This window comes from Peromyscus californicus, unplaced genomic scaffold (assembly GCF_007827085.1).
Source record: "Peromyscus californicus insignis strain IS unplaced genomic scaffold, ASM782708v3 Scaffold_10__1_contigs__length_136768540, whole genome shotgun sequence".
Taxonomy (NCBI): domain Eukaryota; kingdom Metazoa; phylum Chordata; class Mammalia; order Rodentia; family Cricetidae; genus Peromyscus; species Peromyscus californicus.
The window spans coordinates 61,272,438-61,416,616 of NW_026294391.1; the positions used below are offsets into that span (position 1 = coordinate 61,272,438).

A 144,179-nucleotide genomic window follows, 5' to 3' on the forward strand; every position below is an offset into this window, starting at 1 on the left:
TCCACATCTTCAAGTTTCTACCAGTTCCTTTTAGAGCTACCCCACAGACCAGTAATTAGTCACAGTTGACTTTTGTGGGATTCTTCTTTTTTTTTTTTTTTTTTTTTTTTTTTTGGTTTTTCGAGACAGGGTTTCTCTGTGTAGCTTTGCGCCTGTCCTGGAACTCACTTGGTAGCCCAGGCTGGCCTCGAACTCACAGAGATCCGCCTGGCTCTGCCTCCCGAGTGCTGGGATTAAAGGTGTGCGCCACCACCGCCCGGCTTGTGGGATTCTTCAATACCCAAGCCACTGTGTACCAGTGGGGTGTGTGTGTGTGTGTGTGTGTGTGTGTGTGTGTGTGTGTGTGTGTATGTGCATGTGCATGTGCATGTGCGTGCACATGGAATATTCATGCATGGAGGTGTACATACCATTGCACACAAATAAATTCGAAAGCAGAAGAGGATGTCAGGAGGTTTATTCTATTGTTCTCTTCTTTAAGACAGGGCCTTTCATTACCTTAAGACAGGGCCTTTCAGTGAACCAGAAGCTTACTGTTTCAACTAGAATCGCTGGTTATCAAGCTCCTGGGATCCACCTGTCTCCACTCTCCAGTGCTGGTGTTATAAGTACATATAGTCACATTTGGTTTTTAACATGAGTACTGGGGATTTGAACTCCTGTCCTCATGCTTACATGAAATGTTCCTATGGAGACATCTCTCCAGGCCCAATACCAGTTTACTACACAATTAATTGAAGATCTGCCTTCCCTTATTATGTGTAATTAGCATTTTTGCCAAAAATAAATGAAGTTAAATATGTAGGCTTATGTTTGAACTTACTCTGCTTTACTGGACTATGTGGCAGGGTTTTTTATTTTTTTATTTATTTCTTTATTTTACATCCCAGCCTCAACCTCCTCCATCCTCCCTTCCCAGTCCACCCTTCCTTCCCCCATGCTCCCCTCACTCGCAAATCTCCAATCCCCTCCTATTCTGTCTCCATCCAGGAAAGGGCAGGTCTTCCATGAGTATCAATAAAACATGGCATATCAAGTTGCAGTAAGACTAAGCATCTCCTGTTGTATTAAGGCTGGGCAAGGCAACCCAGTATGAGGAGTAGGGTCCCCAAAAAACAGTAAAAGAGTTGGAGACAGCCCCTGCTTCCACTGTTAGGAGTCCCATAAGAAGGCCAAGATACACAACTATAACATATATACAGAGTGCCTAGATCAGTCCCATGCAGGCTCCCTGATTAGTTCAGTCTCTGTGAGCCCTATGAGTTCAGGTTAGTTGATTGTGTGAGCCTTCCCATGGTGTCTTTGACCCCTCTGGCTCCTACTTTCTTTTCTCCTCCTCTGCAGGATTTCTAAACTCCATGTAATGTTTTCCTGTGGGTCTCTGCATTTGCCTTCATCAATTGCTGAATGACACCTCTCTGATGACAGTTGGGCCAAGCACTAATCTAGTTTCTGTGGGTCTGTGGATTGTAACATAGTTATCCCTTATTTTACAGATAATATTTACTTATGAGTGAATACATAACATGTTTGTCTTTCTCTGTCTCGGTTACCTCACTGAAGATGATTTTTTCTAGTTCCATCCATTTGCCTGCAAATTTCTTGGTGTCCTTGTTTTTAACAACTGAGTAATATTCCATTATGCAAATGTACCACATTTTCTTTATCCATTCCTCGGTTGAGGGACATCTAGGTTGTTTCCAGGTTCTGGCTATTACAAATAATGCTGCAACGAACATAGTTGAGCAAGTGTCCTTGTGGTATGATTGAGCATCCTTTGTGTATAGGTCCAAGAGTGGTATAGGTGAGTCTTGTGGTAGTTTGATTCCCAGTTTTCTGAGAACCCCTCACACTGTTTTCCAAAGTGGCTGTACAAGTTTGGACTCCCACCAGTAATGAAGGAGTATTCCCCTTGCTCCACATCCTCTCCAGCATGAGCTGTCGCTTGTGTTTTTGATCTTAACCATTCTGGCAGGTATAAGATAGAATCTCAGAGTCATTTTGATTTGCATTTCTCTGGTGGCTAAGGATGCTGAACATCTTAAGTGTTTCACAGACATTTGAGATTCTTCTGTTGAGAATTCTCTGTTTAGAACTGTTTTACATGTTATTTTGATTAGAATATCATAAAAGTATACTTTAAAGTCTAATAGTGTGATGACCTCAGTTTGATCTTCCTACTCAATGAAATCATCTTGGGTATTCATGGTTTTGTGTTGTTGTCCTGAATGAATTAAGAATGATTTGCTGCTTCTATGAAAGTATCATTAGAATTTGTTAAGGCTTGCATTGATGTGGTAGATCACTTTAGGTAGTATGCATGGTTTAGACATACTAAATATTCTATTCTGTGGATACAGAGTATCTTTTCATTTATCTGTATCTTCTTCAAGTTCTTTCCTTGATATTTTATTCTGTCAGGTGCATAGGTCTTTCACTTCCCTGATTAAACTAATTTCTAAATATCTTTATGCTCTGCAAAAGAGATTCTTTTTTTTTTTTTTACTTCTTTTTGGATAATTCATTGTTAGTGTATGGAATCCTGAATGATTTTTCTATCCTAGAAATTTAATGGATTCATTTAATTGTTAGATTTTTTTGTTGATGATTTAGGGCTCATATATATTTGGGTCATCTATAAACAGACAACTATTTTCCTTTTCACTTTGGATTCCCTTTCTGTGGTGGTTTAACTAAGAATGGCTCTATAGGCTCGTGTTTGAATGTGAGCCACCAGGGAGTGACATTCTTTGCAAGGATTAGGATGTGTGGCCTTGTTGGAGGAAATGTGTTGCTGGGGATGGGCTTTGAAGCTTCTTCCTGCTGCCTGTGAATCTGAATGTAGAACTCTCAGCTACCATGTCTGCCTCCATGCTCCCCATGAGGATAATGGACTAAACGGCTGAAACTTTAAGCAAGCCCCAATTAAATGCTTTCCTTTGTAAGAGTTGTCATGGTCATGGTGTCTCTTCACAGCAATAGAACAGTGACTAAGACTCTTTCTTTTCCTTGTCTAAGAGCACTAAGTAGGGCCAGCAGTTCTATGTTGAGTAGCTGCGATGAGTGTGAACATCTATATGTTATTATTTATCTTAGAAGAAAAACTTTCAGCTTTTCACCATTGACTATGATGCTGTGAGTTTGTCATATATGGCTTTTATTGTATAGAGATACATTCCTTCTAGACCTAAATTAATCAGAGTTAAAGCACATGAGATAGATGAATTTTATCTCATGTCTTATATGCTTGCTATACATCTACTGAGATAATCTTTTGTCTTTTATCATTAGTATTGAAGATGGTGATCATTAATGAGCATTAATAGTTAATATGGTGATCCAGATTTATAGATTTCCATTTGTGAAAATATCTTTATACCCTAAGGATAAATCCTAAGTGATGACATGGAGAAATTTTAGTAAGTTTGCTTATTTCAATTAGTAGCTTTGTTTCATTTGTGGATCCTAGATTTTAGGCAAATACATAAAAACATATATATGAAGACACACACACACACACACACACACACACACACACACACATGACATGAAGGTAGAAATGAGACTGTGGGGAATGATTGTAAATGGTGGGATAAAGGGAGAGGAAGAGGAGAGGAAGAGTGAGCATAGCCAAACTACATGATACACTCATGAAAACATCTTTATGAAATCCATCATTATCGATCTTGACTATACACAGAAATTCATGTATAAAATAATATTTTAAAATTTTAACTTTGATATAAAACTCTTAAAAAGTATGGGCCAAGTCTCACTCACTATCACCATAACTTTGCTTAAACAATTCTATATGATGTACCTCAGCTCACAGGGATTTCCAAAAGTACTTGATGAGAAATATTTCTCAAAGAATCAAAATAATACATCAGAGAGTCTTAGACTGTTATTCTGTCATTATCAGAAAAAATTGAAAATAATGCACCTTAATTATAGCAAATATCACTTGTGTGTTGTACTTAAAAGCTTCACAAGAAATAATCCGTTCAAAAGCATATGGATGTTGGTCTGGGATATCAAAAATTGAACTGTCAAGTGAGATGTGCATTTTCCGAGCTCTCTAAAACTGGGCCGCTTGTTCCAGCACTGCTAGTCTACTATACGACATTCACATAGATAGAGGACTCACAAAGGTGCAGTGTAGACACTTGAGATTCAAACGGAGGATTTGTACTCAACTGTGTTGTTTTTCAGATGACGTGTAATAGTTCTCCCCATTTTAATAGTTATAAGAATTGCTCTGGATTGCTGAATGCAAGTGTGTTCCTGTATGTTTCCTAATTTCCTGCAGATGAATAGGATCTTGATACACTATTAGATCTTATTCATTTATATAAAAATATTTCATTAGTACTATGTCCTAATGTAAATTCCATATAATTCTCTATTATAAAAGAAATATTTTCTCAAGATATAGATCTGCTGTTAGAATTATTTATACAAAACTGGCTTAGAAAAACAAAAAAAAATCTGTTTTATCAAGGTAAGTACTTGCATTATTTTCTGCTTAACTTGTTAGGCTTTCTAACTACTTAAGAAACTGACTCGTTATAGAATCAAGAATAGTTTTTTAAAATATATTTGTTTTGTTAATCTTAAATATTATACTAAAACCATTATTGTAAGTACTATGCCAGCTTTTATAGGATCTACTCAAAAGAACATGAGTGTACCAAGTGTACAGAGAAAAAGTCACAAATTTCTACAGTTCCTAACTGTGGTGGCTTCTTAACCAGCAGTCATTAAAAAAAAAAAAAAAAAAAAAACCAGAGTCCCAGTACAGTAGCTCTTCTAAAATATATTATTCATCCTAATAAAAAATGTTAGTAGGTCTTGTATTATAAAGATTCCCTAACCTTTTCACTAAAATGTGGTCACGGCGGAGAGGGGGGGCGCAGGAGGGGGGAGGACAGGGGAATCCGTGACTGATATGTAAAATTAAATTAAATTATAAAATAAAAAAAAGAAAAGCAAAAAAAAAAAAATTAGCTCCCTCCACCAACAAGCTGTACAGGCTCAAACTGCCCACCATCAATCACCGTGCAATCTTGTAGTAACTCTTCACTGATCAAGGTAGGAGTCTATGCTGTTATTAATAAATGTTGTTTCCCTAGTATTCAAGAATGCTACAGATTGACTTCCAGAACATTATCTTTCAGTCTAACCTCCATAGATCTCTTCAAAGTGATAGTTGTCATTCTTCTATTTCTATTATAGATTGCTCACCCTGTAGCTAAGCCTCATTCTGCTAATCAGACCCTAACATCATTCATTAAAAAGCTTTTCCAGGAGACTCATCTTACTTGGAGAAAAATATTTACAAATAACCCTAGTCAGAATCCATGTAAACCCTCATTCAGCTCCTGGCCGTAGTCCTTTAGAAGCACCTTATAGATACCCTTTTCCACATTCGGGTCTGTTTATAAATGACAAGTTTTTTTTTTAATAACTTACCATTCACTTTTTAAAATTTATTTATTTTTATTTCATGTACATTGGTGTTTTGCTTGCATATATGTCTGTGTGAGGGTGTTGGATCCTCTGGAACTGGAGTTACAATTGTGAGCTGCCATTTGGTTGCTGGGAATTGAACCCAGGTCCTCGGAAGAGCAGCCAATGCTCTTAACCACTGAGCCACCTCTCCAGCCCCCAAAGTTTGTTTTTTAAGTCAGAAATATGAGACTTGAGTCATACCTTTGGCTCTGGGAGGACACAAAAATGCTAAAGTACCCACAACATAATAGGTAACAATCTAAGCCTAGCTTCTAGAACTCTAAATCTTTTAACGTCATTATTTAGCAGGAACTTTTTATGATATAGAAATAAGGACATGGTTTGTGTAGCAATTTCCTCCAAAGTAAAAAAATTCCATCATGGAGGGAAGTTCATTAAAAGTGAAGATGTTCTAAAAGAGGCAAGAAGCATTCTATCCTGCAGGGCAAGTGGTTAAGACTAAAAAAGTAAACAACTCAAAAAATCTTGGGAGGTCCCTGAAACTGAACAGATGCACTAGGCCCCCACCTCCCCAAGCATATATAAGCAGTAAGGACTGCTGGAATACACTCTCAGACCAGCTGAGCTTCCTGGAAATGACACTCTACAAACTGTGGAGCCGTCTGCAAGTTGTGCAGGGTAGTTCAGATTCCCAGCTTTAGTGAGCTATCATCCACGGGTGGGCTTTTGGTGATACAGCTGCCTTTGTGTCATCTCTGCCCCTGTAAGTAACCCTGACGCAATTCATTGGTTCCCATGTTGGACTTTGGAGGTATTCTTTGTTTGGTCTGTTGCTGTGGGATGGTCTATATGTCAAATTGCTCTGATTCGTCAATAAATAAAACACTGATTGGCCAGTGACCAGGCAGGAAGTATAGGTGGGACTAACAGAGAGGGGAATTGAGGAAACAGGAAGGGAAGAGGGACACTGCCAGCCGTCTCCATGACAAGCAGCATGTGAAGATGCCGGTAAGCCACGAGCCACGTGGCAAGGTATAGATTTATGGAAATGGATTAATTTAAGCTGTAAGAACAGTTAGCAAGAAGCCTGCCACGGCCATACAGTTTGTAAGCAATATAAGTCTCTGTGTTTACTTGGTTGGGTCTGAGCGGCTGTGGGACTGGCAGGTGACAGAGATTTGTCCTGACTGTGGGCCAGGCAGGAAAACTCTAGCTATAGTCTGTTGTCGGTTCCCTATGTGGCCTAAGTGGGTATTTGTCCAAATTTCTCCAGGAACAGTGTTATACAACAACATACCAATGATCCCTCCAGTAAGAGTTAATGCAAATGAGCCTGTCAATCACTTGGAAAAGATAAAGTCCTTAGGAAAAGCTGTTTGTTCTAGACATTATAAAAATAGTATAAAGCCTGCCTAAAAGGTATATTGGAACTATCTTTGGCCATTGTCCACTCTTACCTGCTGAGATTCCACTCTCCTCTGCAATGTCCCCTTTGGTCATTGGCCATCCTCACCTCTTTTTTTTTCTTTATTAAGAAATTTTTTGTTCATTTTACATACCAACACAGATCCCTCTCTTATCCCTCCTCCCACTCCCCCCTGAGCCTTTCCCCCCAAGCTACCCCCCCCATCCCCTCCTCCGAAAATGTAAGGCCTCTCATGCAGAGCGAGCAAAGCCTGGTACATTCAGTTGAGGCAGGTCCAAGCCTCTCTCCACTGCATCAAACAAGGTGTCCCACCATAGGTAGTGGGCTCCAGAAAGCCAGCTCATGCACCAGGGATGGATCTTGATCCTACTGCCAGAAGCTCCTTAAACAGAACAAGCTACACAACTGTCTTGCTTATGCAGAGAGCCAAGTCCAGTCCCATGGAGGCTCCACAGCTGTTGGTCTAAAGTTTACGAGTTCCCACTAGCTTGGTTCGGTTATCTCTGTAGGTTTCCCCATCATGATCTTGATGCCCCTTGCTCATAAGATCCCTCTTCTCTCTCTTCCACTGGACTCCTGGCACCCTCACTTCTTTTTTTCCTACTTATCTTTTTATTAGATTTGTCAAAACATCTATCCTGACAATGTGACAGGAAAAAAAAAAAGGTCTGCATATTTGCAATGTAATTCTTTACTCTATGTGTGTGTGTTTTTAATTTTTTATTATTAAGAAATTTTCTATTCTCTTTACATAGCAACCAGAGATTCCCCCCTCTTCCCTCTTTCCACCCCCCAGCCTTCCCCCCAACCCATGCCCCAGCCCCACATTTTCCAAGTCAAGGTCTCCCATGGGGAGTCAGCAGAGCCTGGCACACTCATCTGAGGCAGGTCCAAGCCCCTCCCCCCTGCACCAAGGCTGTGGTGCAAGGTGTCACACCCTAGGCACTGGGCTCCAAAAAGCCCGGCCATGCACCAGGGACAGATCCCGACCCCCCTGCCTGCCCCCCCAAACAGTTCAAGCTAAACAATCGTCTCCCATATCCAGAGGGCCTAGTCTAGTCCTATGGGGGCTCCACAGCCACCAGTCCACAGTTCATGGGTTTCCACTAGTGTCGCTGGTCATCTCTGTATGCTTTCCTGTCACAATCTCACGTCCCCTGCCCACAGAATCCCTCCTATCTCTCATCAATTGGACTCCTGGAGCTCAGCCTGGCACCTGGCCATGAATCTCTGCATCTGCTTCCATCAGTCACTGAATGAAGGCTCTATGATGACAGTTAGGGTATTCACTAGTCCAGTCACCAGAGTAGACCAGTCCAGGCACCCTCTTAACCACTGCTAGTAGTCCAAGGTGGGGTCATCCTGGTGGATTCCTGAGAACTTCCCTGGCACCCTGCCTCTTCCTAGTCCCATGATGTCTTCATTTATCATGGTATCTCTTTCCCTGCTCTCCCACTCTGTCCCTGTTCCAGCTCGACCCTCCCATTTCCTTATGTTGTCATCCCCCATTCTTTGCCCTCCATTACCTCCCCCCACTCCCAGTTTGCTCATGTAGATCTCATCTATGTGTCCCTCTTAGGGTCCTCCTTGTTAGCTAGCTTCTCTGGAGCTGTGGGTTGTAGTCTGGTTATCCTGAGTGAGGTAACCCAGACTCAGAAGGACAAACATGGTATGTACTCACTCGTAAATGGATACTAGATGTGAGGGAAGGGACACCCTCACTTCTTGCTACTGGACTCTGCTCTGCAGTGGCCCCTTTGGCAACTGTCTACTTTCACCCTCTTGAGAATGTCCTCTGCTCTGCAATGATCTCTTTAGCCACCTACTCTCATCCTTTGACATATATATATATATATATATATATATATATTTCTACAGTATAATAAACTGACCACCTTCTACATTATGCTCTGTGAATCTCATCTGAATGCTTTCAACAGAGATCACAAGGACCAAGGAGCTAAGGGGCATCCAGAGAGAGATACTGGTAACATTGTTGAGATCTAGTTTTGTAGTTTGAGTGAACATAATTGATAGGATTTTGATTTTTTTAACTTATTCTTTCTTTTGTGTTCTAGCCTATAATCTCTTCTGAATAATGTTCTATGTGCAGTTGAGGAAAATGTATACTCTGGTGGTGTTGTGTGGTATGTGCGCTACATGCCTCCTTGATGTATGAAGTTGCTCACATCATCAATTTCCTTATTTATCTTCTTTCTAGTTCTGTGAATTAAAAATATATCGAAGTCTCTAATGATTATTGTAGACCTATTTTTTGGTCCCTTCAGTTTTGTTTACTTCATGTATTTATTGCTCTGCTTTTTGGTGTTTATAGTTACTATATATTTTTGATGGACTGTACTTTTATCAATCTATAATATCATTCTTTATCACTTTTAAGCATTTTGACCCAAGTATATCTTTTCTTAAACTTCAACTTAGCTACTATTTACATGGCATATATTTTTCCATTTGTTCACTTTTGATCTATTTCACCTTTGTATCTAAAGTGAGTTTCTTATTTTTTCCCCACCAAAATGGAAACTATGTGAAGTGATACAGATGATAAATAACTTGGTTACATTATTTTATAATGTATATGTGTATCAAAACATTGCATTAAGGTCTGACTGTGGTTCAAGGGCAGACAAATTGCTTAGCATTGGTAAGGCCCTGAGTTCCATCCCTAGTAGTATGAAAAGAATTGAACACTACACTAAATATATACAATGTTTGTCAATTATCTCTCCATATAATACATGTGTTATGGTATAGCTGTTTTCTACAAGTGCAACATGACCATCACATTCATGAAGCCCAGATTGTTGTGATGACCTATAGAATACCTCAACTCCACAGTCATAGTAATTAAATAAGCAAAAGAACATGTTAATAGCTATGTTAATCACAGTCATAATTGAATTGTTAACATTAACTCTTAAAAGGAAGGTCACCATACTTTAAACCACTATTCCATACCTCTCACCTGTATGTGGTCTTGGGAAGTTCTAGAGAATATAGGAAGGGGAAGGATGACTAAAGGCAAAGCTCCAGTTATGCAGCATCTATGAGTGGTCATACGTGCTGGAGTGGATTGTTCAGTGAATCAGCTGCCCAAATCACCCATGCAGTGGTCACTCATGTTGGGATTGGACTTTGTTGATGATGCAGCTGCTCAATCACCCATGTTCCTATAAGTAACGCCAATAAATCCATTGGTGCACCAAGCTGAACTTAGGTGGAGTCAGTTTTTTAGTTTGTAAGTGATGCCCTGTGTGGGATGAATAGTCATGTCCTTATACCTCCCCTCCAGGAAAAGTCATACAACAAACAACAATGGAGTTTGATTTTTAATCCATTTTTTCCAATCACTTCAATTTTAGGGTCAGTAACAAATTTAACATGTGTATAAATCATATTTAACACTTTAAAATGCATAACAGCAATGTTAACTATATTCACATTACAGGAAAATGGGTCTATAGAATTTCATGTTGCAAAAGTAGACCTCTATTCTATATTATAAAAACCAAGTAAAAATAATGAGAAGAATGAGGAGGAAGAGAATGACAAAAACAACAAAAGTCCTTTTCTCCATCACCTTGACTGCAGTGGTTTGAATAAGAATGGCCCCCACAGGCTCATTCATACATTTGAATGCTTGGTCATTAGGGAGTGGTACTACTTGAGGGAGACTAGGACATATGGCTTTGTTGGAGTAGGTGTGGCCTTGTTGGAAGAAGCCTGTCACTGGGGGGTGGGCTTTGGGTTTTCAGTGGCTCTCTCTCTCTTCCTGCTGCTTTCAGATCTAGATGTAGAACTCTCAGCTCCTCTTCAGCACCATGTCTGCCTGCATGCTGCCATGCCACATGCTTCTTGCCATGATGATTCTGGACTAAACTTCTGAAACTGTAAGGAAGCCCCAGTTAAGTGCTTGCATTTAGAAGAGTTGCTACGGTCATGGTGTCTCTTCACAGCCAAAGAACACTGACTAAGACAATGACCCTGGTAATTACCAAAATAAGTATTTTGAGAATTTGTATATCTGTTCACCAGGGAAATGTGGTATCACGATAGTAACAGCTTCACGGAATAAGTTTAATGGTGTCCTCTCCATTTCTTTTTTATGAAAATATTTAAGAAGTGCTGATGCTAGACTTCCTTAAATATTTGTTAGGATTCAATAGTGAATCCATCCAGCCCTTGACTTTTCTATGTAGGAAAACTTCAATATCATTGCTTATTTTGCATCTCTTATAGTTATTTGTATCTCCTTGAATTCATGTTGGCAGCTCACATGGGTTAAGAATATGTCCATTTCTTTTGAAAATTGCTGTTTGAGTTGGTAGCTTGAGTTTCATTTTAAAAAGAAACCATTAAATGAATTTTTTGGCTTGAGGTTAAGATAGAATTTCCAACAGTGTCTGAAATGGCCATAAACATGTTTCTGCCATTTTGTACTATCTGTAAAACAGCATTCTTAGCATTGACAGATAGGCATTTTAAACATCGATCAACTCTGAAAAACATTGGACATTGTGTGATACCAAACAGTCAGCTCAGATTTAGTACCCTTTAGGGGCATGTGGGAGAAGTTGAGACAATGTCTCCTGTAGCCCAGGCCAGCTTCACACTTGCTCTGTAGTTGAGGCTGGCCTTGAACTCTTGATCCTCTTGCCTCTACCTCCCAAGTACTGGGTGTGCCACACCTGCCTCAAGATTTAATTCCTTATATAAAAATAAACAAGCATGTCTATCTCATTAGTTTGCAGATTTCCTTTCATCTTTAGTAAATGGTAAAGTTGCATGCATACTGAAAAATTGTTTTAAAATAAATCTCTGTAGAATTTTTAAAAAAAGAATATATCCATTTCTTTTAAGTTTTCTAACATTTTGGTTTTGACAGTGCTAGGAATCAAATCTAGGACTTTGAACATGCCAGACAAGCACTTTTCCATTGAGCTACATATCCAGCCCCAGTTTTCTAGCTTTTTAGGATGAGGTTTCAAAGTATTCCCTAATATCCCTCTGGATTTTATTAGAGTCTGCAGTAAGAGCTTATTTTTCACCTCTAATTTTTCTTATTTAGATATTATCTATTTTTCTTTAGATCTTTGATCTTTGGCTTTTCAAATAACTTTCTGTTTGATTGACTCTGTATATTCCTAGTGTCTACTTCTTGACATTCATATCATCTGAGTTTGACTTCTTGTTTTTCTAGAACCTTGAGGTATATAATTAGGTTATTTATTTGTGATCTCATTGATTTTTTTCAAATGTAAGCACTTAGAGCTATAATCCTTCCTCTTATGAATGTCTTTTTAAATCCCATAAGTTTTAGTAGGTTATATCATAATTTTCCTTTGTTTTTAGGATTTCAAAAACTTTCCTCGATTTCCTCAGTGATCCATTGTTCATTCAAAAATGTATTGCTCAGTACTAAGTACTTGTGTAGCTGCTTTTATTCTGCTATTGTCTGATAAAATATAAGTAATTCGATTTTTGCTTTGTATCCTATAATGTGTATAGTTTTAAAGTGAGCCCTATGTGCTGCTGAGAATAATGTGCATTCCCTATTAGTTGGATAGAATACTTTGTAAGTATCTGTTAAATGCAATTGCTCTATGGTGTTATTTACTTAAACTGTTTCTTTGTTGATTTTTAGTTTGAAATATGTGTCTAAAGATGAGAGTTTTGAAATTTCCTGCTGATTGTACCTGATATTTGGTGTATAAATGTTAATAATATTCTAATCTTCTTGATGAATTATCCCTTTATTAATGTGTAGTGATCTTGAGGTTTTCAAACCACATTTCTACTACTCACAACTTGTTCTATATATGGAATTTTTATCCATCCAGTTGTGTTTACACAGCGCAGGCCTTTTCTCCTGGGCTTTCATGGTGTCACCTAGGAGAACACATGGCTGGCAGCTTATGTCAGTCAGTGGGAGTAGGTACCACAACTGATTTCTGGTGGACCTGGCTCCTTCATTGTAGAGAAATTCAGACTTTGGCTTTTTATTTTTTTAGTCTTTCTTGTATATAAATTGGATCTATTATGTTTTTATCATAACATTTTTATCCACTGACTCAGATGGAGCTTTTAATCCACCATCTTACTTGTAAATTCCAATCCACCAATCTTATACAACTTAATGAAAAAGATATACAATGCACCGTCAGTATACTATGAACAAGATCAGCCTAAAACGCCACAAATACTGTCTCATCACATGTGTACATATAAGTATCTCACCCACTCCAAAAGTTCACTCAAGAATGTGTATTATTCAGAATGAGTATTTTTGTGGCTTAAATAATAAAATACCATCAATATAAAATATTAATAACATTATCCCTTAACATTTAGCAATACAATCCTTTTCCTCAGCAAGTTCACTAAAAAGTCTATGAATTTCTTTTCTGGTGTTTGGTTGGTTTTGATTTGAGATGGGGTCATACTATGTTGTTCAGGATGGTCAACTCAGTTCTTTGACTCAAGTAATTCTCCCACCTTAGTCTCCCAAGTACCATGGATTACAAGCACAGCCAAACTAGCATTTATGGAAATATGAAGAAGTGATTCTTCATGTCCAGATGATCTTGGGACTTCAGCTTGTGGCCAGTTCCTAGGCAAGTTTTTGGAATGTGGTGGCATGTTGACTAGCTGTTCCTCTTGACAGAGCTAATGGGTCGCATTTCTGGTTAAAAACACCTGACAGAAACAAACAAGTGTTATGAGATGGTAATCATAAGCCATGAATAATTATTGCACTCCAATTAAGGAAATACCCTCCCGCATACTGTAGAATAAGCATGACCATTTCTCTAAACAAACACCTCCTTCAGTAGTTAAGTTCCTAGAAGTACCAGCTTTTCAGAGGCTTACTTTGCATATTTGGGTTTTTTTACTAGCTCTTTGAGACTTTTTTTTAAAATCATATTTATCCCTCCTCCCCATAACTATTCCCACACCTACCCACCCCTTTTCTATCCCCCTAACATTTCGGTCTTTCAAAAAGCCCCTTAAGACCAATTTGTGCTGCTCAAACAGTTTTGGATGTGAGGTCTTCCACTGGATCATGGTCAACTTGCCAGGGGCTCCAGTCCTAAAAGAAAACTATCCCTCCCTCGCCCAGCAGCTAACAATTGCCAATAGCTCCAAGTGATGGTGATAAATACCCACATGTTTTGGACTGCATAGTATTTGTAGTACTTACAAAGATGCCCGTCCATAGAATACCCCAATTTTCTGAGAGCTAGAGCTCGGCATTGAAAGTGATGCAGTGGGTCTATGAGAAGAAGCTAATTGAGCAGGTGGATTGGTTCTAGCTCTCTTTGACCTAGCAGTAAGCGTGTACTTCCACGTTTAGGTTAGTGTTATCCCTGCTTTGTGAAGTATATCCAAGCTTTTATGGTAGGGATTTTAGGCAAATAGACAGGACAGACAGTTTGGTAGAAGTCATAAAAGCTACTTACCTGTAATTATGGTGTGGAGGTCTACATAAGAAATACCAAACACCAAGCCTGAAGGAAATCCAGATACAAATGTCCAAAGGTGTTCCTCAGTTGAGTATAAGAAGACAGGATGTTGAGCCAAATGGAGTTCAGAGACCCAGGGATATTCCAAAGAAAGAAGAGCGAGTATGAGTAAAAGTAATATGCATTAGCCATTTTTAGACAGGTTCTTATACAACCCAGACTGAGCTGTAATCCTATTGCTTTGGTCTTTTTAATGCTAGGATTACATGAGTATACTACCAAGCCCAGTACTCAGAGTATTCATATGAAAAGAGTATTTCACCCATAGGTGACTTTTTACAAGTTACAAAGCTAAGTTTTCTTGGTATGTTTGGTCTGATGAAAGGGCCGAGTTGAGACAGTCAGACATCCCCAGATCCTCTCTCCTAGGTAGGCATTGGATTTGCCCATAGAAAGCCTCACTGTACTCTAATGAATTCCTGATGGTTTAGATGATTGCTTCTGAGATCTCTTCACCTTTGAGAGAATAGTTCCTGAATTGTCCATTGTCTTACCATAAGTACAGTGTGTTCTCCATGCTACACTTGCAGTCTCTTTCTCAAGTTGGATACAGATACAGGATACAGAGTAAAAACCTCAAACATACAGCATGAAAATGGAATACATCCATAGAAATAGGCATAGATAGGAATGCAAAACTGTACAGAAGAGAACAAACTGGGCTCATCTACTTGGCTGTCCTTGCCTGGAACTTTGTACCAATTAGCATATTCTTTATATGTTTCTCTATATACTGTCAAGACTTGAGTGAAACTAGTAATGTAGGAGGTAGCAGGATGGACTTGCACTTGCTCTGCAAGGGAACCTTCACTGTGCTGAAGTGGAGACAACTGTTCTAAAGGAATCCTGAAGTAGCAGATGTGTAGGAGAAGCAAATATAAAGACTTAATGTATGGCAGCATGAGTACTATAGTTAATAAGACCATATTGTATTTGGGGTTTTTATTAAATAAGTGGATTTTAGCTGCTTTTGTCAGAAAAAGCAGGTATATAAGATAATACACCTATTAATTCATCTTGCTGTAGAGATGTGTTTACTATGTGGATGTTGTAAAGCTCAGATACACATATCAAAGAGTTGATAGCTAGCACTGTAGGAAAATAGTGAGTTCAAGATCATCCTGACTGATGAGATAATATCTCAGTACAAACACACAAGAGTTGCTATGGCCATACACAAGCAGAAAGACTTCAGTGGTCAGAGCAGAAATGGACACAGAGGAAACTTCCTGTGGTCACCAAGACAGATTTCATTCACATTAACAGCAAATGTAGAAGGAGAAATCCTAGCTTTAGCCACATTGTTTACTTGACAAAGTAGTTATGGATGCAGAAATTGAGGAAACCCAAACTAGAATGTGACAAAAACAGATATATCTTGACAGGAATGGGGTTAGCAAGGAATGTTCTGTGGAAAGTCTGCTTTCATGATCAAAGCTGCCATGACTTGAGAAGCCATGATAGCAGAAAAAATAATTCTGTAACAAAGACAACTATAGTTTGGGGGAAACAAGAAGGTATTTTTTTTTTTATGGAAGAAGCTCTGACATATATCATTTAAAGGTCAAGCTCATAACCAGAGCAGAGAGACTTTGAAAGGCATGAGCAAGGAATGGCTTCTTCCATGATCAAAGTAGATGCACCTGGGAAAAGCATGAAGGTGAAGGACTTATTTCTTGGCCAGAGATGAAACTTTTTTTTCTGACCAACTTTGTTGAGTCTATGGAAGAGGAGAAGCAGGAAAATTTCTTTAAGCAGGGTAGATGTGGATTGGGAAGATATGGTAATAGAAAACTTCTTGCATTACTGGGCAACTTTAGCTCATGATGAAGTGGATTTGGAAGGCATTTCACAGCTACAACCCTGCACTGAATGAGATGACATAGAAGTTGAGCATCACTTTTTTGTCAACAGCATCTATATCTAGGGAAAGACATAGTGATAGATGACTTGTTCCAGTACTAAAGCAGCAACGGGGAGGATGTGACTGCAGAGAACTCTATTGCCAGAGTATTTGTGAGCTAGAAACATATAGGCATGGGAAATTATAACATGATTTTAAAAACGCTTATGAGAAAATAAGTCATACTAGATGTTCTCTTTGCAACCAAAAGCTTTAATGATTATGCAAGACTGAGAACTGAATTCTATCTCTTTATGGGTACTCATTTTGAGTAACTGATATGAAAAACTTCTTCAATGCACCAAGTATCTGTGGTTAGTAAAGACATGTGATAGAAGGCTTATTTCCTAATAATATTGTCTATGGTAGAAAATGTAACATGCAGAATATATTTCATGACACAGATAGGAAAATGCTAGCCATTTTTCATCACCAAACAGTAAAAAATTATGGCTTTGAAAGATGTGGAAATTGAGGATTTCGGTAGCTATCAAAGAAGTATATCTGGGAAAGACAAGAATATAGAGTAGATATTATGACTTGAAGGCAGCTATAACTTGAGAAGACATAGATATTGAAGACCGCTGCATGGCTAAAACAAATCCAGCTATGAAAGACATATAAATACAACATTCCTTCCAGATTAGAATAAATAATAATGGTGAAGTTACAGAAATGATAAACTTCCTTTGAAACCTACATGATGTGACCTCTTTGGAAGTAGTTGAGTTTAAAGATTTACTTCCTGGCCAGAACATAGGCAACTAGATAGAAACTGGATATGGAACACTTTTTAATGGTCAAAGCAGAAAGAGCTGGAATAGTAAAATGCAGATTAATACAGCTCCTAATGTGGAAAACATTACATGGAAAGCTCTTTCTTCAAAAATAGAGTAAAAAAGTGATGAAAAGGTCATGGAGATCAGAACATCAATGTCTATGAAAGAAATGGCATAGGAACCATTAAACACCAAACAGGTAATCATTGTGTCTAAGGAAACTTTGTGATAGCAAAGACACACAGCTGAAATATGTCTTTCATTGTTAGACCAGACAATGCAGGGAAGAACATGGACATTAAAGATATCCATTGGTCAAGAATTTATAGTTGAAAAAACACAAAGCTGGAACAACTAGAAAAATTCTACTCCTACACAGGAATATCACGGGGAAAAGCCTAGAAACTACCTGGCAGATACTTGAAAAATAACTTCATAGAAACCAAGCAAATGCTAACCAACAAAAAAGACCTAGTGATGGACCCCAAATAACCAGCTACCACAACTGGCCACATATACCAAGTCTCAGTATGGGCCACACACTACCTAACACCTGCCTAGCCTGAAGAGTGACCCAGACGTTCACCTACCTGTTTGGCCTAAAAATCCCAGGCCTACTCTGGTTCTCACAGCCTGCCAACCAGATGAGCCAGGTAAGTACTCCTGAAGCCAGTATGCCCACTGCACTTCATATTCCCAGGAAAAGATAACGTAGCAATCAGCATGCTACCACAGCAGACTGAGAAACAGACTTGTGCAAAACTTCCCAGTCCTTACACACCTATTATTAACTGGTATCTTGCACTCTGCACACTAGACAAATCAATGAGACTGATCTAGTATCATGCTTTCCAACAAGATGGTCATACTCCTTGTCTGGGTCTCCACACCTGTGCAACATCACATCCTGGTAACTAACTAAAAACCACCACAACTTGGCTTTCTACAAGTTTGCAGAAAAGGTTGGGATCATGCAGCCACAAACCAGCCCACCTTTATTGAGTGTCTCATGACTGCATCAAAACTAAGTATCTCCACATTCTTAGGCACAGCTAACAACATGATGCATATGCAACAGCCCAACATGCTGAGTTCCCCAGATACCAAATTCTCATGAAATCCTACAATCACAACACTAGCTGAGGTCCCACAGATTCAGATCAACACAGCACAGAGTAATGAAGACATAACCTCAGAGGGCATTTTCTCATATTATGAGGACTAGCTCAGGTCATGCTTGAGGTATACCAGCCCAGAGAGGTCAGTGGAACAGATACTCAACTCCTCATGCAAACCCACACTCACAGCCTACTTGGGTACCTACATCCTGTGCTCCATTCCAGCAAAGGGAAGAATCTGGAGCTGTCATCATAGGCCAAGTTCCCATTCTCCCAGGTCTATGGATATGCACACCTTGTGAACTAGACCAACAAGGGGAGATCTCTAGTCCCACAGATGTCTGCCTAACTTCAAAAGGGAGCACCTTACAGAGGACATACATGTGTGCCAGTCAAACATGGAGAACAAGAAAGATATATGGAGGCAATTACTACAGTTCAGGAATTGAGAGGTGCCACAAAATGGGCATCAAACAAACCAACATAGAAGCTTGGTTCCCTTCATGAGCATGAGTTCCCTTCATACTCATGAAGTCACCCCTACATAGGCTATGATAGGATCCACAAAAATTCCCCAAACAAGAAGAGAGAGTGACAACATCTTTGGACTTGCCCATCACTAACTGGATGAGCTGGACTTGCAGAGATTTCAGACCTGGCCAGAGAGTTGGTGATCTTATGTCTCATGAATCCCCATATTTGATCTGTCAGAATCAGCTAGAAACACCAGAGCTCACAATCAGACCAGGTCATCTATAAATGCCTGAATAATACTAAACTTCTGAAGTCATCCAGACTGTACACCAGGTAGACATGGAGTGTTCTAGAAACATATATTCACAAAATAACACATGCTCAAAGCGCATAGTAGGAGCCATTCTCCAGGTTTACAAGCAGAGACCTGTGAGTGCCTCATTCCTCAGCTCCTACTACAATTACACATTGCCAGGCCTCAGTGGATTTTGAAAGACTGTGGCCCATTTTCGCAAAGTGAGGAACCAAAGCTCCCTCATAGGCCATGATCCCATTCTCCCAGGTCTAGAAGGATATGCACACCTTGTGCTCTGGACCAGCAAGCGGGGAGCTCTAGTGCCACACATGAATGCCTCTTACTGCACAGTGCATAGAAGAGTTGAAGACACAGGTTCTGTGTGCCAGTCCATCCAGGTGAGAGCAAGACACACATCTGCAGGCCACCACCACCAACGTGCGGGGTCTTGCTTGGCTATCACAACTTGTGCATCAGGCCACCAAACTTTGAGGCCTGGGTCACATCATGCTCATGTGATCCCTCCTTCCCAGGCCTAGCTGGGACCCTCAAGTATATATATCCCCAGCCCAGAACAGAGGGGGACCCAGATACACTCTCCGTGGCCCTGTCCGTCACTCTGTGGCCCAGCTGGTGTTGCATTGTTTTGGGGACCTGACCAGTTACTTGGGTCTCTTTGTTCCCAATTTCCCCCAAATTGATCATTCAGAATCAGATGGCATCCAAGTGCTCACAGTCAGACCATCCTGGGAGGTGGTCTGCAGCTTTCCACTCACCCATGTCATTCACATCCTCTATGGATACCTGTGTAGGGTCCACCAGCCTGTGCAACACCAAAGCCTCCTGAGTGACCCAGATAATCACCCACAACCATTGTCCCCTCACACTGGTGCACGCTCATAGGCCAAGCTGGGGCCATCCTCCCAGGTAGCCAAGAAGAGACATGTGAGTGCCTCAGCTCGTCCGCTCCCATACAATTCCATAGTCCCAGGCCTCGCTGATCTTCCATAGCCTGTGATCCATTCCAGCAAAGTGAGGAGCCCAGACCTGCCTTCACAGGCCATGTTCCCATTCTTCAAGTCTAGATGGGTATGCACACAGCAAGGTTTGGGCTTTAGTCCTACACAGGACTTTGCCTAACTACACAGTGCTCAGCCTAGCTGAGGACACAGGTTCTGTGTGCCAGTCCAATCAGGTGAGACCAAGACACACATTTGCAGGCCACCATCACAAGGCAGGGCCTTGCTGGGCCACCACACCATGATCATTGAGCCAGTCAGCTTTGAGGCCTGGGTCCTGTCATGCTCCTAGAGTTCCCCATCCCAGTCTCTGCTGGGCCCCACAACTATTTCCCCAATCCAGAATAGAGTGAGACCCAGATCCTCCCTCCTTGGCCCTGTCCACCACTCACTGTCCCAGCTGGTGCACAGTTTTGTGAACCTCACCAATTAGCTGGGGCTCTTAGTCTCCAATTTCCCCCAACATTTCATCATTCAGAATCAGCTGGGATCCTATGGCTCACAGTCAGACCATCCTGGGAGATGGCCGACCTGTAGCCTTCCACTCACCCATGACATCCATGTCCACTACGGAACCCCGTAGAGGGTCCGGTAGCGTGTGCAACACCAAAGCCTCATGAGTGACCAGAATATCAACCGCCACCCTTGTCCCCATTCTCCCGGGACAGAGAGCTCTGCTGTGATCATAGCGCCTTACCCATTCCAATCATGGAGAGTGACCAGACTCTATGCCACCTTCTTTGAAACCATAGGTCACTGGGTATCAACCTTCCTGATGCTGTGACCCTTTAAGACAGGTGGTCCTGTCATGGTGACCAACAAGCATAAAATTATTGTTTTGGGGATCTTGTAATTGTAATTTTGCTACTCTTCTGAATCGCCAGGGAAAGATCTGTGATTCAGAGGGTCCCTGGTGGGTCTCTATCCACAGGATGAGAACCAGTGTGATAAGACAAGGTCTCTGTTGGTTTCACAGCACCCAGTGAGGTGAGAGTCCCAGTTCCCGTGATTTCTCGTGGTCTTTGACACAGAACCCTGGTTGATGTAGTCTGCACCCCAATACAGTCCAGACAGGGGCCAATAACCACAGGACCCACATAGTTCATGACACTCCTAGGCCTTGCTGGAATCCCATAGTCTGCATGCCAGCTCTTCGTGGGTTCTGCCCAGGTCTCTTGCCTTCTGCAAGTGTGCCCATACATACTTTGAGTGTATGTGGCGTCCAATGACTGTGCAACAGCCCATGCAGGGCAGAAAGACTCCCAGAGAGTCTCGGGTCATGCAGACTACACACCAGCTCAGCTTTTGAGTGTTCTGGATCTTTATCCTCCCTCATTGACCCATGTTCTTAGGTTAGGCCTAGCTGTGCTCATCCACAAGACAAGACCTGTGAGAGCCTCAGTTTCTCAGCCCCTCATACAATCCCATTATCCCAGGCCTCACCGGTTCTCCACACACTTTGGCACATTCTCGCAAAGTGAGGAACCAGAGCTCCTCACAGGCCATGATCCCATTCTCCTAGGTCTAGATGGATATGCACACCTTGTGCTCTGGACCAGCAAGGGGAGAGCTCTAGTCCCACACATGCATGCCTCTTACTGCACAGTGCATAGAAGAGTTGGGGACACAGGCTCTGTGTGCCAGTCCATCCAGGTGAGAGCAAGACACACATCTGCAGGCCACCACCACCAACCTGCGGGGCCTTGCTTAGCTATCACAACTTGTGCATCAGGCCACCAAGCTTTGAGGCCCGGGTCCCGTCATGTTCATGCAATCCCTCCTTCCCAGGCCTAGCTGGGTCCCTCAATTATATATTTCCCCAGCTCAGTACAGAGGGGGACCCAGATACACCTTCTGTGGCCTTGTCTGTCACTCCGTGGCCCAGCTGGTGTTGCACTGATTTGGGGACCTACTAGTTAGTTGGGTCTCTCTGTCCCCAATTTCCCCCAATTTGATCATTCAGAATCAGCTGGCATCCTAGTGCTCACAGTCAGACCATCCTGGGAGGTGGTCTGCAGTTTTCCACTCACCCATGTCATGCACATCTTCTATTGATGGCTCTGTAGGGTCCACCAGCCTGTGCAACACCAAAGCCTACTGAGTGACCCAGATAATCACCCACCACCATTGTCCCCACTCACCCAGGACAGAGACCTTGCTGTGGGCTTATGGCCTTACACCTTTCAATCCCAGAGACCGGCCAGACTCTAACCCACCTTCCTTAATACCATAAGGCAGTGGGTTTCCACACTCTTCTTGCTGCCACCTTTTAATACAGCTCCTCAGGTTGTGCTGACCACCAACCATAAATAAACTTGCTTGGGATGTCCTAACTGTAATTTTGCTACAGTTATGAATCGTCACCCGAATAACTTTGTTTCAGATGGTCTCTGTTAGGGTCGCTACCCACAGGTTGAGGACCGCTGCCATAAGACAAGGTCTCTGTTGGACTTCACAGCACTGAGCCTGGTGAGTGTCCCCCATCCCCCCAGTCCTTGGCCTCTTTGAAACAGAGGCCTACTTGAGGTAGGCTACACTCCCGAACAGTCCAGAGAGGGACCAGTGACTCCACCATTCCCCAATTTTGCTACACTCCTAGGCCTAATGGCATCTTGTGGTCTGCATGCCAGAACCTCATGGATTCTGGTCCGGTCCCTTCCCTACTTACACTCTGCTCATACTTCATATGTGGCATCAAAATGCCCGTGTAAAAAAAAAAAAACCTGTCCTGGTGACTGGCTAACATGAAGCAGTCATACTACTCTATCCAGATCCTCAGAAAGTGCTGGGTTCATCCAGACTGCTCACCAGCCCAACCATGGAGTGTTCTAGAACTTTATCCTCTCACACTGCTGCATGCTCATAGGCCAAGCTGGGCCATCCCCCCAGGTAGCCAAGCAGAGACATGTGAGTGCCTCAGGTCCTTTGATCTCATGCAATCCCATAGTCCCAGGCCTCACTGATCTGCCATAGCCTGTGATCCATTCCAGCAAAGTGAGGAGCCCAGACCTGCCTTCACAGGCCATGTTCTCATTCTTCAAGTCTAGATGGGTATGCACACGTGGTGTACTAGACCAGCAAGGTTTGGGCTCTAGTCCTACACAGGACTTTGCCTAACTACACAGTGCTCAGCCTAGCTGAGGACACAGGTTCTGTGTGCCAGTCTAATCAGGTGAGACCAAGACACACATTTGCAGGCCACCACCACAAGGCAGCGCCTTGCTGGCCATTACACCGTGTTCATCGGGCCAGTCAGCTTTGAGGCCTGGGTCCTGTCATGCTCCTAGAGTTCCCCATCCCAGGCTCTGCTGGGCCCCACAACTATTTCCCCAATCCAGAATAGAGTGAGACCCAGATCCTCCCTCCTTGGCCCTGTCCACCACTCACTGCCCCAGCTGGTGTTGCACAGTTTTGTGATCCTGACCATTTAGCTGGGGCTCTTAGTCCCCAATTTCCCCCAACATTTCATCATTCAGATTCAGCTGGGATCCTATTGCTCACAGTCAGACCATCCTGGGAGATGGCTTACCTATAGCCTTCCCCTCACCCATGACATCCATGTCACTACGGAACCCCGTAGAGGGTCCACTAGCCTGTGCAACACCAAAGCCTCATGAGTGACAAGAATATCAACTGCCACACTTGTCCCAATTCTACCAGTACAGAGCCCCCTGCTGTGGGCATAGTCCCTTACACCATCCAATCATTGAGAGTGACCAGACTCTATTCCACCTTCTTTGAAACCACAAGTCACTGGGTATCCAACCTTCCTGATGCTCTGACCCTTTAAGACAGGTGGTCATGTCATGGTGACCAACAAGCATAAAATGATTGTTGTTTGGACCTCGTAACTGTAATTTTGCTACTCTTCTGAATCGCCAGGGAAAGATCTGTGATTCAGAGGGTCCTTGGTTGGTCTCTATCCACAGGATGAGAACCAGTGTGATAAGACAAGGTCTCTGTTGGTTTCACAGCATCCAGTAAGGCGAGAGTCCCAGATCCCGTGATTTCTCGTGCTCTTTGACACAGGACCCTGGTTGATGTAGTCTGCACCCCAATACAGTCCTGACAGGGGCCAATAACCACAGGACCCACCCATTTCATGACACTCCTAGGCCTTGCTGGAGTCTTGTACCCTGCATGCCAGTTCTTTGTGAGTTCTGCCCAGGTCTCTTGCCTTCTGCAAGTGTGCCCATACATACTTTGTGTCTATGTGGCGTCCAATGCCTGTGCAACAGCCCATGCAGGGCAAACCCAACATGCCACAGTCACCCTACTGTATTGGGACTCCCAGAGAGTCTTGGGTCATGCAGACTGCACACCAGCTCAGCTTTTGAGTGTTCTGGACCTTTATCCTCCCTCATTGACCTATGGTCTTAGGTTAGGCCTAGCTGGGGTCATCTACCAGGTAAACAATCTGAGACATGTGAACTCCTCAGCTCCTCATACAATCCCATTATCCCAGGTCTCACCGGTTCTTCACACACTGTGGCCCATTCTTGCAAAGTGAATAACCAGAGCTCCCTCACAGGCCATGATCCCATTCTCCCAGGTCTAGATGCATATGCACACCTCGTGCTCTGGACCAGCAAGGGGAGAGCTCTAGTCCCACACATGCATGCCTCTTACTGCACAGTGCATAGAAGAGTTGGGGACACAGGTTCTGTGTGCTAGTCCATCCAGGTGAGAGCAAGACACACATCTGCAGGCCACCACCACCAAAGTGCGGGGCCTTGCTTGGCTATCAGAACTTGTGCATCAGGCCACCAAACTTTGAGGCCCAGGTCCCGTCATGCTCATGTGATCCCTCCTTCCCAGGCCTAGCTGGGACCCTCAAATATATATATCCCCAGCCCAGAAGAGAGGGGGACCCAGATACATTCTCCGTGGCCCTGTCTGTCACTCTGAGGCCCAGCTGGTGTTGCATTGTTTTGGGGACCTGATCAGTTAGTTGGGTCTCTTTGTCCTCAATTTCCCCCAGTTTGATCATTCAGAAACAGCTGGCATCCAAATGCTCACAGTGAGACCATCCTGGGAGGTGGTCTGCAGCTTTCCACTCACCCATGTCATGCACATCCTCTATGGATACCTGTGTAGGGTCCACCAGCCTGTGCAACACCAAAGCCTCCTGAGTGACCCAGATAATCACCCACAACCATTGTCCCCTCACACTGGTGCACGCTCAAAGGCCAAGCTGGGGCCATCCTCCCAGGTAGCCAAGCAGAGACATGTGAGTGCCTAAGCTCCTTTGATCTCATGCAATCCCATAGTCCCAGGCCTCACTGATCTGCCATAGCCTGTGATTCATTCCAGCAAAGTGAGGAGCCCAGACCTGCCTTCACAGGCCATGTTCTCATTCTTCAAGTCTAGATGGGTATGCACACGTGCTGTACTAGACCAGCAAGGTTTGGGCTCTAGTCCTACACAGGACTTTGCCTAACTACACAGTGCTCAGCCTAGCTGAGGACACAGGTTCCATGTGCCAGTCCAATCAGGTGAGACCAAGACACACATTTGCAGGCCACCACCACAAGGCAGGGCCTTGCAGGGCTACCACACCATGTTCATCGGGCCAGTCAGTTTTGAGGCCTGGGTCTTGTCATGCTCCTAGAGTTCCCCATCCCAGGCTCTGCTGGGCCCCACAACTATTTCCCCAATCCAGAATAGAGTGAGAACCAGATCCTCCCTCCTTTCCCTGTCCACCACTCACTGTCCCAGCTGGTGTTGCACAGATTTGTGATCCTGCCCATTTAGCTGGGGCTCTTAGTCCCCAATTTCCCCCAACATTTCATCATTCAGAATCAGCTGGGATCCTATTGCTCACAGTCAGACCATCCTGGGAGATGGCCGACCTGTAGCCTTCCATTCTCCCATGACATCCATGTCACTTCGGAACCCCGTAGAGGGTCCACTAGCCTGTGCAACACCAAAGCCTCCTGAGTGACAAGAATATCAACCGCCACCCTTGTCCCCACTCTCCCAGGACAGAGAGCCCTGCTGTGGGCATAGTCCCTTACAGTTTCCAGTCATGGAGAGTGACCAGACTCTATGCCACCTTCTTTGAAACCATAAGTCACTGGGTATCAACCTTCCTGATGCTGTGACCCTTTAAGACAGGTGGTCCTGTCGTCGTGACCAACAAGCATAAAATTATTGTTTTTGGGACCTCGTAATTGTAATTTTGCTACTCTTCTGAATCGCCAGGGAAAGATCTGTGATTCAGAGGGTTCCTGGTGGGTCTCTATCCATAGGATGAGAACCAGTGTGATAAGACAAGGTCTCTGTTGGTTTCACAGCATCCAGTGAGGTGAGAGTCCCAGATCCCGTGATTTCTCGTCCTCTTTGACACAGAACCCTGGTTGATGTAGTCTGCACCCCAATACAGTCCTGACAGGGGCCAATAACCACAGGACCCACCCATTTCATGACACTCCTAGGCCTTGCTGGAATCTCATAGTCTGCATGCCAGCTCTTCGTGTGTTCTGCCCAGGTCTCTTGCCTTCTGTAAGTGTGCCCATACATACTTTGAGTGTATGTGGCGTCCAATGCCTGTGCAACAGCCCATGCAGGGCAGGCCCAACATGCCAGAGTCACCCTACTCTATTTGGACTCCCAGAGAATCTTGGGTCATGCAGACTGCAGACCAGCTCAGCTTTTGAGTGTTCTGGATCTTTATCCTCCCTCATTGACCCATGTTCTTAGGTTAGGCCTAGCTGTGCTCATCCACCAGGTAAACAAGTCGAGACCTGGGAGAGCCTCAGTTTCTCAGCCCCTCATACAATCCCATTATCCCAGGCCTCACCACTTCTCCATACACTTTGGCCCATTCTCGCAAAGTGAGGAACCAGAGCTCCTCACAGGCCATGATCCCATTCTCCCAGGTCTAGATGGATATGCACACTTCGTGCTCTGGACCAGCAAGGGGAGAGCTCTAGTCCCACACATGCATGCCTCTTACTGCACAGTGCATAGAAGAGTTGGGGACACAGGTTCTGTGTGCCAGTCCATCCAGGTGAGAGCAAGACACACATCTGCAGGCCACCACCACCAACCTGCGGGGCCTTGCTTGGCTATCACAACTTGTGCATCAGGCCACCAAGCTTTGAGGCCCGGGTCCCGTCATGTTCATGCGATCCCTCCTTCCCAGGCCTAGCTGGGTCCCTCAATTATATATTTCCCCAGCTCAGTACAGAGGGGGACCCAGATACACCTTCTGTGGCCCTGTCCGTCACTCTGTGGCCCAGCTGGTGTTGCACTGATCTGGGGACCTACTAGTTAGTTGGGTCTCTCTGTCTCCAATTTCCCCCAATTTGATCATTCAGAATCAGCTGGCATCCTAGTGCTCACAGTCAGACCATACTGGGAGGTGGTCTGCAGTTTTCCACTCACCCATGTCATGCACATCCTCTATGGATGCCTCTGTAGAGTACACCAGCCTGTGCAACACCAAAGCCTACTGAGTGACCCAGATAATCACCCACCACCATTGTCCCCACTCACCCAGGACAGAGACCTTGCCGTGGGCTTATGGCCTTACACCTTTCAATCCCAGAGACCGGCCAGACTCTAACCCACCTTCCTTAATACCATAAGGCAGTGGGTTTCCACACTCTTCTTGCTGCCACCTTTTAATACAGCTCCTCAGGTTGTGCTGACCATCAACCATAAATAAACTTGCTTGGGACGTCCTTACTGTAATTTTGCTACAGTTATGAATCGTCACCCGAATAACTTTGTTTCAGATGGTCTCTGTTAGGGTCGCTACCCACAGGTTGAGGACCGCTGCCATAAGACAAGGTCTCTGTTGGACTTCACAGCACTGAGCCTGGTGAGTGTCCCCCATCCCCCCAGTCCTTGGCCTCTTTGAAACAGAGGCCTACTTGAGGTAGGCTACACTCCCGAACAGTCCAGAGAGGGACCAGTGACTCCACCATTCCCCAATTTTGCTACACTCCTAGGCCTAGCTGGCATCTTGTGGTCTGCATGCCAGAACCTCATGGATTCTGGTCCGGTCCCTTCCCTACTTACACTCTGCTCATACTTCATATGTGGCATCAAAATGCCCGTGTAAAAAAAAAAAAAAAAACCTGTCCTGGTGACTGACTAACATGAAGCAGTCATACTACTCTATCCAGATCCTCAGAAAGTGCTGGGTTCATCCAGACTGCTCACCAGCCCAACCATGGAGTGTTCTAGAACTTTATCCTCTCACACTGCTGCATGCTCATAGGCCAAGCTGGGCCATCCCCCCAGGTAGCCAAGCAGAGACATGTGAGTGCCTCAGCTCCTTTAATCTCATGCAATCACATAGTCCCAGGCCTCACTGATCTGCCATAGCCTGTGATCCATTCCAGCAAAGTGAGGAGCCCAGACCTGCCTTCACAGGCCATGTTCTCATTCTTCAAGTCTAGATGGGTATGCACACGTGGTGTACTAGACCAGCTAGGTTTGGGCTCTAGTCCTACATAGGACTTTGCCTAACTACACAGTGCTCAGCCTAGCTGAGGACACAGGTTCTGTGTGCCAGTCCAATCAGGTGAGACCAAGACACACATTTGCAGGCCACCACCACAAGGCAGGGCCTTGCTGGCCATCACACCGTGTTCATTGGGCCAGTCAGCTTTGAGGCCTGGGTTCTGTCATGCTCCTAGAGTTCCCCATCCCAGGCTCTGCTGGGCCCCACAACTATTTCCCCAATCCAGAATAGAGTGAGACCCAGATCCTCCCTCCTTGGCCCTGTCCACCACTCACTGTCCCAGCTGGTGTTGCACAGTTTTGTGAACCTGACCAATTAGCTGGGGCTCTTAGTCCCCAATTTCCCCCAACATTTCATCATTCAGAATCAGCTGGGATCCTATGGCTCACAGTCAGACCATCCTGGGAGATGGCCGACCTGTAGCCTTCCATTCACCCATGACATCTATGTCACTACGGAAACCCGTAGAGGGTCCAGTAGTCTGTGCAACACCAAAGCCTCCTGAGTGACAAGAATATCAACCGCCACCCTTGTCCCCACTCTCCCAGGACAGAGAGCCCTGCTGTGATCATAGCGCCTTACCCATTCCAATCATGGAGAGTGACCAGACTCTATGCCACCTTCTTTGAAACCACAAGTCACTGGGTATCAACCTTCCTGCTACTGTGACCCTTTAAGACAGGTGGTCCTGTCGTGGTGACCAACAAGCATGAAATTATTGTTGTTGGGACCTTGTAACTGTAATTTTGTTACTCTTCTGAATCGCCAGGGAAAGATCTGTGATTCAGAGGGTCCCTGGTGGGTCTCTATCCACAGGATGAGAACCAGTGTGATAAGACAAGGTCTCTGTTGGTTTCACAGCATCCAGTGAGGGGAGAGTCCCAGATCCCGTGATTTCTCGTCCTCTTTGACACAGAACCCTGGTTGATGTAGTCTGCACCCCAATACAGTCCTGACAGGGGCCAATAACCACAGGACCCACCCATTTCATGACACTCCTAGGCCTTGCTGGAATCTCGTAGTCTGCATGCCAGCTCTTCGTGGGTTCTGCCCAGGTCTCTTGCCATCTGCAAGTCTGCCCATACATACTTTGTGTCTATGTGGCGTCCAATGCCTGTGCAACAGCCCATGCAGGGCAGGCCCAACATGTTACAGTCACCCTACTCTATTGGGACTCCCAGAGAGTCTCGGGTCATGCAGACTGTAAACCAGCTCAGCTTTTGAGTGTTCTGGATCTTTATCCTCCCTCATTGACCTATGCTCTTAGGTTAGGCCTAGCTGGGGTCATCTACCAGATATACAAGCGGAGACCTGTGAGTGCCTTACCTCCTCAGCTGTATTAAAGGATGCTGCTGCTAAATAATATCTTTTATTTCTGACAGGGATAATATACCCATGAAATCTAAACAGTATGTTTGTCTGCACAAGACCTCCATCATGTCTATACCCCCTGTCCTGCCAACCTGGATGTGGGAAATTTCACAAGCCTCCATCCCTAGCCAAAGAGCTACAGGCAATTAATAGCTTCTGAGAGAGGGAAAACCAGAAACAATATCAAAGTCTATTACTTGATGAAGAAATTATGGATTATACAACAGAAATACTGCTAGTTTGGATTAAAAGAAACAGAGACCATATAAAATGAAGGAAAGCTATTAGACTTTTTAACTATTAGACTTTTAAATTCCCGGCTTAAAGGACACAACTATTGAACTGCAAATATGGAACATTCTTCAAAATATGGGGTGCACACCTTCACTCCCAGCACCTGGGAGACAGAGACAGATGGATCTCTATAAGTTCAAAGCCAACCTGGTTTATATATTGAGTTTTAGGCCATGTGGTCTACACTGTGAGACCCTGTCTCAAAATAAAATTAAATAAAAATGGGGAAGAATGAGTCAAAGTCAAATAAGAGATTAGTAGTTCCAATAATCTCTCCAAAGGCCACAGGCCACAGGTCCATGGGCCAAGCCTGTCTCAGCTTCCGAGAGCTGAGCTACCACTTCGTTCTCATAGGTTAGGCTTCTCTCACCCAGTGGGTCTATAGGGCAGACTCTCAAACCCAAGAAAATAACTTCTCAAACCTCGGATAGTATGAAGTCATCCTTGCATGGTGTATTGGAGTTGTTTGGACTGTCACCCATTTCATGTTTCTACAGTCTACTACTTTCCTCTGCTCTGTCCTAAAGAACATTTAATTGTATGGATTCATGGATTTATAACTCAGGAGGTTTGTGCTGGGGATCAAATCCAGGCATGTCTTTGCATACATACACTAGGCAAGTGCTCTACCACTGAGTAGTAGTCTAACTGTTATAAGAATTGTATCTTGAGACAGTGTCTTGCCGAATTACTCTCTATTTGACTGTGGATATGATGAAGCTGACTGCTTGAGTTCCTGCCTTGACTTCCTGGAAAGAATGGACCTGGAATTGTAAGCCAAGTAAGCCTCTCTCCCCAGAGTTGCTTTTGGTCAGGTTATCACAGAAGCAAAAATGAAACTAGAACACCAGGCCTGTCTGAATGTGGCCCTAATAATTTAATTCACTTATTCAGATTATGATGATTAATAACAATTGCCTGAAGCTACAGGTCAGGATAAAAGGGTCTAAGCTACCTTTCATGACCCTCCAGATGCTTTACAGCCTTTAACTCGCCTGAGAACTCCTCTATAAAAATGGGTTATGTGGACTACCAATAAGAACAAGGTTCACTGTTGTAGAAAGAAGTATCAAAAGTACTATTATCCTGACCTTACTGAATAAATTGATGAGGACCTAAGAGATGCAGTGACTAGCTGACCTATATCTAAGTGGTACATAGCAAAGTTGAAATTGAAACCCATTCTTTTCCTCTAGTTGAGCTCTCTTTCTCTCCACCACATGGTATGTGTCCCACCATCCTCCCCCACTGTTATGAGAATACACTTAGCCTCAAGATATTTTTAAAGCTCTTGTAACTAATAGAATCTGTAATATATGAAGTTCTGTAATTCATTCATTCTTCATTTCAAGAAACACACAATGAAAACGTGCTGGGTCGCATACCCTAAACTAGATGTGGAACTATTTTAGGTATTCAAGAGAAATCACTAGTGAGCAATTCTTTACTTTTTTCATTTCCTCCTTTCTTCTCTCTCTCTCTCTCTCTCTCTCTCTCTCTCTCTCTCTCTCTCTCTCTCTCTCTCTCTCTGTTGTATGGGGGGGGGGGGTGGGTATTGAGGGCCTTGTGAATACCCGGCAAGTGTTCTAGCACAGAGTTATATATCCTCGGCCCTGAATAATTCTTCTTAAATACATATCTAGAAGTAAAACCTAAATTTTTCTAATTAAAAAAATCATTTCATTTTACTTATTTATTTGTGGAAGGGACACGTGTGGCATTTAGTGGACATCATGCGGCAGTTGGATCTTTTCTTCTACCCTATGGGTCCTAAGAATTGAATTCAGGTCATCAGGCTTAGTATCAAGCACTTTTACCCACCTGAACCATCTTGTCAGTACCAACCTGGATTTTTCTAAAAGACCCAGAGTTCTTCATTTGAAAGGGGCTGCAAGAAACCACATTATCGATTTCTTCTCCCTCAGAATTGTGCCCAACTTGAATGACTAAAATCAGTCCTAAGAAGAACAGAGCATCCAAGCACTGATCCCATGTATATGTCTATCTATGAAGGGGGAGAAGACACATTTTTAATTAACCCAGTAACTCCAAAATGTAGGTCTTATTATCTCTCCAATAAAGGAAATTAAGGTATAAGAAAATTAAATAGGTTATTCATTATCAGAAGTTTCTGAGCTAATATTTGAACTCACACACTCTGTTGTCAATATTTCCATTCTTTGAAAATTAAATTTTAACTTAGCATATAAAGTAATGGGCTTCATTATGGCATTTTCTTATGTGTCATTATGCTTTGTTCTTACTCATTCCCCTCTCCATCTTCCGTACCCCCTTGTTCCCTACCCACTCTGATTGATTCTCTTAATTTTCCCACATGGTTTGCCTATTCTGATTTTTTAAAATCACATGTATTCCATTATGCTCTCTTCCAATCCCCCTCCCTTAAGATCCTTCGTTCCGTGGCTTCTACATTCTTTTAAGACTATTAGCCATATTCCCAAGATGTCTTTACATAGAGTGAACAGCAAGGGAGAAGTTAAGAGGAAGGAAAGAAAGGAGATAAGTGCTCTGTATTTCCCCTTAAGCTCATGGAACTTATCCCATCCTGTGAAGCAGGGAAAACCTGAGTTTTCACAAGGAAGAGATTAAACTCACACTCTTATTAGATTCTTTTAAAAGATAATAGAATTAAAAATGATGTTCTGGGGGAGCTTCTTGAAGTAGTTTTATTTTATCTTATTTTAGGTCTCTTTAATTCCATCTCAGGTAGACAGAAAATGGAAAAACTGTAGGACTTTATGTTCCAAAACCGTTACTCATCCTAGCTCCACCCCCACTCTTACTGCCACCCCCACAATACAACAGTCCAAGAAATAATGCAATGTACCTTGGGGGAAAAGTGACTTTATAGTTGTTCTGGATCCTAAGAACATACCCTTTTCTGGCCTGATGATTTCTCACCTTAACTTCCAAGCAAAGTGTTTCCTAATGCAATTCTTCTGCTAGGGAAAGCTGCTTCCCAGTCCTGCCCAGTCTCCAGTGGATAGTAATACTGGAAACCTAAGCAGCTCTTCCAGCAAACAGAACAGAGGCGGGCTACCTGGCCAATGGCTTCTGCGATAAGGTTTCTGGGAAAGATGTTATTCTGCAAGAACACATCGTTCAGATCTACCCTCTGCACAGGGGTAAGCCTAAGTGTTGGAGGAATAGATGAAATAGGGTGGACAGCATGAACACAAGGTATATGGCTGTTCCAAGAAGAAAGAGATGAAGAACAGACTATGTAACTCTTTTGTCTTTCTCCCAAGCAATAATACCTTGAAGTAATTGCAGAGAGAATCTGATTCATTGGATATATTGTATGAGAGATGTCATGTCAGAACTTAGCCATCTATCTCAAAAGATTCAGGTGTTTATCTTGCCTTGCCTTGCCTGCCAGGCAGAGAACACTAGAAGAGAATAGGCCTGACACATGTACAGTGCTAGCCTATTGGTAAAACCTTGTATAAGGTTTTGTTAACCCTGACTCATTCCATCATAGCCAAGAAGTTCTTTACCTGGCCAAATCCATATTTTTCTTGGATGCCAGCAAAGACCAGTTCTCTTCAGCTGCTCTTCCCAGCTGGACTTTGATTAGGAGTTCAGTAACACTCATCCATGCTACAGTAATTCCTTGTGACTTACCCTCCTGAGGAGCCATCAGATGGGATGAGCCTCTGGTAAAAGCCTGAGAGTGGGTAACTCCAACATGCTTATCCTTACTAACCCTGTACGTAATCTACCCATACCCTGGAACTAACGTTCCCATCTGTCTGGCACTATCTGGCATAGCTACCTTTTCTTTTCAGGGAGAAAAGGAATAACAATAAACTATTTCATGGTTTTGAATGCGTTCAAGAGGGAAAAAACCTAAGGCTCATAGCAGGGAGGTATAGAGAGACAGGAGGCAGAAGATTTCAGCCGCTATCATCAGGGCAAAAACAGAATGCATTTGAAGGTTCAAATTAGGAAATGAGGTGTGGCAAGTAGGAAAAAATGCCAAAGACTAAAAAAAATTCCATCAATTGTTTGCTTGTCAGACAGCCCAAGAAATGGCTTTGTACTGGGAGCTAATTTTTTCCTCAAATACTTCTATGCAATTCCAAAATGCTTGTTCTATATATCAATCCTCACATGTCGTTTAACGAGTGCAAAGATGGGACCAGGAAGCTTTAGTCTGCAACACCAGAAAATGTGAAGACTAAGAGTTCAAGGTCTTTCATTGTGAGTTCAAGTTGAAACATGAAGTCTTCAAGATGCAAATGTAAAGTTAGGTTGTACGAACAAAAGCATAATGCTCATAAGTGATCCAGTATTTATATTCTGTTCTAAACCGTTAAGACCACATGTATGCTGGGCATGGGAGCATCTCCTATAATCCCAGCATTGGCAGAAAGATCAGGAGTACACAGTCAGCCTTGGGTGCCCAGGGAGTTTGAGGCCTGCCTAATACATATAAGATCTGTCTCAAAAGAAAATAGAGAGAAGAAGGGAGGGAGAGAGAGAGAAAGACAAGGAAAGATGATACTTGATATCAATTGTCTACTGCTAGATACCATACTTCACAAACAATAGAACCAATGCAAAGTGGAATCCCAGACTTAAAAAACCAAGATAACAGGTACACAGAGTTACAGCCAAGTCTACCTGGGAGAACTAAGAAACATACTACCTGAATACAGTTGATCTTGGCCTTGGAAGCTAAGCAGGGTGGTCCTGGTTAGGACTTGGATGAGAGAAACTCTCATGGCCAGAACTAACAATGGCAATTGAGTTTTACCCACTAACTTATGTCCTGTTCTTTAATTCAGTCTCAGCTAGACATAAAATGGAAGAGAATAAAAATGAAGATGAGGCAGAAAAAGATAGGTACTTTAGAGGAAAAGCAGTATCAAGTCAATAGTCAGTGCCCCCTTAAGGCTTCCCAGGGCAAAAAGTAGTAAGTAGCACTCTTCGCTCTGTCTGCCATGGGCTCACAACAGGAAGAAACCACACTAATCCGTAAAAGTTGCATACTCAAAAGCCCTTGGCTCTACTAATTCCAGTCAGTCTCTCTCTTGATGTCCCACAGAATGGAGCATGGAGGAGTCTACACATAGATGCTCCAAATGAGTCAAGAAGTTTGATGTGGGTAACTTTAGATGCTTGTTTTCCCAAGAAAAGATTAATTTGCTAACCTCTATTAATGAGTCAGGACCAGAACTTACTAACTAGCCCTAAATGAAGCTACACTCTTTCCAAGCTGCATTCTCAGCTTGTAACACCTAGCCCAATTAAGTGCTATTTCTTCACCATTGTTATAATTTCCCTAAATTTATTTATAATTGTATTATGCAAAGCCTCCCAGAATTTGGTTTAAAAAAATCTGTCTAATCATATGTTTAAGAACTTCAGTGAAAAACTTCTCTATTTGTCTTTCTGAGCACAAGGCCTCCTCTTTAGAGACCTCTCTTACCTGCTGGGTTGTATGATACAACCCTTCTACAGTGTCTCAGTATTGGCACTTTTGTTGTCCCTCTTCTTTTCTTACATTGCTTTTATTTTCAGGACCAATGCATTATTCCTAAGGCATAATAACAAAGCTCTTAAGCTATACCTGCCTATACTAGACACTCCAAAAATATGTGTCCTTTACTTGCCACTTGGTAGATGTTACCTTCTGTCTGTCTTTGCCTTCCTGTTGTCATAGTCAATGCTGACTGTTCAACAGGTCAGAGACACAGAAGGGAATAAGCATATGTTTGCCAGAGGACTGCTCATTTCAAATACTCACCTCAATTTTCAGATGTTCTAATTTTTGGTTGGAAAATATGGTCACCATAAGTGTAAGGCATCCATGAAAAATGCACAGTACATAATTATATCAGTGCAGTTCAGTTTCAGAGACAAAATGTCCTTAAAGGTCTAGAGGCATTCAAAGAAGATACACCAGAGAGGACCAATACAACTAGGCAGGATTTAACAGAAGTTAAGTTTGGCCTTGGGAGATGGGTCATATCTGGATACAGTAGGGATGGGATTTGGGGTGAGGGTCATCATCTAAGCAAATTAAAGGGCCATTTGTATGACTATAAAATATTGCTCAGCTGCATCTTATGACATCTGCTAGTTACTTGGCACCAGAACTAGATGCTGAGATCAATTGTCAAAAGGCTTTGCCCAATCTCTTAGTCCCACATCCCACATAGCCAGCTCATTCCCTGGCTTCATCTGAATGGGCTCCTAGGATAGTCCCTTTCCACTAGTCAATCAGAAGTCAAGTAAATTCACTTAACTGTAAACATGCAAAGAATCCCAACCAGTGACTTGATATGATCATCACACTCAAGGCCAAAACTCATTCAACATTTTGCTTTCATCTCAAAATTGATTTAGAGTAGTTACATAGATATAACCCACAGCAATGCTGATATAAACCAATAGGCAGATCATTTCAAAATAGTAAATACAAATAGGAATCAAGTACATAGATTAAGCAATTACATTATGTGAATATCAAGTTCCATTAGCAGATAAGTGAACAGGAAAAGGCAAGAAAATCTCATGACAGAGTAAGACTGGTAGAAATGATTAAGTTTCTTTAGCATGACTTAGGAAAGCCCAAGGGAATTAGAGTATAAAAAAGTGGCTGAAAGTAAGCTATGGGAAAGGCAAGGAAGCTTTGCCTAAAGCTTTTGTGAAAAAATAAGAACGTTTAGACAGGACCTTGGCTCACCTGACAAGTACAATTGCCTTTATTCCTAATTATTGTTTTTTTTCCTAATGCCTTGTAAAATAAGCATGTCCAAAACCTTGTATCACCAAATTACTGGCAAAAATTGCAGAAATCCTTTGGAGCTATGGAAATCAAGTAGTACTACTATTATCAGAATTATTAACATCTAGACAAATTAACAGATAAATAAGTAGAATTGATTACAAGAAATGTCATGATCCAGAGTTGTCCTACAAATGGACAATTAGCTTCTTGAAGGCTTCCTATGTACTTCAGAAATCTTGCTAGCTGCATATATGTTACAGGCATTGTGAACAATTTCTAGGAATGACTTACGAACATTATACACATTGCCTAGGAATTGTTTACAATTCCTGATTTAACATTCCGCTGAAAAACAAAAATACCAGTTAACTTGGTCATACACTCACTGGCTTCAAAGCAGAAGGCATTTCTGCAGGCCTGCCATGTAATGGGAAGATTGACTTTTACATAAAAAAGAGACAATGGCTAAACACCTGTGCTGTTTGCTTCAAAGACTCCCATGCAGAAGACTATGCATGAACTGACTGGAAAAAACCTAAGTGCAAAGAAAAATTCCTTGCATTATTTTTAAAGTGAATTAATTGTATGGCAGTCATAAATCCAAACATATAATGCATAAATATTTCAATAATTGAATTAAAAATTTAAGTCTACATTTCTTTCTTTTCACTGTTTTTTTAATAAATTAGCTACTAGCAATGTTTCTTTTTAATAGAGCAGGATTTGTACAATCAGATATGTACTGAATTGTCTAAAGCAGTCCCCCTAAGAATATGTTCTGATATTGCCATTGTTCAGAATATTTTTGAAACGCTGCTTTGAGAACTGCCTTCTGAGCCAGTTTATGAATGAGACGATAACAAAGCCACATTGTATTCTTATCACATTTCAGAACTTAGCCGTTCAACATAGTAAGTACACAATTTGTATCAACCAGATTAATCTTAGAAATCAAAATGCAGCCACTTTGTATCTAAAGCCCTGTCCCCTGCCACCCTCAGAACCTTTGCTCAGGCTGGATGCAAGACAGTCCCTCACTCTCCACTCAAGCACCCTAAAAGACTTGTCCAGTTGAGAAGGACTGACTAAAATTTGTTCCAAAAGTCTAGACTAAACTTTTCCAATGAACTTTCATGGTATACTGTGTTTGGCTAGACCAAGCAGCTAGACTGTAAGCTTCATAACAGCAGTTCACTGACTTATTGTTAGCACCTACAACCATGTTTTGGATGTTGTTATTGCTCAATAAATACCTGTTGAATGGCAGGTGGATGGATGTGGGGGGAGGTGTTGATGGATGTATGAATAGATGGATAAACTTCTTAAAGAGTTATGGATCCATCTTGAGATGTAGCTCAGTGATAGATAGAGCACTTGCCTAGCCTATACTAGTCCCTGGGATCATATCCCAAGCATAGAAGTAAAATAAAATAGCTGTCATGGCACAGCAAGTATTAATGGAAAAGTGAAGTACAAATGATGGCTATATGGAAAGTTTTCCTTTTAGCAGTGAGCCCAGCATACCACTGTTTGCCAGTAGCTAACAAAGATTCTGGTGGTGGCTATAGCATACATCTGGATTGTGAGCTAGGTAGCTTAGAGCCATTAAAAGAAGTTAGTACCTTGCCTCTTTTGGACCAGTTGCTCATACACATACCAGTCATAGACGAGGCCTCTGACATAGGTCAGCTTACCTGCAAACAAGTGCCACAAGGTTTCATGTTCAAGGGTAACTAGTGAAACATCATTACCGAAAGTGGCTCGAGATAGGTTACATAGCAAACTAATGAAGGATGGAAGAGCTTTGGTCTGAGATAATGAAAATAAACTACAAGATCTGTGCACTGCTCTCTTTCCCGTCCTTTCAAACTAGAAGTCCTGCGGTCTTCTTCCTTGGTATGCTTACCTACTCCATAGACTAGAAAAAACGAAGCCGAGGCCCTCTTCAACTCCCCATCTAATTTGGGAATAGATCCTGTCCTAGAGACAGCAGCAGCAGCAGTAGCAGTGCTACTAGTATAAAAGTAGTAATAGTAAATAGTAAAGCTCTGCTGGTTATAGTGTTGATAACAGTGCTGGACTGGCTGAGTGCTTAATCCATGGTATACACTATATATGTACACATACGTATATATGTAGTATTTTTTTAGTTCTCCTGACAAAAGTAATGAGTCAGCAACATTGCCATTAGTTTTGTAGCTAAACAATGTGAGTCTATGATAGGTTAATACACCAAGCTAGTCAGGGGTCAAAGCCTTTGCCTGCCTGACTCCAGTGCCAGAGAGTGAATCACAACAGCATGCTGCCTCTAGGCATTATGTTCTGCCCTCTGACACATCCTCCCATGGCCAAAAATAAAGATACAAAAGAAAGCTAAACATATACCCTCGTTCAAGCCTAAAATGATTTGGTCCTACTTAACTGTATTTGATAATAGTAGCTGCAAAGCAACCCAATCTTAGAGCCTGAACATCTGTTTTTAAGACCTTGAGTGAGTATGTTTTTCTGGAATATCCCTTCAGAAATGTTTTTTGAACATTTGTTCAAACAAGCTGAGGTCTGGACACCCTCTGATGCCTTTCTCGATTGGTTATGCGCCAAGTATGACATGATCTTCTGCATGTGGTTTGAGTTAGGTGGAAGTGTTGCACATGCCTGGGATACTGGGCAAGCCGACTAGAGCTGCCCCTGGATGCAGACAAGGCTGACTCCAGCAGGCCCACTGAGGAGATGGTAGATCTGTGGTGACTGGAATGGGAGCGCCGGTTGGATGGGTCACCCCATCAACCCCACTGAGCTAGGCCATTTGTATTCCAAAAATTCTTTCCCCCTTTGCTTGGATATTTAATTGTGTTTGGGACAAGTTCCAAACGACCCAGTGGTCTTCTCGAGCCCTGTGATTCGAGAGGGTTTCAGAGTGCTGAGCCTGAGGCACTTGTTGCTATGGTCTGGCTTTCTTGCGGCAAACCACAGGAGCTCTACCTGCTGTGCCATGGGATCTTTAGGGAATTGATCAATGTCTTTGGAAAGCACCTCCTCATGCACATAACTGGAAGGGACTACAATCCCAGACAGTTTTACAGCTTTGGCAGGATGGAGGTATACACTGAGGATAGATTGAATGTCACCTCTTGGCCTGGGTTTGTGGGAGATGGCTGAAGAGCCCATCAGCAAAGCTGCCACGTGGCCAAGTCCATGTGAGTGATGGAAACATGGCTGTGGGAAGAGGCCAAGGCCAGTAATGAGGGAGGAGACACTCAAACCTATGGGGAATCCCTGAATCCCCGACATCTGTGAGAAAGATCAGATGAGGCTGGGGGGTAAAAAGCAACACAAAAGCATTCAGCAGTTCTAAGTGTCCACAGAAAGAAATGAAGAATACCAGTGTGTTGTGGGCAGGGAGAACTACAGGTGTCAGGCCTGCTTGAACATTCAAGTTCAGAGGCACAGCAGACAGTGAAAGTGCTTCAAGATAAAATATAATTCTTAACTAGGAGCAAGTATTTCCTTACGCCGCTATGGACTACTGAAATTGCCTCCAAATAGTCTTGAGAAAACAATCCCTTCTTTCCTTTCTTCAATGCAAAATGCATATGCACCACTGAAAATCACCTCTCCATACACTTAGCCTAACAATTGGGAAGAAAGAAGGCTAAAGGTTATATGTGTGTTTGTATCCTGATTGATTGAGTAGATAAGGTTTAGAGAGAATGAACCGGGTAAGAATGAGTCACACATGTTCGATGAGAAGTCATGAGGGCCTAATAAAGGATGCTGTAGTGAAATGTGGAAGAGGTTGCCTGTTGGGAGATGAAACTGTGAAGGAAAAGTACCACAACTTAGCAACCAACTAGATTTATCAGGGTAATGGAAAAATGTAAACGCCATTTTTATCATTGTCAGTGATTGGTAAGGTGAAGTAGTGCCAGTAGCAGGAACAGTGAGAAGAACTGGTCTTGGGGAGAGGAGAAATACGCTAAGGGTGCCAGCCTGAGAACTAGAACATTTTAAAATTCTTCTCTGACCCAGAAGAAAGGTCAAGGCTGGAGACAGACGTCCAGGCAGGCATAGCTTACATGTTCCTTTACCTAAATCCAAATCTGCTGGTTCCCAGTCACTATCAGCAGAGGCTGCAAACTTGGATATCTGAAACTTCTGCCTTCCCGCTTCTACTGCTAAATTCCCCTGATGCCCAGTTTCTTCTGCCCTCTATCTCCAGAATGCTACAGGAGGAGAACCTAACTGGTCTCTTCATCTATTGTAAGCAATCACAATACATGTAATATCTGTATTGAAGAATGACTCTTTACATTTCCAAACACATGTAACATGTGAGTAACAAATGATCCCAACAGATTATATTAATCAGTTTCCATTTCCTTGGACATTACTTACACAGATGGAAAACTTGTTATGTATGAGAAAAACCTAGAAAAGAAGATAAGGTGAGTGCTACAGAGTTATGGTGACCATATTTTCTGAAACAAAAATTCGACACTGGTTCTTGTTGAAAAACTTGCTGAAATCTTCCCTGGTTGAATGAGGCAATTTAGGAGATACAACTAAAACAATGAAAATTGCATTTCCCAAGACATTTCAATTGTTCCCCGGGAACAACAGGACAAATACTTATCGTGGGAAATGCACGGAGTAGAATACCAATAACATGATGTATTTTGTGGTTTTGTGCTTTAAAGTTTTTTCTTTTATTCTTTTCATATTCTGTAACTTCCAGTCTAGATTTAATTGTCTTGGCATTTGCTCCTTCTCTAGAGAACCCGAGGGACCAAAAATACTGAAGGTCAGTATGAGAAGACACCTCAGAGATAAACTGAACTCTGTCTGTTTGTTTCTGAGACAGTATCTCATATATCTCAGGCTGTCCCCAAACTGAAAATGTAGCTGATGGTGACCTTGAACTTCTGATTCTCTTGCCTCTACCCCCCAAGAGCTAGGATTATAGACAGACATGTACCATCATGCTTTGTTTATGTGGTATTGGTGATAGAACATAGAGCTTTGTACATGCTAGGAAACTACTCTACCAACTGGGCAACATCCCCAGCCTAAAACCACTCGAATTTTTTTGAGACAGAGTTTCACTATGTATCCCTGGCCGACCTGAAACTTACTATATAGTCTAGCCTCAACTCAGAGAGATCCACCTGTCTCTGTCTCCTGAATGCTGGGATTAAAGGTATGCACCACTACATCTGGCCTCCAAACAAACTTTTTAAGGTACAAATAAACTGAGATCCAAAACTAAGAAATGGCTTGCCCAAGGTCAGACCACAAGTCAAGGGCAGATCTAGGACTAAAATCTAGGTGTCTTATATTGACCTTACAAACATTCTTTTCTGAACACCAAGCCTCCATTTGGGGAGCAGCCTTTCTGATTAATCTTTACATCTCATCCCTAACCTTTGCTTTGAAAATCCCTGGAGGAACAGGGCTCACTACCAACAAGGCACAGTGCCAAAGCCTAAATAGCTGCCATCTCAAGTCCCCTTGATATGCAGCAGCCCTTGGCACACATTTCCTCAATGCCTTTCTCTTTCCTCATCTGGAACAACCACATCTCCATTACACCAAGTTTCTTCCTGTCAACTGGGACATCAAGAGAAATGGGTAGAACTTGGGCACCTGTTATTCCCAGATGGTTAAAGGTATGCCCTTTGCATGCGTGTGTGCTGGACTGTCAGCACTTTCCACACCTTTCCGAATGTTGACATGAGAACCAAACATCTTGCCCAGGGACAAAGAGTTACTGCTGAGAGAAAAATTCACTGATGATTGTATCTTACTCCTTGAGTTTGCTAAACTCTTCCCTATGGTGAAGCAGAAAAGTCGTATTATATCTGCATATGTTCCAAGAAGTGAATTGCTCAAATCCCACGCAAGAGAGCTCCGACATAGGACTTAGTATTGTATGTGGCAGAAGCCTGCTCCATGGCCCTTATCATTCTATGAGGCTGTTATAAATGGAATTCCATCATGTGTGACTTCTCTATGCAAAGCAAGCTTCTGCAATGCCATTAACCATACGAGATACTTTAAAGGTTCCCCTCTGAGCCTATGAGCTCCTGGGTATGTGGAAGAAGGGCCTGTAGATAAGCATTATCTTTCTAGCCCCAAGGCCTACTATGTGGTCAACAACTGAACAGCAAAGAAACAAATAAGGAACTCAACTTAAGTGGGGGGGTGTAACAGGAGATTAGACAGGAAAGGGAAGTCGGCATCAAAATGTGGAGGGTTTCACATGAAGCTTGTGGAATATGCACTTTCTGACATAGGCTATGAGTATGTGTCTTTGTGTCTTTCACCGAACAGAACACTTTCAATATCAGAGTAGATCTCCATAGCAAGTGAAACCTTTGAAAGCTATCCCCTCTTTGGTCCAGTGCCTGTACAAGAAGTTCTGAGTCTTTTTCTCTTTTACTATTGGACGAACTCATAGTTCCCAGGCACTCACTTCAAGGTGTCGAAGGCAATTTCATTGAAGCATTGCATATACCTTGGGCCTGAGACCAAGTGCAAGAAATTTCACCCCATCAGAAAAATCATTGAGGCAGCTTAAGGTAATGGAAACTGGTGCTTTGGATTAAACCCGTCTCTTTCCATCTCTGTTTTTGGTGCCTAGATAATGGCTGTGAAGGGAAAAAAAAACTAGAAAGCATATAGCTTGCATACTTTGGAATTAGTGAGGGAAGAGAGACCAAATGGAGAGACTAAGGAGATATACTCTATTCTGTAACTCAGTTCTAAACTGCACTCTACAGAATAGTAAAAATAGTCTTTAAACCAATGGTCAGAGTGCTCCATCAGCACTACCCAAGCTCATAATACTCTGTGGACTGAAATTTGGGACTGTAGCCTTTCTCTGTGTAACTCTCTGTTGTGTATTATCAGGACAGGATTTGTCAGACCTTAACCATGATGTTGGAAATCAAATGCTAAACGCTAAAGAGCAATGAGTCCCAGGCATACAGTGTAAATTACCTATCACAGTTTGAAATGGCTCAACGGTGAAAAGGGCAGGGGGCGGGCGGGGGATAGGAATAGCAAACACAGATGACTTTACCATTTTCCAAGATCATTTGCTTCTAAGTAGTGTTCCCAATATTAAGGAATAGTTAGATTAGACCCCTTGGTCCATCATAACAAGATATCACAGACAGTGTCCTGTAAACAACACATTCATTATCTCACAGTTGTAGAGGCTGAAACCCCAAACTCAGTGTGTCAGGATTGGTTTCTGGTGAGGCTTCTTTTCCTGGCTTGTAGATAATCATCATCTTCTCACTGTGTCCTCAAATGGCCTTTCCTCTGTATTTGTGCAGAGAAAGAAGAGGGGAGGAGAAAGAGGGAGATGGGGAGGTAGGGACCAGAGGGGGAGGAGGGGGAGGGAGAGAGGGAGAGAGAGAGATCTGATGTCTCTTCTCTTCTTATAAAGATAGCAGTTCTACTAAACTACAGTCCCATTAATATGATCTCATTTAACCTTTATTACCTTCTTAAACCCCCTATTTCCAAATATAGTCACATTGGAGCTAGGGTACCAAACTGAATTTGAAGGAGGACACAATCCAATCCCTAAAAGTATTGTCAAATGTACTTTTTTTTTTTGAAGACAGGGTATCATGTATTCCAGGTTGGCCTTGCAATCCCGACCCTCCTCCCTCCTCCTTCTGAGTACTTGGATTACAGGTTTGTGCCTCCATGTCTAGCTTCTTTGCTGAACTTCACTAATAAGGTGTGAAGCTGAAAGAGGTTCAGTGATTTGCACATACTGGTAAGTAACTGAGGTCAAGACTAGATAGAACTCAGCACTGTTAAGCCATGACCTAGATTCTTTCTGTTATACTATGTTGTCTTACTAAATGAATTAGGGTGTACCCCTCTGATTCTGTTTTCTTTCTTAGGTAGGCTATAGAGATTGGTATAGGTTCTTCTTCAGGGAATTTTGGTCAAATTCATCCATGAATACACCTTGGTCTGATACTTTTAAGGAGATTATTATCAAACTAATTTTCTTAGTAGATAAGGGCCTTTCAAATAATCAATTCCCTTTCAGTTTTGATAGATGGTCTTTTTTGAACTAAATTTTTAGTTAGGCTAGATATTAAAGGTTTTGGTAGATTGTCTTTTGGAGAATGGTATATTTCATCTAGGTTATCAAATTTGTGGTTATAACATTTCCTTATTATCCACGAGACTTATAGCTTTGCCTCCTCCTTAATTTCAGATTTCAGTCATTCATTACCTTTTTTTCATATTTTGTCTGAACTTTCTATTAGTATATATTAATTATACAAAGTAATATTCATTATAACATCTTCATACATGAGATGTATGAAGGGAAATATACTCTGTTGTTGAAATATAGATGTCAGCTAAATCGAGTTGATTGGTGGTCCTGTTCAGTATGACTATATTTTTGCTGATTTTCTGCCTACTGGATCTCTCAAGAACTAATAGACTTAAGGAAAATCTTGAAATACAATAGCAACATTGTCTACTTTTGAGTCTTGTTTTTTTTTAAACCACAATGAAAACCTCTAATTTTTAAAGATTAACTTTTATTATATGTATTTGTGTGGATATATGCACATGAATGCAGGTGCCTGTGGAGTCCAGAGGGGTTGAATACTCCTGGAGTTGAAGTTACAAGCCATTGTGAGCTGCCTGATGTGGTTGCTCGGAACTGAACTTGGGTCCTCTCCAAGAGCAGCATATGTTCTTAAGCACTGAGAATCTCTCCAGCCCCTACTTAAACTAATGGATGTTGAAATCACCACTGATGAAGTTGGATTAGTGTCTACCACACTTCTTACTATTTCTCCATTCTAGTTGTTTCCTTGTTCTTGGTCTCACTTTCCTTCTACTCCATTCCTGCCTTTGGTTAAACACAATATATGATTCTGTTTTGTTTCACTTCTTACATTTTGATTCACTTCTTAGTGTGTAAGCTATACGTTTTCCTTTTTACTAACTGCTGGAGATAAAACCCAGGGTATTGCACTAGCTACATCACAGCCTCACATTTACTGTTTGCCATTGATGTTATAATATAAATTCCTAACTGATCAAATTCCATTTTCAATGAACACTGCACCACTTCACAAGTATTCCAAATATCTTACAACAATATTCCCCAACTATTCTCATTCTTTGCAATACTGCTGTCATTCATTTTGCCTATTAGATAATCACCAAATAGAGTATTGCTGTTCATTTATTAGAAAAATGAGATTAGCAATGAAAAAAATCTTTGTTTTTTAGTGTATGAGAGAAGAATAAATAAATATATCGAAGCTGCCTACGCTTCACATAAACATAAACATGCACCTATTGGTAGAAGCCAGTTAAAGCATTCATGATAATCCATTACTATGGCTTTGTTTTAAGCCCAAATAATTAGCTCTGCCCATGTATACATTTCAAGACTCCATTCAAATTTTTGTGTTCCCTATAGAATTTGGCACATAGTAGGTATTCCACACATGGGGAATTTCTTTAAAAGGATTTTCATAATGAGTGGGGTAAATGTTATTATGCATATGATCAATTCCATGTGTTTGGAAAGAGCATCATGTTTTGGAATGACCAAGAAAGGCTTCATGATGGAAGTTGAAACTGAATATTACCCTGAAGAATGGATAGGATTTACGTTGAATTGGAGGAAAATTAAATGGCATTCCAAGTTTTGGGCACAGCATGAGTAAAACTGCAGAAACAGAATAAGAAAACACTCTTTCTACTGTTAAAAACAGCCATCACTGGGGCGTCTTTGTGGCTTGAGATCTTAGAAGACATTGACAAAAACTATAGAACTGATTAGGTATGGTTATAAAGGGAGTGCACCCAGCTTGGAAGATACTAACTAAACAAAGACTAAAATTTTTTCGAATAGTACTTAATAGTCAAGCAGTGCTTCTCTGCCAGTACTCAGTACTAGGTCTTAATTTTTAACCCAGGATTTTACTTGGAGCATTATATGTACTATGAAATTCAAACTATTCATTACTCAGCCTATAGTACATTGACTATGAAAACTGAACAATTGTCTTGATTGTCCTTCATTAAGAGGAGAACATAGTCTGTAGAGAGCATATTCTGCCAACTTGCTTTATATTTTTAATCCAAGTAGGTGCAAACACAAGAAGCATGCAGGATACCTTCTCTTCAAGTATAAAATAACATGAGTTTTTTTTAAAAAAAGATTTCTTATAAGATCTTGAGTCATTCTATGAGCTCTGATAAAGGTATATGTGTGAGCGAATTTGCTAACTGAAGTCCAAAGAGAGAAGACAGCTTTCATAATATCATCCAGTGAAGTGTGGATCCTGGACACCAATTCATCTCTACCTAACGTTAAAAGACATTATTTAAACAACATCATACTTCTCAAAAAAACTTCAAAAAATGGAATGACCTTTAATTGTGTCCCTAGAGGTAGATCACTATCAGGAAAGGATGTTACAGTTGTAATTTAAACATGGGGTTAAGAAGGTAGATAGACCTGATACTCAACTATTAAAGAGTCCTATGATCTAATCAAAATGTTTAAGAACATGCTTTACTGTCATATAGAGTAGATATGCAAGCAAGCATATACTTATATACACATGAAACAACAGGGTTTTTGCTTCCCAGCAAATTTCCCCACCACATATCCTTCCTTTGAAATTTCACCTCAGCTTCCCAATGTTCTGGGGTTTTCTGAGCCAAAATGTCAGCTCTTACAAGCTTCCTATTTTGAAATAAGTTACTGCTCCCTATACCCAGGAATGTTGATCCTGCAGAATCCTCTAGACAAAACTCAAGTTATCATAGATTCTCCACTGTAAAATGGCTGTCTGGTGAGTACTCTAAAATGTATAAAATAGCTGTGAATATTACTATAGTAAATTTGAAACACCATGAAGAAAATCGAGCCATGTACTTTCAAATCAAATAAAAAAAAATCAAGGATTTCTCTGAATGGGGAAATCATTCAAGTCTTAAAGCATTGTTTTTGCTTACTATTCTTAGTAGGTTCAATTGGGTAGTTAAAAAATATTGACTGTTTACAACCCAGGGCAAATACTGTGCTGTGGTTGTAAAAGTACCTTGGGTACAGCCCCTGAGAGTCTCCTCCCAATGCCAGCGTCAGGACTTTCTGCCATTTCAGAGCTACAGGGATCAAACAAAGTGCAATGAAATGGATCTTATGCTTTAGATAGTTGGGCAGAGATGAAGACAGCTTGAATCAGGCCTGAACTGCTGTCAAAAGCAACATCTTGCTTCATCTCCCTTCCCTCCCACCCTCTGAGTTTAGGGTCAGTCACCTGGAACTGGAATGACTAGCAGGAGCAAATTTTTGCTCAGACAGCAAGATGGGATTTAGGAATAGTTTGTAAAATGGCAACAGGATTTTGTTATTTGCTTAGCATAATCTAAGTCCAACATTCCTGTTAGATTTCTTCAGAATTCTGTTTTGGTTTCACTTCCTTTACTTCCTATTGAGTTACAGAAAAGCTCTCCTTCTCTCTTCAACCCTTCCTCTATCAGCCTCCATCTCTCGCCCCTCCTTCTCAGATAGACCTACTACGCTCTCTTTTATAATTATGGATGAGAGTTGGGAACTACTTCTCCCCTACCAGAGCATCTATCAACTCAGAAAAGACCAATTACAGTTTGACAACTTGAGGCTCCCAGATAGCAAAGGGCTCTAAAATAATAATTCTTTCAATTAAAAATATTGGTCCCCATAAATGTTCACACCCTGTGTTTTAACTGTCTTTATCCTCTTGCATGGAAACTCAGGATATGATACAGCCTTTGCATCTGAAAGTTTAAAAAACTACTTGGGGTTAACAACCTCCATTTGGCTATAAATTAAAGGCAAGTTGGAGTCACAAGTTGCAGGCCTGTGGTGAACGCCTTTGAACCAGGGCAAAATGAAAGCGGTTGTCCATAACCAGCAACCTTTTCCAGTACTGAGTGTGACTGAAAGGCTTCCAGGGCAGACTTTGAGCAAATTTCTTTGAGGAGTCCTCCAAAGCCTTCCCAAAGGGCTATTACTAAGTCTAAGATGGTGATTTCAGTTGTCTCTGTGTCCAGCTGAAATCCCTCTACTGAATATGAACTTGATATTAGAAAATAGAGGAGCTTGACTCTTACCAGCCTTTAAGACTCCTAAGGATTCTGAATTTATGTGGCGTGAAACCTATCTAGCAAAGGCTTTCAAAGCCAGAGGAATAAGGTCACAGATCTGGGCATCTGAAATAGGGTCTTACTCAATGTGTGACTGACTATTTCCAACCACTCTGTATATTATGTTAAGAAGAAAAGAATGGCCGGGTGGCGGTTGCACATGCCTTTAATCCCAGCACTTGGGAGGCAGAGCCAGGCGGATCTCTGTGAGTTTGAGGCCAGCCTGGTCTACAGAGTGAGATCTAGAACAGGCACCAAAGCTACACAGAGAAACCCTGTCTCAAAAAAAAAAAAAAAAAAAAAAAAAGAAAAGAAAAAAGAAGAAGAAGAAGAAGAAGAAGAAGAAAAGAATGAGCCATAGAAGTATTTTAACACATTTTTACCCAGTTAATTTACCAAGGGGTCAAAAGGTTATCTGAAATAAGGAAGAAATGGGAACAGATTTAAGTCCTAAGTCCTGAGCTGCCACTATGGGGCTCATTGTCAATGGAAATACTAGATATTGAATAACAACAACAAAACCTTCTTATTGAGCATACTGAATTTGCACTTTCTTCTAGGAATACAGGCAAATAAGACACACTTGTATGTTCTCAAGGAATGGTTACATTCCAACAGGGTCAACTTGACACATTAGCTTCTTTATAACTGCATATAGGACAAGAAAACCATACTGGTGGCTGTATTGGTATCTATGTGTTTGTAATGAATGTTTCCCCAGCTGAGCTGTGAGGTCTTCGAAGGTAATTCTTTTATTTATTACATTGAGCAAAGATAGTAGACACATAGTGTTATAGATTATATAATAAAAATCAGGAAAGGGTCAAAGTTGGAAGCATATTATCTCATTTTTCTCCAATCTGCTCGCTCTTAGAGTGAAATTTTCCTGCAGAATTTAGTAAGATTACTACATTAGGAAAATGGTTCTGTATTGCCTTGGGGATAAAAACATGAACTCTTTATGAATACCCCAGACAATCTATAATGTGCTCTCTGCCTGCCTCATTTCTCACCATAGTAGGGACGGTACTACTGTGAGCATGAACTGCAAGTCACTTGATGGTGAAGATCACATCCCATTTGTCTGTATGTTACCAGTGCCTAGATCAGTGTATCTCAGTTCCTACTTAGATGTAGTAGTGTCTTCTAGTGATATTGGAATAATATTACTACATATTCAATTATCCTCAGATTCTCTTTCATTTAATTTTGCCTCACAGACCTTGTAAAAATTGTCAAATAATTACATATATTTCTATATGAGTCAATTAAATTCAGCTTCCAATCCTATCTATCCTGCACCATAATTTATCTGTGTGCGTGTCTCCTCACTTAAAAATATATCACCTGTATTTTCTGCATTACATAACTCCTGAGCTATTATATATCCTGGACTAAGTTGACACAAATAAATATTCTCATGTACAAATATTTTGTTGAGCAGAGAAAGTAATTTTATAAATGCATACTCAGGGTTACAATGGTAATTAATATGAGCTGACTGAGTATGGGGGCAGACTGCTTAGATTGGAATCCTGGATCAGTCATCTGATCAGGGGACTATTTTTATCACTTTCTTCCTCTGTAAAGTGGAGTTGATAATTATACTTTTTCAGGTTCTGTTGACGGTTAAATGAGAAAATGTATATGAAGTTTTTAAACCATTGCCCTAGTGCACCGTAGACACTTTGATGCCAGCTAATGCTTCGTTATCTGACACTGGATTGTGGTAGTTACTGTCAAGTTATCCATGAAGTAAAGACATCAGATGTACATGCCTACAGCTTCCCAGACCCTAAGAGCTGAACCACAGCATGCTCAGAGATAGAATTGCCTCTAAATTCTATTCTCAGCCTCAAAACATAACATATATGGCCAACACTTCAGAGCATTCCAACACTTCAGGTATGCCATCTGGTCTTCAAGATTAAGTATATTTTCATTAATTTAGAAACACACACTCTCTCTCATACACACACAAACATACACACACACTAGATGTGATATAAAGGATTCCCCAAAACTGTTTCCCAATAAATCCCTGCCTACTGAGCTTTCCTGCTAGATGAGAAAATCAATCATCAAAGCCTCCTTGACTCAGCAAGAGCTCCAGAGAATGAAAGGTGGTGGAAGGGACTGCCTGTACCTTTCCTATTCATCGTCTTAGAATTGCAAATAAAAGCAACTCAGTCCCCTTAGGCCAGTTCAGCGCTGACTGTGTACGGTGAGTTTCCCAAACCTCTTCAGAGGCAATCATAGAGATTTTGACTCAGAACTGAAGTAAAAGAATGGGTAGGAAGTGGTCCTCAGAAAGTAAATATGCTTGCTTATACACATGAATTCTCGGTGTACAGGGAATCAGTGGTCTTTGTGGATCTTAAAGCCACAGACTCACAGAGATGGAAAATTTTTGTCTGGTCTCAACAAAAAGGGATGTGAAAGGTGAAGTTTTAATGTTGGGTAAGAGCTAAGGGTGACTTTAAAGGATGAAAGAAATTTGAGACTTATTTTAACTGCTGGAAGGACAGACCTCAAAATGGAGAGGACAGGACTATATCAAATAGCTTTGTGTCAAAAAACTGATCAGAAGATGAAAGGTCATGTGGTTGGCTGAGCTCAGATGGCCTCATCTCTATGAGAGTCACTGAGCTGACAACAGATAGAGTAGTATTGTTCTGGTTTCCAGCAGTCCATTAAAGCTGAATTTATGACACTTGCAGTGAGTTCTAAGTGTATTTTTAGTATGTGTGTTTTTCTCTACCCTCCCCCCCCCCACTTATTTCTGATGTTACTTTTGAAATGAGCTATTTTGGTTGCTTCTGTAGATCACACACAATTCCCAATAACTAATTTTAACTTTTTCATCTGGTTCCAGGAATGAACCAGTGCCCAACAGAGAGTTGCTGTTGCTTTTGGAAAACTGCACTCTCCCGAAAGAAAAGTGAAGTGTGAGCCTCTAATTCACCAGACCAATGGGCCTATAGGTAGAGTGAGGACTAGTAGGGGTTTCGGAGTGTCTTTTTTTTGCATTTTTTTAAATTAATTTATTTTATGTATATGTTGCTCTGTCCTCATGTATGCCTGCACTCCAGAAGAGGGCACCAGATCTCATTATAGACAGCTGTGAGCCACCACATGGTTGCTGGGAATTGAACTCAGGACCTCTGGAAGAGCTGCTAATGCTCTTGACCGCTGAGCCATCTCTCCAGCCCCCTGGAGTGTCTTTTAAACACCACCAAACTTCTCAATCCGACTTTTAATTCAGAATTATTCCTTTTAAACTCCTATACTCAAAGTAGATTTAAAATGTCCAATTCTTCAAGGGCTTACAGTCAAAATGGACTATTAAATAAACTATTTTAATAAGTTAGTTGTCTCTAGCAAAGAACTGATCCACTCATAAAAATATCCAAGTCCACTTTTCTATGTCCAAGTACAAATTCTAGGTCACTTTGGTTTAAAAAAAACCATTCTGTTATCAGTTCAATTGATGACTTCATTCAAATACATAATTCAGTTTACTAATGGCTTGATTCTGCCTCAAAACTAACTCAGTATAATGTTGTCTTAGTTTTATCAATGAATCAATCCATTCAGTCAGGGAAGATTTAACAGATTGTACTCATTCCATTTGATGAATAAATAAAAATGCTTAGGACAGGAAGGCACAGAGTTCTTGAAAGATTTGGACAAATGAAGTAATAAATAAATTACTTTCCTTGTATATCTAAACATATATGCATACACGTGTGGGTGCTTTTGAGGTGTGGCCCAGTCCTCTTGCCTGGGTCTCACAAGTGTTGAGGTTTCAGGCATGTGCCACCACACCTGGCTTCCTTGCATATATTAGGTGTGTCAAATTAAAGAAAACTCATAAAAACCTTAAAGAACAAATTGTAAAAAATTAAAGTTGCCAACAATGGCTACTCATTAACAAAAATCATGAGTTCTTAATTGCCTGTGGGGTTGTTTTTAGTTGTGGCTATCACATTTGAAATACTCCAGTTTTTTAATTCCACTACAAGAATGATTTTTCAATCAATTTTTATCTTTAACGAACCGTTCTATAAGTGAATCTTAACATCATCAGAATGTCAAAGATTATTTAATAAGAAAGCTACCACATATGGATATTGAACCAAAATTTCTGCAGGGTAAAGTAGATATACAAATATACTGTATGCAGTTATACAGTATATAGCAGATATGCAAAACTACACTAAAATATTAAATTCAGAATGTGCGTAACCATTAACCTGTAGGCTTTCACTTCCAAAGACAATAAATATACCTTGTGAGTATATACACATGTCATATCAAGGGAGTCTCTAATTCTTTTTGAATTAATTACAGAAGATATTGTGAAGTTGGAAACCCATATTAAAGCAAGTATTCTTCACTTGATATTAGCCAAAAGGCCGGGAAGCAATTAAAGCAAATATTCTTACACCTCCATTTTCCCTTCATTGTACCTCATGAAGACCACAGGGCCACATGTTAAATATACTGAAATATTGTAAATTCTCTAGGATGCATTTGTTTCTGCTTCTGACCTCACCCCATCTCCAATGCATTACAATTTGCAATTAAGATTTCTATGATGAAATGTCTTAAGGCCTTAATTTCTCAGCCTACATGACCACCAAAATGTTCTTTAGTAATTGTGAAGAAACTTCTACAATTATGAGTTCTTTTGGAATGATTAAAAGAGGAAAATGTTATATTCTTCAAGATAACAAAAGAATATGGACATTTCCCTGCACATTATTTGACTATTCTAAACCAAAATAATAGGAATCAGGAAAATGCATAAAGAAATGTTTACTAAGCTCATTGAAAGGAGAAACTGTGTATTTTCACCAGGAGTCCTCCAACACCAGAATGTCTGGTGTACAATATATTTTGAAAATAAATGAATTAATTCCTACAAGGCATTTAACCATCAGCAAACATGATGAAGACATGTCTTATGTTCTCAATGAATTTACAACGTAACAGTTCATATATAAAGTAAGTGCTAGAATGGAATACACAGGTGGACTGTGAAAGTAGATGAACAGCAGTTAATTTTGACTGGGGGCATTTTAGAAAGCCCCCTGAAAAAGGCAGCACTTACGCGTCAGTTCCAATTTTATACACCCATTTTGTGCCAGGAACTTTCTGACCTGGCTACTTTTCCCCAACCATTTTGATGTGGCTTAAGATAAATAAACCATCATGTTTTCGTCAGTTTTATAAATTACCAAGTAATGTGTAAAACAGATGTCCTCACCTCTTTGCTGAGTCTTGCCCCAGTGCTAGCCTTTACCAGAAGGTGAAGAGCAGGGTGCCGAGTAGAGTTGGCATAGTTATACTTTCCATTTATGAAGAATGGTGGCCTGGCCTCCTTTACTCATCTCTAAAGTCCAACAATTCTACTCAGTAAATTATACTCTCATTCCCTGAGAGTTTACATGTATCTGAATCTATATACTTCAAATACTCCGATTTTCTCCCCTAAAATTCAGTGACACTAAAGAGAAATGATGTTTGACCAACACTGTATTCTCTTGTTCTTAGACTTGAAGTACACAGGAAATTTTCAATTGGACTTCTAACTGCAATTTCATGCGTAATATTATAACATTCCTTTAGCTGGGGACTTCAAAAGCATGATTGACACAACCTAGAAGTCAACTTGTAGATGCATGGTCCTCAGTGGTATAGTGCTTGAATTTGCAAAGCCCTAGGTTTGATCTGCAGCAGAGAGGTATAGAGAGAAATGGAAGGAGGGAGATGGGAAATAAGTTAACCTAAGTGATTATATATATATATATTATATATAGGCATGAGGACCTGAGTTCATATATCCAACATCAATACAAAAAGCTGGGTATGGCATGTAGATGTTATCCCAGTTCTGAGGAGGTAGAGATAAGCAGATCTCTGGAACTCCTAGGTGAATTGGTGAGCTCCAGGTTCAGCGAGAGACATTATCTCAGAAAGTTAAGGTGGAGGGCTGGAGAGAGAGCACAATGGATAATGTGCTTGACACACAAGTGTGAAGACCTGAGTTCAAATCCCCAGAACCTACATAAAAGCTGGACAGGTGTGAGCACCTGTGATCACAGCACTGCCACCAGGAGAAAGAGGTGGAGAAATGGGAAGCCTTGGCTGCTCACAGGCCAACAAACTGGACATACACAGTAGGAAACGACAGAGACCTTGTCTTAAAGCAGAAAGCAAGGAATGACATACAAGGGTGTACTCTGACCTCCATACATGTGGTGTGGCACATGCACAACCACATTCACACACATGCAATCATACATACACATCACACACCAAAAACTATAGGGGGTTGAAGAAGTCACCTGCTGACTTCTATCCTTCTCCTCCTCCTCTCTCTCTCTCTAACACACACACACACACACACACACACACACACACACACACACACACATGCCCACATACACACTCCAAACAATAAAATAATAAAGTAACACAGGAAAAAGCAAACGTCTACCCTGACTGGCACTGCAATTAGGTAGGGATGTTACACCAGATAGCATTAGTTTCAAAACAAGCATAGTTCCCTGTTGGTGTTTTTCATAATAACAGATCAAAAATGTCCTGATTTAGATTTTTTTAGTGCTGGTCATGGAGTCCAAAGCCTTGCCCATTGTAGACAACAACTCTGTCACTGAGTCATAATCCCAGCCTCCAGGACTGAACTGGAAAAGATAAGGGTCTAGAATAAAAGAAGCTGGTGGTAAGTGAGAGCCTTACCAGAGTAAGAAAAACCGTGTCATCAAATGAGGTGCCATTATAACCAACAGCTGCCTAAAGATGTACCAGCTTTATAAAATGGAGCCATGAGGAAACATTTTGATACCCCATGGAAGTGAGAGATAGTAATAAAGAGCTGAATAAAGATAAAAAAGTAGAAATTTTAAACCTGTATACATGTTTATATTTGTCTAAACTTTATTCTGTGTTACATACTTCAATAGGTAAGAAAAATGACATGTTTACGTTTTCATTTTATCTGAAAGATAATACACTGAGCAATCTATTTCCTGAACTATGCATGTCTAGATAGTGGGTCTAAAGGTTCTAACCAGTCCCCTGTCTCCCAATTACTGAATACCAGAAAAACTAAGTAGAGGCAAAGCCTGTGAACATGAATGCTGTAGAAGTGGTCCATATCCTTAGAGAATCTGATTAAAGCCAAGGACTCAAGGAAAAAATATGAATATACACACATTTTGTAATTTCTGGAGGTTCATAGGCTTGAAGTTAAGGGCTCCTGTCTTGGTTTCTTTGGGCACAGAGCACATTGTTTCCTTTCTTGTCTAAGCATACAGCATTCTTAGCTGGTTATTAGCAGCATCACCTTCCAGAAACAGGTTCCATACTCATTCTTGCTCTTTGCCTCAGATGTTATGCTAATGGAGTGTGGATAGTGGCTTAACTCAACTTGACTTGGGGTCCTTGGGAAACTGGCATGTTGCCACAACTGCTAGCCCTGTCTTGGAAGCTAATGTGCCATCTCGTGTGTAACAATAACACAGTAAAAATAACAGAACAGGAATTCCCTAGACCATTTTTTTAAACCTAGCACATTGACAGGCATGCAAAAACCCGACTGGAGGTGTAATTTTTTTCGCCTTCTTTCTACGTTAATTTTTCTTCCTGATTTCAATTAGCCAAACTTGAATGGAGACATTACAGACAGTTCAACCCCACCTCGGAGCTGTGCAGACAGCTCTTGTTGCCAAGCTGTCTATCACCAAGACAACTGGGCCAATGTGCTTTGCTCTGGGTAAATAGCTCCTCAGGGCCAGATGCAGAAGGAGCCATTTTACAATGACCTCCCATTGGATCAAAATCCTTAAGCTCAGCAATCCAAAATATGTTTTGAAAGTACATGGGGTGATAAATAAATAATCATTAATATTTCCACAAAATTCTTTACACTGATGAAAAGTGGCTTAGCTCCAGAGGTCGTTTGTTTGCAAGTTAATTTGAGGATCTAGTAAGTGCAGAGTTCCTCTGTTTGTGAGTCATTGTTATTTTTTTCTTTGCATTAATCATAAGTTTCTTCCAACACCGTCTTGTCAACCACAAACTCCCCTGAAGTCATCAGTAATATAGCAATCTTCCTGTCTCTGGTCTCTTCTCTTAAAAGCATTTTGAATAAAAGGCTACGATAAAAATGTGAGATGGTTGGCATTCTTACTTCAGATGAAGCAGTCAGCTGAGGTTAGTACTTGGACACAGTGCCATTTAACGAAAACATATTTTTGATAAGTTCAGCACATATAAATGAGTCAGAAATAGAAAAACTCAGCAGATTCAAAGAGAGTTGTTTTTCAGTTGTTGTTGTTGTTTTAATTTGACATACAAGTTCTGAGTTTGGGGTCTTTAGGGATCTAGCAGAGGTGGCAGACCACTGTTCTCCTATCCAGCCTCCATTGGTGCTGATCCACCCTAGGCAGCCTTGTAAGCAGCCCCTCATAGCTTTATTGTTTTCTGGGCTCCTTGGTGGCAGGTGTCTGCTAATCAAAGGCTTAAGAAGGTGTGGGGTTGAGGAGTCAGCTCTGACTGCAAGGAAAACTTTCCATTCAGCCTTGGGCAACAATATTGGAGCTTTTTTTTTTTAATGTTGTAATCAACTCTGTGCCAAGTGGGGCCCAAGCTCCCCCTACACAGCCCCAGGAATCCAAAGAAAGAAGTGTTTTCAATTCTCTTCAGAACGTCTGATCTCCCACACTGCAGACCAAATAAAAACAGTCTGGGCCAATTGTGCCTCCTCCTACCCCCATCTATTGTGGAATCCGCCTGGGAGAAACTCAGGAAAGTTGGCCTTGGGCCAGCACTGGCCTTCCATGGCAGCAGAAAATTTCCCTCACCTTCCCTGCATCAACTGTTTTCAGAAAATGAAGGACAAGCCCCCATCTCAGATACCCCATGGGAAGGGACAACTAGGAGAGACAGAGCCAAGCCTAAAATGATTTAACTGGAATAGAACAACCCCCAAAACTCTAAGGCCTGAGTTGACATCTTCTGTATACTCACTGCTTTTTGTTACCTTTGCTCCTAGCAAATAGACACTGGGAAGAAGAACGCACAGTTACTTGGGAGTTGAACTGGCCACAGATTGGCACTCAGTGCTATGGCTTACTTCCCAACGACAGACTTAAACTACTTATTCCACAGACCAAAGCTCTCATCCCTGATCTCCACTAGCTAGCAGTGTGGCTCAGCCACACGTGGACTTTAACTTTGGTTCTCCCATTGCAGAAACTCGAGGTCACTACTAGTGACCTCCACCTCCACCAGTCAAGCAGTTCAAGTCACTTCTGGAGTCCTGAGTTGTGAAAACACATAAGTGGGATGACACTCCTGAAGTTACCATCTACCCAACTCCCAACCCCCACCAACTTTAACAACTCTTGGCCACAGATCCCTCTGGCCGTGTCTCTTAGGGGTCTCGAAGTCCTGAGAAGCATGAGTAGGACATGCAACACCAAGTCTATTATAAAGTCCAGGTGGCCATGTTCAAAGCAAGAATAACTTAAAACTAGGTTTCCTGGCCAGACACCAGTTTATACACTAATAAAGTTCACAGCAGATTTTTTCCCTAAGAATTTTACCAAGCCAACCTTCCAAGGTGAGTGAGAAGTACCTTGGAGAACATGGCTCAGGACTACCAGGGTTTTCAACTATGAGCTAGAGGAGATGACGAAGGCCTAGATAAAGCACAGATATTGGAATGGGGACTCTTAGAAACCAAAGACTTCTCTAGACCTCAATAAACAAAAGGTAAAAGGGCTAATTCTACAGTTGCAGGTGCATAGGAGTGTGGCAGGGAACAGTTGGAAGACTAGAACCGCAGCTTTGGAAAGAACCCCATGCGGCCCTCTTCTTCCATTCTTAAGATAGAATGGTCCCTACCTAAAGTTGTTGGGGGAAGGCTGTGAGGAAGGCTGTGAGGGAGAACAGAGTGGAATTTTAAGCAGTATAATGCTTAGTAGAAATACAGGCTATTTCCATCTTCAAAATATTCTAGTCTGGATTTATTAAAATAAAACTAAATAAAAAAAGAACAAGGCTAAACTCAAACTTATGTTTTTGTGTTCATGACACTAAATAAACAGATTTTGGTAAATTCTCCCCTTTTAACTCATTGGTTGGTATTGTATAGATGCAGCCAGCATCTAATATGCTTTCAATTGTGTCTTCAGCCCTCAAGACCCTGGGGGTCTGAAATCTCAGCCAACTTTGCAATTTAATCCAAAACCCAAAGCAGTTCAGATTCCAAGTAACCTGTTACCCTCTGCTAGCAAAACATCACTGGTGGTTTGAAAAAGGCCATTTTTAATAACCCCTTTTCAGTTTCCTGGCAGGCCCCTAGCTTTACTTCAAAGTTGATTTTCCCCAGTGAGAGTACAGCTGGAAGAATCCAGAAGTGCACTGTGCCATGCTTCCACTACCCTGGGCTTCGAAGGCCCAGCTGTAGGGCAACAAAGAGGACTGGGATTGGAAGGCAGACAGGGGGCTGGGCAGGCTGTGGGGGGCTGGGCAGTCTGTGGCTCACAGGGAAGTTTCCTCAGCTAGGGCCTTCCCGAAGACAAAACAGTGCATCACCCATAACAGTGAACTCGTACAGGAACTGAATCCAAATTGAATTTTGGGATTGTATCACTTTGGCTTATTTTAAAATAAATTTGATAATGAAAAAAGAAATTTGGGCTGTAATTTGGGCTGCCTCGAGTGTCACAGTAGTTTGGGATTATTTTTTTTTTTTTGGTTATTTTCTCTCAGTGGCCCATTCTTCAGATGTCACACAATAAGGTGCCAAGAAAACAGTCTGAAGAGAGACGCTGGAGGCAGGGAGGAGGCAAGGGAGCAGAACTTCATTTGTAGAGACGAATGAAGACAGCTACAGACTGAGATAGCCTGAAACTCCAAGACAGTAGTAGCCTTGCAGTCCTGATTTTTCTCTTGTGTTTCTTGCCCAGGACTAGTGAAGTTGGGGTTGCCAGTCAAATGACCACTTAGCTCCAAATGTCTCATTTAAACTCCAAGTCGTCTTAAAACAGCAGAGAAGGACTGGGGCCAGAAAGTGCTTTCTAGTACAAACACTAGTGCACTTTTATGAGGCAGGTAAAGCCTGAAATTATGTTGCTAATTAATTTTATATTTCCTCCAGCTACCTAGAACCAACTGCAGCCCAACATTCCTCAATTGGGATTTGGCCAAGAATTTAGATAATGCCATTTATGGACTATGCCAACAGTTGAGGTCATGCTTTCTGTCTAAAGGGGAAAAAGAAATAGGGAGGAATTCATGGAAAGTACATATGGGGAGGGGGGACAAAAGAGAGAGGAAAGAGACGAGAGGTAAAAATCTCTCTATAGCAACCAAGCCCAAACAGACACACAGAGGCGACGAGGCCCAAGAGGCATTTGTACAACTTGGGGGCGGGGGGAACATGAAGCAAAAACAGTCTAAAGCAGCATTCACAGGGAAAGCTCAAGAAACAGCAAGGTCGAGTCACAGAAGCAATGCCTCCAAAATTGTGAAGGACATCAAAAAGCCTGGTGCCTTGCATCATGGCTGCTGGCAAATGCTCTTTGCTTTATGCACGCCAGGAATGTGAACTGCCTGTCACCTGGTTCAGGTTTGGTAATTAGAAGTGAGGTTTTGTTTCTAGCAGGAATTCAAGGATAGGAGGACTAGAGAGAAGCTCTAGAATCAGGGTAGCCTGAATATTGCAGTTGGATAACCCTTCGGATGTCATTGAGTCTAATCATCCCTACTGAGATTCGAAAAGGGAGGCCCCGAATGGGAAAATAGCACAGCCAAATGGTGAGGTTAGCCACAGAGAAAAGACTGGCACCAGCTCCCAGCTCTTCATATTGAACATCCCACTGTTCCAAAAGAAAATGCGCAAGGCAAGACTGTGCAAGATTATTTTATAAAGTTAAAGTCTCTAATTCTGATACTATATCATCTCTGCTTTTTTTTTAGTGTCAAAATATCTTTTTGGGAAACAATGACCCCAAAAAGGAACTGTTGTTTTAAAAAGTTTTCTCTGTTTTATAGTATAACCAGCAAGAATAATAACTAGAAGCTCCACGTGACACATCAGTATTTGGGGGCAAATATTTGGCATGTAAAAACAGTAGTCTAGTCCGGTCTCCTGCCACATATCACCAGTCCATCCAAATTCTCATCTGAGCCTAAGCTTGGAATCCATTGAAAACGTCCCTGAAGTGTTATGCAGGGAACAGTGCATTTGAAATAGGATGCTTTGGCTGGGATATGAATGCAGGAGCAGCTAGGGGAGGGATGAAGACTGTGGAGAACCAAGCTGCCTTGGGTTCAAATTCTCAGCCTGTTTTGTTTTATTTTCTCTTATTTTGTGATGACTTCAAATGATCATTGTATCCTGCTTTAATGGCAAATATCTCTGCTATTATATAGTTATATTTTTGATTTGAGAATGTTTTTAAATTTTCCTCATGAGGAAAAAAAAGTCATAACACTCATTTTCCATGTGGTATGCTTCTTGTATAGAAGTTTAGAGAGGTTGTGTGACTTACCTAAAATTACCTGGTTCCTACATTTTCTGCTTCATTCTAGACCTCTTAGTCTCCATGTCTATCCTATTTTTGTTAATTTAGCTTCTCAGTATGACCCATCAGCTGGAAGCACTCCCCACCCCCAAATACTCAGAAGCAGCACTCTGCAAGGCAGAGCCAAGACACAGCAGGCTTCAGTTCCCAGAAAAATTTGCTGGGGGTGTAAAGATCTCTGCCTCCTGACCGCCCACTGATGTGACCTCTGGGAAATTTGTGCCCTAGTTGTCCCATCACTGCAGCCACCCTACTGCTACTGCTTCTGGTCAGATAAAGGCCAGAGCAGAGAATCTGCAGGTCAAAATTCACACCCTGTATGATCATTGCCATCAAATTCTCATGATCCTCATTGAGATGACTCAACTAAACGATCATGTTAGCAATATACTTCCTCCTAGGGACCACCCTGCACTACTCAATTAAGAGTCAATCTGATCATGAGAAAGGATTTAACCATTAATCTTAACCAAGGTAAATAACATGGACAAAACAACCACAATATTCCAAATCCCAAGCTGAATGTGTTTGAGATCCCTATTCAGAACTGTGGCTGTTTCAAATTGTTTCTAGCCGGGATCCTGGTTGTTTGTGATGATCCACATATATATGCCCCTTTATGTGGGGGGAGAATCACATTTCCTAAGTGAATAGCAAAGATAGCCTCTGGCTCCTGGTGAGTTTGGTGATTAGCAAGTTCCAGAACCCTGACTTAGCAAAAGTACTGCAAGGGAAGACCTAATAGTTACTTAGCTGTGGCTCAGACAGAACCTGCATCATTCATAATAAATAACTTCTGAAAGAAGTTGAACTAGTATCTATCTCTGGGCAGGCAGGAGCCCAGTACAGATCACAGATCTGGCCCATCAGTAAATGTTCATCTCTCAGACCCTGGTAAAATAAAACAGGACTCCAGGGCTTTGGGTAAAACAGTCAGCTTCCCAGACTCACATGGGAAAAAGTTAATATGGTGGTAATGAGCCACTTAAATGCCTGTCTGCCTATGTTACAATAACATGCCCTTTTCATTCCTTCCAACAGCTCCCAAAGGGCACTGTGGACAGCCATGTTTTCTGGGTATTTAGCTCCCACTCCACAAGCCTACCAAAAGCAAATCACTTCCTACTCTCCCAATGTTTTTTTTTTTTAACATGCTGAGTCCCTCCCCATTCTTTTTCTTTTGCATTGTCTATTTGTCATGAGTTTTCCTTCTCTTATGCCTTTTACAATTTTTTTCTCTTTATTCTTTTAATGTTTAGGACTATTTTTTATTGTTGCTGTTGGGGATCTTTTTCCCTTTCCCTCTCTATTCTACTTCTTTGCTCTGCCTGTCATATTTTTAGTAATTTCTTTTTCTGTTTAGTAGAACCTCCTTTACTATGTTTTTATTGGGTTTTGCTTTGTTGTTTTTATGGAGTTTTGTGTTTGTTTCTTTCTTCTATCTTTTTCTCACTTTTAAAAATAGGGTTTGGTTTACTTTTTATTTGACATGCTTTTTTTCTTCCCTTGGGTCTTAGCTGCTCTGTTTTTCCTTTTTGCTTTTTAGGAGGTTTGTTGGGAGGGGAAGAGTTGTTTTTAGATTTTTTTCATAGATATTTTTTCTTTTAAAAATTTCCTACATATATACATATATATATATACATATATTGTTTTCTTTAATTAAACTTTTGTCTCTCAGCCATCTATGGTGGTACACGCTGATAATCTTGGCATTTAGGAGGTGGAGGCAGGGGGATTATGAGTTTAAGGCCAGCCTGAGTTACACAGTGACATCATCCTGTCTCCATTTTCCTCTCGTCCTCCACATTGTATTCATGTGTTCACCTTTGTCTTTCAACTTGAAGCAGCATCTTTATTTTAACACAACTTTAGATTCACAGAGATGTTACAAAGATAGTATTCAACATCCTCAACAATGGGCTTCCTCTATTACTAACGTCTCTGATTCAGGATGTATAATTTTTATACATTTTATTATGTATCATGTTTTAACTAAGGTCAATTCTTTATTCAAATGTCCTTAGTTTCTACCCAATGTCCTTTTTCTATGCCTGTCTCCCATCTAGGATCCCAATGACATTTATTTAGGTTTAGGTCACATCTCTTTAGGTTCTTCTTGCTTGGACAATTCCTCTGACTTTTCATCTTTTTGGATTAAAATGATAGTTCTGAAGCATAGTGGGCAGGTGTTTTGCAGAATGTCCCTCAGTTGGGACACAATGATGCTAACCTTAGTCTTGTGCTTTTTTGGGTTTCCCCACTATGAATGGACTTTCTCCTTTATTCTGAACTGCGGTTTTGGAATCAAATCCTTGCTTGGGATGGAAAGGATTAAGCTCCACCTTCTGGAAGATGGCCAGTGCCACATTATTTTGTTGCTCCGGTTCTTTCAGCTTGCCTCTTTGGTTCCTTATCATCACCCTTCCATATATTTTTTCACTCATTTAACTTTCTAAGTTATTTCTTTTTATTTTTCTTTAATACTTATTTGCTTCATTTTTAATTTCAGTTTGCTTTCCTCTATCTCCCTTCTCCATCCCCTTTTCTCCTTTACCTTTTAATGTTCTCCCTTGTTTCTTTTTATTCCATTTCCATTTCGTTTGTTTAAAAGTAATTGTCTTCATTTCTATGTCTATTAATCCTTTTTTTACATAACATTTTCTTGATTAAGGAAATTAATATACACTACATAACTGACATATCGTACATAGCTAGGAGAATAATACAAAGAGCAAAGGGGAAAATGGACCCTCATTCTCACCCTGTAAGCCGCACTTGTATTACTGTTCATTATCTACTGGATTTCACACCACTCTTGAAAGCTGTGTGCCCTCCCAGAAGTGATCAACAGACCCTGTGCTGTAACTCCTAAGGGTGCCTACTTTCTCCAACAACTCTGATCCATCCGTGGTCATAGCCATTAAACTGAAAATTGACTGGAATATCAAGGTGATAGTTGCATATTTTCTTGTATATAAGCATCCACATTACAGTCACCTTAGCCACCTATGAGTAAAGGAGCGGTATCCTACACAGTCTTTCCCTAGATCTTTTTAGCTCTTAGCATCAGGAGCGTGCATGTGTGTGTGCATGCTTGCATGCGTGTGAGTGTGTGTGTGTGTGTGTGTGTGTGTGTGTGTGTGTGTGTGTGTCCCACACTCAGTGTGGCAACTAGAAACCAAGGTTAAGATGTGAGTTAGAGCCTAGGGATCTTAGGGAAGGAGGCTTTGTGAGAAGTGAATATACATGTGTCTGGAAGGCATCAGGGACGACCCCCCCACACACACACACACACACGCTTCACAACTCAGATGGCCTACTTGTAGGCCTCACTCCCTCATCACTCTCTCTTATCCTAATGATTTACTCTCTCTGGGTGTGAGCTCTGGAACACTGACATTCCGGCATTCCGGGCCTGACCCCGTAGGCAGCAGGGCCAGCCAGCACAGCTGAGTTGCTGATTACTCTGCTCGTTTGCACTCCAGTTTCCCTGAGTGGGACAGACAACAGGACAGCCTTTCCTGACAAGCCCTGCATTAGAGAGCTTGCTTTAGTTTGCTTTAGGTGTAACTCCACACAGGAGCTTGGCAGGGGTTGGGGGTACATGTGAATTAGATGGCCTCGTAACCCCTTTCTGATGGTGAGATTCATCTGAGTACTTGGGTTTTTTTTTTTTTTACAATTTATTTAACTTTATTTTATGTGCATTGGTGTGAAGGTATCAGATCCCCTGGAACTGGAGTTACAGACAGTTGTGAGCTGCCATGTGGGTGCTGGGAATTGAACCCGGGTCCTTGGGAAGAACAGTCAGTGCTCTTAACCACTGAGCCATCTCTCCAGCCCCCATCTCAGTACTTTTGTTGTTGCTGTCAATTAAAACTGACACCAGGAGGCAAGCAAACACCGAGCTAGGAGCTGAGGAAAGGCAAGAACATCATTCTAGCTCCTACCAGAGCCCTTCCCCCTACTCCTTTTCATTGTGGTACTACACGTTGAGAAAAGAAGCCAGGGACAATTCTACAAAATGATCTATCCCATCCTTCCAAGCCAAGGTTTCATTGTAGCCCAGTTAGAGTTGGATTGTGCTGCTGGTCCAGCACCCTGACTGAGAAAGCAGTTTTCTGGTGGTGGAGATCCACTCTACATTGTCACAGAGAGGTGCTTCCTGTCTTTTGCTTGCCTCTATACATCAGCCAATACTGGCATTGGGCTAAACACCATACGACTTTATCTTCCTTCAATGTGGTATTAATTTTCACCAGGAAAAAAAAATCAGTTAATGAAAATCGGGCACTTAAGGTAGTAAGGGGGACAGTTTTGCCTTAGGGCAGTGCATAAGGGTTTGATTGTCTTTGAATTCTCAACCTGGTTCTGAGGTTAGCAATAACTAGTATAAGGGCAGTGCAAATACATGAGGTGAAGCCCTCATCCCAGAGCCAGAAGAACCCACTGGCTCAGCAGCACAATGATTAGGAACAGTCCACATACTGAAGGACTTTTAAACAATGTGGTTCTCATCCACAGTGACCATTGAGCAAGTCTACTATGCAAAGCAAGCTCAAACAGGCAGAGTAACATTGGGGTGGAGGGGGCATTAAGAATGATAGAATTTCTGTGTTTCTGGTTCATTTCCTTGTCTACAGCAGAGGAAAAAGAGATGTTTACAAGGGCAGTTGGATATGGGAGATGCTCAGAAGGCCTCCACACAAGCATCAGCCTCTTTGAGACTATACGGATCACTGTTGGTGTTAATTCAAGCATCAGGAATTCCCTAGGCTGACCCTAGAAAAAAATATTGACACCGTAAATACTAAAGTAGAGAAGTAGAACTAACAGAGGAAAACTTGACCTTGGAAATGTAAAGTACTTGTTTCAAGGGAACCAATGACTTACAGAGCAGGAAATGGCCATAGAGATATGTTAATTGCCAAAGCTAACTATAATAAACAGTTCCCAAAGGCTAGCAATTATAAATGACAGGGGGACTTTGAGTTGAGAGCAGAAAGAGGCTAGAGGCTGTAAGCTATGTAGGGAGGTGAACCAGGACAACTTAAAAAAAGTTAGGGGACTTTAAATGTGATCTTGAAGGAAAGAGGCAAACTGGCAATAGGAAAGATGAAGGAGCACAGGAAATGCTAGACCAGCACATGGCAGTTATGCTCAGTTCTAATATTAAAATGAATTTCCAATGAACCATAAAGGTAGAAATAACTCTTTTGAATGGCCATACATATATGTGATTTTTTTCAGTTCATGGTAAATGAACTCACATAGGTGCTTATAGGATGGAATTGAAATAGGGTGCTTCTATTAAAGCAAACCCCCAGCCAGCCAAGCCTGATGTTACAGGACTGTAATCCCAGCTATGAGGGAGACTGAGGCAGGAGAATCACAACTTCAAGACTTTCCTAACTCCCAGTGGTGGTCAACTTAATGAGCTATCTGGTCTCAATATAAAATGTTCAAGAGTGCTGTGGTTGTGTTTCAGTGCTAGATAGCTTATCTGGAATGTGTAGGGCCCTGGGTTCATTTCAATACATGCTGAGCTGGCTCTCCAGCTCAGTTCAGAAACAATTGATTTTCCAAGCATGTTCTAGCTAATTCTTTGCCTTTTTGGAGGCTGCTCCCCTGTCAGGTTTCCTTCACAGCAACATGTAATTTGCACATGATGTCAGAATCACCAAAATTTAGGCAGGCACCAGTCTATTTCACAGGAACCAACTCTCAGGAAGGAAGCAGCAAGAGCTTTGAGGTTCCAGAACAAACTTCAAGAGTGTACACTCTGTAGTTTATAGTCTACACAGAGAAAAAATATTTGTTACTGTGCATACCTATATCTTCATCAGAATGGATTACAGCAAGAATTAAGTTCTAGTAGGTACTCGCTTTGTGAGTGTATCTGTCAGTGGTACTAGAGATTGAACCTATGGCTTTGCACATGCTAGTTAAGCATTTTACCATGGAGTACCAGCAATTATAAAGATAATATCCATACCACCGTGATTTGTATATGGTCCGAGTGTGCCTCACAACTTTATATGTTGAAATTTTCCCCCATTGTAATGTATTGGGACAGTACAAAATTAATTCGGTGATAGTGTTTAGAGACAAGGCCTTTAAGAGGCGACTATGTTTAAATAAGGCCATTATGGTGCAGCTCTCATGGTTGAGTTCTGGTAAATTAGGGCAAGAGGGAAGACACAGAGTCACACACCTGTCCCTTGCCCCTTGTCATATGATACTCTATATAGCTTTAGGACCCTGGTTTCAAGGGTCCTTGAACTAAAGTAAAGTCTTTAGTTTATAAAGTCTCCAGTCTCCTGTATTTTGTTACATAACAGTAAATGGACTAATATAGATATTTAGACTTTGCAGTACTGTTGTAAGTACTAAAAGAATTTATGTGCATGAAAGTGTTTAAAACAGAGCCTTGCATAGGATAAGACAATATATGTGTGAGCTACTGTCGTCACTAAAGCTGTTGATTGTTGTGGCTCCTGATGCTGTTACTGTAAAAGAAAACATCTTAGAGTTTCTTGAAGCTATTATATATTTTCTTCAGTTTTTCCTCACAGGTTTCTCCAAAAATGAGAGTGGTTAGCTGCCACTGCTCTTTCTCTGAGATACCGCCCCCACCAAGAGCTAAACTCTAGAATGAATTGTTAATCAAAATTGTACCCCCAAAACTGCCCTGGACACAAGGAAAGCTTGCCCTTCCCTGCCTGTCGTTCCACAGCATCACTGAATCAAGATGCCTCGCATGTCTCACTACTATTCTTGTACAGACATGGAGAAGATACGAATGGGCCAGCACGCACTACACTCTCTGAGAATTAACCTAGAGCATGCTGCTTCCATTCCTTTGTGTGATTCAGTTTTTCTTCCTTCCTGCACTTCTCAGTGCTTCTGTGGAGTTGCACGTTACTGACTAGCCACAGACAATGCATTGCCTTATCCTTAGCTAGGCCTCTAGGCAGCTGGGACTGGTGGGACAGGCTGTACTCCATAGACGCTGGTTCATTCCCATTGTAGCTGGAGTCCTCCCTCTCATTCCCATAAGAACCCCGTGAGAAGGAGAAACCAAACTCACAGATGCATACCCCATGTTTGCTCACCTCCCTTTTCAGGTAAAGGGCAACTAAGACATTGACATTTCCCCCCAGCAAGTTCTGTCACTGGCATCTGCTTACTTTCTCCCACACATTAATTGATCCTCGACTACTGGTGCAAGCCTTTGTATGATCATACGGATTTAAACATCCTTGATCCAACTACCATAACCTCTTCCTACACCTACACCACTTATCCACATCCTCAGTCACACCCAGAATCTTTTTGTCACCAAAAACTACCCGACCTGTGTCATCTTCTATTTATATATCCTATTCTCTGGCTGCTTCTGTCCCACTGAGAACTTTTCTCTGTTTCTATTAATTGCATTTTTAGAACTCTTACTTTCTCCCAATTTACTAGCCTCATTCGGCATAATTACCTTCTCTGACTGGCCTGGAATCTGCAATCCATTATTTCAATCACTGCCCTTTCCATACTCTTTAACCTCCTCCTTCAGCCCCTGGTGCCACCTGCACATCCACATTCTGCTGCTTCAGAAGAGTTCTTCCGGGAAAACCTGGCCAGTTCCCGCTCTAATCGCCTCTATACCCTCATCTTTCCACTGCTCACTGCCTTGACTCCTGAATCTTTACCCATGTCCTCTCTAATGGGAACATCATGCTCAAACCTCTCATCTTTAAGGAAAAGCCTCTCAGCCTTACCTCTCCATTTGCTATCCCCCTCCTTTTCTTCCTAAGGTTTTGGAATAAATAGTGTATTGTTACTGCCTCTTCTCACAGTGCAGCCTGCTTCTGTTTCCTGAGTACATCCTCTTATCATCACTACTGTTACTATAATTAAGAATTGTACTGTAGCCACCACTAGACAAAAGGGCCTCAAGAGGGAGCATCTTGTCTAACTTAGCTATGTGGCCCCAGAGCCTAGCACAGTGCTTGATTGATAGGAGGTGCTCAATAAACGAATTATGTCACAAACACTTACTGAGCACCTACTAGGAACCAAGCACTATATCGGCTCTGTTAGAATCCACAGCATTTGGGCCCTAATCCATCACAAAATCCACATTCAAGAACCATTGATTCTCACAGAAACCATCTCTCCTTTGTGAATGCCCATGACCACTGCTCTGTGCTGGGCCTTCCTTGCAAAAGTCAGGCAAATTTTATTGAATAAGCCTGATAAAACCCAGCAGATCACAAAAGACTAATTGCTTATATAAATGGCCATGGATAGGTTTGTTAAGGGGTATGGAGCTGACAGCGTGTTTTCCAGGCTGTCAGAACCAGTTCTGAACAGCTCTAGGGCCACACATTCACTTGCAACTCTATCTCAACACAGCTAAGCTCTACTAAGCTTCTGCATAACCTGGCCCTGGCCCTTTTCTTCAGCTTCTCTCAACAAATCTTTGTTTCCAGGTTTTTATCTTCCACCTTCAAAGCAGTGAAGAAGTTTCTTGGTCTCCTATTCAACAGTATGAAGAAATACCAATAGTAGAAGTTCTACTGAGTTCAGGATCCCACTTCACATAATGTACTTCCCCTTTCCACTCAGAGGCTACCTTTGGTAGCTCTGCTTCATTCTACCAACTGGATCCTATGCCAGGTGGTCAATAGGAATAGAATTTGGTTTTAATGGCCAGGGAAAGGCTTCACGGACAAGAAAGGGACACTTTGTGATTACAGTTCAGCAGATGGAAATGCTCTGGCTAAACATGAAGATCTCTCTCTCTCTCTCTCTCTCTCTCTCTCTCTCTCTCTCTCTCTCTCTCTGTGTGTGTGTGTGTGTGTGTGTGTGTGTGTGTGTGTGTGTGTGTGTGTGTGTGTTTCATAGTTTTCTTCTTGGAAGGAGGTGCATGTATAATGCAAGATCAAGAGGTACAAATGGAGTAAGTGCTCTCCCCACTCCTGCCAGGGGCTCCTCTCTGGGTGCGATCACTGTTTCTTTTGTGGCCTTCTAGAGATGGTGGATACATTTACATTTACAAATACTGGCATAGCTGCATTCTAGTCACTGACTTATAACATGGCCAAAGACACCATCAGCAGAGGGAACTGGTATGTGCAGAAATGTTAAAGTAGGAAATGCCCTTTCATCCAATATACTCTTCTTAAGTCCAAATCTCTCTTAGTAGCCTTTTCCATCCTGCCAGGGAGCCCAAGTTCAAATTTCTAAACCCCTCCAATTGGTACCATGGCCTGCAGTTTGCACAATATAGTCATAGCCTCTGTTTCTTGCAACTTTGGTACAGTTCTGTAAAGTCACTTTCTCCTTAGCTATCTTTGCCTTAGAGTTAGGCCAATTAATAATCCCTGCACCTCCGCTGTAGCTAGTTTGAAAAACATTTCCATGTGCAGCTACTTCTAACCACTGTCCATTTGCAAATTTTGTCCCTATCCTTCAGGTCTGTGTTGATTCTCATAGGCAATACTGGAATTTGGAATGAATGCCTACCTAATGGCCTCAAGCACCTTAAGTAAAATCAAATGACCTAAGTACTGTTAGAGCTCACTAGTACTCAACAAATATTTGTTTCTTTCTCATCTTTTCTCTGATATCTCCTTCCTACCACCCTTCATCCATTCTCCACGTTACATATGCATGTGGATCATCAGATGGTGTACAATTCATGAAATATTTCTTTATGTCTTTTCTCTAATGAAATCAAGATCAGAACATTAGAACATGACAACTTACCTGAACCCTACAGGAAGGTACTAGGAAATTCCAGGTATATACACTGCAAAGGAGAATCACCTCCAATGCCTCTTAAATCATTGACTTCAGAATCTAGATTGGCATCACTGTCACTTAAGAGGCTAAGAAGGTCAATACTTACCCTGCATTGCAACCTTAAAATTCTACATATCTTTTATGACTCATCTCCAAAGTCATCTTCTTCCTGAAGCCTTCCAAAAACTGGGTCAGTTCATCTGTTTTCACAGAAGTCTGAATGAACTTTTTCCTTTCTGTGCATTGCCAAAGGTGAGTCTGTTCTTCCTGGTCTGATGCAGTACAGTAAGACTCCATTACCCATTCCAACTCATTATCCCACCTCCTAAGGCATGTCCAACTAAATGAGGTGGGTGGCTATTGAGGAGCACATTAGGAGCTTCCCTCAACTCGTGTGTACTAAATTAAACTTAGAGTATGCTTTACCCTGAAACTGATTTACTTTCGCCTTGATCTAGTTCAGTGCATATGATGTAAGTGTAACTTAATTTTTAACTTGTATGACATCTGCTTTATTTCAATGAAGTTAAAATGTTTTTCATGTCATCAACTGTTCTTTGAAAATAATTTAATGATTTTATAAGGCTTTCATCTTGTTTCAGTCCATAGTATATCTGTTCCCCCTCTTCGAAGGCTCATCTATTTTTTCTATTTTAGCTTTTACAGATAGCATTATACTAAAGGTGTATAAATTTGTAACTGAACATCTATTTCTCAGAAGACATACTTTGAAGTTCAGTTTCTCAGTCATGAGGTACTAAGATTTATCCATGTTTTTGTAGAGATTACCAAGCCACTTCCTATGACATGGTGCTGATTTAAACCACTGGTAGTATACAAGAATGATAAGATCATTGCACTGTGGCCAGCACAGTTCATAAATCTTTTCTAATATGATAGGCAACAACAATGGCCTGTCATTGTTACTCCAACTTGAGTTCTTTTATCGTTAGTAAGATGGAAGAGTTTTTCACTAATGTTAACATGTGTGATTTGTTTGGCCCTGTCCTGTCATTTAACCTATGTATTTCTATAGCTTGCTTTCTGATGATCACATTGTCTCCCTTATAAATTGACATGTAGTTTATGTAGTCAGCATGTTTGCTAGCAGTCATGCTTCTTGCTATTCACAATTGATAAGTTTGATAAAATTATGGCAAACATTGTACTAGGGAGTGCTGGCCCATAGCATATAGATCTGATTTATTAACAACAAAATCACAACCAGCAGCACCGTCACACATGACTGAAGCTCATGTGATACCCATAGTTTATCTGTAAGGTATCTTCCAGCCTTCTTTAAGTTTAGAAGCACTAGACAGCACTATGCTTGGGGAGTGTTTTGAACAGTGAAATCATCAAAAAAAAATGTGATGATTGTGGCACTAAACACACCATGAAAAGTGCTTTATTTATAGCCTAAGATTGGAAACAAAAGCCATAGTTGGGATTCTGCATTTATCCAAATATGACCACATAAATACCAGAATTGATCTTTGGTTTATCACTAAATTACAGCAAAATGGGTGATTTTGCAAATATGCAAATCATATAAGGACAGAATGTACCTTATTATATTATTGTCTGAGTGCCCAGATGACCAATTATATTTTAATGTCATTCAAGCTTTCATAGAATTTTACATTTTTAATTATGTAATCATATAACTCTTCCCTTTTGTTATTTAATATATTTAGTTTATAGAAAGCTGAAATAATGTAGTCACCTTCATTCTGATGTATACATGTGTGTACGTATATGTACATATTTTATTCTAAACATTCTCTTTAATAATACACCTGAAACTTCACTTGATGGATGATGTGTGAAATCATTTGGACAGGTACCAAACACAGGTCATAATGACCCCATCATGAGCACTGTGGCATTCCAGCTCCCGGTGCAGGCTCCTCCGAACACAGGTAGGCCAGTTCTGGAATACATAAGCAATTGCCAGAAAATAGAAAAGAAGGGCAGAATGGCCTTACCTTCACCATTCCATGAAGGTGCTGGCTCTTAGGCCACTTAGTAGTGAGGGTGCTGATCTCTCCAGGCCACAAAATGGTATTCTCTGAAGTGCTTCCAGAGCTCATTCTGTGCCTTTCTGTGAACCTGTTGAATTAGAATATGGGTCACTGGGTATCTAGAATCTGCATTTTTAAATCATGTTAAACTATATAGAACATGAAGTTTACCATTCAATCTTTTATAATCACACAGTTGGGTGGCATTTACCACAGTCCCACCGTTCGCAGCTGTTCATCTCCAGAACTTTCTCAGCTTCCCAAAGTTGAAACTTTGTACCCATTTCACAGGAACTCTCATCCTCTCTCCTACCTCGCCAGCATTAACCACTATTCTACTCTGTCTCTTGAATTTCTATATTCTAAGTAACCCACAGCAGTAACATCTTACAGTATTTGCCCTTTTGTTAAAAAAAATGTTTGTTTTAATAAGAAAATGGCCAGTGCTAAAAAGCACATCCATGTCTCATGCAGCATCACTTATTTTTGAAAATCTTATGTTTCCCAGGGACCTCTGAGGGTCCCAAAACCTTCGTGAGTCAAAATTACCTAACATTAAGAATCTATGTGAGAGGACTAGATAGATGGCTCAGAGATTAAGAGCACTTGCTGCTCTTGCAGAGGACTTAAGTTCAGTTCCCATCACCCACATCAGGCAGCTCTCAACTGCTTGCAACTCAGAATTCAGGGGATCCAATGGCCTCTATGTGATACGGTAAAAGACTGAATGAGGAAGACCCTAAGTACAGTTGTAGTGGGTAGCCATTCCAGCTTTGATCTGGAAGTTCCAACCCCCATTGAGGGTAACTGTCACGCTTACAAGGTGGGGCTGAGAGAGGACCCTGAAGACCGGAGATCCTGATGCGCCGCCTCTCTTGATTCCTAGACCCTGGACGCTGGAGGTAGACTGAGCAGAGTTCTCCAGAGAACACCGCTGGACTGCACTACGTCTTTCCCAGACCCTGCGACCTACCTATCCCTTCATTTGTAAGTTACGCCACTAATAAATCTCCCTTTTAACTACGTGGAGTGGCCATAATAATTTCACCAATATACAGTTACCAAAAAAATGAACTCATAGATGTTTTATTTGGAAATTATTAATTGTTTCCAATCAAAAATAAGTTTTGTGAACTGTTTTGAATTTATTGAAGCTCTCCTTGAATTAGTAGGTTTTTGAATTCTGTTTTCAGTTCTAACATGCTAAATATCAATAGACATAGCATACATAAACAAAATGTCCAAGGATCCCATAAAACATTTAAGAGTAATCAGCAAACTGAGTATGCGTACACACATCTACACTTCCAGGTACTGCTGAGACTGAGGCAAGGGGGTTGAAAGTTTGACACCAGGACAGACAAGGTAATTTAATGAGACCCTCTCTCAAAACCCAAATCAAAAGAGGTAGAGGTGTGGCACAGTGGTAGCACTTGCATAGAAGACATGGGAACCTTGGTTGGATCACCGGTTCTGAAAAATATAGTGTATGTAAAGAGTCCTAAAACAAAATTGATAGCCAAGGATGATGCCACACACCTGTATTCCCAGAACTCAGGAGGCGAAGGCAGGAAGATTACAAGTTAGAGGCCCGCTGGGCTATAAGGAAGATCACAAGTTAGAGACCAGCCTGGGCTATATAGCAAATTCAAGGCCAGCCTGAGCTATATAGCAAAACCAGACTCAAAGGGATGGGAGTTGGTTTTTTGAGATATAGTTTCTCTGTGTAACATTCCTGGCTGTCCTGGAACTTGCTTTGTAGACCAGACTGGCCTTGAACTCACTGAGATCCACCTGCCTCTGCCTCCCAAGTACTGGGATAAAGGCATGTGTCACTACCACCTGGTTAAGGAGGGGGGACTTTTATTCTAACCTTTCTACAATAAATGAGACACAGATTAGCTCAGAATTGGGCTTTTTTTTTTTTTTTTGGTTTTTCGAGACAGGGTTTCTCTGTGTAGCTTTGCGCCTCTCCTGGAACTCACTTGGTAGCCCAGGCTGGCCTCGAACTCACAGAGATCCGCCTGGCTCTGCCTCCCGAGTGCTGGGATTAAAGGCGTGCGCCACCACTGCCCGGCTGGGCTTTTTTTTTTTTAAAGAAAAAATAAGATTCCCAGGGGAAGCTCATGAGTATCACCGCCACAAATAATCAGCATATCATAATGACTCAGGAAGGTAGTGTAGATTATCAGGTATGCCTGCTAAAACATTTAGGGAATTTAGCTCTAATACATATATACATATGACAGTGTTGAGCCAAAAATACCAAAAATGAATTAATGAATCCTTAGGATACACCAATAAAAGGATAGTGTCCAGAATGAAGGAGATGGTTTTCCTTCTACTCCACACCATTTCAGGAGTACTGGGTTTAGCTTTAGAGTACCATATACCAAGAGTGACAAAAACAAAATACAGTGTATCCTCAAAAGGACAAATGAGCTAATAAGGAGGCTGGAATGCAAGACAAATGCAGAATTGTTGAATCTAGAGGCTAATCTCTAGAGCTATCAAGCCCAGAGAACTGGAAAAATGTGGTTGAATAGTCATTATGTGGAAGAGACCCTTCTGCCCAGGTAAGGCCATCCACACATGTGGCTAGTAATTCTCAAATCTGTTTATCCAGAAGGGGGCACTCCTGTGAGCTTCAGCCCTCCCCAGGTTCCCTCAATCCAGACTTCCTCAGGCACCTCCAGCTACACAGGACTAGAATCAAATTGTTGGTCCTATTTTCACAAGTAAAGAACCAGAGGCTCACTTGTGCAGAGGGCCTGGTCCAGTTCCATGGGGGCTCCTCAGCCATTGGTTCACAGTTCATGTGTTTCCACTAGTTTGGCTATTTGTCCCTGTGCTTTTTCCAATCATGGTCTTAATATCTCTTGCTCATTCAGTCGCTTCTCCCTCTCGCCGATTGGATTCCCGGAGTTCCACCTGGGGCTTGGCCGTGGATCTCTGCATCTGCTTCCATCAGACACTGGACGAGAGTTCTATCATGACAGCCAGGGTGTTATCCGATCACCAGAGCAGGTCAGCTCAGGCACTCTCTCAACCATTGCCAGTAGTCTACAGTGGAGGTATCTTTGTGGATTTCTGGGGACCTCTCTAGCAACTGTTTGGGAGGCCCCCAGGCAGTGGAGCTGAGACCTCTCCTTGGTGCATGAGCTGGCTTTTTGGAGCCTGGGGCCTATGCTGTGACACTTTGCTCAGCCTTGGTGTAGGGAAGAGGGGACTGGACCTGCCTTGACTGAATCTACCAGGCTGGGCTGACTCCCCAGGGGAGACCTTGCCTTGGAAGAGGTGGGAATGGGGGGTGGATTGGGGGGGAGTGCTGGAGGGTGGGAGGAGAGAGGATGGGGGAATCCGTGGCTGATATGTGAAATTAAGTTAATTATAAAATTATATATATATATATAACTAGAGGCTCAAAAAAATTAGCATATTTCCTTTTGGGTTCCAGTCTGCCTGACTCTCTGAGTGTGTACCTTTACATTTCCATGATGTTAGCTTATATAATAATCAGGAAGAAATGAAAACACAACCCTACAGACCTATCTTGTAGCCATTTTCACAGGGGATTTGGTCTTGCCTCGAAAATGAATGTGCTTTGAAGCCTAATTTTTTTAGATTATATTAAAAATTAATTTCTGGCACTATCAGGGACAAAATCATTAAGCAGAAAAACTTGGAGAGGTTCCTGCCCCTCTTTAGACCACACTTTCCTGATCATTAAAGGGAAGATCTCCATGTCTTCTTACAAATGGGTCCTTCCAAGTGTCTATAGCGGACAATGTTCTGGGGAAGGTACAGACATTATGAATAAGTGCTCATGCCATTTGGCCTGTGTAATAGCTCAGCTGTGTTCCAACCTCATCCTCCAGGACCTGCTGGGCTGCAGGCTGATCATATATCTTCACAATACTCTCATCAGCTCCAGGCACCCAGCCCAACATGACGTAGTTCTGCACAGTCCTGATGCGCCTCTGGAAATACCAGTGGGTTACTCAACTGGAGAAGTGATCAGGTAAGAATGAAAACCCTGAGGCACATACAGTATCCCTCCCCATACCCCAAGACCCCATGAGTCACTTACTAGCTTCATGGCCTTGGACAAGTCATGGGACTTCTCTGAGCCTCGGTTTTCTCATCTGTGAAAAGAAGAAAAGGGGGAGGAGATAACATATAAGGCTAAGGATGTTGTTCAACTGGTAGGATGCTTGCTTAGCATGCACCAAGTCTAGAATTGGCACACACCTATGATCCCAGCACTTAGGAGCAGAGGTAGGAAGATGAGAAGTTCAATGTCATCCTTGGCTACAAAGCAAGTCTAAGTTTTTAGACAATGTGTCAAAAAAAAGGGCTAGAAATATATAATTTACCTAACTGTTGTGAAATTTTACATTTTTGGCTGAGCCAGGCTAGCCAATGCCAACTCTGCCTTGGATTCACTAGTTCTTATCAAGGTCCCCCTTCTGTGTCCTTCCATTCTGATAATTGCCCCATCATCCACCAGCCAAAGAATACTCAAAGAACTAAGGCTACATTTGGGGACTCCCAGCTCAGTCACTAGTACAAATCAGGTGGCTTCTGCTTCCTTTCACAGGGAGCAAGTTCCTTCCCACTGAGGCCCTCCAAGCAGCTCTGCAGCAGCCCCCACCCAGTCCCTCTCATTCTGCCTCTGGGGGCTAAATTGTACAGATAAAATCCTCTTAGTCATGACAAGTCTAACGATGTCAGAAGGCAACAATCATGTCCTATTCACTTTCTAGGCTTCTTTCCTTAATCTCTCCTTTATCTCATCCCCCTTTTAAAGAAATATATAACCAAGCACACACAGTACTTGAGATATGGTTCTACAAATGCTGGTCAGAAGAAAACAATCAACTCCTGCAATTTTAGAGCCTATCCAATAATTAATATAACCTGATTTTGCATTAATTTTTCTACCTTAAACATAGCTTCATCCGTTAGAACTGTAATTTCTTAAAAGAATTTTGTCTGTTTTATAAAACAAGCACAAAATGTCCCACTTGCTCTTATCAACTTTATTTTGTTATTGTTGGATTATCTTTGTGGTCTAGTAAATTCTTCATAGATTTCTAGTTCTGTCATCCAGCATATTACTTTCTCCTTGCATTCCAGGTCTGTTTTCCCACCTCCTAAGTGTGCTATTCTACAGCTCCACCCAAGACATGAACTAAAAGGCTGAAGCCAAGCCACAGCCAGGTAGAACCCTGCAACCTTCTACCCAGGAACTCTCTATAATGTTGAAGCTCAATATTTTTCCTAACTTGATGTGCCTGAAAGACCATTCATTTTCATCATCACAGTGGCTCACATAGCATCTTAGAGACTCAGGGAGGGGCAGGCCTCCTGAGAAGAAAGCTGAACTGGGAGAAAGGTGTTTCTCCATGTGCTGCTGCTAATCCCAAAGAGAATGGGGCCTCATCCTCCACACTGAGTGAGAATTCCTCATCCAGGAAAAATACAGACAATAACTGATATCCTTTGTGAATGGTTTCTTCATGTGTATGGGTGGCTCTGGGAATTAAATAGGCAATGTATGTTAAGTATCCAGCATGTTTGATACCTTAAAAAAACACATTCAGAATCTAGCTAGAAGAGGAATGCTGACTCATAGTTCCTCCATCTTGTTCACAGAGCACCACAACAAAAAGCTTTGTCATGCTCTTGTCTGCCCTACAGACACACTGTAATCATCAATTAATTCATTGATTTCATCAAAAAAGGCTGTATTTCCTGGTTCCCAATTCTGACTACACGGCATAGTTCCCTAATAGGAATATTGTGGCCAACACTATACCATGTTATCCACAGCCCACATCATCGCACTTGCAGCTGCTCCTTTACCTGATCCTGCTTTTTACAGGGCAGGTAATAGAATCCAGGCAAGGTGACCAAGGTTGGTCTTAAAATCAGGTAGTTCCCACATTTTTATGGCTAAAGGGAAGATTGTGATACCCCATCCTACTCACCCCGACATCTCTGACATGATGCCCACCCCACCCCCAACTCCTGCCTCTCCCATCTTGGCTCCCTGTGGCTTATGATGCTTCGTACCACATCTCAAGGCTTCCAGTCACCACAGGTCCAGGGTGAAGTCGAGAAAAAAGTGAATCTGCCATCGGAGAAACCTGTGAGTGTGCAACACCAAAAGACATTTTATACTGGGTTTCTTTAGTACTGCTTGGGTAATAATCAGCATATTATTATAACAACAGCAAATATTTACATGTATGCTTTATAGTTTATAAAATTCTCCAGTGAATAATTTTTTCTTTGATCCTCAAAATAGTTCAGTGGCTTCATTTGTGGAAAACCATTGCTAAAAAAAATTTAGAAAGAAATTGTCTTTATCAAGCTAAACTATACACACACATACACAAAAATAATCCCTGCCACACAATCCAGTTTAATAAAACAAAAATGTTGAAGGTCAACTACTTTGCCCCCAAAGGCATTAAACTCTAAGGTTTCTATCTTTTAAGGAAGATATTAGCTGTATTTTAGAAATAAGCATAATTCTCTAAAAGGTTAGTTTGCTCAGAGTCCACACAGCAAATAACAGAGATGGCACTTAAAGCCTGGGTTATATGACTCTAAACCTAATTCTTTCTGTCTAATCCTAAAACGCCATTCAACTGCCTTCAGTAAAATGGCCGCCATCCTCCCTTTGGAGAAATGGGCAGTGGTTAACTGAAGCCATCTTAAACACACAGAATCCTAACAAATTCTCAAATTTTTTTTTTTTTAAAATATCACCTTCCCCTTTAGGCATCCAAGTTTCTAGATCATTCTAGAAAAGCTTTTTTCTCCTTAGAGGTAGGGAGCCACAGAACCGCATGCAGCCCCCTGCCAGCTGCGCCACCCAGCTCTGGCCCCACCCTCCATCTTGCAGCAGTACATCACTCGTCATCGTCATCAAGTCACGGGGCCTGCCCACTGTCCCACTGCATCAGAAATGCCGCAGTCTGTGAAAATGGCATTGTTTTCATCCTCCATCTTTCAGCCCCATCCTTTCCACTGCAGTCCCCCCAAACGATGGGAACACACGCACATAACAGAAATCCAGACCACACAGTCCAGTTTCTACATAAAGCCACAGCCCTGAGGAGAACCCATGCTAAGGATGAGAAATGAGGTACTATTCTCAAGCTGCCACTTCCTCAACCACCTTGCAAAAAAAATAATTAGGAAGCAAATGCCCCAACTCAATTCTCATCAACTCACTCATTCATACCTTGTCTTACCTAAAGCAATTAGCTACTTCTTCAAAATTGCTCACTCCCTCCTAATTTAAATGGCTAGCTCAGTTAAAGGGGTGAAAAGGTTGTCATTTGCAGAGTGGGACTATCAATCAAATAGCCTGAGGTGAGTCACATACAAAGAATGGCCCTAGGAGCTGGCCTGCAAAGCCAGGCATCATCACTGCACCACAAACCACCCAGTCTCAGCTCCAGCCTGCCAGATGACGTCAGCATTCAGACTGCCTCCCAGATCCTGAATTTAGGGCCCCAAACCCTGCATTGCCTCCTAGAAATGACCTTTCAACCTCTAAAGATGTATATATATATATATATATAATCACTTCAGGTTGTACTAACCTCCTCTGAGCCTTCCCTCTATCAAGCCTACTTCCTCTATTTTCCTGTCTCCTTATCTGTTCTCTTTTCTTTCCCTCAGATTACTTCCAACTTTTATAAATACCTGGATCCTTGTCTGGGCTTGAGTCAGCATAGTCTTCAGCCATCTTCCTGAGTTTGCCGACCTCAGGCTCCAGCTCTACACAGATAGCTTAAACTGGCTCAAATGGATTTTAACTCGACAGAAATGATTTTTTTTTCCTTTGTCATAAAATATCTAAAGTGATCAAGATCAATTTCTGGCCATTTTCAATCCACTTGGTCCAGTTTACAGCGCTTACGCAGGAGCTAGGCACTGAGGGGCTCAGGATGCATCAGGAAGGAGATGAAACTGCGTCAAATCTGCTCAGAAGACCAGTGGGGGACAAAAAGGACCTGATGCTGAGGACCATACCATTAGTAATGGTGACGCTGGAGGGGGAATCAGAAAGAACCTAATAGTCCATGAGGTAGGATCAAACCACTGTGGACCCCGGGGGAGGGGCTAAAAGCCTGATGCTCAATGACGCAGTATCTAATCATTCCTGTGAGAAAGGAGGGGAAAGATGCTGATGCTCAGCAGATAGGAACAAACCACTGCCATGTACAGGGAACTGAATGGGGATGCTTTAGTGCAAGACACCATCAAACCACTCTAGGTTACGAGCTAGATAATCAGGGGGAAGGCTAAGAGCATAGAGGGCCTAATAATCTGTGATGCAGGAGCAGGCCACTCTGGAGGTTTAGTGGCAAGGATGCTGTTCTGAGAAATAGGACCAAACCACTGGGGAAAGGAGGGGAGCAGGAAAGAGCTGAAATCTCTTAAAGCAAATTTATTTCCCCCTAGTGACATAAAAGAAGATTCAATATTCTGGGAGACAGAGTCAAATCCTATTTCATGATTTATAATGGGTTCGACATCCATTATCTCCTTTGCTCTTTACTCTGCCCTGATGGTTGGATCAGACCATCTTTCCACAAAAGCTTCTGCAGAAATTCTGAGCTGCCCCTTGAGGGTTGCTAGGCAACAGTGCAGCAGCTGCCCAGCGAACCTTGCCCTTTTGACATTAACCCCTTAGTTTCTGAAAGGAAAATAAGATGTATGAAAAGTAAGGAGCAAGTTGAGGCAATTATCAACAAATGCTAGTCAAGGAGGAATGGATCCCGTACTAAGACTTAGCACATTTAGATGTAGATAGTGAGTGGGTGGGAAATGATGGCTACACAGAAGTGGAAATATCTTTACACAGCAACCATACTGTAGCCTTTAAAGAATCAAAACCAATCCCTGGTCAAGCCTTTGAGTCTTCCTATGACATCCCTGACCAGTGCCTCTTGAACCTCTTCTAGATCTTTTTGAAGGCAGCTGTTGTAACTTCCTGGGAAACGTATCCTTTTTTCCTTCTAGCCAAACACGCCCGTTTTGGCCCCGAGGTCTGTGTTCTATCTTCTAGAGCAGTGGTTGCTAAAGGCAAACAAGGACTCACAGGCTACATCCAACCTGCCGACTTCTTTCATGTAAGCTAAGAATGGTTTTTGACATTTTAAATAGCTTTTCGTAAAGCAAAGGGAGGGTGGCATGTTCCTTTATTTACACACACACACATAGGGCTGCTTCCCTGTCACCAAGGTAGAGTTGAATAGGCACATAGAAACCCGGACAGTTCTCAAAACCATAACATGCACACTGCCTCGCTCCTTAGACAATGAGTGTGCTAAATCTCATGAGGCCTGTCTTTTTAGTTGGGAAAAATAACTGACCCTATAGTTTGGTGGTCTTTCACTTAAGAGATGTCGAATACTTTGGAGACTCTGTCAGCCTTTCCTCCACATCCACCTTACTAAACTGGACAGCTGGGAAAGAAGTGAGGCCCGGCCTGAGATACAGTGACCATGCTAACAAGCTAGTTCTTTCTGGTGCTGATGCTACAAGGTCATTAGCTCCCCATTGTGCCTGCCTTCATGAGCTCAGGGCTAACTAACCTGGTCAGGAAGACAAAGCCCACAGTGATGTCTGCCAGGCATCCAGTCCCATTTTCCATGGCCTCTGTTGATCCTGGAGCCAACCTTCAGGCTGGACTCAACAGATTCAGGACGAAAATAGGCGCTTGGCCGGGCAGGCTGGCTTTCCACAAAGTGCTCTTTCCCCCAATGGCCAAAGCAAACGCTGCAGGCTGGGGCTAACAGCCAGCCAGCCGCTCCCGACCTCTGCCGGCCAGCACCAAGGAGGCCCAGAGTCAACAGTGCACGCATGGGTCTTCTATTTCATTCCTCCTTAATTACTCCAACATCAGATCTCCCTTCAGTGAATCTGAGAAACCAAAGAGAACTGAAGGCGGCTCTCGCCTCTAGGAAAAACTCAGAGAGCTTCTACCAACCTCAGCTTCAAAGATTTACTCTCATAGACTTCTCAGGTCACCTCCTGCAGCCTCAGTTCAAAGCAATTGCTCCTGTTTCTTAAGGGAAGGAAGGATGTATGCGGGAATGAGCCAACAGCACCCCATGTTCTGACTGGCTCACAGGCCAAATGGAGAATCAACACAGTCAGACCAATCCTTCTTCCTGAGTTAGGTAGCCGGTCTCCCCTCACTGTGAGGAGGGCTTGGGTAAGAACCAGGATTTGGACACTGAGTAAGAAGGAGGCCATGGAGAAAGGGAGAGGGGGAAAGCTAAGGAAAATGATTGAAGGGCCTAAGAGAGACTGAAGCAAACCTTGCACTCTTGGTTTTGTTTTGTAGTACTGAAGATGGAACTCATAGCCTCAGAGACACCAAGCAAGCACTCTACCCCTAAGATACATCTCTAGTCCTCTTTTTACTTTTTGTTTTAAAACAGGGTCTAAGTTGCCCAGGGTGGCTCTGAACTCAGCTGGTAGCCCAGGCATCACTTGAATAATAATGTATAATATTGAATATAATATATAATAAATATAAGTGAGATCCTCCTGCCTCAGCCTCCCAAGTAGCTGAAATTACAGGCCCAGCAAAAGAAACTATGCCCATCTAGCACATGAGATCTCTTTGAAAGCAATGATGTGATCAGTGAGTGACAGTGGAGCAGGGAGAGCAAACCTAGAAAATGGCACTGCCTTAGGTATGATATTTTCTTGACTATCCATGTAGAAACTACTCTTCCGATGAACCTCTTTCTCTAATGATAATAATCAACATCTCTCAATAAAAAACCAGCCTGTAATTAATGAGAAATACATTCTCAGCGATGTTTTATTCCTAAAGTGGTCAACGACATACCCCAGGATGACATAGCCAACTCACAAGGTTATTGTAAGATATTTTAAATTTTTGAGGGAAACATACAGCTCATAAACTAGTACTGTTGCCATTTTTACACCTAATTGCTCAATAAGTACAAATACAACATAGTTCTTTTCACTTAGGGGTGCCATAAAGAAAATTACTGAGTCAATGGGGGTACAATGAACCAAAAAGTACTGGGTACTTTTGTATATGCACTACATGTATTCTTTCATGTACTCTCCAGCCATTATGAAGTAAGTCCTAATATTGTTTCTATTTCTTAAATAAAGAAACTACAGCTCCAAAAGATGAAATATTTTTCCCAGGGTACCCGGGCAAGTGACTCCACAGTGAGAGCCCACTTGTGGGAAACTACAGATAGTGTTTAACCTGTTCTGCATAACTAGCTCTAGGCCTATTGAAGTTGTAGGCTCAGAAGAATGTCTTCAGAGGATAGAGTGTCCTTTGGGATATAGAAATATTAGTACTATTCTAGGAGTCCAAAAGTGTCTTATTTCTAGATCAACATAGATACTATAAGAGGTATAAGGAAAGAGGTACTGCCTAAAAATAAATACTAAATATAAGCAAAAATTCAGATACCCTTCAAACTATTTCAACTATTCAACTGCTTTGAATAAATTTGGGGGAATCTCCATGTCTTGTATAATCTGGCCTTAATTCTTTGTTCTATCAGCATATATTCACTGTACATAGTATATGATGGGTTTAGTAAGGACAATTTCTTTCAAGTGTATAAAGTACTCTGATTATACCCATCTCCCATACCCTCTCTTCTGCCCTCCCTCCTGCACTGTCTCTTGCTCCCCCTCTCATCTTCCTCCTGCCAGCAGTCCCCCTTATGCTTTTATGTTATAGATATGATCTTGTGTAGCTACAGAAACTAGAGGATCTATGAATGGGAGAAAACATGCAATATTTGTCTGGCTCATTTCACTTAATACAGTGATCATAAATATAGTCCATTCCAGCAAACAAAACAATTTTATTCTTCATGACTGAATAAAACTCTATCATCCATTTGTACCATATTCTCTTTATCCATTCATCTGTCAACAGACCCTGAGGCTTATCCTGTAACTTGGCTGTTGTGAATAGTGTTCCATAAATAAGAATGGCAAGTATCTCTGTGATACTTAGTGTCTCTGAAGTATATAGCCAGTGGTGGTACAGAAGTTACTCTAAATTTTAATTATCTTGAAGCATTTAAATTCATTGTTGTACTACAGTGCAAGGAGCAATTAGCTTTTACCTGATGGAATATAAAATAGCCCTAGTTACCATTGCTCTCCCCTAAATTAGGGACAAAACCAAAAAAAAATACAGGACAGTATTCAAGAGAACCACAAAGGAAAGGGGCCAGTGTCACAGCTGAACCAGTATGTAGCCTGGCCAACATCTGGGCTTTCCTGTCATGTGAAGAAAAACTCCTCAGCAATTGTTTTTGTCCATTTAAGTTGGTTTTGCCATAATTGGCAATCAAAACATCCTCTGTGGGAGTTACTTTCCTCAGTCCTGAGCACAATGTTCAGTATGCCCATGCATGTATATGAACCCAGTTTCAGTGTTGGCTATCTACAGAAGACTGATCTGAACCACAAAACAGAGTTTATTGTTCCATCCATTATGTATACATAAGCCATTATACATAATTTTACTCTATAACACATCACAGTGAGTTACTTACGTATCGTTACTTCTTTACCTATGCTATCTTCCACTGTTTAGTAAATTTGCAGTGCCTTACAAAGTATCAGAAAATCTTCCAGAAACTGAAGTCAAGTGTTAACCATTCAGTTCCCCTGCCACTGGTGGGCCAAATGATGCCCACAAGCCCAGTTCTTACTACATTTTCTGGAGTCTCTAGGCACATGCAAAATGGCTATGAATGTCAAAGTTCAGTCTGCTAGACCAGCATCCAATGTTCTACACCAAACCTGACACCAGAAGTCAGTGCAGAAATCGTTGGCATGAGCCATGAGTCTCAATGAATCCAGCACACAAATGGTAAGTATCATGATGACGACCACAAATGTGGTCATGGAATTACAGTCAGAGTACCACAAAGATTTTCAGAGCTGGGTGGTGGTAGTACACGTCTTTACTTCCAGCACTTGGGAGGCAGAGGCAGGCAGAGTTCTGTGAGTTTAAGGCCAGCCTGGTCTACAGAGCAGGTTCCAGGACAGTCAGGGGTACACAGAGAAATCATACCTCAGGGGGGAAAAAAGGACATTTCCAGGAAGTCCCCCCAAATGTACCCATCTAATCTTCTCTTCTGTCATAGCCCCAAGAATGTAATTGCATCATAGAAATTGAACTGTTGTGATAGCTGAAAATTCAAGCCATTTTTACACTCTGATGCCTCACTGGACAAGTAGCTCCTTCCTTCTAAACACCCACATATTGGTGAAATTATTAAGGCCACTCCACGTAGTTAAAGGGAGATTTATTTAATGGCATAACTTACAAATTAAGGGATAGGTAGGTCGCGGAGTCTGGGGAAGGTGTATCACAGTCCAGCAGTGTTCTCTGGAGCTCTGCTCGGTCCACCTCCACTATCCAGGGTCCCGCAACAAGGCGCCTCCCTTGGCCCCGCCTTGTAGGCGTGACAGTTGCCGAAGTCTCAATGGGGGTTGGAACTTCCAGATCAAAGCTGGAATGGCTACCCACTACACCCACATGGCTGTACATTCTTCTGCTACTACCTATTTTATTGACTTGTGACTGTGCATGTCTGTCTTAGTAAACTTTGAGTTTCTTAGGACAGGGATTGTGTCTTCTTGTTCTCTGCATCCCATTGGCCTACCAGAAAACTTCAAATAAACAGCTGCCCAGAAAGTGCTTTTTCGTTTTTCTAGTATATATGTATTTTTTTAAAGATTTATTTTATTTATTATGTATACAGTGTTCTGCCCGCATGTATCCCTTCAGGCCAGAAGAGGGAGCCAGATCTCATTACAGATGGTTGTGAGCCACCATGTGGTTGCTGGGAATTGAACTCAGGACCTCTGGAAGAATAGTCAGTGCTCTTAATCTCTGAACCATCTCTCCAGCCCATATGTATGTATTTTTGTTTTCATATCTCAGGTGTTGGAAAGCATTTTTAGCTTAATAAGAACTTCAGAAAGGGCTTAAGTCTTTAATAATACAGTGTTCAAAAACAGAACCAAGGTAAAATTATACTTTTTGAAGTATAGAATATAGAATTCTCTTTAGGTGAAAATTTGTTTATTAATATTGTGGAACAGTCTTGTTAATATAATGCTTTTTGGTTGTGTGTGTGTGTGTGTGTGTGTGTGTGTGTGTGTGTGTGTGTGTGTGTGTGCGCGCGCACAGCTGTGCGCGCGCACATGCACAGATATGTGAAGACCAAAGGTCAAGGTTGGGGGTCTTCCTCAATCTCTGTCCACCTTAGTTTTGTGGACAGGGTCTCTCACTGAACCTGGAGCTCCCTGATTCCGCTAATCTCTCTGGCCCAAAGCCCCAGGGATCCATCCTCCTGTCTCTGCCAACCCCAGCTGGGGTCATAGGTGTATACCACTACACTCTGCCTTTTACATGGGTACTGGGGATCTTAATTCTGGTCCTCGTGCTTGTGACTAAGTACTTTACTGAATGATCTATTGCCTCAGCCCCAGTGTGGTTACTGAGCCAGCTCCTCAGCTGCCAATGCTTTTATTTCAAAGAAAAGATTGCATACATTTTCATGAAAACTAGATATCTAATCACTGACCCTAATGGAAAATATTCTCAGGGTCCAGATTTTTAATTTAACAGAATCTACCAGATATATCTGTCCAGTATAGTGCAACGTCAATTTCATCTTTAAACCAGACTGAGAGAATGATGTTTGAGGTGAGTATTTGCTGAATAATATCAATTTTTTTTTGCAATTGCAAATTTAAAAATATAATCTTGAGAACCAGTAGATCTCAACATGTGACTCTGGGGTCATTGGAATCCTTTTAGAAAATTTACAAGTTCACCCTATTTTCATAAGAAGGCTGCAATGTTGTCTGTTTTGCTAAGTTGAGCATACATTGATGTGGCAGAGGCAGTGCTGGTAAAACCATGGGGCCTTACCATGAGTCCAGGTGGAGAACCAAGATGTGTTAGTAAGCACTTAGGGAATGTCTCATCTTGTAAAAAGGTTGAGTTAATGTATGATGTAATTGAAGTGCTTTTTAAAAATCATAACCCTTTTGGCCTTGGCCTAGGTGGTGGTTTCGTCAGAGCACTTCGGATTGCCATTGTACGTATAGATGCCTCCATCCACCCACCTGAGTGGGTTGCTATTGTTGTTGCTATGGGCCTATTCTCTTCTCTCCATTAGACAGTCCAAGATTTTATCCTTCAGCAGTGGTCAAGGTTGGAAAATGGTACCAATAATCCCAGAACATGCACTACAACGGCATTCTTGCAGATGAGAGACCTTTCTCATTCAGTCATTTATGTTTCCAGAGCACCTGCAGGCTGGATAGTGAGAGACGTCATCTAGGAATAGAGGTGATGATGGGAAGAAGTCACCTCTGAATGCCAAATTCAACTAGTCACTGCATTTCATGCATGCTCTGTGACTTTCCCCACCTTCACAGCTTTGGTCTTCCTGGTCTGGAGGTCATATATGCCTTCTTTCCATTTCTTCTCAGTGCCAAGTGCTAATTGACCTTCAAACACAGTCTCCTGGCTCAAATTCCACCCATACAGCACCTCCCCATTGAACCCAGCAGTTGTTGTTTCCTTCTCTTTTCTGCTCCCTCAAAGAACCTGGGTTCTGGCTCTTCCTATATTTCCATCATCTGCCTCCATTAAAGTTTCTAACTTACCCTTTCCTTCCGCACGCTTATCTCTTGCCTCTAATACCACAGCTGCATATAAAGTAGCCTCCCTGCCAACAGTCTTTCTATCCTACAGGCTTCATTATGCTATCGCCAAAGGCAGCTTTCTAAAATGCAGAGCACTACTCTGATTTAAAACTTCTCATTGGAGAAGACTGTAAACTTAGTAATGAAATAAACCACAGTAACTCCGTGAACTCAACAGATCAGAATCATGGGCCAGGGGAAATGGAGGAGTAGTAAGTATGTTTAGAAACGTAGATTCCCAACAAGATTTGGTTTCCTGAAAATCTGTAATTTTAAAAGCTTCACAAATCAGCCAAGGATGGCAAGTATGTTTCACCTCATGAATCAATTCAAGTTGGCTACAAGTAGCCATTTGGAGTACTGTGGTGTGCTGTGTTGAGGATTGTAAGTCCCATCCAGTTTGAATGGGAAAGAACAGCATGTCTGATTAGTAGCTGCTGCCAAGGGCAGGGTAGTAACTGAGAGCAGTGATCCCACCAGGCATTTACCGTACCTACTCGAGAGAAAGAACACCTTTGTGTGCTGCTCGCTTGTCATTGGGGAGAACATCCCCCACTCACACTCCCAGCCCTATAGTCCCTAGAAAACTCTGAATCATCCTCCAAGTTCAGTTCAGTGTCTTCTAGTCTGGGAAGCTTTGGCTGACTCTCACATCATTCCTTCTCATCTGGCCTCTTGTAACAATTTGTTCATAAGCAGAATGTACTATGTTTGCCATTTCAAAACTTTTTTAATAAGGGTAAGAGAAATAAACAAAATTTTTTGAGATAGGGTGTCTCTCTGTAATCCAGACTAGCCCTTATTCTCATAATTCTGTCTCAGGCTTGTAGGTACTCAAGTTACAGGTGTGTCCCACCGTGCCTGGCCAATAAAGTCATTAAAAAGTAGTAACTTATGTTGCAAACCGTTGTGTATTACTGTCCTATTCAACACTGGTATGCCAGAGTCTAAGGATTGTACTGCATTCAGTTCTGGTTTTATACTAAGCCCTCAGCTCAGTGCCTGGTATTCTCAGAGCACTCAGCAAGCATAGACTAAACCGAAGGCAGACCCCATGTAAGGGCATCAGTGGAGGAGGAACCAAGAAGTCTAAAAGTACCTCCAAAACATCTCTCCTTAGAGAACTATGGAAATAGGGGATCAGATCCATGGGTGTAGTGGGTAGCCATTCCAGCTTTGATCTGGAAGTTCCAACCCCCATTGAGACTTCGGCAACTGTCATGCCTACAAGGCGGGGCCAAGGGAGGCGCCTGGAGACCTGAGATCTGGATGAGCGAGCACTCTCTCAGTTCTGGGACCCTGGACGGTGGAGGTGGGCCAAGCAGAGCTCCAGAGAACACCACTGGACTGCGATACACCTTCCCCAGACCCCGCGACCTACCTATCCCTTAATTTGTAAGTTACGCCATTAAATAAATCTCCCTTTAACTATGTGGAGTGGCCTTAATAATTTCACCAATACATGGGTGCAAGTGACCACTTCTAAATGAAGAGACACACCGCATCAGCAAGAATACCGTCTGAAATAGATGCAAAGATCCGGTCTTTCCTCTGTAACACCCACTATTCTTAACCAGCACTTCCTGTTTGTACTTCATAATTTGGCATCCATTTGTTTCAGGCATGTGAGCATTGTTTCCACTGCCAGACCACTTTTTAAAAAAATGTGTGTATATGTGTGTGTGTGTGTGTGTGTGTGTGTGTGTGTATGTGTGCACATACACATACACAAGTGCTGTAGCACACTTGTGGAGGTCAGACAACAACTTCGTAGGAATGGGTTCTTTTCTTCTACTGTGTAAGTTCCAGTGATTGAATGTAGGTCATCATGCTTGGTGGCAGGTACCTTTGCCTCCGAGCCATTTTGCTGGCCCCTAGAGCACTCTTAAAGAACAAAAATCAGCAACCAAATCTTCAAAGCTCCCCAAGCACATAGCAGGTCTAGGCCCCAAAGATAGACTCAATAATATATTAAAAAATTGTATTTAGGTTTCCTAAGTATGTGGACACACACACACACACACACACACACACACACACACACACACACACACACAAAATGCCATAAATTTGAAGGAGAGCAAGAAGGGGTATACAGGAGGGCTTGGGAGGAGGAAAGGGAAGGAGGAAATGATGTTTTTATATTATAATCTTAAAAAATGGAAGAATCAAAATGGTGTTATTTATAGTATAACAGTTGAAGTGGTCAGGGAATATTTGCTTCAGTATTTATTGGCCTCCAAAATTAGAAAAAAAAACATTAAGGGAAACTGTATGGAAAAGCCAAGTTCTTCCACCTCCCTATTCCTCTCCTCAGAGCTTACAGGTCCAAACAGATAATGCCTTGGGTTTTGCCCTATAGTTGAGAAATAATTCAGATTTGTAAGCCTAACAGTACAGCAGAAAATACTTTGGATCTAGACTCACAGGACTTGAATTCTTATTCTGACTACTCACAACTTGCTGAAGTGCCCCCTGGCATAACCCCGCCCCAAATTCTTACTCTATTACATTCGAGAAATAGATAGAAGATCTCTAGGGGGCCCTTTCTAACCCAAGTTTCATTGTTCAATTAAGACAAGTGTGTCTGGCATGAGGAATATGAATGGAAGAATTGACTCAAACTTTTCCTTAAGGCGTTTATAGCCTTATCTGTAGCTAGAGGTTTTCCTGCCTGGCCCACAGGACAAATCTCTCTCACCTGCCAGTCCCACAGCCGCTCAGACCCAACCAAGTAAACACAGAGACTTATATTGGTTACAAACTGTGTGGCCGTGGCAGGCTTCTTGCTAACTGTTCTTATAGCTTAAATTAATCCATTTCCATTAATCTATACCTTGCCATAGGTTATGAAACCAGCACAGTTGTCCAATAACAGAAGAATGGATGGAGAAAATGTGGTAGATATACAATAGAATTTTTAGGCATAAAGAAGAATAGATGCAACTGGAAATAATATTGAGCCTGCCTGCTGCCTGCTCCCCACCATGATGGTCATGGACTCACTCTCAGCAACTATTAAGACAGATGATATTATATTCCTAGCATCCCTTCACTTCTGTTGGCACATTCATCAAGTGCCCTATTTTGTTCTTACATCACAGATGTGAACAACAGGTACCAGGAACTCCACTGTAAATGGAAGAAGTTAAGACACAGGGAAGTAACAACTGACTTGCGGTTGTGCACAGTGCAAGTTAGTGGCAGATCCATAACTAAACCCAGGTCTTCTGTCCCCACCCCTTGCCCACCAGCTAGAATCTGTCTAGTGGAACATGCTTCTTCATCAGAAGATGATCTCTTCCTGTTGGAAGCTGGTCAATAAAAGAAATGCAACCAGCGGCAAGCAAGGATTCCCCCCAGCAGCAGCTGGTTCTATGAACTCCTTTCCCCTACCCTAACCCCAACCCCACAGGCTCAATTCTGGGCCTGAAAAATGTAAGCATCAGCCAGGCTGTGGGGGTGCATTACAGAATCTGGTCCCCTCCTCCTCTTCCCCTCTAGATCCCTGGAGCTTGAGCCTTGGAAAAGCCACACATTTCAGGGAGGAGGCCTCCCCATGACAGCTGCAAGCAGGTTATTCCAAAGAACGTTGAGATGGCAGGAATATTTTCCAGTTGAAATCAACCCAATTCCCTTTGTGTTTGAGTCTCGGGAACATTCATGATGAAAATCTAGACAGCATGACATTGTATGAACTCTGAAAGCCGGGCTGATGCTACTCTGGCTGGTGTTGCCTTTGGCTCACACTGAAGACCTAGTCAGAGCCCTGGAAAGGTTTGGCCAAAGCAGCTTCAGCCAAAGACCCTGTGCCATCCAGATTTTAAAGGCTGCTGAACAGAGAACTGACCCAGTCTCAGAGAAAATTATTGGTCTTTTATACTTTTGTCCAAGGAAATTCCGGGGCTGTGGGTATCACCACTTGGGGTAGGACAAGAGGAAGTGATTGGCTGCATCTTTCTTCTAGCTCCCTAAGGTGAGAAAAAAGGATGACCAAAAGGAAGTCTGAGAGGCTGCAGATAATGGTGATTCATTCTTTCCCAGAGTGCAATGGTGTTAGACATGGCCAAGGAATTTCTCACCAAAATCAGGGTTGGGGGTAACACCATATTAAAGGAAGGACTCTAGGCTAGACATGAAAGCTAGTCTCTTGATTTTCTTCTGCCACAGTCCAGCCTAGGCCCTCTCTGAAATATGAGATTTTCAGTTTGCTCATAAAAATGGCCATCCTTGGGGATAGAGAGTTGGAGATGGTCAGCAGTTAAAAGCACATCAGTTCCCAGCTCCCACATGGGTAGAGGGGATAGCTCATAACTGCCTGTAACCCCAGCTTCAGTGAATCTGACTCCCTCTTCTGGCCTCTGCAAGCACACTGAACTTGTGTGTGCACACACAGTTAAAATATTTCTTTTAAAAGTTAAATGATCAGTCTTACTCCAGCTGTACAAGTGGAAGCATGAACCTGGAAACCAGTAGAAACAGGCTGTGCCACTCACTGGCTTCCTGAAAACTTCCTTACCCTACACTGGTCTTTAGTTTCATCATATTCATCTACAGGGATAATAAGCCCTGTCTACCTCATAAAGTATATTAGTTACTTTTTTATTGCTGCGACAAAGCACCATAACTATAAGCAGCTTGAGAAGAAAGGGTTTATTTGGGCTTACAGTTCCGAAGGGTTAAGAGTCTGTCACCATCACTGCAGGGAAGTGTTCCAGGGAGCATCAGGGATGAAGGCAGGAACAGCTGACAGCTCACATCGCTAAGCACAAGCGGTAAGCAGAGTGTGTGCACTGAAAATAGCACATAGCTCTTGAGACCCCAAAGTCCCGCCACAGTGACATACTTCCTCTTGAAAGGCCACACCTCCTAAACCCACTCAAACAGTGTCACCAGCTGAGGACCAAGTATTCAGATGCCTGAGAATATGGCAGACATCTTATTGAAACCTCTGTGTGAAACAAATGAGATAATGGGTACAAGGGAGCTTTGAAAGTTGTAAACTATAAGGCCCTTTCTTGAAGCTAGGCTCTTAGGAACACACTAGGTGATACAACTGACATGGGGACATGTACAAGGAGTCTCCCGAGACCTGGGGCTTTATGAGAGGAGAGGAAGGAAGATCCACGTTCTCTCTAAACTGTGAGTCTTGGATCTGTAACACATAGAAATCTGAGTGCAGAAGAAATCCAGACAGCAGAGAACAGCACTGGACTTTCACAGGTCTTCTCAGAGAGGAGTCTAGATTGAGCCCCAGCTCCCAAATACCATCATCACTAATGGCTGAAATTCTAAAGGAAGTGCTGGTTGTTGAGCTAAGTCATCTCTTCTGTTAAAAACACAGGGGTACTCAGCATGGGAAGAGGAGTGAGTCTGTAGCATTTGCACCCTCTTGTAAAGGTTTCTTTTTAGTGCTTTGCTCTCTCTAAACACAGTTCCATTCCACTCCACCACGTATCATTGCACTGCCCTACTACAGTTGCCTACTAAATTGCAAGTAGTGCCACAACTTAGGTCCAGAACCTTCAGCAGCATCCCATTCCCAACAGGACCAAAAGCTTCAACCTGGCATTCCAGCTTCTGAATCATCTTGCTCTAGCCTGCTTCCAGCTGTGCCTTAAATGAATGCCATCTGTGTTTTGGCTAAACTTCTCTGTTCCAGAAGCCGCAAAGAGAGCATGCAGTGCATGAAGAACACACTGCACTAGGAGTCCAGAGAACTGGCTCCAGTCACAGCTCTTACACTAATGTTCTTGGTGATCTTATCTAAGTTGTGTATTTGACCATAATGTCAACAATGGTGTGATGACTTATAAAGTATATCAAATCTATTTGCTAGTAAATTACAGTATAGGTACTTTAATCTCTCTGGGAGTTTGTATGTGTGAGTAGAAGACAATGTCGAATGTAGGTCCTTGCCTTCCACTTTGAAAGTGTCCCCTGTTCACCACTTCATATGCCAGACTCACTAGCCCTGAGCTTACAGCCATTCTTCTGCCCCTGCCAATCATCTCGTCATAGCAGTGTTGAATTCACATACATGTGGTACTGTACCCAACTTTATGGGGGTCCTGTGGAACCAGACTTACATCCTCACATGTGCATAGCAGGTGTTTTACCCCATTGATCCATCTCATTTCTTAGGATGACTTAATTTATTTTTTGAGAATTTTATATCTGACTGATGCATTCATATGATTCTCCCTCTTCTCCCTCCAATTCTTCCCAAGTCCTTCCCACTCCTTGTCAAATTTATAGTTCCTTATTCTTTAACCATAATTGTTACATTACACATACAGGTTTATAAAATACCATAACATAGTCTATATCCTCTCTACATTGTCACTCATGCTCACTTTCTTTGCTTTATGCTTTCCAGAGTGAGGAGGACATTACTTAAGTTATAGCCAGCAGCCATAGAGTCACCCAGAGTCCTAGATAAACCAAGATTCTTCTGGTTTTAATGCTGTGCAAGCTAAACTCACATGTTGACTATTCTGTTTTGTCTTTTCCTTTACATTCATGTTTCTTAGAGTCTTTTTACCTTCCTGGAAAATGTCTGAGTCCCCTCTATTTAGGAAACCACTACACTCCTAATATTAGGACCTCTTTCCACAGGAGGACTGGGCCACAAGCTCCTGGCCCAATGAGCACTCCTTTACTCTTCTATCTCCAATAATGGCTGAGCCTAGTCTCTGGTTCTTTGTAGTCACACTGTGATTTCTCTGTCAACCACGTAGAACAATGTGCTTTACCTAACTTACTTACTCATACAGTGAATAGGTTCCTGAGGGTGTCTGTTTATCTTCCAGGCTCTGACAGAGAGTTATAGGTGATGAGATGTGAAGGATTTGTGTGATGATAAATTCAATAAGACATCACCTTAACATTATCACCACTACCACCCGCCATCCCTGAAATACATAGAACACCATTTTAAATATGTTTTTTATCCATTATCACATGCTATCAAGAGAACGAAAGCTAGAATGGCTTCAGATGATTCCCATTCAATGATTCCTTTTGCCTGGAAGGCTTCTCAAAGGTCCTGACCCTGCAAAGCAGCAGTTTGCTGGGCCTAGGATGATGCCCAGGAATTGGCATTTTGAATTCTCAGGTGATTGCTAATGATGATCTGAGCACTATATTTCAAGAATCACTCACCTAGTCTGATCCTACTACTTTATAAATGAAGAAAACAAGACCCAGCAAGAGAAAGAAACTTGTCTAAGGTTACCCTAGAAGTCAGTGTCCAAGCCATGGCTCCTGACTCCTAAACCATAACGCTTTCTTCCCCATCACAGCTAAAACTGTTCCCCTTCTTTCTTCCTTCCCAAAAGCACAGTGAAGATGAATTAAATGTTGTCTGGAAAAGCCCTTTGGGTCCTGCACAGTTAAGATGTTCATAACCAGGTGGCAGTGTTATTGCTCTGCAGAGACATCTGATCCCAATTAGGGCTCTTTGCTCACTGCCTGGACTCATGTTCAGATGATCCTCTTTGCCCCCACCCTCCTCCCAGCTGTGTCTGCAACAAAGCGCCACCCTTCTTGGCCCAAAGCCAGCTGGGGTCACAGTTACTAGCTGTGCTTTCCCTGAGGCTGTATGCAGATGGAAAGGCCTAGTACAACCAAGGGGGTTGATTAGGTGCCTAGTTTGCTTCAAGCAGAGCTCCAGATGGGACTAAGGCTCAGGTTCCGTCTCTGACCTGTACATACCCCCAACAAAGAGAAGCCTGGAAACTGCAGGCCATATACAATTCCTGTTGGAAATGGAGGATGCTCTATATGCACTTGCCCCACCATGCACCAGCTCACAAAGTGCAAGAAGCCTATGCAACAGTCACATCATAGGTTGTACAGGGGTTAGCGATGTATCTGTCACAGGTGGGATTCTGTTTGTGGCCTGTGGTTGTACTTCAGATGATCTAAGAAATGTTTTTGACACATTTAATGGGATTTCAGATTCCCAAGGAGAAGGTGATGGTGGCGGTAGCAACAAAAGACCATAGCAGACCACGAAGCTTAATATATTGACTCTCTGCTTCTTATAGAAAAACCATGCTGACCCCTGGACTTTCGAACCCTCCAAGTTCCAAGTGTCAGACTGAAAAGTACTTTGAGAGCTCAGGTAGCTGAGGATCAAACTGCATTTCTTGATGTGCTGGGGTTCTAAAAGCAGCTCAACTGATGTCCCTGGGGTGTCCCCATCTCTACCCCTTCCCACTTACCAGATAAGACACATCAATTTCATCTCTAAAATCAGTCGCTTTGCTTTTGAAAATATTACAAATTGGTGACAGGAGGAACCAAAGGCCCCCCACTATGATACATGAGAACTGAGGACCAGATTAGAGAAAGGTCATATTCAGCAGGTTACTCAGAGCCAAATAGGAAAGTAGTGTGCTGATTCACTGGGTGTCATAGAACTCTGTCCTCCCACATGACATAGCCAATGAGGTCTTGAAATTATGCAGATCAACTATGGCTTTCTGAGAGGGAAAGAAAGACACAAGATTGGGCCCACTGACACTCCTTCATGGGGGAGGAAGAGATCAAGAGACAGCACACAAGCAGCCTGAGGCAACCTGTGAGTCAACTCTTGCAGTACGGTTTCTGGGCTAAGGACATTTGTAGGGGTGGTATACCTACGTCTACTCCTGTAATAGCTCCCTCATGTCCCTGCAAGTAATGCCAATTAAACTCATTGGCTCACCAAGTTAGGCTTGGGCGGAATCAATTCTTTGATCTGTTATTGAGGTTCTATCTAGAGTAAATGTGTGGACATTTGTTCTTGCCTCTTCAGGAAAAGTTAATGCTATTCCAGAACATGGGATTTTACATGTCAATACTCCACAAAGTAGATGAAGTCGGTTATAACCATAATATTGCCAATTATCATTACTTAGAGTTTATCACTTTACAAAGTTTGTTTGCATACCTGTCATCCTAACAGCATATAATTGGATGACTTTGCCAGTTCTACTAATACAAATTCCTTAAGATGATGCATGCCAGAATTTAACATCATCCCATCTAGCCCTCTCATCACATAAGAAAACTGTGACTTTAAACATGTAGGTGACTTTACTTTCAGTACATAATGAAGCAGTGGCCTAGCTTGTTCCAATATATTATGCTTAGTGTTAGAATGCCAATCCAGCATGTGGGGGGCGGGGGAACTATGTAAAACTGCTTGTTCTCAGAAGATGAGTCCAGTTTCCACTGTTGCCAGTTCCTTGGAAAACTAGGGCCCGAGAAGTTTCACACAACTCTCTCCTCTCTACACTTAGTGTCATATTTATCTCGTCAGCTCTGATGGCTTAAAATGCCATCTGTTTGCCAAAGACTCCCAAATTATATTTCTAGCCACAACTATTTCTCAAATTCCAGACTAATATATCCAATTACCTATTCAACATCTCATTCAGTTGTCAAATAGAATTCTCAAATTCATCATATCAAAAACTAAGCTCCATGTCACTTCTACCTTCCAAATACCTACAGAGAACAGGCACCAACTGCTTGGAGACCACTAGAGCCAATCCAAAGAATAGACTCTGGTAAATACAGTGATGAGTAAGGGGTCTCCTGTACCATACAAGCCAAGTTCTTTCTAAAGAGGGAAGAAGCTGGCCTTTAACTATCTCTTTTCCTCCTTTCCCCACCAGAGCATTCTGGGAGAGCACAAAATCAATTAATCTCTAAAGCAGCATGAAATTAAAAGCAAATGCAAAAGTGGTTTGTGGGATGTGTTGCTCCTTTTAAAGTGACTATGAGGGTATTGAAAAAAAGGGTAAATCAATCTAGAGACTGATTATCTCTATGAGTAGAAGGTAGCAAACTAGGAATGGAAGCAAGAGATGAGAGTCAGCATGAACAGGAAGCAAATACAAGAGAGAACAACAGGAATAAATATTCCCTGTGAGCCCATTCAGCTAGAGATTTAGGCCTAAGGAAATCTCTGAAACATCCAACTGGGATCTGGGGAGGCAAATGGACCTTCCTCTTCACTAAAAACTCCAGGCCCTACCCTTCATAATGACCATCTGTAAACACTCTGGCCCACATTGCAATTGTACTCTGCTTGTAACAGACCCCAAAGCTTTTGAGCTTCCCTGGCCACAACATACTGCTCAATGAGGCAGTATGAGTGCACTATGTGTACTGGCCTTGGGCTCAAAAGAACTAGGTTCCAGACCTAAATTGCCTCAAACATTCTATGAAAGCTACCCCTACCTTCATCTCAGACTACAGCAGAGTCAAATTCAAAAAAAGAGGATTTACAGGCAACTAAGGAATGCTGAGAGCAGGAAAAATCGTCTTCCCCAGGGAGAGCACACCAATCGATTATCCAATACCAAATGGTCAGGCCTGAAAACATACATATGAGTAACATTATATAGACTGAGCAGTTTATATTTAGGAATACACACACACACACACACACACACACACACACACACACACACACACACACACACATGCAGTAACAATCACTTTTTAAAAAGAGGTCATTGCAAATAGCCAAACGAAGGGAAACACATGAACTATGAACCAATGGCTGAGGGGTCCCCAACTGGATCAGGCCCTCTGAATGGGTGAGACAGTTGATTGACTTGATCTGTTTGGAAGGCATCCAGGCAGTGGGACCGGATCCTGTGCTCATTGCATGAGTTGGCTGTTTAAAACCAGGGGCTTATGCAGGGTCGCTTGGCTCGGCCTGGGAGGAGGGGGGACTGGACCTACCTGGACTGAGTCTACCAGGTTGATCTCAGTCCTCAGGGGAGGCTTTGCCCTGGATGAGGTGGGAATGGGGGGTGGGCTGAGGGAAAGGGGAGGGGCGCGGGGGGGGGGGGGAGAACAAGGGAATCCGTGGCTGATATGTAGAACTGAATTGTATTGTAAAATAAAATAAATAAAAAATGACATCATAAAAAAATAATAAAAAAAATAAAAAGAGGTCATGGATTTGTAGGAGAGTAAGGAAGAGTAGTATATGGGAGAGTTTGGAGGGAGGAAAAGGATGGGAGAAATTATGTAATTATATTAGAATCTCAAAAGGAAAAAAATAAGAGGACACTGGGGTGTCTGTTTCCAAAGCAATAGCCAATCTTCAGAGTCTCAGTGATGGAAACTGGAGGTTTCCATCACTTTGCCAGCTGCATGCCACTCTGGCAAATGCACACGAAAATGGAGCTTCTGTGCCTATATCCCTTGAATAAGGCCAAAAATGGAGAACTACCAACCAGCTCCTACTCCTTTTGGCATAAGAAAATGAATTAAAAATCTAAGACACAGAGAAGGAATATAATCTCATAGGAGAGAAAGAGGACAAATAGATGTGTCAGGGCCACGAAGCAACCTACTAGAATGAGCCCTAGAGTGACAGTCAGGAGTCTTGCTATTTCTCTCTGTGGCTGGCCAGTTGTGTAGCCAGGGGCAGTTCCTGTTTAGGATGTTTCTTATCTCAAAACTAAATGAACTGATTTGCACATAACTCCACTGGCCCCCGACGGATGGCCCTCTAGGACAAGTGCTTCTTCAGCTGCGCTCCTTCCTCTGAGCATGTGCTCTTGGTGTGTACTGAATGAGTCTGGGGCTATTAAAAATCAAGTGGTATGCATCTGCAATCTGAACACTTGGGTAGCAGAAGCAGGGGGATAATAGGTTTGAAGACAGTCTGGACTACAAAGTGTGTTCAAAGTCAGTCTAAGATACATGGTGCAACCCTGTCTCCAAACATACATACATACATACATACATACATACATACATACATACAGAGAGAGAGAGAGAGAGAGAGAGAGAGAGAGAGAGAGAAAGAGAGAGAGAGAGAGAGAGGCTGAGATGACTGAAGCAGATGAGGGATAATAAGGAGCTACTGATGACTTTTGTACAAGGAGCATGACAAAACAGATTTCACCACGGAGACAGTAAAGGTATGAGGTGGGAACGAGTGAATTTCATATGACTGCCGCTGTGTTGAGGGGAAAGAAGGAACAGGGAGCACCAAGGTGTGTCCTGGTGTGCCCTAGACTGAGCTTCTAGCCAATTTCTTTAATAAAAACATAACAACCTCTTTTTTAACGTCAGTTAAACCCCAGTTAAGTTCTCGGGAAGGGTCTCGGAGCAGTTCCACCCACACAGGAACAGAGAGAGCAGAGAAAGCAAAGGAAAAGGAGGCCGGGGCAGACAGCAATGGCTCTGCTAGCTGCTATGATCTGGAACCATTTAGGAAGGAGCGAATGAGACAGCAGGATACAAGCCCTAACTGTCCTGTGGCATACCTCAGGAACTGGCTCAGGGATGGCACACACACACACACACACACACACACACACACACACACACACACACACAGAGAGAGAGTCTGGCAGCCATTAGTGCTTCCCCACAGCAGGAGAAAACCAACCTTCCCAACAGCCTGTGCAGAGGCCAAGCAACTAAGGGGCTCCTGAAGAGACAACTTAGAAGGCATAGGAGGGTGCCGGGTGTGGCCAGACACAGTGACCAGCAAAACTTGTGGAATGTTGCTTCACAGTGGGTGTGGCCTAGTATTGTCAAACAAGGCAGGAAAAAGCCTGACTTTGTTTTGGTTTGGGCCTCACTTTAGAGGGGGCAATAAGTGCCCACAAACAGCTGGCTATGAAAACACACACACACACACACACACACACACACACACACACACACACACACACACACACACGTGCGCGGGCACGTATATATTCCCTCTGGAAAATCATGGCCTTTAGCACATTCCCCAGAATGACATCAACCAGGGAACAATGCCAAAAATGTGACTTTCACATTTCTGCAGCAACAGACGATTTCCTCTCCCCACTTGGCTTTTTTCTTATATGTATAAATAAAGGAGCCAGTCAATCGTTCAAAAACTATGAACATCTTAAGCACTTCCAGGCTTTGCAAGTAGTAATTATTAATAGAAGCAAGTGACCATGCCTCTTAGAAATGTTATTTCACATAGCTCTTTTCTGGTTCTTTAAAGGAGATTTATATATGAGACCATGCTGAACTGAAATAATAAGAGTTGACACAGTGACCACACCAAAACGGATTTTTTCCCCACTTGATTTATATCACCAAGCTTGCACATGAATGTTCCATTTGGTCTGCCCAAAGACTCTCAAGTCTGAGGACAGGAGACTGGAGGTCACCCAGCCCATGGTGACTGAGAATCCACCCGGGCAAAGAAGGTGAACAGAAACATCAGGGAAGCCCAGCTGTGTAAATGCTTTGCTGTCCTTCAGACTTACCCAGAGGTCACTGCAAAGTCTAACGACTCAGAGAAACTCACGTGCACTGGGTTCCCTCAACTTCTGTCCCCTGACCTTAACCTCCCTCTTTCTCTCCAAGATATAACATTCCTTTAAACTATGGACATGACATGTGTTGTCTTCCTCCACTCCCTGGACACCTCTCATCTCTCCACCAACCAGGATCTAGCACCCTTCCCCATATTAGTGAGACTTAAAAATCACCCAGACACAGTGACTCAAATTTGTGTCATAGACCTTTCCGTGTGAATTATAGCTGGGGTAATAAGGGAAACTGGGGCCTTAAGTGTTTCTCTCTATTCAAATCCGGAGGGGAGGGGTTCTGATTAAATTACTGCATAGACTACTTACGAGTCTCTGATGGTTCATCTTGATTGTCAATGTGGCAGGATCTAGCATCACTAAGAGAAAAGCCTCTGGGAAGGTCTGTGAGGATATTTGCAAGAAGGATTAACTGAGAAGATCCTTCCCAGAGTAGGTAGCCCCTTGATGGGTGACCCAAATATATTAAAAGATGCAAGAAAAGGCAATGTTGCTTGTCTGCTGGTGACTCTTTTTCTGCCACTGCTGCAGCTGCTGCTGTTCCTCTACCTCCACTGCCACCACCATCAGGAAGAAGCCTCCAGATTGGGACTTCCAAGGCATTTAATTTCATGGACTGAGCAACTACCAGGTTCCCAGTCTCTCCAGTGTGCAGATGGCCACCACTGTTGGACTATACCCACCCACTATCCGTTGCAAGTCATTCCAGTGAATTCACTTTATAACATACATACTTTCTATCCATTCTATTCCCCTAGAGTACTCTGCATATTACATATATAGTTCATATTTTCGATGAATCCTTCCCTGCTGCTCAAAGGATTTTGCCCTCTAGCTCTAGCTGTTTAGCTAACAGAGGGCTTCCTCATTCCAGAAGGTGGCAATAGAGATGCTGAAATAGAAATCTCTTGTCTATTGCTACCAGAGTGAATCTTAACTTAGGAACAGGTGTGTTTGCAATCAGGCATCAGACAGCAAGAAATGCCAGCTAACAGTTTCACTGAGCAGTGATATTAAGCTAGGGCTAGTTCTCCAACTACTCTGACTTCAGGGGGCAGATTAAAAGACTAGTTTTTAGCTGGCATGGCTAAATCTGTAACCTCAGTACTTGGGAGGCTGAGGCAGGAGAATTGCCACCAATTCAAGGTGAACCTGAACTACATAATGAATACCAGACTGGTCTAGACTACAGCATGAGATCCTGTCTCAAATAAATAAATAAATAAATAGATAGATAGATAGATAGATAGATAGATAGATAGATAGATAGATAGATAGATAAACAAACAAACAAACAAACAAACAAATAAATAAAATGATAGATAGATAGATAGATAGATAGATAGATAGATAGATAGATAGATAGATAGATAGATAGATAGATCCTCTAACACTTTGGTGAGATGTTAGTGATGTTGAAGAAGTATAAGGTAGTCTTTCTAAAATTAATAAGGTTCCTAAAGAAAAGTTGAAAGACTTTGGGTCCTACAAGCATACCAGCTCTAGTATGTACTGACTTTGATGGGAGCCCATCAAGACAACACCTGGAGAGACAGTTTAGAAAAATATGCAACTGCTGTCTGATTAAATACGCATTTGAAAAATGATGTGAAGAATTGGAATTAGCTCAATCAATCCTTGCTATTGTGAATATGATCTGGGTATGTCCCTCTAAAGTTCATTGCTGGAAGCTTAGTCCCCACTGTGATAGTGTTGAAGTTGTGGAACTCAAATTGGTGGGTCTTCTAGCAGAAGGTAACTGAGTCATGGGTGCATGATTTCTAGACGAGATTAATGCTTATTAGAGTACTTGTATAAAATGCCATCCCAATAACTTGACCAGTTACATGTATAGCTACTTCTCATTCTATTTCTTTGCCATATTGTGACATAGTTATGGGGAACTCATCATAGATGAGATGGAAAGATGAGACCACCTAATCTTGACCTTTCAGCCTCCAAAACTGTAAGCTACACAAATTTCTTTTCTTTAAAAAAAATACCAAGTCTCCAGTATTTTATTATAGCAACAAACTGGACTGATAAAATTCCTTAACACAAATTAAGTCATATAATTGAACATTAAGTACATAGGGTCAAACATAACTTGAAATAAATTCCATTGATGTATGTACCATCCTTAACACCCAGTTTCCTAATCTGTAAAATTGGACTGATAATTATACTAAATTAATAAATTTATCACAGAGACTAAATAAAACAAGATCCTGTATATATAAGCCAGTCATTGTAGTGCTTGGCATAGGGTAAGCACCCCATCAATAGTAAAAATTGATATTATTAATAATATTATTAAAATTCAGAATTCATAAAGCATAAGCCATATTTGTACATGTTAAACATCAAAGAGCCCAGATATCATGAATCTAAATCTATGGTCTCTGTATCTGAATAGGAATCATCTTACAAGGTCACAAATAACAGTGCTAGCCCCAAGAACACTAGCTTATTAACACTGGTAGTAACAAAAAGTTAATCAAGCAGGGCAAGGCATTTACTACAATTCAGGTCTAGTAGTTATATATATATATATATATATATATATATATATATATATATATATATATATATATATATATATATATATATATCAAGATTACCTTTTATTTATGATGAAAATAACAAGTTAGTTCCTAAATAGGAAAAATAGGCAAGTGAAAGAAGTCATAGCATAGGTTGACCATAAGGAAGGGCTAAAGGACTTCATTATGTCTAGTTTCAGTCAAGTTGGGGTATTGTTGTTTGGGAGTTTTTTGTTGTTTCTGTTATTTTGGGTTTGGGGTGGTTTTTTGTTTGTTTTGGCAACACATACTTTTCTGGAACCTAAACTTTCCTGAATCATTAATTTATTCTGCTTTAATAAATAATTTCTATCAGTGTGCAAAATAAACAAAACGATTTCTCAAGAACTACTGTTCTTCCTATTCTTGTCCAAATTCTTTGTTCTTTATCAATGGAAAAATCATCAAATTATTTGTCTATAGTTGTCTTAGTTAGGGTTTCATTGCTGTGAAGAGACACCATGACCACAGCAACTCTTATAAAAGAAAACATCTTATTGGGGCTAGCTTACAGTTCGGAGGTTTAGTCCATAATTGTCACAGCAGAAAGCATGGAGTCACTCAGGCAGACATGGTACTGGAGAGATAGCTGAGAGGTCTATATCCAGATTGGCAAGCATCAGGAAGAGAGTGAGCCACTGGACCAGGCTTGGGCTTCTGAAACCCCATACCCACAATTACACACTTCTTCCAACAATGCCACACCTCCCAATAGTGCCACTCCCTATGATCCTATGGGGGCCATTTTCATTCAAACTACCACAACAGTCATCAACTTTACTTCTTTACCTCTGTTTCTGAACTCATTCCAAATGAGCTTATATTAATAAAATCTCACCAAAATGCTTTCGCTGAGCTTATCTGGCTTCCATGTTACTTACTATGGTAGAAGTGTCTGTGTTCTCATCTTATTCAGATACTATCTCACGTTCAACTTTATTAATCATGCTCTTCTCTTTCGTGAAACACATTTTTCTCTTACCTTCTGAACATCATATACACTGGGTCCCTTCTTAATCTCACTGGGCCTTCCTTCTCACTTCTCCTTACTACTTTTATATCCCAGGACACCTTTCCTTTCCATTTATAGACGCTCACAGGAACATTTTACTTGGCCTCATAGATTTTACACAGACCATCCACATGCACTGAGTTCCATCATTTTAACTACATTTCTCAATTCAAAATTGACATATCAAACTACATAGCTGACCTCATCCCTTGCGTGTTCAGTTGGCATCTAGAACTTGATGTCAAAAAGGGAGTTCCTGGTCCATGCATTAATACATGCATCCAACCCTTAAACTCTCTTCCACTTCAAGAAAGAAGCCCCTAAATGAAGTCCTTCTTGATACTTCTCCTTTCCTAAGGCCTTGTATCCAGTTTATCATAGCTTCACATTATTTCCTCCTTGGGAACATAGCCCATCTCCATCTACTTCCTTCCACATTCACTGATAACACTGCATTCCAATTCTCTTTCTCAGTTAGCATGTAAAACAATGGCTTTTGTTACTGCTCTTGACTGATTTACCACCACAACATCCTGCCCCTGTACATTTTTGTGAACCATCTTCCCAGTATAGCCAGGGTCATTCTTTTAAAATATGTTAGATAATTGAATTTCCCAAAAGACACTTGATAGATTTACACTATTACTCTCAGAATAAAAGTGAAACACTTTATCACACACAACTAGTCACTATATGATCCATCTCTACCCATTTCATCCCATAGTACTCTTTCTTTATCATCATACTTTAACTATTATGCCCTCTCTGTTCCACTGATATAGCACACTTGCATTTCCTCTATGAATGCTTTTCTTACAGATTTTATTTAGCTGAGTTCTCAGCTTGATGTCACTAAGTGTTATTCTTCATCATGATACCTTATGCCTTTTACTTTAACACTTCCCATTATCGAACATTTTCTTCTTGCTTTATTATCCATCACCTCCCATACTAAACTACACTGTAAGCTATACAAGAATAGGGAACTTGGGGCTGGAGAGACAGGTCAGTGGTTAAGAGCACTGTCTTCTCTTCCAGAAGACCTAAGTTCAGTTCGCAGTACATACATGTTGACTCACAACCACCTGTGATTCTAGTCCCGGGAGATCCAATGCCCTCTTCTAACCTCCACAGGCACTGTGTAAACATGGTGCATATACAGACATGCACATAAAAACTTCATAGGCATAAAGTAAAAATAAATAAATCTTTTTAAAAAGAAGAATAGGGAACTTGTCAGTATTGCTCAAAACTGTATTTCTTGTCACTAAAATAGTATTTAACACAAAGAAATCTCCATGAATCCAGAATTTTGTTATTTTTGTGGATATAATTTTATATCCTGTAATAGTCCCTGAAATATGTTAAGTACTGAATATTCAATAACTAAATAAATGCAGGAACTCTGTCTTGATTGATCCATGTCTATGTTAATACTGGCCAAGTTCTCATTCTTACCAATCATTTGTCTTAAGCAAAATAATATATAAAGTGCAAGCTTTTAAAAAATCCTATGGCCAAAACAGAAGGTCATTCCATGGTGACTATTACAAAACACCCAACGTAACCTAAAGAAGCAGGATTTATTTGGTTCATTTCAGTCTGTAGTCAACGGCTCCATGGACTCTGGGCCTATGATGAGGCAGAACATCATACATCATTGTGGTTGTGGGAGCACGGGGAGAAAGAGGTTGTTCACCTAACAGTAGACAGGAGTAAGAAAGGGAGGGTGAAACCTGGGATCAGTTATAATCCTCAAAGGTATACCTCCAGTGACCTGCTTCCTCCCTATTTAGTCTCAACCTCTTAAGGTATATACCACCTCACAAACCGGTGACATTGTCTGGGGACCAAGCATTCATATGATCTCATTCAAACCATAACCTTCTGCCTTTGGCTCCCAGAGGTCCAGAGCCATCTCATAGTACCAAATGCATTCAATTCAAGAGTCTCTGCGGTATTAACAGTTCCAACACTGTTAAAAGTTTAAGTCCAGTTTTCCCTGAGAGTCAAGGCAATCTCTTAACCATAAGCATCCATAAGAATAAAAATAAAATAAAAGCAGGTTATGTACTTCCAACATTCTCATTCTAAAAGAAGAAAAGAGGAGAACAAAGAAGGATCACAGCAAACCAAGACTGAAACCCAGCAAGGCAAACATTAACTCGTGTACCACCACGTGTGGTGTCAGGAAAGACGATGCTACAATGTGAACTCACTCCAAAGGGCTGGGCAGTCACAGCTCTTTGACACTGCTGTTTGCAGCTCACACGATCTCTCTATTGAGTTGCCTCTACTCACTGTATGCAGCTTTCCTTTGCAGACACTCTACATTCCTGGCATTTTCTCCATTATATCTTGGGCTTTGTTCTCACAGCTTCCTGTGTCACCAGAGACTGTCTGCCACACAGTCTAGCCTCTCATCCCTTCCTTTAAAACCTGAATGGAGCTGGGCAGTGGTGGCACACGCCTTTAATCCCAGCACTTGGGAGGCAGAGCCAGGTGGATCTTTATGAGTTCGAGGCCAGCCTGATTTATAGAGCGAGATCCAGGACAGGCACCAAAACTACACAGAGAAGCCCTGTCTCAAAAAACCAGGAAAAAAAGCTGAATGGAAGCCTCCATTAGCTTGCATTTTGCATACCTAGAAAAGCAGCATCATATGGATGTTGCCAAGGTCTCTTGCCTCTTCTGGAACACAGCTGAGGTGGTATCTGAGTTTCTAGGGAGCTGATCTCAAGGAAACACTTCCATAAGCACCCCTGTGAGAGTGTGACATCATGGAGCTATTGTCTCAAAGAAAAGTCATTCAAAAATAAATTTTTTTAAAAAAAATGCCTTTATAACCATGATCTTTTAATGGATATGATCTACCAGTCATCCTGATATGTCCCCAAAAGAATCCATATACATCCATACATATGTATATGTCAACAATTGAAGACAGAGAGGTCATGAATTTGAGAGAGAGCACAGGGTGAAGTACATGGGAAGGCTTGGCTGGAGGAAAGGGAAGGGGGAAATGATGTAATTATATTTTAATGTCAAAGGGAAAACAGTTTTCTCCAATGGAGTGTCACTGTATAGGTCCTCCATACTCCAGGTCAGGCTCCATTCCCAGGAGTATTTGACCAACAGAAAACAGACTCCATGTTTTAGCTGTGTGCATTTTGGTTTGGCCTTTTTAAAAATCTTATTATTTTTTGCTTGATTGTTTTAATTTTTGTTTTGTTGTAGGGTTTGGTTTTTTTTAGGTGAGAGAGAACATAAAGTTGGGTGGGTAGGGAGGTAGGGAGGACCTGGGAGGCACTGGGAGGTAAGATTATGATCAAAATATATTGTATGAAAAAATTAATAAAAAAGAAAACTTAAAAAATAAAATTAAAAGCAAAACAATCATTTGTAGCAGAAAATAAATAAATGTTCAAGGTCTATTAAAAAATTCAGTCTCTTAACTATAGATTCTTGTAAAAATCCAAACTAAATTACATACTTTATTATTCCAAGAGGGAAGAACCAGGACACAGTTACAATCAAACAAAAGCAAACTCAAAATTCATCAGTGTACAAAGCTCAGTGTCTGACATCTGGGACTCACTCATGATCTTCTGAGCTCCAAAGGGCTTGGTAGTCCTACTCCTCTGGCTCTGCCATCTTCAACGCACCCAGCTTGTCTCATAAGCTCATGCTAACTCTGCCCCATATTTGCTACTATCCTTGGTGGTCATCCCACATAGTCCTGTCATCTCTAACATCCTGGGGTCTCCACTACAACTCAGGGTGCACCTTCACCAATGACCTTTCCTGATCTACTCAGGGACTCCCCCTCTGCCACATAATGCCAAGCCTCAGCTTCTATGACCCCTTCATGCCTTCAAAAAAGTACCATGTAGGAGACTCTTATACATTATTTGCCAAGTTCTACTGCCATTTCTATTTGAAGCTTTGACACTCCCTCCCCTATATCACAGCTTCTTTGTGCTGACCCCAGGGAAATACATCCCAGAAGATTTTTGCCTCAATGATGCTAGTCTATTATGAATTACAGCTTATTCTTCAGCCCAAGTTAGAGATCATCTATTGTTCCAGGAAAGCAAACGTTTCATTTCCACAAATTCTTCATTTAAAATGTCACACGAATGGCCCTGAGAGAATAGCCGCTTCCCTCTGAAATTTCACAAATCAGACCTCTATCAACACTTGCATCTTTCTCAATAGTCCTACCTTCCAAACTCCCATAACAGCAACTTATCATACTCTGAGTGCTTCCAGGCCAATGTTCAAAATGCTTCTACAATTCTGCCCCACTCTCAAAAAGAAAGGTCATGTCTATCACAGGAATGCCACATGCACCTAGTACTAGTTTCTGTCCTAGTTTACTTCTTTCTTCTGTGGTAAAAGCATGACAAAAGAAAAAACTGGGGGAGAAAAAGTTCATTTCATCTTACATCTCTATTGATTCTAGTTCCATGGTGAGACAGAACATTACAGTGGCAGAGGTGTGACACAGAGTAGGCAATTCAGCTCATGGTGAACTAAAAGGAGAGAAGGGACTAGAGACAAGGAATCAGGGATCAGGGACTAGGGACCACGGATCATGGATCACCTTCAAAGAAACCACCAGCATGCTACTTCCTCTCACTAAACCCTACATCCCAATGTTTTCAGGGATAGCATGACCAGCTAGAGACCATGTATTCAATACAGGAGCCTGTTAGAGAGGCCTCATAGTCAAGCCATAACACATAAGCTTAGCTCCTTCTCCACTTTTATTATTAATCCTTTTCTTTTTAAAGGTATAAGTTCTAGTCTCTTTCTAGTAACTCTAGAAACAAGTCTGCACATTCATCTACAACCACCAGAGGTACAGTACTTAAAACTTCCTCATACCATCCCTGGATATTATCACACTGACAATTTCAGAATGACTGATTTATGCTTCTCCTGGAAGCATTGGCATCTAAAGAACATTAGTCACGTTAGATGCAATATGCTATGGGGAATGACACTGTCATCACAATAGTTATAAATTTGCCAGTGATATGACCTCTCCTTCCACCTGTGGGTAAAGATGAAGAGTTACATACACATTCATTTACTTTCATCTCCTTCCAAACGCTCACTTCAACAATAGTATGGAAATTTGCTTTCACTGGGCAGGAGATTTTAAGAACTTTATGTAGAGAATTTGACTCACACAAAGACCTCATGTATTGACATTGGAGTTTTCTAAACTATATAGCTTAAGTTACACGATTCTATTGTGAAAGGTACAGACTTCAAGCCCCAAATATTTGAATAAGCTTTCACTATTAAATGTGTGACAAATTTAAGAATCTGTAGTTAACATGAGCAGAATATTACCATGAAAACCCAGCCTTTCCTGTTATTGATTTAGGAAGTAGAGGAAATACATGGTACAGAAAACTACAATAAATATTGTCAATGAACTAAGGGAAGATGTCTAAAAATCTAACAAACAAGAACAGTATGCTATTTAAAAAGAAAATTCAGTTAATAATTCTGATCTCTTTGACCAGATATGTGTCTCTGCACTAACCACTACCCACTACAAAAAGAAGCTTCTCTGACCAAGGCTCAGAGCAGCACAAATCTGTGAGTATAAACAAAATTATTTAGAAGGCACTTGGACAACATGGCCATTTAGCAAAGCAACAGTAGGTTCCCCATCCCCCAAGGCCTATGACCTCCCCAGACACAAGTCAAAATTCCAGCATGAATAGGGGAGGGGCTTCTAAGGTCCCACCTCTAGATAAGGAGTTATTGGCAGTTGATGACAGCTGGGGAGGAAGAGTTGCTTTTCTTTTAGTGTATGGCCACTGGTAAATTGTGTATGCTGCAGAGGATGGCTCCACATTCATGCACACATTTGCAGCACCAACTAGTTGTGCTGCAAATGTGTGCATTTTAAAGTGAATAAAGGAGGATATGAGGTTGGGAGGAAGACATATTGTATGACCCCATGGGAGAGGAAAGGAGTCAGTGGGTTCGTTAATCTACGCTTTCATCCTATCATATCTATATCATATCTCCTTTTCTTCTTTAGAAAGAGATTGCATTTATAATCAACCTGATTTAAATAAATATTGGTTTTTCTCTGTCCCACACCAGAGGGCTCTTCTGATTTGGGACACAAGAATCTCTTAACCTTTTCTTTTAGTAATATGCTTGACTTTAGAGAAGGAGTGAGCCAATTCCATCTCCAAAGCCAGCTTGGTATATTTGGGAATTTGGGCGTAGCCTCTCTTAGTACTTCCTGCTGGATGGGGTCGCTGTATCTTATAGGGACACAAAGAAAATTTTAGGATTATGGAGTAGTCCATGAGGGTGTATCGTCTGAGCCAGTTGCCTTGAAACCGTTCTGGACGTTGGATCATCTGGGCCATGGTGTCATCGGAGACCTTTCAGGGGGTCTTGGCTGGTCAAACCTGATGTATCTTAATCTGGAACAAATCCATAGCCTCTTGTTTTCTGTGGAAACAAAAGCAGAGCCTCCTTTCCAAAGCAACATATCCTTAGATCCAAATTTTGAAATCAAGATACCTTTAAAATAGACATATTGGTTTACTCAGCAGCTTTTACAATCAAATGTCTTTCTGCAGTCAAAAATATCAAAGACAACACAATCCAGATTCTCTGTGTAATATCCATCTTTACACGGCTTATATTTTATATTACTTTTACTGTCTCTTTAAAGACTTTATTTTTAAAAGCTATCTTTTTTATATAACTGTATATATTCCTTTTTCTCTCTCTTACAAGCTTACATACATTTTTACACACATTGTAAACTATTTTATCTAAATCTGCCTTATTGTGAACCTATTGTTTTAAAGTGCAGCATTTCTAAGACTGAAATGGCTGCTGTGGCTGGTGGCTCCCACCACCTCAGTTTCCCAACATGGTGGTGGTACAATTTCCGCCAGCTCTGGGAGCCATCAACTCTCAGAAACAGTGGGTCTATGCTTCTATCAAAGCAGCATGTAGCCCAGAAACCTCTTTTTTTTTGTACTAGCAAAGGCTAAATCCACCATGCAGTGTAATGTGCCACTGGCAGATGCTTCATTCCTGTCATACTGCAAGTCAAGCGCGCATGCCAGGAACCTGCCATAGTAGCTCAAACCCGCAGGCTGCTGCTAACTTGAGAGAGACAACTAGGAAGCTATTTTTAGCTCTGTTTTGGAATCTTATTTCTCAGGTTTTAGGTGGAAACTCTTGCCCCATATTGGGCGCCATTTCTAGCTGGAGAGTTTCTCTCCAGCTCCCACCAAGCTCCGGCAGTCCCATAGCCCACTTATAAAATAAACACACAGACTTTTATATTATTTAAACTGTTTGACCTAATGGTTCAGGCTTCTAGCTATCTAGTTCTTACATCTTAAATTAACCCATTTCTATAAATCTATACCTTGCCACATGGCTCGTGGCTTACCAGTATTTTACATGTTGGTATTCATGGTGGTGTCTGGTAGCGTCTCTTGACTCAGCCTTCCTGTTTCCAGAATTCTCTTCTCTGCTTGTCCCACCTATACTTCCTGCCTGGCTACTGGCCAATCAGCATATTATTTATACAGAGTGATATCCACAGCAAATGTCTCAGCACTTGCCCCAGTTTGGGGGATGGGTAGAGGCCATATGATCTTAAGAATCTCCTAGACAACAGGAAATAAGAAGATTGTCTATTAGGCACATATCTATGGCACCTCAGAATCCCTAGTCAGTTTCATTGTCAAGTGTGTTCTCTTTCAAAGTCAGCCAATAAGAACTAGAAGTGATGACTGCTTCTTCAAATATGAAGAAGGCAATAAAATAATTTGAGAAACACAGAATTTAGGAACCATGATCTCACCAGAGGGACACAATAATAATCCAATAAGCAACTCCAAAGAAATGGAGTTCTAAAAACTGCCTGACTAAAAAACTTAAATGATTGGTTTAGACAACTTGGTAAGCTAAAAGATAGCACAGAAAAAAAAACTGACCAAAATCAGAAAAAAATTATACTTAAACAGAATGGAAAACTCAATAAAGAGATAAAATGCTTTTTAAACTAAAAAAAAAATCAGAAATTTCAAAGCTGAAGAAAACAATGAATGGAATAAAATTCAAAGGTGAGTGCATTCACCCACTCAAGAAAAAAAAAGTCATTTGTGATATCCACATAGAGAAGAAAAAAAGTAATGTCAACAGAGAAAGGGAATGATGGGACACCATCAACAGATAACATATACTGATTCAACCCAAAGAGTATTTACTTGAATTCATCATACTCAAATTCTCAACAGTAAAAACAGTATTTTTAAAGCATGAGAAGGTTCATACAATAAGACCTTTGTAAGAATAGAAATATTGGAATTTTGATGGGAATTGCATTAAATCTGTAGATTGTTTTTGGTAGGATGGCCATTTTTACTATGTTAATCTTACTGATCCATGAGCATGGAAGGCCTTTTCATCTTCTGATTATATCTTCTTAATTTCTTTCTTCAAAAACTTGAAATTATTATCATACAAGACTTTCACTTGCTTGGTTAGAGTTACCCCCAAGGTATTTTACATTATTTCAGGCTATTGTGAAAGGTGTTGTTTCCCTGATTTCTTTCTTAGTCAATTTGTCATTTGTATATAGGAAGGCTATGGATTTTTTTAATTAATCTTGTATCCAGCCACTTTGCTGAAAGTGTTTATCATCTGTAGGAGTTCCAATGGAATTTTTAGGGCCACTTACTATACTATCATATCATCTGCAAATAGTTATACTTTGACTTCTTCCTTTCCAATCTGTATCCTCTTGATCTCCTTCAGTTTTCTTATTGCTCTAGCTAAAACTTCAAGTACTATATTGAATGGATAGGGAGAGATTGGACAGCCTTGTCTTGTCCTTGATTTTAGTGGAATTGCTTTGAGTTTCTCTCCATTTAACTTGATGTTGGCTATAGGCTTGCTGTAAATTGTCTTTATTGTGCCCTTTGTATCCCCACTCTCTCCAAGACTTTTATCATGAAGGGGTATTGGATTTTGTCAAAGAATTTCTATATCTAATGAAATGATTGTGTATGGTTTTTCTTTCAGTTTATTTATATGGTGGATTACATTTACTGATTTTTGTATGGTAGATCATCCCTGCATCCCTGGGATGAAGCCTAGTTGATCACAGTGGACAATCTTTTTGATGTGTTTTCAGATTCAGTTTGTGAATATCTTATTGAGTATTTTTCCATTTATGTTCATGAGAGAAACTGTTTTCTAATTCTCTTGTTTTATTGAGTCTTATTGCAAACCCCATCAAAATTCCAACAAAATTCTTTACAGACTTTGAAAGGACAGTTCTCAACTTCATATGGAAAAAGGAAAATCCTCAGGTAGCTAAAACAATCCTGAACAATAAATGAACTTCCAGAGGTACCACCATCCCTGATTTCAAGCTATAGTAATAAAAACCTCATGGTTTTGGCATAAAAACAGATATGATCAATAGAATGAAACTGAAGACCCAGACAAAAAATCCACACACCTATGAATGCCTGATTTTTTTTTATAAAGAAACCAGAAATACACACTGGAAGAAAGAAAGCATCTTCAACAAATGGTGTTGGTCAAATCAGATGCCTGCATGTAGAAGAATGCAGATAGATCCATATTTATCACCCTGCACAAAACTCAGGACCAAGTGGATCAAAGACCTCAAAATAAAACCAGACACACTAAACCTGATAGAAAAGAAAGTGGCCAATAGACTTGAACACATTGGTATGGGAGACAACTTCCTGAACAGAACATCAATAGTGCAAGCACTGAGATTGACAATTAATAAATAGGCCCTCATGAAACGAAAAGCTTCTGTAAGGCAAAGGACACTGTTGCTGTGGTATGTATCTCTGTACACTGTGAATATGTGTTGCTCTGATTGGTTGTTAAATAAAGCTGCCTATGCCATTGGCCTATGGCAGGGCATGATGGAGCCAGGCATGAAAATCCAAGAGAGATAGTGGGAGGAGAAAGGAGAGGAAAGAGATGCCAGCTGCTGTCAAAGGAACAACAACATGCCAGCAGACCAGTAAGCCATGGAACATGTGGCGAAACATAGATGAATAGAAATGGGTTAATTTAAGATGAAAGAGATAGATAGCAAGAGGCCTGTCATAGACCATGCAGTTATTAAGTAATATAAGCCTCTGTGTGTTTACTTAGGACCTAGTGGCTGCAGGACATTGTTGGGAGGGATTTGTCCCAACTGCAGGGCCAGGCAGGACCAGAGAAACTTCTGGTTACACACCATCATTCTGACCAAGTGTCAGCCTACAGAATGGAAAAATATTTACCAACTCCACATCTGATAGAGAACTAATATCCAGAATATATAAAGAACTCAAGAAACTAGATATCAAAAAACCCCCAAATAATCCAACTTTAAAATGGGGAATGGGTCTAAACAGAGTATTTGCAATGGAGCAATCACAAATGGCTGACAAACACTTAAAAAAATGTCCAACATCCTTAGCCATCTAAGGCATGGAAATGAGAATCAGAACTACCTTTCGATTCCATCTTACACCTGTTAGAATGGCTAAGATTAATTACACAAGTGACAGTTCATGCTGGTGAAGATGTGGAGCAAGGGGAACACTCCTCCATTGCTGATGGGAGTGCAAACTTATACAGCCACTACGGAAATCAATATGGTGGTTCCTCAGAAAACAGAATAGATCTACCTCAAGACCCAGTTAGATCACTCTTGGGCATATATCCAAAGGATGCTCAATCATACCACAAGGACATTTGCTCAACTATGTTCATGGCAGCTTTATTTGTAATATTCAGAAAGTGGAAACAACCTAGATGTCCCTCAACTGAAGAATGGATAAAGAAAATGTGGTACATTGATACAATGGAGTATTACTCAGCTGTTAAAAAATGACATCATGAAATTTGCAGGCAAATGGATGGAACTAGGAAAAAAATCATCCTGATTGAGGTAACCCAGAACCAAAAAGACAGATATGGAATGTATTTACTTATAAGTGGATATTAGCTGTTGAGTAAATGATAAGCAAACTACATTCCATAGACCCGGAAAGGTTAGTTACAGAGAACAGCTCCAGGAAAGGATATATGAATCTACATGGGAAGGAGAATAGAATATTGCAGGTGGATTGGGTAGGGATGGAAGTGGGAGGGATCAGGTGAGGGGGGGTTGAAGGGAGAGAGTGTGAGGAAAAACAGCTGGAATTGTCGGGGGCAATATAGAAATCTAGTGCAGTGGAAACTTCCTGGAATCTATGAGGGTGACCCTAGTGAAGACTCTTCATAATGGATGATAGGGAGTCTAAACTGGCCATCTTTTGTAACCAGGCAAGGCTTCCAGTGGTAAGACAAGTTACATTCAGTTGAGTTGTTGGCTGAGGACTAGTTGCATTTAATTGAGTCATTGGCCTAGGGGGTCCCATGGAGATCCATAAACAACACAGGTTGATGTTAGGACCAAGGGTTGCTCTTCACAAACTGACAGTGGGGCCCCATTGCTGAGGACAACATTCACACAGCCCATTTGACTTAGAGGGGTCGAGCTGGTCCCTGCATTGAGCCTTCACTGTATGTTCTAGTCTCTTTTGTGCAGGAAGATACTCTACTGGCTACAGAAAGAGAAACCTGCATACCAACCCAGCCACAAAACCTTCAACCTACAATCTGTCCTGCCTGCAAGATGTGCTGGACCAATGGTGGCTCAGAACTTGTGGGAGTGATCAAGCAATGTCTAGTTTAGCTTGAGGCCAATGCCACAAGAGAGGTCCTATGCCCTACACTGCCTGGATGGCCAGGAACTGGAGACTGGCTAGCCCAGAGACCTCCGATAGAACCAAGCACAACTCCTAAAAAAATGAAATGATTCCTAATGATATTCTGCTATACTCACAGATCAGTGCCTTGTCCAGTCATCATTACAGAGGCTTCCTCCAGCAGCAGATGGGAGCAGGTGCAGAGACCCACACATTTTGTGGACAGTGTGTGTAAATTGGAGGTCTTCATCAAGTCTATCCCCTAGGAGCTCACAAAAGAGGGGGAGGAAAGATTGTAGGAGTCATAGGGGAAGGACACAATGAGAACACGGCCCACTGAATCAACTAAGTGGGGCTCACATGGGTTCACAGAGACTGAAGCAGCAAGCACAGGACCTGCAAGGGTCAGCACCAGGTCCTCTGTGTATATGCTATGGCTGTTAGCTTGGTGTTTTTGTGAGACTCTAACTGAGGGAAGAAGCATTTCTCTGACTCTTTTGTCTGCTCTTGGGACTCTCCTCCTATTGCTTTGTCTAGCCTTGGTGTGAGGACTCTTGCCTTGTTCATTGTATCTTGTTTTATCATATTTGGTTGTTGCTCCTGGAGGTCTGCTCTTTTCTGAAGGGAAATGGAAGGGGAGTAGATCTATGGAAGAGAGGAGGTGGGGGGAGCTGGGAAGTAGAGGGAGGGGAAAGTGTGGTTAGAATGTATTGTATGAGAGAAGAATCTATTTTTGATTAAAAAAAGAATAGAAGTAAATTTCTCTATGGAAACCTCAGAGACTAGGAAAGAATGAGTTGACAGATTAAAAGTACTAAAAGAACAAAACAACCAGCAAAAAAATACATTTACTCGTAATACTCTCCTTTAGAAATTGAGAAGCTAGAAAACCTTCAAATTCTAAAGATTTTTTTCAACCTGAAATGAAAGAATACCAATGGTACATGAAATATATGGAAGTAAACAACACACATGTAAAGTTAAGTATAGACTTGAGTTTAGACTATCCTATACTGTAAGGGTAGTGTATAAATAATTTTCAACTGCAGTATTAAAGATAAATGATCAAAGAGTTAAATATGGGCACAATAACTTGTTAATGAATATATAATATAATCAGGAGTAAACTGTGGCATCAGTAACATAAAATATTGGGAAAGCAGAAGTAAAAATGTAGTTTATACAATTAAAAAAGTTATCAGCTCAAAATATTTTATGTAAGTTTTGTGGTCACCAATACATAAAAGTTTCTCTCTCTCTCTCTCTCTCTCTCTCTCTCTCTCTCTCTCTCTCTCTCTCTCTCTCTCTCACACACACACACACACACACACACACACACACACACACACACACTAAAGAAAAACAAAATCAAAATATACCACCACAAAGGAAAATAGCAAGATAGGAAGAGAAATAAAAAACTATACCTTGTCAGAAAATAGCAAAATATCAACATATGATAGTTACCTACAGAAGTTACATCAGGTGGTGGTGGCACACACTTTTAATCTCAGCATTTAGGAGACAGATGCAGGTAGATCTCTGTGAATTCAAGGCTCACTACAGACTGAGTTCCATAACAGTCAGGGCTACACAGAGAAACCCTGTCTCAGAAAGAAGGAAGAAGAAAAGGAGGAGGATGGAGGAGGAGGAGGAAGAAGACAAAGAAGACAAAGACAAAGATGTAGAAAAGAGAAGACAAAGAAGGAGGAGGTGGAGGAGAAGGAAGAGGAGGAGGAAGAAGAAGAAGGGGAAGAAGTTGTTACATCAGTACTTTGATAGTTAATATGATTTCAGTCTTGTAATCTTCAAAGTAAAAAAGACAGTGACTGAAAATATTTTAAACGGTTCAATATGCTGTCAATAGGCGACTGAACAGCTTTGAAGTTGAAAAGGATTAGAAAAAGTTATGCCATTCAAGTGACAACCAAAACAAAGGTAACTACTATGTTTACATCAGTGAAAACCTGTTATGAGAGATGGAGACAACCATTATATAATAAGGAGGTTAATTGTTCAAGAATATCCAGGAATCATAATACATGTCCACCCAACATCAGGATGCCTAAATATGGTAAGTAAATTTTAATAGATTTGAAGGGAGAGATAAACTGCAGTGCTACAATAGGAAGAGGCTTCAGCATACTATCTTGGGAAATGGGCAGACCACTTAGACACAGAATCAAGGAAACAATGAAGCTGAACAAAACTGTAGATCAATGGACCTAACAAACAGGTATGTTAATATGTGGTCCAAAGGTAGCACAATATACATTCTTTTCAGCACACACACAACACTCTCAGGGTAGAACATATGTTAGAGCACAAAACAAGTCTCTCCAAGTCCAAGAAATCATATTAACTATTTTTTCTGACCACAGTGGTATAAAACAAGAAAATCAGTAAAAGGAGGAAAACTAAAAAATTCACACATATGTGCCTATTAAACAGCATGCTGCTGGAGAAGCAATAAGTCACAGAAGAAATCAAAAGGAAAACATTTTAAAACACTATCATCTTGAAACAAAATCAGAAGCACAGTGTACCAAAACTTATAGGATGCAGAAAAAGCAATTTGCTTAGAGCAGCAAATGCCTACATTAAGAAAAATTAAGAACTTATATAAGTAACCTAACTTGACACCCAGGAGAACTAGAAAGAAAAGAAAAAACAAATTAAGTCCCCAAGGCAGCAGAAATAAAGGGCCTAAAAGAACATTAATGCAGAGACAAAAAGCTTCTTACCAAGTAAAACCCAAGAAAAATAGATTCATCAGTAAATTCTACCAAACATTTAAAGAAAAATTAGAACCAACTGTTCTTATACATTTCCAAAAAAAGTCAAAGACAGATAAACATGTCCAATCTTGTCTTACAAGGCCAGAGTTACCCTGTTATCAAAACCAGGCAAGGGCATTACAAGAACAACATAGACCAACATCTCTCATGAACATAGACACAAAAGCCATCAACAAATCACTAGCAAACAAAACTAAACAGCACATCAAAAAGAGACACAAAACACTACTATGTGATGAAAAAAAATGTGGGATCTTTTTAGGCATGCTATTTTATTGTTAAACTACATTGACACCATTGCATTGTGCATATTGAACAACTAACAGCCAGGCATAGTTAAAATAAGCATATTATGATTTGACAAATGAGACTTATTGACAGCATAAAGTATAGCTTTGGAGTAAAGTTAATTGAAGGAATACTCTTATGTTGTGTCTTTGGGGAACCAACTTCAAAGGAACATTTGCCATACCAATCCCATCAGTGCCAGGAATTAACTGAACTAAAGGGAAGAATGGCAAGCAGTGTCACAGAGCTATAAGAAAGAATTTTCAGGATTAATTTTGTGATCTCCTCCCTCAGTGGGATAGCCAACGATCTTGGATGATCACAGAGCTGACTAACAAACCAATCGTGTTTATCAGAGGACTAAAATACACCAGTGTTGGCCTCAAAGTCCATCCACTATGAGAGACCCAAATCACCAACTACATCATTTATGCACTTCAGAAAATATAGTTCTGATATGGGCCAAAGAGACCTTGTTAATGGGAAGAAATTTCCATGCAAAGAGCAGCAAATTTGGAGTTCTGACTTCTTTAGGATATGATTCAACTAGATTCTTAGTTTCTTCCCATCCATGTGACTGATGCAATAACATTAGCCTAGAGTTACTTGGGGATCCCACACCTTTGAAAATCTAAATAAAAGGGAGACCTGGGGTAGGCAGTGTCTTAGTTCTTTTTCTATTGCTGTGATAAGACACCATGACCAAAGCAACTTATAGAACAAAGTTTATTTGATGCTTACAGTTTCAGAGGGTTAGAGCTGGTGACCATCATGGTGGGGAGCATGGCAGCAGGCATGGCATTGGAGCAGTAGCTGAGAGTTTACATCTTATCCACAAGCAAGAGGCAGGGGGAGAGGGAGGGAGAAAGGGAGAGAGCGAGACGGAAAGGAAGAGAGAGAGTAGGAGAGAGGGAGAAAGGGAGGGAAGGAAGAGAAGGAGAAAGGGGGAGAAGACAGAGCAAACTGGGAATGGCATGGGTTTTTGAGACCTCAAAGCTCCACCCCACCCCCAGTCACACACCTCCTCCAATGAGGCCACACCTCCTAATTCTTCCAAAATAGTTCCATCAACTAGAGAACAAGTATTCAAATATATTAGCTGATGGGGGCTGTTTTCATTCAATCTACTATATACAGTTTAAATAGAAAGCTTCTCTATTGGTACTTCAGTACAAGCCTCACAGTATAGACAATGCCTAAACATACATTAAAGCAAGACTAGAACATTGCCTACAGCAGTGATTCTCAACCTTTCTAATGCTGCAGTTCTTCATGTTATGGTGACCTCCAACCATGAACTTATTGTATTGCTACTTCATAACTGTAATTTTGCTATTGTTAGGAATTGCAATGTAAATATCTGATATGCAATTCCTTTGAGGGTCATGACCCATAGGTTCATAGGTTGAGAACCAGTGGCTTAGACTGAAATTGATGCCGGTCAACAAACCTCTTGACCCTCTTACAGCCTACACCGGCAGTTTGCAATTTGGGCTTTCAATGCCAACATAATCACCTTCTCCTGGCACTTAAAAAACACAAATCCCCAGGCATTCTTAGACCTACTTAAACACAAGCTCTGGAAGTAGTGCATAGCAACTTGTGTTTTAAGAAACCTTTCAGGTGATTCTGATAGGCACTCAAGTTTTGAACACACTGGCCCAGGGAAATAGTGTTTCTAAGTTCAAATACAGCCAATTCCTTTTCAACAGAGTAGAACAATACATCATGATTTATAGAGTCAAAATATTAGTTCTAAAGTGTGCATGCTGCTCAGGATCTTGCAGCATGTGATTCAAAATCTGAGAAGCCCTAATCTTGGCCCAGTCAATGAATAAGACTGCTGAACAATGCTACATATCTCACTGAAGTGCAAATGTTATAAAGCACTAATTTTCAGGGCTGCATGATTCTTGCAGCAGCATGCAGTTCTGATAGCAGTTGCTGGTCACCCACAGACAAGTAAGACATTCAGTCACCAAAAAAGATCTCCAGATACTTTCAATGTAAAGGTATATACACCTTACATTCTAGGTGGAAATATACTCCTTTAAGCACACTGTTATGCCCTGGATGTAGGTATGCTTCCAAAATTCATATGTTGGAACCTAATGATAGGATAGCATTAAGAAATGGGACCACTGGGAAGTGATTAAGACAAAAGGTCTCCAACTCAGTGAATGGGATTAGTGTCCCTGCACAAAAGGCTCAATCCAGATACCTTGACATCTCTTCTGCCATGAGAGTGCACAGAAACAGAACAACATCTTTAAAGCAAAGTGGACCCCCACCAGACACTGAAGCTACAGGCCTTGTTCTCCACAGCCTCCAGAATTATGAATGATTCATTTCCGCTGTTTATAAGCTACCCACTCTAAGGGGATATTTTTATAGCAGCCCAAACAAACTAAGACACATACCCACACCAAACAAATGAATATATAATTTAGGAAGAGTGAATGTGGTTCCACACAGAGGAAGGACGTTGAGGTGAAGGCCAATGGTCAGCAACAAATAATCAAAGGCAGTGGGTTTTCAACATGTAACTGCAGCTTAGCACAAAATCCTCCTTATGCACTTGGAACCAAACTCCCTGGAGCTCTTCAGTTCAAGAAGGCCAAAAGCAAAGCCTTGACAATCAGATCAATGATCTCTTCGGAACCAGGAAATGTCTTTGTGATTCATTCCCAGTCAGATCTCTCAGGAACCAATGTCAGTTAACATTTCAGTTCCTACGGAATCACTGCTTTGTGCTCAATCCTCACTGCCATCTACCTCCAAGACTGTTCAGTCAGGGGTGGACTGCTGTGCCTTCACAAGTTCTCCCAAATCTCTGACTCAGCCATAAAACCTTGGAATCCTAAATTCTGGTTTCAGGATTATCTAAGAATCAATTGGAAGTCCTGTTAATCATACAGATTCCAAGTCCTACTCCCAAGGATTGTGATTTACTACATTTGAAGTGCTCTTTAGGTTTTGATTGACAGCAAACTTTAGACTATTAGCTCCTCACACCTCCTAGCCACACCATGCCAGATCAAAGTGCCCACTTCTAACAGAGCCTCTCCTGGAGCCTCTGAAAGAAAGGTTCCATTATCTGTACATAGGGACTCTGCACACTGAGCGACACATTTTCACTTCTTGGCTTTCTTGAACTTTCTCCATCACAAGCTGTCTCAGTTGCTGTGAAAAAAAAAACACCATGGGTATTCAAAAGCAACTTAGAGAGGAAAGGTTTGTTTAAACTTGCAATAAATGGCTACAGTCCACCAAGGAAGAAAGTCAGGGCAGGAAATCAAGACAGGAACCTGGAGGCAGGAACTGTTGCAGAGGCCATGGAAGAACACTGCTCACTGCTCTCCAGTTTACTCAGTCTGCTTTCTTACAGCACCCATGACCACCTGCCCAGGGCTGGCACTATCCACAATGATGCCAGCCTCACACATCAACCATCAATCAAGAAAATGCACCACAGGTTTGTCCACAGGCCAACATGGTGGGAGATTTTTCTCAATCGAGATTCCCTCTTCCAAAAAGACTCTAGCTGGTTTCAAGCTGACATAAAACTAACCAGCACACATGCACTCTATGCACAGACCTGGTCCAAAGTCTATGCTCAATAAAAACCAGGTATAGTTAAGCCAAACATAGTGGTACACACATGTAATCTCAGCACTGGTATAGGAAGAGAGCAGGAGGATCAAGAATTTGTGGCCAGCATGAGCTATGTAAGAGACTCCTATCTCAAAAGGGGGTATCATGTATATCTTGATTTGCATCTCACATAAAAGCAACTCATTTGCTAACCTCTAAAATAAAGACTAAAATCTCCAGAGAAGCTACTATAGGAAAATTCAGTAAAGCAGATTTTACAATTTGTGTCTCCATGAAAAGATCACAATCTGTTAGGAAGAAAACAGAGTCCAATAATCCACTGAGCCTCTGTGCTTCCTTGCAGATAAATGGAACAATTGAGAAGCTACAATTTACTGAGTAATGCCTCTACCTAAGTAACAGTTCTTGTCACATGGTATTCTCATACATATAGTAATAGGCAAGTACTCTTATCTCAAAGAAAACTCACTCGCTTGCAGTGCTACAGCTAGTATGTAACAGGTAGCTGAGTCAGTCTTATAACAAAGTCAGTTTCACTCCAAAACCAGGCCATAACAAGTGGGCTCCATCTTTCCATCATCATACTATACAACATACAATTTCCTTCTCAAAGATATTTGGCAGATTAGCATACCTACAGAAAATAAATGGAGTTCTAAGGAAGAGGGCCCTTGAAAAGGGTAGAGCTCCACTCAGAAACAAAAGCCTGATGAAAATACTCCCCCAGGTGAGTTTATCAACTCCAGTGGTCCTTTCTTGCTTAAGTGATGCTGTTTTAAGCCCAACCAAAGGACTCCATGTGCATGTATTAGTGTGCTTGGAGCATAGGAAGTAAGGGTGTAAGATCTGACTACAGGAGCACATCCCTTTGATTTTCAGCAATCTATCTCATCCAGGAAAGGAGGAGAGACCTTTCACCACACACTCCTCAGCTTCGATCTTCTTTTCCTCACATTTTCATCATCTGTTTCCCTTTGCACCAAGAACGGCAGTTACAAAACATGGCCTTCTGAGATTGCAAATAGTATCCTGCAAAAAATATCTGATGGCATTTTGTCCCATTGTTCCTACAATGGGACACCTTTAACTCATGCCCAGAACCCAAAACTTCTCCAAATTTCATCTAGCTCTTTTTTTTCAGTACTGAGAATTAAACTCAGGTGCCTCACATAAGCTAGGCAAGTGTTCTACCACTGAGCTATACCCTAAGACCTGTTTCATTTTGTTTTGTTTGTTTTATGAACAGAATCTCACTCAACTGCCCAGGCTGGATTTGAATTGTTGATCCTTCTGCCTCCATATCTAGGATAGCAGGTATTATAACCACACTCTTTAGCTTCATTACACTCATCACCAAGGTGGAAAAGTTTAATACACCTCTAAACATTTTCAGTAATTGTGCCTTAAAGAACATAAGAGATTTGACACCATAGAAATACATGAGTCTTTCTTTGTGGAACAAATAAAACTCCTCAACTGTACCTCCACAGTCTGAAGGAAGAAATGAAGGTTTTCCATCAAGAATGACATATAGGACTTGGGAGAAGCTGGAGGGAGGAAAGGGAAGAGGGAAAATGATGGAATTATATTTGAATTTAAAATATAAAATGAGAATGACATATAGAAAGTCTTTAATAATGCATTTGGTTCCAATTCTCAGGCTAGAAACAGGACAGTGTTTTCTAGAAACATTTTCATTTCTTTAAAACTCAAATTTGGCTTTACTTGTAATTCTTCTGCTTCAGAAATGGATAAATAAAATGAGACCTATTTGACTAGAGAAACAGATGCAACAGCTTCACAGCCATGAAATAAATGTTCATTAACCAGAATTTTATGTTCCCAGTCTCTAGCTTGAGAAGTAAACAAACTGCATGCTTTAAATTTTTATTTTGCTCTTTAAAAAGAAAAGCCAAGTTGCCTTTCACTAATACTGATTTTTTTATTGATTTTTATTTTGTGTCTGGTTTTTCCATGTCAACAGCCTTTGATAAATGTTTGTCTACCTCTTCTCTCAGGGACCACAGCCCACACAGTGAGTTTGTTTACAATCTGTCATAAGCACAGATAAAGAAAGAAAAATGCCGAGGGAAAATAACAAGCAGCCATCTCCTTTTTTTATTCAGTTGAGAGAACATCGGAGACAGTATTGTGTGGTAGAAAGAACATGGCCGAAGTGTGAGGTGGTGTGCTTTCTAGTCTCCAGTTCTGCCACTTGCTGGTTGTAGTGTCTACCTATACAGTATTTTCCTCCCTCTGACATGCTGACATTCAAAAAGAGGAAAAGTGTCAATAATAGAGGCACCTGTCTCTAAATAATTGAAAATGGCTCGTCATCAAAATACTTGCCTTGCAAACAAAAGGACCTGAGTTCGATTCCAAGGACAAACATAAAAATATCAGGCATCCATACCTTAGAGTACCACTCAGTCATAAGGTATAACTATTGATGCGCACAAGTGATGTGATGTATAACTGCCTGGAGGGCCAGCCTCCAGCAACACAGGGTTGAGTTGAATCAGGCTGCAAGATTCTCCCGACCATCCTGCCTGGCTCATTGCTTCCCCCACCGACTCCTTGCATCCTCTGTTGAGATATGTCTACCACTGAGGATGGCTCCTGGCATGTAACCTCTTCATGTTTTAAAACCTAGTGTCCAATGCAGTGAGTGGTATTGAGATATAGAAGATAATTTGGCCATGAATGTTTAGGGGAGGTGATTAGGTCATTTGAACAGAGCCCTCCCAGAATTAACATTCTGATGAGAGAGACTTGTAAGTCCAGTTGTAAAGAGGTTGGCTAGTACGTGCGAGGCCCTAGGTTCAATTCCCCATTGCCAAAGAACAGGGGAGGGTGGGAAGGAGGGGAAAAGACCAACTTGAGGAATTTATGTATCCCTTCCACCTTGAGCTGACACAGCAGGAAGGCACCACTCAAGAATCAGTTTTCATCAGAAAATGAATTTGTAGCTATCTTAACTTTGGCCTTTCTGGCCTCCAGAACCATAAGAAATGAATTTCTATTTGTAAATCACCTAGTCTAAGGTATTTTATTACAATAGGCTAAACAGATCTCAGAACCACTGCTGGAAAGAGCCATCACAACAGATCACTTACCATATGACATCATTTGCAGTTTATGAAGTGACATAGAAAAAAAAGACACATACTCTTTGGATTCTACAAGAGAACTGCAACCAGTGGCTAGAACCTTCCAAGTGAAGGACTTCAGAAAAGTAGTAGGAAGACTATTCTAACTCTTAGCTATTCAGCTTTGCCTTTAGCTGTTTGGACAGGGAGTCAGCTAAGCAAAATGGATGCCGCATCTTTTCCCCAGTGACATACATACTCCTCCCTTCCTTCCATGCATGGTACCTCTGAAGATCTTCAACTTCGCTCCCCTATTGTTATAGACTTAAAAACAGTCCAAATACTTCTAATCTTTCCCCCTAGAATATGCTCTCCAGTTGAGATCAGAGCAGTCTCACTGAAACAAAAGCCACATCTTCTTTCCTCCTCTCCTTACAACCTAGACACGAGTCCTTTCCTGCCTACAGACTGTGAAGTCTGAGCGCACTCAACTCACATGATCAATGGGCTTAGTAGCCTGGCTGCTGCCTGCTTTTCCAACCTTATCTGGCACTTGTGTGGCCCAATGTGTGTTAAAATTCTGTTCACCTGGCAATCCTGATTCTCCATGTTGCCTCTCTCACAGAGCTTTACTTGATGCTCTTCATGCCTACTACTACTATTCATACTTAATTAGTCATTCCATCGTTATGACCATTTTTCTACTGTCAAAGCTTCGACCTCACTCCCACATGGTGATCTCTAGTGGACTCTTTTTAAAAACCACATATCCCCAAAACTCTTTCCAACTGACCTCTTTAAGACCTGCCAGTAGGAGTCAAGTCTACAAATAGAGTAAAAAGTGTCTTCTTTCCATTATTTTTACTATTTCCCACTGGTATCCAGCAGCTTCTTCCCACACTGAGAGCATCAGCCTCACTGACCCTCCTGAAAAGCACACCCCCTTGACAACCAGAATTTGGATTCCATCATCAATTAGGCTGTACTCCTTGGACCATCCCACTATCACAGTCATCCCCCTTTAATCCCTTAATTAGAATCCCCTTTCTCAGATCTCAAAGTACCCACCATGCCATATCCCTACACTTCAAACACCAGTTATAAAGAACTGCTGCCCACAGATCCCTCAGCCCAACTCCTGCTGTTAAAATCACCGGCTCATTCTGCTTACCTTGCTTTTTCTCTTCCCCTTTACCAGGTTCCCTTTTGAGATATATGTTTTTTCTATTTTCCTAATTGGATCAAACAATTGCTAGAGCACTATGCCTGACCTTGTATTACCACACATACAGCATCATTGTGTGATCAAATACATCTCTCTTGTCTACACACACTATGTAACTGGGACATATTTGCTGAAGGAGCAAATCAATGGGATTTTGTAACTAGACTTTCTAGGACAATCCTATAATGGAAAACAATATTTTAGTAAAAAGTATACAAGGGGAGAAAGTTAACAAAGATGGAGAGAGTGAAAAGATGGGTACACATGTTAACTCTCTGCTATTATTTTCTAAGAACATAATACTACTTGTATTTAAGTCCATCTGTTACAATTTTACTTTGAAAACAAACCAAAAAATTAAGTAGAGAACAGAAAACATGATTCATCTCTTAAAGGGCAAAATGATATTTATAATGTAGCCCACTACATGCATCATTGCAGCCAACGAAAACATAAAAGTTTACTGTGTGCCTGACACTCTGCTGTGCATGAAGGAAATAAACAGAATATACAAGTCCTAATTCTTTATAAAGTTTATAATACAGCTGTAGAGAAAATAGAAGGGGGACTGGTTTCAAGAGTCAATAGACAAGGCTCTGGCCAAAATATTTCTCTTCTCTAGACCTCAGTATCGCCCCCAATAACATAAATAACATTATAGAGAATGGACTAGCAACACCAAATGGCACTAGTAACTTAAACACACTGTAGTTTGGGGTCTTAAGGAGAAAGTAGTATAGTCACTAACACGTGCTTCTAGGATAGCACCAGATAGATGTTGAGAACTCAATGAAGGTTGAATAGACGAATGGGGAGATGCCAGATTCTCCCAGATAGGTGTATAAGGTAGATGTGTAATCTTCCCATGGAGATGGTGCTCTGTTTGGTATCTAAAATGTTCTCAGGTTCCTCCACTCCCCATGATAATATTTCCCAAGCACAACTGAAAAATTGTGTGAAACTTACTCATTATTATCCACGTGCCAGATCATTTGATGGAGACTTCTTATGCACTCCATTTGCCCAGAAAGTCACTCCTTTTCTGCTTCATATATTATCTGGATCAGCATTTGCTGGTTGTATTCTAATGCAAAGGATGGAGCTAGGACTTGCACACAAAAATAACTAGTTAATAAGCTTTATTATTTCAGTCAACAAGTATTCCTTGATCACCTCCCATGTAAGCAAGAGTACATGACAGTCACCATCCTGTCATAAAATTCACTTTAGGTGACTAATCCTGCCCCAAATAATAACCAATCATATGAAAAACATTTATAAGTAGTAAGTCCTATGAAGAAATTTGACACTAAGATAATAATATGAAATCTGCATTAAAAATTGCAATCAGGGAAGGACTCTTTGAAGAGATAATAGTTGCCATGAGACCCAAACATTGTATAGGGCCCAGGTAAAAATAGGAGCTTAATTAGTGCAGTCAGAGAAAATCATATGCAAAAGCTTTGTAGGAGGAAGTAGGTTGACGGTTTGAGAGAGGCCATTGCAGCTACTGCACAGTGGAGAGAATGGTATAGGATGGAGCTAGCGAGATACACTGGGGACTGATTACATCAAAGCTTTTGGAATTTTATTTCAAGAAAGATTGGAAGAAGAAAGTGACATTAGTGCCCTTACAATTTTAACATATAACTGTGGATATCATGTGGAAAATGGACAGTAAATAGGGCACATCTAGATAGCTATATGTTCTGATAAATAAATATATAAAGGTGTGTGCAAGAATTAGTTGTAAGCTGTTGTAGTAGCTGACGAGGAAAGAAAAAAAGGTATCTTGGATGACAATGTTGGCAAGAGAGGTGGAAAAAAGTTAATGAATTCAGGCTGTTTTATAGATAAAATCCAGAAAATGTAATTAGTGATTGGACATGAGGTTTAAGGGAAGGTGAAGGAGTCAAGGATGACTCCCAGGTTTCTGGTTCAAAAACTTTAGCACAGAATTCTCCCCAAGGCAACCAGTCAAATGAAGAGAAAAAACAAGAATTAACTATAGTTCTCAATAAGTGGCCACAATATGGTACTCTTATTTGTTTTGGGTAGTGTGTGTGTGTGTGTGTGTGTGTGTGTGTGTGTGTGTGTGTGTGTGTGTGCATGTGTGTATACAGAGGCCAGAGGACAACCTAAGTGTCATTCCTAGGCACCATCTACGTTGTTCTCCTCCTCCTCCTCCTCTTCCTCCTCCTTCCTCCCCCTCTTCTTCTTTTTCTACACTCACTTGGCCTGAAACACATTAATTAGTCAAGGCTAATTTAGTTTGTTTGAGTGACTGACCATTGAACCCTAGGGATCTGTGTGTCTGTGTCTCCCCAGCTCTGGAATGACAGGTGTGTGGTACCATGTCTGAATTTGTTTCTTGGATGGAACGCAGGCCATCATGCTTGTGGAGCAAGCATTTTATCAACTGGGCTATCCCTCCAGCCCCAGTACTATTCTTTTTAAAACAAGGTCTCATTATGTAACCTAGGCTAGTCTTAAACTTATGATCCTCCTGCCTCAGTCTCCTGAGTGCTGGGATTGCAAGTATGTACCACCATGCCAAGCTTTGCAATCTGTTTTGGTGGTTTCATTTTGGGTTCCCTCCACACTCTATTAGCTTCCTTTGACTTTGTAACTGCTCCACATTGGGCCTCTCCATTGCCAGTCTTTAATGGTGTTTCTCTCAGTGTCATCTACCTATTGGAGTCACCTGATTAAAATAACCCATTACCTCAGCTTTTATATACTCATACTGCATACTGTAAGACCTCAGGACCCTGAAAACTTTCCCCAAGTATTTCTGGGAGTCCTTGGGGTGTCTAACATGTGTTCACCACAAGTGCTCACAAAGTTTAGATATTCAGTTCCATAATTAGGGTCATCTTAACCTTGTTGGCTCTGAAATATGTATTTTAAAACTGCAATGTGGAAATAAACATTTAATGTATGCAAGCACAAATCATTGTTACTTTTAATATTCATAAAAAGTTGTATTACATTTGAAAACAATTTGTGGGTTATATTTTCTCACTTCACAAGAATTCTCAAGTATGCATGATGATTTCTTAGAAATCATAGCCAATTGCAAATTAAAGGAGTCAGTTATAGCCAAATAATTTCAAAAGCAACATTTTTAAGATCCTTTCTAATTTTTTACAAGAAGAGAATTCTGTTTCATGTGCACTGTGGATGCATTTTGTTACATTTGATATGATAACGGGTGAGGCCTCCAAAGGCCTAGTTTGTAAACATCTACCCACAAGCAGTATCCACCCCTCTTACAGCAGTTTTCTGGCAGCAGTGCCCCACTGCCACTGTTACCAGTACCACTTCTAGGGCAGCTGTTTGCAGGTACCCCAAAACTGTCAAACTGTCTATGTCCCAAAGCATTCCTGAGAGTAAAGCACCAAAATTACATCAGCTGCATATTAGCATGGGAATATTGTCTCTCCTTGTTTCTCTGAAACACTCTACTATGTTTTAATCTCTCTCAGACTATCATGGTTAACTTGCCCTCTGCCTGTACTCTGCAGTCCAAGGGATTAGCTGCTTCTCCTCCTAACCCAGGATGCTGTAAGAAAGCTATTTTCTTATTCTCTTTTAGTAAACAAACAAACAAACAAACAAACAAACAAACCCCACAATGGCCCAGCCCACCAATTTCAGAAAAGTCCAGCCCTGCGTGAAAAATAGTCTATGTTTAAGATGGCCACTATTACAAGTCTTTCAAAAAACTGGAAATCACTTTCAACCCACACCAGTCTTTTATTTCCCATGCTTCTAGAGCCACTGGATTTCTAAAGAAGTGTAGAAGACCTAAGATGTGATGTGAGTCATTCCTATTCCACAAGAGTGTTCCAGTTTCCTTTCCATTGCTGTTATACAACACTCAGACCAAAAGCAACATAGAGAAAGAATGACTTATACTTCCAGGTAACATTCCACCATTGAGGAAAACCAGGGCAGTGTAGCTAGAGTTTTCCTGCCTTGCCCACAGTCAGGACAAATCTCTGTCACCCGCCAGTCCCACAGCCACTCAGACCCAACCAAGTAAACACAGAGACTTATATTGCTTACAAACTGTATGGCCATGGCAGGCTTCTTGCTAACTGTTCTTATATCTTAAATTAACCCATTTCTATAAATCTATACCTTGCCACATGGCTTGTGGCTTACCGGCATCTTCACAAGCTGCTTGTCATGGCTCCGGCTGGCAGTGTCTCCCTCTGCCTTCCTGTTCTCTCAGTTCTCCTCTCTGTTAGTCCCGCCTATACTTCCTGCCTGGCTACTGGCCATTCAGTGTTTTATTTATTGACCAATCAGAACAACACATTTGACATACAGACCATCCCACAGCAGGGCAGAAAACTCTAGGCAGGAACCTGAAGCAGGAAAACAAATGTGTGAATGCTGCTTGCTAGCTCGCTTGTAGCTCAAGCTTACCTAGCTTTCTTATAGAGCCCAGGACCACCTGCCTAGAGATAGTACCATCCACAATGCACTAGGCCTGCCTACATCAACTGATAACAAACATAATCTCCCACAGACATGCTCACAATGATCAAGGCAATTCCTCAGTCAAGGTTGTATCAACTTGGCAGTTAAAGCTTACTAGGGCAGGGGGTAAACTGACTATGGTTTGGGATCAGCTTTGTAGATGCATTGATCCAAATGTTAAGAAAGTAAATAGAAAGCATGTTTGGACTGGGAAGATGTCTCAGTCAGTAACACATTTGCTGTTCCTTTAGAGAACCCCAATATATATATATATATATACATATACATATATATGTATGTATATATATATACATATACATATATATGTATGTATATACATATGATTTATTAGACTGACTTATAGAATGTGGTTCAACAATGGCTGTCTCACAGCAAAAGGCCAAGAGACCATTGTTTAGTCCAGGAGATTGAAAAATTTCAGCAGTCCAAATGTGGAGCTGGAGTCCTGGAAGATTCTCAGAAAGCTGCTGGTCTTTAGTCTACATCACAATCCTGAAGAAATTGTATTTAACACCAGCCACAACAACAGGATAGACAAACTTGGTAGCAAGAGTGAGGACAAGCAGGCAAAAAGCAAAGTTTCCTTCTTCTATATCCTGTAGGTGGGCTACCACCAAAAGGTGTGGTCCAGATTTATGGTGGGGCTTCCTGATACATATAATCTTATTAAGAAAATTCCTCATAGGAGTGCCCAGCACCTTGTGTTTTACTTGATTCCAGAGGTAGCCAAAATGACAAGCAAGATTAGCCACTACACTATGCAAGTATGAGGACCTGAGTCTGGATTTCCAGCACCCATATAAAAAGCCAGACGAGACAGTGCATGCCTGAAATCCCAGCACGGAAGAGTATAATTAGAAGGATCCCTGGGCTGTGCTATCCAGCCATTGTAGCTGAATCAGTGAGTCGCAGTTTCAATAAAAGACCTCAACAATAATATGACTGAGGAAGACACCTGCATTGACCTCTAGCTTCCACATACATATACATGCATGAAGACACATGTACACATATACACAGAGAGATATACCCACTCATACCTACATACACGAAAGTATCTTTGTTACCCATTGCAGTTTGCAAAGAACATTTATATACAGTAACCCTGTGAGGAAGGAAAGGGTCTTGAGTGTCAGACCTAGATAGAGTTCTGGCCAGCCCTGTGGATTCTGGGGAGTTACAGGTAGCTTTTGAGAAGAAATCATTCTGATGAAAAATTATGTATGGAAAAATTTCATCTTGTAACACATAGAAGAAAGGGTTACAGGGTGTAAGAATAGAGGTAGGAAGGAAAGATAGGAAGTCTGCCTATAATTAGGAACAAAGACTCTAAACTTTCAAATTGATGAACACTTACTTTTCAGTCTTGGAAAAGATTAGAAAACGAAGAGAAAATCTGTTTTCCTTTGTGGCTCCCTGACCATCTTTGTCCACAAAAGTATTGCTTCCATACTGAAGTTGTAATCTCATGGGTTCCTCTTTCCAGTGGGTAAACAGGCCATGTCCCCTTGTCTCTCCCACGTCTGCTGCTCAAATAAGTTATGTAAGGAACATTTGGAGCCATTCAGGAGAAAAGGAATTCTGATCTCATCAAGACCCAGGAGATCAAAGCCCCACCCCCCAGAAACACGTCAATAGATGCTTAGAACAACCAAGTGAACCAAATTTATGGAAATGTTACTGATTAAGACCAAAGCAAAAACATTTGCCAGATCCAAACAAGCTTTGGAAATCACATTGAACATGGACAGCCTATCATAACAATGTAGTTTACCTCCCTGCCCAGGAATCAGTATTCTGGAACATTCTTTTAGAAGCTAAAACTGGAAATGTTTATAAAAATTTTTTATATAATCTTAGGTCTTAAGGCCTGTTTTTCCAACAAATTAATGGTGGCCATTTGTGGGTATGGTGACTGTCTTCACCACAACCAGGATGTCTGGGTTTTTTAACCCTTATTTAGGGAATATTATATTAATTTCTGTAATTAATATAAGCTTTATAAGATGAGTTCTTATTTGATATAATTCATTATCTCTGTTAAATGGGAAAACCAAGTGTTAATCTCTGTAATGCCAACTCAACACAGTAAACTGCCATTTTCCAAAAATACAAATTTCATAGATAGATAGATAGATAGATAGTCTTCTTAATGTTTCTATTGCTGTGATAAGGACCATGACCAAAAGCAACCTGGGAAGGAACATGTTTATTTGACTTACATGTCCTGGGTCACAGTCCCCTGAAGGAAGTCAAGGCAAGAATCTGAAGGCAGAGACTGAAGCAGAAACCACAGAGGAAGATTGCTCATCAGTTTACCTCTATGACTCAGCCTGCTTTCTGATAGCAGCCAGGCCAACCTGCCCAGCAGTGGCACCACCCACAGTGAACTGGGCCCTCCAGCATCAATTGTTAATCAAGACGGGCTTGTTGAGTTAACAGCAGCACATGCAGTATGTGCTATACCAATATCAGCAGCAATAGCTTTTCCTGATTCTGCGGTTATCTAGACAAATTATAGAGACATCTAGCACACTCCACAAAAACAATGTGTGAGTGTGTGTGTGTGTGCGTGTGCGTGTGCATGTGTGTGTGTGTATGTGCATGCACGCGTGTGTGTGCGTGTGACTGTGGAGATGGATTAGTAAAAAGTTCTTGCTGTATAAGCATGAGGACCTGAATTCAAATCCCCAGAATCCATCTGGAACTAACTAGACATAGATAGCACATATCTGTAAACCCAATGTTCCTATGGTGAGATGGGAGGCAGAGACAAAAGAATCTCCAGAAATTCATGGTCCAGTTAGCCTGATGTACAAACAGGCTATGAGCAAACAACAAGAGAGACCCTGTCTCAAACAAATTGGAGGGCAAGGACCAACACCCCAAGTTGTCTTTTGGCCTCCACACATGTGCAGTAGCACATGCACACCTGCACTCAGACACATATACACCTTCACACACATCATACATACTCACACTACACATACATACACACAGCACAAATAAACTAAGCTTCCAGAAAAGAGCAATTTTTGTTACTGTTATAGTATCTGCAAGCATTTCCCTATTAGCTTCTCATCCATAATCTGAGTTTCATTACAAACATCTCTTATAATACACAGTCACAACTATGTGTCATCAAGCAGGTACAAGCTATTTTACATTCACGGAAGTATAAGACAGCACAGGCCTACATCTACAGTACTAAAGGACACAATTGAAAGCGTCTTATTTGACTCAACTCTGCTTTTCCTGCTTGACAGACAGCATGATACAATTCTGTAAGTCCATGCACTTTCTGAGACAGTCAGACGGCTCAGCAGGTAAAAGTACAAGCCTGATGACCTGAATTCAGTCCTTAGATTCCCACAACACAAGGAGAGGACTGACTCTGTCCTCTGACCTCCACATGTGGCATACATGCCCCTGTGTATGCACACACACAGTAATAATAATAATGATGATAATAATAACAATAATAAGTTTGTTTTATTGAAAACAGTTTTTTTCTCACATGTATATCCTGATTACAGTTTTCCCTCCCTCGACACCTCCCAGTTCCTCCCCTCTTCCCCTCCCATCGGGATCTACTTCCTTTCTGTCTCTCATTAAAAAACAAAAACAAAAACAGGTGGGCTGGAACTGGCTCAGCAGTTAAGAGCACTGGTAGTTCTGGGGGGAGGGGAGGTGGTAGGGAGGGACTGGGAGGAGTGGGAGGAGGGGAAACTGCAGTCAGGATATAATATATGAGAGAAGAATAAATAAATTTAAAAAAAATAAATAAAATAAAATTATCTCCAAAAAAAAAAAGAGTACTGGCTGTTCTTCCAGAAGACCCAGGTTCAATTCCCAATACCAACATGACAGCTCACAACTGTCTGTAACTCCAATTTCAGGGAATCTGACACCATCACACAGACACGCCTGCATGCAAAACACCAACGCACATAAAATAATAAAATAAAATAAAAATTAATTAATTAAAAAACAGGCTTCTAAAAATAATAATAAAATAAAATGTACTAAGATAAAACAAAAACTAACACACTGGAATTGGACCAGAAAAAAAACAAACAGAAGGAAAAGAGCCCAAGAGAAAGCACAAGAATCAGAGACCCACTCATTCATAAACTCAAAACTCCCATAAACACGATTAACTAAAATCCATGATTTATACATGAAGGACCTGTAGTGTAAAAAGAGAGAAAAGTATATAAATAAAACAAAAAATAAGATAAGTTTAAAAAAAAGTAAAAGCCCTGACACGACTTGAAAAAAGGACCCTCCAAAGGTGCCATTGAGTTCATTATCTGGGCACGCAGTCTACCCTTAACAGTAGTTTGTTTCCCAGTGAGACTCCCTTGGAGGAAACTAATTTTCATTTGCAAGTGGCTATCCACTGGAGATTACTTCTGTGTTAGAGATGAGGGGCATAGGCCTACTTTTCCTTTCAACTCTAGGGCCCCATCTGGTGCAGAGCGTGTAGGCCCTATTCATGCTGTCTCAAATTGCTACCTTTTTTTTTTCTTGTTTTTATACAACAGTAGTTTTGGGCACTAGCCTAGGCCCCTGGGCTATCTAGTCTCAGGTTCTTGGTCAGCCAAGCAGATCAGGTATGCGTTCCATATCTTGGAGTGAGCCTTAAGTTAAATCAGGTATTGTTTGGTTACTCTCACAAGCTTTGTGCTACCATTTCCCTAGCATAACTTGCAGGCAGGACAGCGTTGTAGATCAAAGAATTTGTAGCCCATTGGTGTTTATGTTTCTCCTTTGGAAGTGTGCAGAATACCTTCCTGTACCAAATATGCTAGCATGTAGGGGTGAAGGCTCTATATAGGTATCAGCTCAACACCTCCATGCTCAGTGAGTTGTGTAGGTGTTGTCTTCAGCAATGGGGCTTGCTGTCAGTTTGTGGAGAGCAACCTATATTCTTGGTAATAGCCTGCGTTGTTTGGGGATTCCCATGGGAATCTTTTGGCCAACAACTAAATTAGATGTAACCTAATACTGGTACTGGAAGCTTCATTTGATGACAAGAAATGGTAAGTTGGGCCTCTGTCTCCCCCATTATTTCACAATTTCATTTAGATCACACGCACATATTTTAGGAAGCTTCTACTGTATTAGATTTCTATACTACCCTTAAAATGGTCCTTAAGTTTAGCTCTCTCTCCCTGTATCCCTTCCCTTACCCCCCACATTCCTTCTCTTGTTCCCCTCTCCCCTCCTCTCCACTTGATCTTCCAGTTCCAATTCTCCCCATTCATCAATTCATAACTATCTATTCTATTTCCCTTTCCTAGAGAGAGCTATCTGTGCCCCACCACCACTCCCAGTCCCTTGCTTTATACCTAACCCCTGTAGTTCTATAGGTTGTAGCTTGGTTATCATTAACTTAATGGGTAATATTTACATATAAGTGAATACATATCATATTTATCTTTCTGGGTCTGGGTTACCTCACTCAGGAGGATTTTCTTTCTAGTTCCATCCATTTATCTGTGACTTTCATTGTTTTTAATGGCTTAGTAATACTCCATTGTGTAGATGAACCACATTTTATTTATCCATTCATCCATTAATGTACATTAAATTGTTTCCAATTTCTGGCTATGATAAATAGAGCAGCAATGAACATGGTTGAACAAGTGTCCCTGTGGTAAGGAGAATGGTCCTTTGGGTATATGTTCAAGAGTGATAGAGCTGGATCTTGAGGTGGATCAATTCTCATCTTCCTAAGGAACAATCACACTGATTTCCATATTGGCATGTCTTAGTTAGGGTTTCTGTTGCTGTGAAGACACCATGACCACAGCAACTCTTATAAATGAAAACATTTAATTGGGGCTGGCTTACAGTTTCAGAGGTTTAGTCCATTATCATCATGGTGGGAAACATGGTGGCATGCAGGCAGACATGGTGCTAGAGAGGGATATGAAAGTTCTACATATTGATCAGCAGCAGCAGGAGACTGTGTCCCACACTGGGCATAGCTTGAGCATATGAGGCCTCAACACCTGCCCCCACAGTGACACACGTCCTCCAACAAGGCCACACCTCCTAATAGTGTCACTCCCTATGGGCCAAGCATTCAAACACATGAGTCTATGGGGGCCATACATATTGAAACTACCACATTGCTGTGGGATGTTCTGTATGGCAAATGTGTTGCTGGTTTGTCAATAAATAAAACACTGATTGGCCATTGGCTAGGCAGGAAGTATAGGCGGGACAAGGAGGAGAATAAAGCTGGGAAGTGGAAGGCTGAGAAAGAGAGACACTGCCAGCCACCACGATGAGAAACAGCATGTGAAGATGCCGGTAAGCCACGAGCCATGTGGCAAGGTATAGATTAATGGAAATGGATTAATTTAAGCTGTAAGGACAGTTAGCAAGAAGCCTGCCACGGCCATACAGTTTGTAACCAATATAAGTCTCTGTGTTTACTTGGTCGGGTCTGAGTGGCTGTGAGACTGGCAGGTGAGAGAGATTTGTCCTGACTGTGGGCCAGGCAGGAAAACTCTAGCTACACCACATGGCATATAAGTTTGCACTCCCACCAGTAGTGGAGAAGTGTTTCCCTTTCTCCACATCTTTGCCAGAATTAGCTGTCACTTGTTTTATTGATCTTAGCCATTGTGATGGGTGTAGGATGAAATCTCAAATTAGTTTTGATTTGTATTTCCATGATGACTAAGAATATTGAACATTTATTTATGTGTCTCTCAGTCATTTGAGTTTCCCCTACGAGAATTCACTTTTTAGATCTGTACCCCATTTTTAATTGGGTTATTTGTTTTCTTGATATCTAGTTTTCTGAGTTCTTTATATATTTTGGATATTAGCCTTCTATCAGTTGTGTAGTTAGTGAAAATCTTTTCCCATTCTGCAGGCTGCTGCTTTTCAGTTTTGTGAGGTCCCATTTATTAATTATTGATCTTAGAGCCTGCCCTGCACTAGCAGTGTTCTGTTCAGAAAGTCTTTCCCTGTGAAAACGAGTTCAAGACTGTTCCCCACTTTCTCTTCTGTCATATTCAGTGTATCTGGCCTTATGTTGAGGTCCTTGATTCATTTAGAGTTGAGTTTTAAGCAGGGTGATAAGTATGTATCTATTTGCATTACTCTACATGCAGCCATCCAGTTTGAAGATGCTGCCTTTTTCCAGTGTGTTTTTCTGGCTTCTTTATCAAAAATTAGGGTTCACTGGGTGTGTGGATTTATGTATGAGTCTTCCAATTGATTACATTGATTAAAATATCTTTCTGTTTTTGCTCCAATACCATGCTGTTTTTATTACTAAACTCTATAGTACAATTTAAAATCCAGGATGGTGACACCTCCAGCTGTTCTTTTAATAGCAAGGATTGTTTTAGCTATCCTGAGTTTTTTGTACTTCCATATGAAGCTGAAAATTGTCCTTTCAAGATCTATGAAGAATTGTGTTGGAATTTGGATGAGAATTGTATTGAATGTGAGGTTGCTTTTGGTAAAATGGCCATTTTAACTATGTTAATCCTACTGATCCATGAACATGGGAGATCTTTGATCTTCTGATACTTTCTTCAATTTCTTTCTTCAGTGTCTTAAAGTTTTAATCATACAAGTCTTTCACTTGCTTGGTTAGAGTTACCCCCAAGATATTTTGTATCATTTGAGGCTACTGTGAAAGGTGTTATTTTCCTGATTTCTTTCTCAGTCTCTTTGTCATTTGTATATAGGAGAGCTATGTTTTTTTTTTTCTTTTTGGTTGATCATAAATCCAGGTACTTTGCTGAAAGTGTTTATCAGCTGTAGGAGTTTCATGGTGGAATTTTTAGGGTCACTTATGTATACTATCATATCATCTGCAAATAAAGATACCTTGACTTCTTCCTTTCCTATTTGTATCCCTTTGATCTCCTTCAGTTGTCTTATTTCTCTAGCTAAGACTTTGAATACTACATCGACTAGGTATGGAGAGAGTGGACAACCTTGTCTTGTTTCTGATTTTAGTAGCATTGCTTTGAGTTTTTCTCCACTTAAGTTGGTGTTGGCTATGGGCTTGCTGTAAACTGCCTTCATTATGTTGAAGTATGTCCCTTGTATCCATAATCACTCTAGGACTTTTATCATTAAGGAGTGTTGGATTTTGTCAAAGGCCTTTTTTGCATCTAATAAAATGATCAAGTGGTTTTTATCTTCTAGTTTGTTTATATGGTGGGTTATATTTATTGATTTATGTATGGTGAACCATCCCTGTATCCCATGAAGTCTACTTGATTATAGTGGATGATCTTTGTGATGTGTTCTTGAGAATTTTTACATCTATGTTCATAAGGAAAATTTATCTGTAATTCTGTTTATTTGTTGGGTCTTTATGTGGTTTATATATCAGGGTAGCTGTGACCTCATAAACTAAATTGGGCAATGTTCCTTCTGTTTCTATTTTGTGGAATACTTTAATGAGTATTGGTATTGACTTTTTTTTAATCCAGTAGAATTCTGCACTAAAATCATCTGGTCATGTGCTTTTATTGTTTGGGAGATTTTAATGACTGCTTCTACTTCACTAACAGCTAAAGGTCTATTTAAGTTGCTTATCTGATCTTGATTTAACTTTGGTAAGTGGTATGTATCAAGAAATATATCCATTTCTTTTAGATTTTCCAATTTGGTTGGAGTACAGGTTTTTAAAGTATGTCCTATATTCTCTGGATTTCCTTGGTGTTTGTTGTTATGGTCCCCCTTTCATTTCTAATTTTGTTAATTTGAATATTCTCCCTCTGCCTTTTAGTAGTTTGGATAAGGGTTTGCCAATCTTATTGCTTTTCTCAAAGAAGCAACTCTACTTCATCGATTCTACATATTGTTTTTTGTTTGTTTGCTTCTATTTAATTTATTCAGCTCTGAGTTCGATTATTTCTTGCCAGCTGCTCCTTTTGGGTGTAATTCTTCTTTTTGTTCTAGAGCTTTCAGGTGTGCTGTTAAGTTGCTAATATCAGATCTCTCCAATTTGTTTTTATGTAGTCACAGTACCATGAACTTGCTTCTTAGAACCACCTTCATTGTGTCCCATAAGTTTGAGTATGTTGTATATTCATTTTCATTCAATTCTAAAAATTATTTAAATTTTTTAGTTTCTGTCTTGGCCTATTTTTTCATTCCATAATGAGTTATTCAATTCCCACAAGTTTGTAAGCTTTCTGTTGTTTCTGTTGTTGTTTTGATATCCAGCTTTAATCTGTGGCAGTCAGATATAATGAAGAGGGTTGTCTCAATTTTCTTCTGTCTGTTGAGACTTGCTTTGTGCCTGAGCAGATGGCCAATTTTGGAGAAAGTTCCACAAGGTGCTGAAAAGAAAGTGTATTCTTTTTGTGTTTGCATGAAATGTTTTGTAAATATCTGTTAGGTCCAGTTAGTTTATGACATCAGTTAGCTCCAGCATTTCTGTTTTGTTTTTGCCTGGTTGATTTGTCTATTGGCAAGAGTGGGATATTGAAGTCTCCCATATCAACGTGTGATGGTCAATATGTGATTTTAGCTGTAGTAATGTTTCTTTTATGAACTTGGGTGCCCTTCTGTTTGGTGCATAGATGTTAAGAATTGAAATATCATTTTGGTGGATTTTCCCTTCAATGAGTAATGTAGTGTCCTTCTCTATCTCTTGTGATTAGTTTTTGTTTGAAGTCTATTTTGTCAGATTTTAAAGTGTCTGCATTGGCTTGATTCTTAGGTCCATTTGCTTGGAATCTCTTTTTCCAACATTTACCATGAGGTGATGTCTATCTTTGAGGTTAAGGTGTGTTTCTTGGATGCAGCAGAAGGATGAATGCTGTTTTCAAAACTATCCTGTTCATCTGTGTCTTTCTATTAGGGAACTGAGACCATTGATATTGAGAGATATCAATGAGTAGTGTTTGTTGATTCCTGTTACTTTGTTGTTTTTCTTGTTGTAGTTGTTGTTGCTGTTGTTGTTGTTGTTGTTGTGGTGGTGGTGGTGGTGGTGGTGGTGGTGGTGGTGGTGTGTGTGTGTGTGTGTGTGTGTGTGTGTGTGTGTGTGTGTGTGTGTGTGTGTTTCCTCTTCTTTGATTTACTGATCTGGGATTATTTATTCCTTGTGTTTTCTTGTGTGTGGCTAACCTCTTTAGGTTGGAGTTTTCCTTCTAGGACTGGATTTGCAAATAGATATTGCTTAAATTTGATTTTTCATGTCTTAGTTACTCCATCTAGTGTGATTGAAAGTTTTGCTGAGTATAGTAGTCTGAGCTAGCATCTGTGGGTCTCTTAAAGTCTGTAGAACATCTATACAGTCCCTTCTGGCTTTTAGAGTCTTCAATGAGAAATCAGCTGTTGTTCTAATAGGTCTGCCTTTATATGTTACCTGGTCTTTTTCCCTTGCAGCTTTTAATATTCTTTCTTTGTTCTGTATGTTTAGTTTTTTGATTATTATATGTGTATGGAAACTTCTTTTCTGGTCCAGTCTATTTGGTAGTCTGTATGCTTTTTGATAGGCATCTCCTTCTTTAGGTTAGAGAAATGATTCTTCTACGATTTTGTTGAAAATATTTCCTG

At 41.2% G+C, this 144,179-nt stretch overlaps 1 long non-coding RNA gene across 2 annotated transcripts; it reads right to left on the reverse strand.

Moving 5' to 3' along the window:
- Nucleotides 1-10,235: 10,235 nt before the first annotated feature.
- Nucleotides 10,236-81,581, reverse strand: LOC128108242 (uncharacterized). Of its 2 annotated transcripts, none has more exons than XR_008217384.1 (6): nucleotides 81,309-81,581; nucleotides 79,662-79,735; nucleotides 77,674-77,728; nucleotides 73,548-73,671; nucleotides 14,380-44,257; nucleotides 10,236-13,615 (listed from the first exon to the last, which is right to left on the reverse strand). It is a non-coding gene; the product is annotated as an uncharacterized LOC128108242 (long non-coding RNA). The 2 variants fall into 2 exon arrangements; XR_008217387.1 differs by lacking the exon at nucleotides 81,309-81,581 and adding an exon at nucleotides 80,364-80,378.
- Nucleotides 81,582-144,179: the final 62,598 nt, after the last annotated feature.